The sequence below is a fragment of the Embiotoca jacksoni genome, unplaced genomic scaffold (genome assembly GCF_022577435.1).
Source record: "Embiotoca jacksoni isolate LCO1_2020_lvr unplaced genomic scaffold, fEmbJac1.0.p SCAF_24, whole genome shotgun sequence".
Lineage (NCBI taxonomy): Eukaryota > Metazoa > Chordata > Actinopteri > Embiotocidae > Embiotoca > Embiotoca jacksoni.
Genome location: NW_027185375.1, coordinates 1,778,053 through 1,905,000, shown reverse-complemented (window position 1 = coordinate 1,905,000; position 126,948 = coordinate 1,778,053). Strand labels below are relative to the sequence as shown.

At 42.8% G+C, this 126,948-nt stretch overlaps 4 protein-coding genes and 1 pseudogene across 4 annotated transcripts in view; 1 reads left to right on the top strand and 4 right to left on the bottom strand.

The window, feature by feature from the left end:
* Positions 1-7,642: 7,642 nt before the first annotated feature.
* tnfsf10l (TNF superfamily member 10, like) lies at positions 7,643-72,526 on the bottom strand. The gene is made up of 7 exons (XM_069158983.1): positions 71,974-72,526; positions 42,640-42,789; positions 16,912-16,948; positions 16,670-16,777; positions 12,595-12,758; positions 11,748-11,858; positions 7,643-11,628 (listed from the first exon to the last, which is right to left on the bottom strand). Exons 1-7 carry the CDS (start codon positions 72,193-72,195, stop codon positions 11,443-11,445), a joined length of 978 nt encoding a protein of 325 aa, XP_069015084.1. The 5' UTR covers positions 72,196-72,526; the 3' UTR covers positions 7,643-11,442.
* Positions 72,527-79,223: 6,697 nt separating this feature from the next.
* Positions 79,224-83,165, bottom strand: LOC138204148 (uncharacterized). Its single transcript, XM_069159301.1, has 2 exons — positions 83,079-83,165; positions 79,224-80,341 (listed from the first exon to the last, which is right to left on the bottom strand). Exon 2 carries the CDS (start codon positions 80,333-80,335, stop codon positions 79,424-79,426), a length of 912 nt encoding a protein of 303 aa, XP_069015402.1. The 5' UTR covers positions 80,336-80,341; positions 83,079-83,165; the 3' UTR covers positions 79,224-79,423.
* A 2,742-nt stretch (positions 83,166-85,907) lies between these two features.
* On the top strand, positions 85,908-95,765 carry ccnb3 (cyclin B3). Its single transcript, XM_069159300.1, has 12 exons — positions 85,908-86,003; positions 86,179-86,348; positions 86,520-86,603; positions 90,905-91,014; positions 91,109-91,316; positions 91,406-91,504; positions 91,666-91,758; positions 91,961-92,098; positions 93,145-93,300; positions 93,539-93,688; positions 94,921-95,051; positions 95,161-95,765. The coding sequence occupies exons 2-12, from the start codon at positions 86,238-86,240 to the stop codon at positions 95,231-95,233; spliced, it is 1,353 nt and encodes a 450-aa protein (XP_069015401.1). The 5' UTR covers positions 85,908-86,003; positions 86,179-86,237; the 3' UTR covers positions 95,234-95,765.
* A 16,602-nt stretch (positions 95,766-112,367) lies between these two features.
* Positions 112,368-121,363, bottom strand: LOC138203808 (transmembrane protease serine 9-like; annotated as a pseudogene).
* Positions 121,364-126,719: 5,356 nt separating this feature from the next.
* LOC138203807 (transmembrane protease serine 9-like) overlaps positions 126,720-126,948 on the bottom strand; it is a 5,015-nt gene continuing 4,786 nt past the window's right edge. The window contains 2 exon segments of the mRNA XM_069158800.1: positions 126,720-126,875; positions 126,877-126,948. The exon segment at positions 126,877-126,948 is cut by the window's right edge and continues 162 nt beyond it. Coding sequence (XP_069014901.1) covers positions 126,720-126,875; positions 126,877-126,948 — 228 coding nt within the window.

Genomic DNA, 126,948 nt, shown 5'->3' with positions numbered 1-126,948 from the left:
ATCAGCGTATTCTCACGAGACCGAACTGAATGCCGGGCCGGCAGTCTGCTGGAATTTCGATAAATCCACGCAGGCTCACAATTACTGTTGGACTGCAATTATCACAAATTACAGGGACGTCCCCGGGTGGTCAAAGACGCAGAACAAAAGGTGAGCCTCAGTTCTGGATTAACCTTTGACCCCCGACAAATTGATTTAAAGCACATTTGTTGTTATAAAAGCTCGAGGGAGTCGGTGGAGGTAAACGGTGGATTACATACACACACACAGCACGTGCATCGGTGTGCCATTGTGGCCGATCGCGGCCGCTCTCCGGGATTGTTCTGGGATTCTGGGTCCCAAATGAAGAGATCACGTTTCAGAGTTGTTTCAGAGCCACTATTACTTAGTCAATTTGTATAATTCGGGGAAAATATTTCAATTTTCAGCGTAATTTACCAAAAGATCTCCATCTTCCTGCCAAAACAAACCTTCCTGTAGAGAAGAGAAATCCCCATATGAAAAGGCCAAGTTAGTTTAGTTATATTAATGGATTATAATATGATAATTGCACATTTATACCCAACATATGATGTCCAAAGTGCTCCACAGTATTAAAGACAATTAAAGCAAATCAGATAGACTTGAAACAATTAAATCAAATTAAAAAAAGAAAACAAAATTAAAAAGGACTGAATGAAGGTTATATAAAATAAGTAAATGACGTGGCGCTGACTCTCCTGTCTGACAGTAGGCACTTTATTTGAGCACAAAATAACAGGAAGGAGCTTTTATTTTGAAAGGCAATCAGCCAAACTTTACAGATACAGTCTTCGGGTGCTACCAGATGTGATTTTAAGAAAATGCGTTGAACAATATCTTCATTCACAGACTGCGTTTTAGAGGAGTGGTACGAATTTAAAGACGGCATGGAAATCACAGACGAAAGTTATTAAACTTAACGAAATAAAGGTGGCATTGCCAGTTTAGTTGTGGAGGGAAAATAAATTGAATGGGAAATTTGAGATGGTGACAATAAGCACGAAGTTCCTTTTTTTTTTTTTTTTTTTTTTTTAATCACACAAGTGGAGCTGCTCAGTCTCTGACGATACAAAGCTGGAGGACCACAGGATCAAAGAAAACCAGCCAAAAAATAAGAACTGTGGTTTGAAATTGCATCCTTGGTATGCAGTTCCTTTTTTGTTTGCTAAATATGAGTTGTCGTATTTTTAATTATTTGAGATCTGTACAGTTTCAGTCCTGAAATGTGGGAGCGATTTTCCTTTCCTCACCTCTCCGAGGGGAGTTTTTCCACGCTCTGATTTAAGGTTAGGATCCTCGCATGCACAACAGTCCAAACGCGGTTATGTTTTTTTCTCCAACTGATTCTGAAATAGAAAGTTCCGGAGGTCTGGATTTAATTTACCCTCCTCAGTTGCCACGTTTGGTAAATTTGCCAAACACTACAAACATCGTTTTTATTGTTCGGTGATCAGACAAAGTATCGCAGCAGGAATACGTTACGCTCACTAGAAAACTGTCACTCATCTGATTGCGATGCGTCCGTGTGTTGGGCTGTGTCGGTGCCAGCAACATGACGTCACGGCAAAATCGATACGCTCCAAACTTATTGTGAACCAGCAACTGTTTAAAAAAAAAAAAAAAAAGGCGTTCCTGCCAGAGGGAGTTATTTTACAAGCTGCAGATGTTTGTTGAAGATGGTGTGGGAAAAAGAAAAGTCAGTCACACCTGGAGAGGCCGGGGAACCAATTCTGCAGAAAGACAATGATGAAATTGGTTAAATTAAAAAAAAAATAGCAGAAACCGGGATTAAACTCTAATATCTAACAGTCTTGTTTGTGGTTTTTCTGCAAATCTACTGATGGTGTTAAAATTCCTCCTCTGGCTTTGATTAAAGCACGAAAAACTCTTCTCTTTTCTTTTTTCTTTTGTAAATAAAAAAAAAAAAACTCCCCTAATGTCTTCGAGTGGATTATTGGAACTTAACACCTTTGACTTCCTTCAGTACCATAGATTGGACATAAAAAATGGACATAACCTCGTTGATGCCACCTGCAGGTTTCCTGAAGAGCAGTTTTGAAGCTGGGGTCCCGGGACGGTGCTGTACTCTGGGCTTATCCAAAAAAATGGAAAGATCAGGCACAACTTAAAGCCTTAATACAATTTAAACAGGCGTCTTATATACAAATCCCCCCCCCGTACAGTTAGGACCAAAAGTGTTTGCTGCACCAGGCTGTAAACATGTTTATCTGTGCTGTAAAGTTGGGTATTTTAACATCGATTTGTTTTTGTAGCCTCGAGTGGCCATTTCAGGAACTGCAGCTTTCGGCACTTCTGCATTGGCTTCATTGTTCAGCCCTGGAAGTGGCCACTGTGTTCAGTACGTGCAGATCTAATAATATGCAAATAGTCCCCACCTCCATCTCCACCCACTGCTCTGCAGCTCCATGAGGTAGATAGCCCCGCCCACAAGTTGACAGGATTGGTTCTTTAGGTTTGTGATGTATGAAAGCTTGACTGGTGGAATCTGTGTTTTTGATATTGCACTAAAGTTCCAAAGTGGAAACGCTCAGCAATGAGGTTGACGGTGTATTAGGTGGGCTTGTTTAATTTTTTAGCATGTTGAAAAAAAAAAAAGACAAAAAACACCACAAGGACATGTTGGGTAAAGGAAAAGATTTGATTTTCTTTGGAATCTTAAAAAAATAAAAATAAGGAAGATGGCTGCAATAATGTTCAGCTGTGCAAATGTTTTATAAGGAAAAATATATTTTCAGCATGTTTATTGGTTCTCAAAGCTACACTGTGTTTTGGGAAGAAATGGTAAAGGCATCTGAGCAGCTTTCCACCTCATGTAAAAAAACAAAGCAAAGACAAACTGCTGCTTTTGGAAAACCTCAAACTGCACTTGTGATGTACTTCCCTCTGAAATATATAATCATGTTCAGCGAATCGAATCAGCATTAGTCTTGGACGGGAGCTCGAAAACCAAACCCAGATGGAAACTGCTCCGGCTGCCGATTCAACACGCGGCGACTGCCCAGGATCTTCGTCCGGGTGCGATGGACAACCGAGTTTGACTCGTGGTCTGGCGTCTTCCACTGTAATGCCGTTGTCCAAAACCTCTTTTTTGTACATTTTTGTTGCAAAGCCGCACGCAACAAAAACACACCAGATATAATTACAGATAGAAAAGAATATTTTACACACGGTGGAAATGCATAAACGGCCATAATTTAATAATACGCGGTGACCTGCCAAGTTAAACGGCGGTATCGTTCAAACTTTAACTGATTTGAACTGGCCGAACGTTGGCTTCACAGCAGACCACGAACCTGGAAGTGTTAGTTTTAAATGTCAGTATACACACACACTCACACTCACTCACACTCACTCACACTCACTCTCACTCACACTCACACGCTCCAGAACTCCCAGATATTAGATGATGCTCCTGCAGGCTGTAACTTTGGCGGTGCTTTGAAACATTTCTTTGAGCAGAACTGTGGCTCAGTGGTTAGAAGTGAAGTCTTAGATTTGAACCCGACCTGACTGGCCGGCAACTTTTCCATCTTCTTCCGGTGTCTGCATTGTGGTTTTTGTTGTTGTTGTTGTTGTTGTTGTTTTCGAGGTGAATTTTGAGATGAGAGTGCCGTCTGAAGGTGGATGGTTACAGGTGCACCGTCGTGGCGCTCGTAGGATTTGTTCAGACTGACTGCAGGCAAATCGGATTCATTTTTTTCTTCACGTCACCAACATATCTGCATGGGTTGCTGTGGCGATGCGGCTTTCCAACCCGGAAGCGGCGGCGGCAGACGGTTTATTTAGTCTTCTGTCCACGAACTGTCGTCGTCCTCTACGCAGTGAAAAATCGACGTTCTCCGATGGCGCTCTGCCAGCTCGCATCGATTCGTCTGACTCTGCCGCTCTGAAAATGACGTCGTCAAGAAATGAAAGCGTCCAGACTGAGACGCGTCTGTCGAAATCCGACTGGAGTCATATGTCGAACCACCTCCAGATGTGGTTTGGGTCGGGATTGCAAAAATCACATTTCATGTGTTTTTTGGGTTTTTTTGCACTTCAGACTTTCAAAAATCAATCTGGATATGAAAAAAAAAAATCCGTATTGGACCGGCAGTCTGAACGTCGTCAGGACACCCGTTCGTCAGCGTGAACGCGCTTTGTGTCACTCGACGGGAACCGTTTGCAATTGTTGCATCCTACTGGCTGTAGCTCTTAACCCTTTAAGCCCTACAGGCCCCCAATTGGGGGCCAGGAAGAAGACTTAGCGAAACTATTATTAAAATATGGACATACAGTGGGTACGGAAAGTATTCAGACCCCTTTAAATTTTTCACTCTTTGTTTCATTGCAGCCATTTGCTAAAATCAAAAAAGTTCATTTTATTTCTCATTAATGTACACTCAGCACCCCATCTTGACAGAAAAAAACAGAAATGTAGAAATTTGTGCAAATTTATTAAAAAAGAAAAACTGAAATATCACATGGTCATAAGTATTCAGACCCTTTGCTCAGTATTGAGTAGAAGCACCCTTTTGAGCTAGTACAGCCATGAGTCTTCTTGGGAATGATGCAACAAGCTTTTCACACCTGGATTTGGGGATCCTCTGTCATTCTTCCTTGCAGATCCTCTCCAGTTCCGTCAGGTTGGATGGTGAACGTTGGTGAACAGCCATTTTCAGGTCTCTCCAGAGATGCTCAATTGGGTTTAGGTCAGGGCTCTGGCTGGGCCAGTCAAGAATGGTCACAGAGTTGTTCCGAAGCCACTCCTTTGTTATTTTAGCTGTGTGCTTAGGGTCATTGTCTTGTTGGAAGGTGAACCTTCGGCCCAGTCTGAGGTCCAGAGCACTCTGGAAGAGGTTTTCTTCCAGGATATCTCTGTACTTGGCCGCATTCATCTTTCCTTCAATTGCAACCAGTCGTCCTGTCCCTGCAGCTGAAAAACACCCCCATAGCATGATGCTGCCACCACCATGTTTCACTGTTGGGATTGTATTGGGCAGGTGATGAGCAGTGCCTGGTTTTCTCCACACATACCGCTTAGAATTAACACCAAAAAGTTCAATCTTGGTCTCATCAGACCAGAGAATCTTATTTCTCATAGTCTGGGAGTCCTTCATGTGTTTTTTGGCAAATTCTATGCGGGCTTTCACATGTCTTGCACTGAGGAGAGGCTTCCGTCGGGCCACTCTGCCATAAAGCCCCGACTGGTGGAGGGCTGCAGTGATAGTTGACTTTGTGGAACTTTCTCCCATCTCCCTACTGCGTCTCTGGAGCTCAGCCACGGTGATCTTTGGGTTCTTCTTTACCTCTCTCACCAAGGATCTTCTCCCACGATTGCTCAGTTTGGCTGGACGGCCAGGTCTAGGAAGAGTTCTGGTCGTCCCAAACTTCTTCCATTTAAGGATTATGGAGGCCACTGTGCTCTTAGGAACCTTGAGTGCTGCAGAAATTATTTTGTAACCTTGGCCAGATCTGTGCCTTGCCACAATTCTGTCTCTGAGCTCCTTGGACAGTTCCTTCGACCTCATGATTCTCATTTGCTCTGACATGCACTGTGAGCTGTAAGGTCTTATATAGACAGGTGTGTGCCTTTCCTAATCAAGTCCAATCAGTTTAATTAAACACAGCTGGACTCCAATGAAGGAGTAGAACCATCTCAAGGAGGATCATAAGAAATGGACAGCATGAGTTAAATATGAGTGTCACAGCAAAGGGTCTGAATACTTATGACCATGTGATATTTCAGTTTTTCTTTTTTAATAAATTTGCACAAATTTCTACATTTCTGTTTTTTTCTGTCAAGATGGGGTGCTGAGTGTACATTAATGAGAAATAAAATGAACTTTTTTGATTTTAGCAAATGGCTGCAATGAAACAAAGAGTGAAAAATTGAAAGGGGTCTGAATACTTTCCGTACCCACTGTATAGCTGATATTTACACATTTGAACAAATCTCACAAGTGCTCCCTTTATTATTAAAAATATTATTTTCTTTAGTAATTTTTTGTTGGGGTTGCAGAGATATACTGTTTTTATTATGGCTATGCGATTTTTGAGCAGAGGCCTAAAAAAATAGGTGTGTTTTTAGCTACCAGAGCAGCTTTAACCAACCTGTTACCGTCTGAAACTACTTTTAGAAAGTCAGCGGGCGAAACACCTGGTCATTCCAACGGACACAAACACCTTGCTCGTCTGTCTTTGATTTCAAATGTAAGCTGCAAAACAGAAACAGACCTCACTGCTTTAATGCTCCCGGACTAAGCTGCAAATTGCCTGTAAATGCGTTTTTTATTTTTTTTTATTTTTATGTTATCCTTATTATGTTGCCTCTAATAGGATTAGTACTAAAGTGCAATAGTTGCGGGAACGCTTTTTTTGTAAAAGTTATAAACGCTCTCGAGTCTTCAGGAATGCAGTCTGAGGTTGAGCTTGGACTGACCTACATCTTGAACCGCCATCTGCTACTCGTGACAATCAAATACTTGGTGTTTGTGTCAGAGCATCTGATGGCGACGTCTCGAATTATTGGGCTGATTGGAACAAAGCGTGACAGCATGTGGACCTGTGGCTTATTTATTTGTCATCTAACAGAAAGTAAAAGTTTCGTGACAGTTCACACCGCAGGGTTCTGCAAATGCAAAACATTCCAACTGCAGGAACTTAATTAACCAACCAGCGGGATTCACGAGTTGGGCCCGAAAAACTGTAATCGATAAATAAAATCCCAACAGAACAACTGCCAACTTTTTAAAAGCAGGCTTTATGGATCTCTGGAGGTATTCTCCTCTCCTCTGCACCCCGCTGGTCAAAGGTCAGGGGTCTACCGCAGACAGCGGTGAGATCTCCTCGACCTCAGCGGAGTGAAACATCTCGGGGGGGAAGAAGGATTTGTAGGTTAGGAAGTCAAAAGCTGTTTAGATGTCAGGGTTAGAACAACACTAGATTTGACGGAAAAGGGTTTTGTAAAACATCCTTTATGATTTAAAGTGCTTTGGATTGCAAACAAGCAGCGACGTTGGTTTCTGAACCGCCGCTCTGAAGCCTGCAGTCTGGTGTTTTGGTTGTTGCTATCTTGCTTTTTTGGAACCGGGAGTGACCATATTTGGACGAGCTGGGGGAGGAGCCAGCGGTGGATCGGACTTGATGTGGTTGGAAAACCCGAGGACACGAGGCCCCGCCCACCCAAAGCGCGAAAACCTGACTGCACATAGGCCTGTCAATCAAACAGACCCCCTCCCCCCCTTCGGTTTGAGACCTAATATCTAATGGGATGGGTTATTTTCAGATGGATCACCAGAAAACTTAATAAGAGGGAGTGACTTTGGTGAATGACACCATTATGACTGAATGTATTGATTGACTGGAGGCTTTTTGGAGCCTGCCCCCTAGCGGACCTCGGTGGTATTGCACGCTAAGGTGTTGGCCATAGATAGATAGACAGACAGACAGACAGACAGACAGACAGACAGACAGACAGACAGATAGATAGATAGATAGATAGATAGATAGATAGATAGATACTTTATTAATCCCACAAGGGGCCATTTTTCAGACCCGGCAGCTACGTCCACTCTTTGGACAGTCTTCGACTCAGCCGGCAGCGGACACGGAGACAAAAGAAAGCAAACAGTGAAACTTTATGATTGCCAAATTATCCCGTATGGGAAACACAGAGTGATTGAATCTTCGGATGGAACAGCCAGATCCGATTCAACTCACAAAACCCGGAGTCTGGTTCATGTTTTGCAAAAATCAAACACAGAAGACCATTGAACATTTTACAAAATATAAGAAAAAAGAAAACAGGCGTCAGAGCAAACTCACACATACTGAATAAATGTGTGCAGCAGAACTTTATTTTTTATTTTTTTTGTATTACTTACATTCTCATTTCCTACATTGTGATCTCCTGGAAGGGCTCTGGTTGGGAACCGCCGATCTGGAGTACATACCGCTGGTGTTCCTGAAGCATTTATATTACTTAATGACAGTGTGAACGTCCTAAGTGCTGAAATATGTTAATTCAATGTCTAAAAACAAGCTTTTCAACCTATTTTTATACCAGTTTTACTTTCAATGATTACCACAGATGTCCTTTGGCGTTCAAATTGCCGACGCCGTGATTCCCGGCATGCCTCCAGTTAAATGTGCAGCGGCAGAAGTGTCTCTTTGGCCGAAGTAAAATCCACTTTTTGCCACACCGTGCTGCAAATCTTCACGTACACAGGCAAAGTTCAGATATTCGTTTATTTTCTTGGCAACACTGTGCTACACATGTTCACAGCTACAAAACTGTCCGGTACAAAACACAGCTCATTACACATTCAATGCAAAGGCTTCCCCCGGCAAGCGCGGAGGGGTTCAGGCTGTTACAATACGCGCGTGTGTGTGTGTGTGTGTGTGTGTGTGTGCGTGTCGGTTACCATCACGACTGTTGAAGTTAACCCTGGATAATAAGCAGTCGGAGTGCGAGCTCGGTATGCGCGACAGGAACGTGACCAGGTGCGGAAAAGAAAAGAAAGAAAGCGGCCAAAACAACAATCGGACACAAAATGAAATTTGCCTCCAATTTTGTGCGCCGAGCGGAAAAATAAACGGGATGTGTTTTGTGACCTTGCAATGGAGTCGAGTATATACACGGGCGTGAGGCATGTGAACGGGAGGAGGTGCTGAAAAAAAATAATAAATCCTCATCTTTCAAGGAAAAACAAATCGAGGGAAACAAAGGAAGGTGTTTGTCCTTTTGTTTGACCTCGTTTTGTTTGTTCTGCATTGTCCTTGTGAACCGAGCCCTTTGAAAAAAGTAGTGTAAGTACATGCGCTGCATGGCCTGATCGGTGCTGACCAGGTGACACGGGGAGGTTTGTGTCTGTGTGTGTGTGTGTGTGTGTGTGTGTGTGCGTGTGTGTGTGTGTGCGCGTGCGCGTCCGTCCTCTCCGCTGGATGGGACACTGGATGATGTGCGTGTCTGCGGAGCACAGGCCGTTCTGGAATAGTGCGAGATGATGTGTGAATCTCCTTTATTTGCGTAAATAAGCACATGTACGTGCCGGAGGATAAAAGAAAACAAAAAACAGAAGATATACGAGTTGAGTCTGCGCGCGGTCCATGTCTCCAAATGTCCTTTTCTTTTTTTTCTTTTTGTTACTTACGTCTCTGTGTTGTTGCTAAATGTGTTCTGTGTTTTCCTGAATTTCCTCTTTTCTGTGTATGCTTGACAAACTGTTTTTCGAGGGTCTCTGTTCCCACACCTGCGGCGTACGAACGCGGTTTTGGGCCACGCACACGTGGCGCTAGAGCGGCCGAAAATGCCGCCGCGTGTGTTTTGAGTATGTTTTTTTTTTTTAAGTGATTGGCGGCCGTGTTCAGTCAAGCTGTTTGTTTCAGTTTGAAAGAGACGACAGTTTGGGCACCGAGACGTCAAACCGTTTTCTGTTTATTTTCCTTGCTATCAGGTGTGGACGTTGTCACTATTTACTCGACTCGCCATTGAATACGAAGCGACAGCTGCGAGACAGTGAGATTTGCTTTGCGCTATAAAGGTGGAAATAAGGGGAGGAGGAAGGGGGCAGCGAACCTGGCTCTGTCTAAACCGAAACCTTCCTACCGGCGAGCGAGGCCTTTCCCCTTGTCACGTGTTTGTGCCACGCTTAAAAGAAATGTTTTTTTTTAAAAGGCACCGAACGTAAAAGTGTGTTCCCCAAAATGTCAAATCCTTTACTTTGAGTGTCTGCGCTAAAATGCACGCGCAGGCTTACAGAAAGAGTCGACTCCGCTCCGATTCGTGCACCTTCAAATTCCCCAGTGGACTTTTTTTTTTCTTTTTTCTTTTTTGTGCGATGGCACCAGTTCTGGATTTGTTTACTCAACCCGTGTCTGGATATCAAGATTAAAAGCGTCTCGGTCGAGAAAAAAAAAGTTGAATGTTTGTGATTGTGCAACGAGCCCTCGGTCGCACGTGTTTCTGCCGCCTCGGTCTCGTGTTTGTTGTTTTCAGGGCCGGTTGCTTAACTGATCCTTAAAACTCAACAACAAGGCGGCTTCGCGGGCTCGACGGGAAAGACGAGGAAAGGTAGAACTGTTCACATGAAAAGAGGGGGGAGAAAAAAACAAAAAACAAACGGAGGGAAAGTGAAAAGAGAGGAGACGAGAGCTTAACAACGTCAGAAAAACGACTGGTCCGACTGCATAACACACCCACGTCTCTCGCTCTCTCTCTCTCTCTCTCTCTCTCTCTCTTTCCTTTCATCTTCCTCTTCCTCTGCCAGGCTCCTTCTTCTTGCCATTTACAAGGTTTCGGCCTCTTTCCTCCTCCTTGTTTTCATTCCTCTTTTTCTTGCAGACTCTTGACCCCCTTCCTTCCCCCCCCCCACCACAAAAAAAAAAAAAAAGCCCTTGCCTCTTTTACACAGTTTGTTTTCGGTGTCCAGCGAAAAGAGGCAAATCCTCGTCCTCCTCTACAAGCCGTTGCATCAACTCCACAGTTTTTTTTTAGCGTAGCGAGTAGATAGTCCACAGATAGCCCGAGTGGTTTTAAGTCCAGTCATAGTAAAATACATATGAATTTCTTAAAAAATAAAAAAAATCACCACAGTTCATTGTTTAAATCTCATTCTCAGCCATACATATGTACAGTACTCTCATGGCACGCTTAAAAAAAAAAAAAGTTATACTCCACAAATTGTTGCTTTGGTTTGATCGTTTGATTTTATTTTCTTTTCTTCTGCTACGGTTCGACAGTCCTCCCTCACATCTTTCGATGCGGCGGATTGAGTTTTTTTTGTTTTGTTTTTTTTACTCCGTGTACATTCTTCGGTCCGGGAATCCAAATCTAAGGTCCGATTGCTTCCCGCGAGAAAGGTCGTTGACAGAGGAGATGCATCGAGATTCGTGTGGTAAGTTGGGAAACGAGGCAGCAGGGTGGTCTAATTTTCTGGGCGACTCTCATCTCGCGGCAAAGCCCTTGAGTGTTTTGTTGTTGTTGTTTTTTGTTTTTCCACGGCTTGCTTCTCTATTTGACATTAAACGGCAAATTCCCTCCTCAAGAATCAACTGTAAATCAATATCCTCACATTTTAGTTTTTCCGTGATTGTACATTTATCGCTGTATAAGCTGGCTCTTGGATTGGTTAGGTTTCTCTTAATGGAGTTTCCCTTTCACGCCGTCCTCTTGCAGTGGTCATCGCTCGAGGGAATATTTCAAACCCCAACTCTTCCATCCTTCAACGTATCCGGCCAACGGGTCTGAAATCCAGGCCAACCTCCCACACTTCTGTCTGTCTGAATGACCCTTTTTGTTGTTGTTGTTGTTGTTGTTGTTGTTGTTGTTTTTCTCCAATCGATGGACATTTAAAAGGCCCCCTCGCTCATTATCCATCCATTGTCCCCATCTGATCTTCCTTCTCCCGTCCCGTCCTCTCAGAGGTCCAGACGGAAGGCGCCGAAGTAGCTGGAGGAATCGTCGGCGTTCACCATGGTGGGGGAGGAGACGGAGACGAAGAGCTCGTCGCCGGCCCTCAGCTCGAACAGTCCTCCCTGGTAGACGGAGTGCAGGGCGTACTCGGCGTCCGGAGCCCAGCACTTGGTTCCCACCCCCTTCAGGAGCTGGAAGAAACATGAAGGTGAGGAACGTTACACGATGGGTTCTGTGTCGGTCGGCGTGATCTCCGATCGGTTTCGGGTGTAAAAAAAAAAAAAAAAAAAAAAAAGTGCTGTTGCTGTACCTGTATGGGGCTGGGGTAGGAGGTTTTCTTGTAGACGCACTGCACCAGCTGGTGGCTGACGCTGCGCTGGTCCCCGTCGCTCGCCGCTGGGGAGGGATAACGAAAATACACCTGGAGAGAGGTGAAGGAAAGGAGGGAGGTGATTAAGGTGTCTGCACGGTGCCATTGAGTTTGCTTTCTGATTTTATTGTTTTAGCAGGACTGAGTCGGAGAAATCAAAAATCATTAAGATAGACGGAGCGCAGCGTCACATTTCGCGAGGGGCTCTGTTGACGCGTTTGTTGTTGTTGTTGCCCAATAGCCGCGTTTTTTTTTCTTTCTTTCTGGTGAACAAACACGTTTGCAGAAGCTGCCTGGAACAATTTGAAGGCGTACCAGAACTCCAGAGATCTCTGCGTGTACGCAGGTTTGTCCTTTTGCCTATCTTGCCAAGCGTTCGTCCCACCTGCTTCATAACTTGGTGGGTGTGTTGCCGGGGACCCGAGGATTGCGCGCTGCCAAATTTGATGCTATTTGGACACGTTTGATACGAATAATAAACTTTGATAAAAAGGCGACCGGTGTGTCAAAAAGTGCAACTGCGCCACAAATTGATCGCTAACTGATTGTAAATTCGTATCGCTCTCTGTCTGTATTTCCGCGGCTGCTTTTCTTTAGATTGAACAGTTATAACATGCAACTTTATGTTCCCGATAATAGCAAAGGTATGTCTTTACCTTATAAAAAAGCAACAAAAAAAACAATACAATACAATACAACAACAAATAGCGTGAAACATAGTGATCTTTGAGCAGAATATCTTCTTGGCCTTGTTTGTCATTTTGACTAAATTGCGTAGATTGGTCACCTGTGAGTACAGGTAGTACCGCCCGTCCTGAGGCACTCGCAGCTTCCCATTGGACAGGGTCATGTTGTGCAGGTGAGCGCCGAAGCTCTGATTGGCCCATGAGTGGACCACGTGGCGGCAGGACTGGTGGAGATCCAGCGTGGGGTTCGGGTAGGGAGGGAACCCTGACGACAGACGATCAAAACAAAAATTATTCAGAAGACAAATAGGAAAGATAAAACTCCACAGCTGGAAAAAATATAAAAAGCAGAGACGGAAATGAAAACGCAACAGGGAAAAACAACGAAGCCGAGATCCAAATATTTCAAGTTTTCCTGTCTGGAAATCGTAGCCTGGTTCCTTTTTTTTAAAAAGGAAACGTAAACCAGGCTTCCAGTTGGTCGAGCAAAATGAAAGGTGTATTTTATGATGAGGACGATCGTTTTCCAAAAGCTCGAGAGGAGCAGCAACTGATAAAAGTTATCATACATAAATCAGTGATGACATACAGCGCTCCTCCTCCTCTGCCAGTTTTCAAGCTGCCAGAGTTGAGCAACATGATGCACAATTCCCTGTAGATTCAGTTATGCTGCGAAAAAACATCCGAGACACTGAGTGACCAATAAACTTTGAAATTCCCACGACAGTTTTATGACAGTAGAAAACGGTAGTACGTTATAATACACCCACGACAGGGGACTTAAAAGTTCGGGGTTTTCAGAAGTTAACGGGCCGAAATTTGGGGCCGTTGCTTAACCAGCGCGAACAATCTCATTACGTCACGCCGAAGGCAACTTTGTCATCGCACGTCGAGTGTAACACGTCGAATTTGGGGCGGTAGCACGACGCGTTCCTGCACAGTTGATCGTTGCCGACGGTGGAAGACGGGGCCCGGGGGCGAGGCGGCGCACACCAGAGATCACGAGTGGAAGTATTTCTTTCCATGTCTGTTTTCCGATGCCATTATTCTGTCGTTTTACAAGAATTGGGTCATGAAGTCTCTCTCTCTGTCTCTCTCCGGTTACCTTTTCATGCTCCGACGTGCTTAACGTTTCTGAATTGGAAGCCTCTTCGGCGCAGCTGCGGTCATGTAAAACTCGTAATTTCAGTTTGTTTGTTTTTTCTGCTGTCGTCTTCTTCCTTTACGCGCCTCTCTCTGGTACTTTAATGCAAACAGCGGACATCTTAACGCAGCGTGCATGTAGCCTTTTTTTCTCCCCCCCCCCCCCTCTCTTAGAGCTACTTTGACAAATTGACACTAACATTTATTCGCACGGCTGAACTCCACCCAAACCACTGGAACACGCTTCTTTGGCGTCAACAGTAAGGAATTGATACTCAAAATAGTAGCTTGTTGTTGGAGGCAAGTCGGCGCAAGTCTGACATCTTTGCTACCGTCCGTCTTTTGATAATTGATTAATAACTGTAAACACCTTCTTTTGCAACGTTTGACATTTATTGTTGGATTCAAAAGATGAGCAAGCGACCGTCGCACCCTTAAAACAGACGGCAGTCCGTTCTCCGTTTGGCAACTTTGTTTTCCCTGCGGCTTTTATTAATTTTTTTAATTTGAATTTTTTTTTTGGGGGGGGCTGTTCTCTTTCCGAAGCAGCCGATGTTATTTTAGCAACAGCGTCGACCGTCTCACAACGCTTGCGTCGGAGCTGCGCGGCCGAGTGATACGAGAACGGCTTTATAATGTCCAAATATCTTTTCGGTCGCAACCCAACGCTGCGCTTGAAGGTGTCTCTTCCTTCCGAGTCCCCTCATTTTCCACGACGGTACACTTTTGAAGTCCATTAACAGACTCGCACTGGCAATGCCGCGTGGCATCCTGTTAAAAGGTCTCCTCCAGTTTGACATAACTCGTTCAAGGGTCTGCGTGCTGATGACCGTGCGGAAAAGGTATTTGCCTATCCGGTGCTGGACCTGCGTGTTTTCCCGCGCACGCGTTCTCCATTTCCTGCGTCCTCCTACCGTACGTACCCCGTGCGCACGTTGGCATATCGTGCAGGAATGCGAGACTCTGTCGTCAGCAGCAGAAGCTGCAGTGCAAATAAAGTGCCCGCCGTTTCTGAAGGATTTGCACGTAATTGCCTTCGCTTCGGGAACTGTTTGAATTGGGTTGTTTTTTTTTGCGCCGTCATCGCTCGCTTGTTTCCTGCTCGTTGCGTGAAGTAGCGCTGCAGTTTTTTTTTTTTTTTTTTCTTCTTCTTTTTTTCTCAAGTTTTTGAAATAATCGCTTATCGGAAAAACAAAAAGCATCAGAGGTCACGCCTCGGAGTCTCTCCCTCGCTGCTGCTGTACTTCCTTATGAGAAGTCCAGGCCGAGGGTGTGTGTGTGTGTGAAGAAGGGAGAGAGGGTGAGGCTCACACACACACACACACACACACACACAAACACAGTTCCTCGGCCTTTGTCAACTTAGTGGAAATAACATGCGGCATCCTTTTGCCAGATTGTCGACACCCTTCAGCTTGCACGCGAGTCTCAGGTGTTACGAAAGTCTGGATAACATGCGACCCATGTTTCACAACAGACACTCGTATTATTGAAATAACTCTGTCCTCATAAATGGCTGTTTTACCGTCGGATGTGTCGGCATTCCTCAACGATTCAGCCTATAAGTTAATGAAAGCGTTTTCTCGGAAGACGGAGTTGTTGACACACAAGTCTCTCATAAAAAGACAAGGTGGGCAGATAAAAGGAAGCAGAATACTTGGCAATACCCGGCACCGTCCATAGGGAACTGTTTGCAGTCGTTCCATACTTCTGGGCGTGGACCTCGGGTTCATTTGAACCAATCAGCGCGCGCCAAACCCGTCCGACACTCTGCCACCGCTGCAACTACTTCTCTTTTTTTTTTTTCCCCTCAGTACAGCATATTTTCTTTAATAGTTTTAATGAATGCCAGCAGCTTGACGAGGTGCTGATCCTTTTTTTTTTTTTTTTTTTTTTTTCAGTTTTTTTTTCCCCGGGTTCTTTTCACCGACAGTTTAAAAATGTGAACTCGTCCCCGTCACCGGCCGTCTGATCACAGTGATGAAGGGGCGGGACAAAGGCGGTTTAACCACCGACACCGGTCGCTCGTCGGTCCTTCTCCGGAGTGGCCGAGCGAGTTCCCAGACTGCGTTTGGTGTCCTTACATTAATGATGAAGGGATTTGTACGGCCACGTTTTTCTTTCTTTTTCAACACCCCCTCCAGACTGAAAACTAAGTTTGTCTTCCGTCGAAACAAAGCGTCTTTGACTTGTAGCTCGGTGTTTACAAGGTAAACCGAACTTTTCCAGCACGGCGAGGGTCGGAGACTTCGTGCTGCAGCGCCCGTTACGTTTTAGTTTCCAGCTTTCTCTGCGGCTCCTCGTTTTAATTGCCTGTTCATCGGCAGAGCTGTTTTCAATCGCTTCGATTTGCACTGGTTTTTATCAGAGGACATCATGACCGTGATATCATCGGCCAGCGGAGCTTTCTGTGTTGCCTCCAGATGTTCCCAGATGTTGGCCGCGATGCAGTTTTGCTGCTTGCCAACTGAAAAAAAACGGCGAAGAAGAAAGTTTTCACACCGAAACAGATTTTTAAATTTTAGATGGCTGAATACAGATGTCGTCTGAGGTGTATTTAAGTAGCCTGAGACTGCCTTTAAGGCTTTGTGCAGAGGCAAAAAGATGATTGAGGCAAGATTAACGGATATGTTTTTGTCTGCTGGAGAGTTAGAATAAGCAACAACTAAATGTTTGACTCTGAAAAAAATTTAATCACCGATGCTTTCTGACAAAATTTCCCCTGACCCGCTGTGATTTGTCAGGGCTCCACTTCTGTTAAAATAAATCAGCACGCTGTCGGTGCCTTAATGTTGCTCGGTCCAGATGTCTTCACCATTTAAATAGGCGCATGTAGGAGAGGAATTATTACTTGTTGTGTTTTATGCATTTAATTTTTTGGGGGGAAATATTTTACTGCTTCAGAAATGCAGAACATATGTTGAATTCAAGTGATCCGGCGGTGAACCTTCCTCTAATAATGTGACTTTCATTTCATCGCCCTCAGATCCCTCACCTTTTAAAGTAAAAAAAAAAAAATCTGTTATTCCTCACCTTGAGAGCTGGTGTCTCTGAGGGTCAGGTGGGCAGATGGCCGTTGGGCCACAGAGGTCATGAACTTTGACCCCGAGTTGTTGAAAGTGCGCGGCATGGTTCTCGCCTCTGAGGGGAGAGAGGAATTCAGAGAATGTCAGAGACGGATGGATTAGAGAGTGTGTGTGTGTGTGTGTGTGTGTGTGTGTGTGTGTGTGTGTGTGTGTGTGTGTGTGTGTGTGTGTGTTTTTTTTTATGCTTACCAATGAAGGTTTGTTTGGAGATGATGTTCTCTGTCACCTGAAAGAAAATTGGAAACATGTCGGTCACCAAAACTGAGACAAAAAGAAATGAACAAAGAACTTAACGGTATCTTTGTCACCGTTATCATCCTCTGATCACAAGCGGAAAATGTACACAACGGTAAAGCAATATAAGTGCTGTGTGTACCATGCAGTTTTTGCTTCACAATTAATATTAAAAATGCATAAAACTTGAAGGCCAAACTGAAAGCAAAATAAAATTAAGAGAGACATTGAACTCATGGAAAAATCTGATAAAAATGCAAAAAAAATTAGGTTTCAAATGTAAATTTAAATGTAAATATTGAGTTAATTAAGTTCAGAGAATAAATAATGTTTATGCATGTTTAATACGTACTAGAGTAGCTTCTAAAGCCAAATATAATGATGTTTAAGTTGATAACTTTGGAGATGGAGGTAAAAATCACATCATAATAAACTTATTATTGCAAAATGTACTTATTATTTAAGTTTAATAAATTAATAAAGTAAGTAAAGTAATTCTGCATCCTGGATCAGTATTTTCTTTCATTGTTCTCGTATAACAAGTGTCTTTTTAGACCTGCGGTGCGACATAAGTGTGACTGGCCCTCTTTGGCGTCCCCCCCCCCCGCCCCCTTTCCCTCCCCTGAACAAAACGGAGGAAAAGGTCGAACAGTTGAGGAAAAAAATTGTCACAATGTCAACACAAGCTATCGCAAACGAGAGGGAGCAAGGTCATTGGACAAACATGTTGTCATTTTCCAGCGTGCCGTCTTACGTTGTAACTTTTTGAAACGGGCCTAAATGACGGGAAGACTTGTAGTTTTGGAACATTTCAATAAAATAATTAAAATAACGATACATGAAATAAGTCTAGAACTAAAAAAAAAACCCTAAGTGTTATACACCAGGTGGAAAGGAGGTGGTCATTATAATCACATAAAATTATGGCAAATTTGTATTGTTACATTCAACAGTGTGTGTGAAGGGGCCCGTGTCCAACTTCTGTTGGGGGGGGCCCTAAACAGTTTCTGGGCACGTCGATGCATCTTTGATAGTTATGTTATCATCTCAGACTACGTAGCATCTTTACTTCCTGGGAACTTATAATACTATCATATGTTTTTTTTCTTGCAGCTCTTCATAGCTCCTCCCTCTCTTTTATCGTGTTGCATCATGGGACAACAGCCTCTGCTCACACTACCCTTGAGTTTTAAAGCGTAAATGCCGCGTCGTATTTTAATCAAAGCTGGGATTCAGTTCGGTTCGAAGTCGGACGACGGGACGCCTCGTCCGCCCGTCCTCCCGTCCGCCCTCCGGTATCTCTTCCTCTTCCGTCTGTCTTCGCCGTAATAAACGAGGCGCTTTCTCTTTTTTCCTGCCCGACGTGTCCTCTGCGTCCTGTCTCTGGTTTATTTCCTCCTGCTCCTCCGTGTTGTCCCTCGCTCCCGCCGGACGGTTTCATCTCCCCCAGATGTATGGCCGCCAGGTCATAGAAATACATATGTGTACACACACACACACACACACACACACACACACACACACACACACACAGATGTATTTTCTCACTCTCACACACTCGTGCTTTCTGCATCGACTCTTAGTCTCCCACTTAATAAATCAAACCTCAGGCGGCTTTTTTTCATATATATATATATATATATATATATATATACATATATATACATATACATATATATGTATATATATGTATATGTATATATATATATATAACTCAGCTCCACACCAGCTATTTTTCCCTCACTTTTTATTCATAGTTCCTTTCGCATTTTCACCCATTTCTCTTGTTCCCTCATTATATTTCCATCCGACATCATACTTTTTTCCTCCCGCCGTACGTCCGCTCGCCTCGTAACGAAACGTTTTAATCGCCTCCTCGCTGCATCCGAGGTGCCCCGAAGCAAGGCACCGAGCCCCCATCAGACGAAATCTCCAGAATTAATTTGCTAAAATGCCACAAAAACCTGCATATGATTAAATTCCCCTCGGCTTTTTTTTTTTTTTTTTTTTTTAACGGTCACCCAGCTGCACATGCCTGTTATTCTTGGCAGCCGCTCTGTTTCTCCTGCGCCGAACACTCAACACGACCTGCAAATTGGACATGATCGCTCTGGGGTTTTGGCGTGCGTGCGTGCGTGTGTGCGTGCGCGTGTGTGTGTGTGTGTGTGTGTGTGTGTGTGTGTGTGTGTGTGTGTGTGTGTGTGTAGATGGAGGCAGGGTGCCCCCTCCCCCCCCCCATTATTTATGTATATCTTATATACACTAAGGAGAACCAAATATAGTAAAGTACAGAGCGGCGACTCAGCGGGGCTGGCTCGTTTCGCGAGGCTTAGCATGCCTGTCTCTGCCTCACGTTCCTTAAAGTTCTGAAAGCAGAAAATTACACACACACACACACACACACACACACACACACACACACACACACACACACACACACACACGCCGACGCACGAAAAGACGAGTCAGAAAATTGCCAACAGATTTTCTGCCCGGCATGTGGCTGCGCTTGAACATCAATGATATAACGTTGTTGTTCAGGAGCGCGGACCCACTGGAGGCTCTCGGGCTTCTTTCAGGGCGACTCCAGAGCGGCGCGCTTTCAAATTACAACACCTTCTGCTGTCTTTTAATGCTTAAAGAGGTCACGGGGGAAACTGTCGGACGGCTGAAGAGTGAAATCAGCGGCCGCGTGTGGTTATTACGTTCGACGCAGCAGCGGAAGCCTTCGGTGGCATCAGGACAGACTTCGCGGTTAAAGGTGAACACCGGTGTCGAGTAGAGTTACTGTGGTTATTTCTCACTGTTTGCTTGGGGTTAGTGTTTAAATCACATTGCATGAAGTAAAACGTGTCAAACATTTCATTGAACGGAAACTCCGAAACGAAGTCTGAATTTTCTCACTCAACAACTGTAAAATGGCTTCTGAAGGGAGAAAAATGACTTCGGATGTCTTCAACATGTAACTACGGCATCAAAACACAGTAATTTACTTTACAGTTATTCTTTGCGGATGATCAAACACACTATTTCCCTCCGCCGCGATCTGATCGCAGCAATTTTAACTGCTTGTCTTGACTAACATCACAGAATCATTCTAGGTAATAAGGGCTTGTTGTAGCAGTCTGCAAACAACGGCAGCAGCATTTAATGAACTCCCCGAGAAATTGGCCTTTCCATTATCTAATTCTATAAATCAGAAATGCTTTGTTTGTACTATGACGCTCCATAAACTGCAAGGCAGAAAGGCTTTATTAGGATAATTGTGGGTTTAAGCAGATGGAAAAAAGAGTGCACAGCGGTTGTTTCTGGCCGCAGACATCCGTAGGTGTTTTATTGTTTTCGCTTTGAATGAAGGCCTTAAAGTATTAGTCAATAAAAGTAGCTCTTACGTGCTTGTTTGGATCTGGTTTCATCCCAAGTGAACAAGATGGATTCAATTTTTCTTTTGGCACCACTGGGCAAAGATTCCAGCCACATATTTCAGTGTTTTGTTTGAAGTGATCGGAGGGAACACCAGATTTCTGCAGATCCTCTCTGCTCTCAGGCTTCAGAAAAACCGAGTCCGTGACAAAGACTTTCGGCCAATCGCGGGTCATTTCAGAGTCGGGGCAACTCTAATGGGCTTTTCTTCAAATGCCCATGCCCGTCTCTTCAGGTATTAAGGCTACTATAACGATCTGAAACAGTCGTTGCTTTTCCAGCAGTGTCAACACCTCATTACACGGCAAAGCAGCCCCGAAGAAGGAAGACTGATTTATCCGCTTATCAAGCTTTGGACGGAGATGTCTGGCTTTTCTAGAAAAAAAAAAAAAAAAACGAGAACGAGATACATGTACAGGCACACTTCACTTCTGTACTTGTTTACATCAGCATGCTGACATGCTGATTTGAGTTGGTTTACAATGTCCGGCATCTTAATGTAGCATATTAATGGATTAAAACGTGCCATGTAGAGCTGAGACAGATGGACATAGATAGATGCTTTGATCGGAGGAACTTTTACAGTAGTAAAATACGGAAGTATCTGCACTACAGGAACTCAGGACTATTGTAGTTCTTGGGACCCTGTTTAATGGACGGTGGTTAGTTCCTCTCAGGGAGTACCCACAACTATTTGATCGGAAAGTACCTCACGTCAGTAGTTTTGCCCTTTTTTTTGTTTTTTTTTTGGTCAAAACCCAAATTAAAAGGAGGATAATTAAAGCTATTACAATTAATTCTGGGGAAACACATGAATTTCTCTACCAAATTTAATGGCTGGCCAACCAGTATTTGTCTAGAAATTTCACAAAAAAGAAGACCCCACAAATATCGACCCTGCGGTGGCACCGGGGGGGGGCAAAGTCGGTGCCATGCCAAGAAATCAACATGAAATACAAGCTGACAATGTCACTCAAACATAGCACAATAACTTCAAATCATCACATAAATTGATTGATATCTATTTAAATGACTGTTGAATCAGAGGGCGAGTCGACGGTTGATACAGTAGTCACGGGATGGCAGAGCCGATTGTGTACCCCCATGTAACATATAAAACACACATGGCAGATACATGGTAACTTCCATTGCAGCTACAGTCTACGTGGAGTCTGAAACCTGGAAAGAGTTACTGCGTGTCGGAGGTCGAGACAGTTATCCGAGTCGTGCAGCACTTAAATAGTACATCACATGTCAAAGCCATATTTAGTGTTTCCAGGTGAAGTCCGTTTTTCCTCCTCTCTACCTTTTGAAGTTGCTTTTTTCGTAGACCTGTTTATGTTGGCGTGCAGCAGCTTTTTTTATGATGCACCCTGGTAACTCTGTAAGTTTACGTTTGGATGTCGTGTAAATCATGTCGTCTCGTGTTAAGACGTTTGCATCTTTTCTCAACTCCGATAAATTTGGGGAACTTTTTTTCCGGTCGCTGAAATTGATGATTTTGTAAGATTGATATCGTGAGAAAGGAAGCCGTTGCATTCATCCATCTATATTAGCCGATTTAACAGTGGCACGCAGGAAATAGAGGAAATATGACAGGAAATAGAGGAAGAAGCGCAAAAAGGTGGGGAAAGAAATAACATAACTCATACGAGCAGTTTGCAGCATTTAGCTGCAGCAAAGGAGAAGACGGTTCTGTATCCAGTGGACTTTGTGAAAGTCCAGGAGGCCGAAGTGGTGTGTCCAGACCAATCGAGAAGCAAGTTCTTGGCATTAAAAAGTCAACGCAAAGACACGAATTTGAAAATTTTAACACAACATGGTTCAGAAAACAGTTTGGCAGAGAGAAAATAATAAAAAACCTGGACGCTTTTTTTCATCGTTAACTATCTGGAAGCATCACGGATCGGTTGTGTCTTCCTGTCTCTCGTTCGATGGACTTCTCGTCTTTGTTGTTGACTTGCACCGCCACGTGGACGGACAATTCAAGGACAATTTGTGGCGCGAACGTTGTTTGGACACGAAGCTTGAACCTGCAGGAATCATGCGTCTGTTGGCCGTGAAGGAAAATGAATGACACCCCGACGAAAACACTAAATAAACAGCGGGAACCTTTTGTGACGCTTCGATTCCCTTTGGGAGAGCAACAAATCCCCGACGCGTGACCTTGTCCGAGGTTTAATGACAACGTCTTGCCTTCATTAGCGATGGTTTTTTTTTTGGGACGCGTTACCTCCCACCAGGAAGTCGGTCACGTTTATGTGTTTCGGGGGCTTTGTATTGTTTGTCATGCGGTGTTTTAACTGTGAAAGGCAAAAAGCTCCTGCCGTCGGCACTTTTTGTTTTCAGTAAATCATCACGTAGCCTCTGACGTGACGAGCGTTAAAGGTGTTTCAGGCTCTCGTGTTACTTATTTGTTTTTGTTTGTTTTAAAGCTTCCAGTAAATACGCTTCAATATTTAATCTGGTTTTACTGCGGTGACGATAAAGATAATCTATTACAAATTCACGTTCAAACATTTACTTGCACTGCAGTGTGTTTTTGGGCTTCAGGTCAGCCTGAAGTCTAAAAAAGCTTCTCCAGCTGCAATAGCAACAACAGATAAGCCGTGAACTCTCATCGTTCACCCTGTTTGGAACAACGGACGGAGATAAAAATAGACTGATTTCTTCACGTTAGACTTTGTCTGGCCGAAAGCTAAAAAAAGAAGACATCAGAGAGACTGAGGGGGAAAAAAAATGTAAGGTTACTATACAAGGAGAGAGTCAGCTGAGACCGTGCTTAACCCTTAACAATGTGGTTTTGGCAGGTTTTGTCCTCGACGTGCCACGCTGATGTCCAAACAGGTGGAGCAATTGGAAAAAGACATTTATCAAAAGAATTATCACAACTGTAGCAGATACTGAGATTATCACGATATTTAACTGGAAACTGCACATGGCAGACGGAGTGTGAATCCGTAGAGTATTTTCTTTTTGTTAGATTCACTTCAAGACAGTTGAAATCTAAAGATCTTAATTTCCACCTGCTCAAACTCTGAAGTCCTTTAACATTTTTTGCCACAATTGAAACTTTAAAACGTCTTATTGAACTGTTTTGGTGGCACAAAGTGCACCAGTCAATGTTCAACTTTGCCTTCTTTCGACATAATAGGTACTAAAATGATTTTATGTGGTCATTTGTAGAGTGCAAAATCTAGTCCAAACAATGCAGAAGAAATGGGAATAAAATCAAATGTGGGTTGGACAAAACTGCAGCGGGCGAAAATCAGAAGTTGGTGGGAAAAAATGGAGAGAAAACCAGAGAGCGATAGATGATGGATAATTATGGGGAAACGAGAGAAGAAGAGGAATGAGGTTAAAAAAAAAAAAAAAATAAAAGGGTAGGGAAAACAGAGCGAGTCAGAGTGGACAAGTTTGTGAAAAAAAAAAGAAAAAAAAAAGTACAGAGGTAGGACTGAAAGAGGAAGAGAAGAAGGAGAGTGAAAGAGTGACAAGTATGCACATGAAGGAGCGTTTCTTCTGCAGATTAGCAGTCGCTGGAACCCAATACTTTAATATGCTGCTCGACCCCGACAGGCCTGGACTGATGTGTGTGTGTGTGTGTGTGTGTGTGTGTGTGTGTGTGTGTGTGTGTGTGTGTGTGTGTGTGTGTGTGTGGGGGGGGTTCCCCGCGCTACAAACTCTTATCAACCCTGATCTCTGGTCTGAGAGGCGACTCATTCCCCACCGTCTGAGTGCGTGCCGTCCGGCTTTTTGGCGAAACGCGGCAGCAACGGGTTGTTTAACGGTCGGCGCCGCTGCTCAAAGATCAACGTGCGGCTCGGAGGTTGTTTTGAAGCCAGATCGAGACGTCGCTTTGACCCAGTTCCGTTGGAGACGACCGTCGGGCTGGAAAAGTGTCACCGGCTCCGACGTGACGAGAACACAAATCAGAAATTTCACGGCCTCGCAATGCTGGCCTCGATTCAAAGCAAACACCTTCGCTGAGTCAACAGTCTTCTACAATACCTTGTTTTTCTTCTTCACGGTCTCTTTCCGGCCTTAATACTTCCTCCCCCGAGTCGGGCCGGGTGATTTATGCCCGACAGGGAAAAATTTGACCACGCACACATCTCTACGCTGATGATGAAGTTTGTCGTGTTTTAGTTAAGGATGCATTCGACACAACAACAACAACAACAACAACAAAAAACAGTATTCCAGTATCGATCCAGTTCCCAACAAGGCTGCAAAGCTGTTCGAGGTTTGGCTGATGGTGATTACGTTCAGTATTGTTTAATCTCTCGATTATTTTTCAATGAATCAGTTGATTGACGCGTCGATGCTGTGTCAGTTTCCCAGAGTCTATTGTTTTGCCGTAAAACTGCTTAGTTTGTCGACTATATTCAGTACAAAATCCTAAAACTCTTTGCACGAGTCTGAAACCAGCAGATGTTTGTTATTTTCTATGAAACTGCACATCTTGAGCTTTCCAGAAATGTCAGTGCTTCGTTTGTGTGAAGACTTTGAATTCGCGTCGCCGTCCCGCAAACATACACAATTATAAAAAGACTTTTCCACTGACAATATTTTCTGGTGAGACACAAACATGACAATTTCACAAGACACATTTGATTTCCTTTATATAAAGGCCAGTATAAAAAAAAAAAATCTTTAATCTTTGTCAAATTAAATGATGAAAGATGTGATTAGCCTTGATTGCCCTGAAAAAAAAAAAAAAACAAGATAGAGCATGAATGGTTCTGCCCCTTTAATGACTAAGTTGTAAGCTTAAAAGTGAAAGTAGTGACCTCACCCTGAAAATAGCTTCAGGTTCAAACTTGCTGACCGTTTAACGACTAATCTTTTAAAGAATTGACACTTTTCAGCGCCGGTTCGAGGCCACCACTGTTGTTGGACTGAAATCTTAAAAATCACAACTTCAAAGCAACTTTGAAGAGGCAGTAAAGATGCTACAGCGGTGAAAAGATGATCGTTTTATCTACTCGGCGCTCCATTAAAGTCCACATGTGACATGAAACTTTATAAAGTGAATCAGAGATGTGCTTTGGCTAAAAGTGCTTCCTTATGAAACGTATATATTTGGTTTGGAGCCGCGTCGGCGTGCGATCCTCCGGCTTCTCCGTGGGGGAAACAGACGCCGATATGATCGCGGTCCAAAAAAAAAAAAAAAAAAAGGTGGAAATATTTGTATTCATTGCATCCCCGCCCAGTGCTGCAGCTTCATGGTATCCAAGTTTGTGTTCACCGCAATACTTCACCGGTTCCTTCGCATGATCGGATGCGAGTAGAGGAGGAAGGATGAAGAGCGGTGACGCAGACGGTCACGTCAGACACTGTTCGGATCGGATTACGTGAAACATAAGCAGTAGTTCTGGGTTTACACCGTTTGTAATATTCAATAAACAGTCTCTCGTTTGCTAAAAAGGAGTTCGCCGGGTATTGTGACGTCGCCGTGCAGTAACATCTGTACTGTTTTAATTAAATTTGAATTGTTTTAGAGTGTGTAAACACCGTGCAGCAAACCATAGGTGCTGTAATCTGAACCGTAACGACTTCCAACTGTAACTTTTGTGCAGTTGAAGAGTTCATAACATTCGTTTTATGGCACGGTACAGCAGAGGGTTGTTAACCTTCCCTATTATATAACACTGGCCTACGCCAAGAGTTCTCCAGCTATTTTTTTTTTCCCTCTGAAAGCTCCTTAATCTATTGGCTGGATGCCGATTGGTTGAAGACTCCTCTCCTACTTCTTATCCGTGAAGAATGATTGGATTCTCTCTCCTGCTGATGTTTATGCGCTGTTAAAATTTCAAAACCTTGGCAAGACAAGAAAGAGCAGGATTTTACTGATTCAGAAATTGTAATATTAATTGTTAAATGTTTACATTTTAATGAAATGTAATTTCAAATGTTGACCCGCTGCCTTCCATCCAGATTCCTTTGTCGGGTCTTTATAGGATAGAATTTGGGCTCTTTTGGTTTTAGTGTCACCGCTAACTGTATACTTTCAGGATAAAGAAAAGCTTTTAATCTAATCTTAAAAGGAGAGAAGCCGTCTTATCTCCTGAAACCACAACATATAAAACTCTGCGGGAGCAAAGACGCGATAACGCAAATTCATAATTCATTCTCCGGCGTTTTGAAATGTTTGACAAAAATGTCTTCAAAGAACCTCTGACATGCAGTCAGCTAAAAGGCCAAAAATGTAGTGATACGTGCTGTAGTTCATGACTCCATATGGGTTTGAGGTAAGTCTGAGCGATAGAGGCTGCGTGCGCTCGGTCATCTGAATGTGATTTTCTGCCTTTGAGTCCAAACAGGAGTCGATCGTTAGCGGTTTATCGCCGAGAAGCAGCGCGGAAAGGTTTCGCGACAGGTAACGCACCAGTGGCCGAGTCGATGCCGGCCTCTGATAACTGACCTGTTTTCTGTGGTAGTTTCCTGCCAGACAAATGCTGTGTACAGTCGAGGAAGCGGTTGACTTTTACACACACATGGAGGGGAAGAAAAAAAAAAAAGAAGGGAGATTGGCATCAGCCCTTTTTTTTTTTTAATGCTCATCGAGTTTCGGTTTGCGACTCTGTGTTATTGACTCGGTCTTCTTCCTCTCGCTCATTTATCAACTTCACAGTTTGGTTTCGCAACCGAGAACAACAAACAGGATAAAAGAGAACAAACGGTGGATTAGTGAAGTTATCGGGCCTCGCCCTGTGTGTGCGTTTACTTTCTGATACGCGTTTCTCCGCGGGTTTTCTACTTAAGACGACGTAGTTTCTCTTCCTCTCTTGTCTGCCGAACTTAATCTCCCTTAACACTCATTCCTAAAGACACAAGCGGCGTGAAAGTAGGCCGGAGGTGCGGTCGGTTTACAGCCTCGCTCTTCTGTTTCTGTGACTCCGCGTGTTTTAAGTTTCACTTCACTTTCACGGCGAGCGAATGCTAATCTCTCGGCGCAAATACCTCGCACGAAGACGTCACAGCGAGGTCGCGGGTGCCCGGGGACGTGTCGCCTCTTACGTCGTCTGCGTCACAGCACAAGCGCAAAAGTCGAAAAGTCAAAGTCGCTGACTCCCACTGAGCAAACGGCTAAAAATTCAGTGACCTAGATAATGAACAGAAAACGGGCTCCCATTGTGCTGAGCAGGCGAGACGCGTCAACATACCCGTTAAATATAGGCTGGTGTTGAACGAAATGAAATCCATGTCTAAACGCTGGCTGCGGACGCCAAGAATTTATCGAACAAATAACGGTAATCGGCTCGTGCACCAATAAGCTACATTTAAAGTGTTCGTCAGTGCTACCGAATATACACAGACAGTAACCGGCTAACTAATGTTACAGCAACATACATGGAAAATATACAAATCTGTATAAATGGCAACTAACATTTTTTAAATCAAAACAAAATTCCACGACTTGGCCCAAAACAAATTCCCCTGACTTTCCCCATCTGGAAAAGAGTTGTTTTTTTTGTTTTTTTTTAAATTCCCTGACCGGTGAAAACCCTGGGAATAAACGCTGTTAAATATCAAGTCATAAAGTAATAATTTAAAAACTCCCTTTTGAAAATGCCCTGGTCTCGTCGGAGCTGCGGCATGTAAAACGGCTTGCAGTCTTCGGTTTCCTGTCTGTCAAAAAAAAAAAAAAAAAAAAAAAAACCCAACCCATTTCTGATTGCGGTGTGATAAAGCGTGAAAACAAAGGCCACCCCCCTCAGGCCTGCCCCGGCACTACTCGGCGCACGTAAGCACCACAATTGGCCTCCGCGGCCTCCTCCTATCTCCCGTCGCGATCGCTTTTATTGTTTCGACCGGGACTTTGACCTTGTCAGTCAATGCTTAACACGCCGAGGCAAGACAGATAGACAGACATTAAACCAGTGACGTGCGAGACACAGCGAAACCTTTCGATGGGCCTGCAGTGCCGAAAAAAAAAACGCTGAGCGCGAGTTTCAGCGGAAACTCCCGACCTGATGTAGGAGCCAATTAAACACGTTCAGTTAAATAGGTGCGTCGGCTGAAAGGAAAAATTGCCCGGTCGGGACACGTCGGTGACTTCATGCTGACGACCCTCCAGAGGTACTGAAAATAGTAAACCAGTAAGTAAACCAGAGATGCAGTCCACTGTACCAGATCAGGAGTTGCTTTATTAGATACACAAAAAACAAAAACAAAAAAAAATCAGCTGTAACTTGCCGACAGTGCTTCAAGTCCTGCTGTCAAGCAGCGTCCAGACTCTGATTGAACATGGACAGATTTTTGGACCTCCACTGGCAGAAAATGGGATTTACCTCAAGGTTAAAAAGTTTGGTGAAATCCAGCAGACGGCGAAGATTTGGACTGAGTTGATTTAAAAAAAATAAATTGGATTAGATTTTTTTTTTTTTTACATCTATTTTGTTTCAGGTGTATTTTCAGAATATTCATGTTAAGACTTTAGATCAATTTTTATTGCAGTTGAGTGTTAGATAAGGACCGCAGCTTTCTTTTGAAAATACTGTGAGGCCCCTTCAGAAATATATTTCATATAAAAACACATCTGTTGGGTCTCTCCGAGGGTGAGAGGTGGCGAACCTTCAGCTCGGGCTTTTCAGCTCGTCTAAATCGGGCTCCATTTATCAAACATACAGCGCGGTTTCAGACTTTCTGCTGACAGTGAGATGACTTCATTGGCGTAACATGCGAGTTCTTTTATCTCACAGCTGTGTTTATACCAATTTATCCATTTTATTTTTCATGCCGACAGCAGAAAAAGGCAGACTGCGGTCCGAGACGTCGGTGCACGGCTATAAATAAAAAATTTAAAAAAAAATAAAAATAAAAAGCAGAGCCAAGGAGATGTTCTGGTCAAGTGATAATACTAATACAATTTAAGGACTCACAGAAGCTCTTCCTCGAGCTGGGGGAAGACTGTAGGGGCTTTTATTTTTTTCCCCAGAAGGAAACTCAGCAAAACCTAATCAACAAAAACATCCTTGATTGTGGTTATACAACCATGGCTGCATCAGACGCAACCAAAATGTCACATTTTTCAAGGTCGGAACAAAGCCTGCTGTATGTTTTCAAGGAGATGCTGTTGGGACCCGTTGGTGGAGTTATTAACCGATGCTCGAAGCCAGAGAGAATGAGTCCAGCAGTTGTGATGGTATAACAATGTTTGGTCTGTAAATGTTCCACGGACAAATATGTGGATGCTGAACGATGCTTCCCGGAGGTTTTTACATCCTTATACGGGTTTATCAGAGCCGCCTGTTTTAACTCTGAAGATGCAGTAAATCAAGGATGCTGTGACAAAAAAAAAAAAAAAAAATACACGACAATGTGAGGATGATTAAAGCACCGATGAGATATGATAAAACGGTGGAGGAAAAATGGATGAAAAGAAAACGGGAGCTTTTAATAGCATCTGAATGAATGAGGATTTGTTTTTTGTTTTTTGGAAACATTTAAAATCAGTAGTTTCTGGTGTCAAAGTTTGTCAACGTTGAACTTATTGCGATTTATTTAGCAAATCCCCCAATCGCGATAGTCCCTGTTGAAGGTCTCCCACTCACCCCGTGCTGTACGGTACAATACCAAGTCTTGTTTGGTGTCACATTCTCTTCGCCAGGTGTGAGCTGAGTGTGTCGCAATCTCGCGCCATGTTTCATCAAAAGCAATAAAAAAAAATCTCCTCTTTTTTTTTTCTTCTTCATTTTTGAATTTGTTCCCACGTCAAAACGCCCTCCAAAAACAGCATCCGGTCCTCCTTCAGGTGTCTTTTAAGTATGCTCGGAGACAGAATGGACGATAGGTGACGTGGATATAAAAAAAAAAAAAAAAAAAAAAAAAGGACAGATGTTTCCTCGCATCATATATCATGTACCGTGTGTGCGTAGATGTTTGGACCTGATCATCTCTCGGTTCTGTACTTTGACACTTTTATGGCACGGTCCGAGTTGTTTCGGTGCCGTCTATTGTCCGGAAACGCCTTTTCCATTTCGTACGTACATTTTGAAACCTCTGCAGTAACTCGGAGGCTCCTCTGGGTGCGGCTGGCTAGCGAGCATATACTGATAGCGAGTGAGAGGCATTTAGGGACCATCGGTAAATCGTTGCATCACAGCGTCTCTGTGAAAGCGTTCGCGGAACATCTGTTAATTGTAAATAAAGAAAACAATCTTTTGGCCGACCCGATAGCAGATCGGCGCGGGTCCACGCCATATGTGTTCTGAGCAGTGAGGCTCTGGTGCAAAATCCCGGCCGGGAAGACCAAGTCTTCTATTAATTCACTAAATTAACTTCAATATTTAGATGGCAATGAAAGTGGCGTGGAAATCTGTTTTTTTTTGTTGTTTTTTTGTGTTGATGTGGAGAAGTAAGGCCGCTTTTGGCTTTAAGCAGGACTTCACGTAGTACAACTTAAAGCTGTACAGGTGCTGCGGGGAAGTCTGACGCTGAGCTTTATTATGAGTTTTGAAATACCCAGGAATGCTCTGTAGATATATGACATCATACAGATGAATGTGCTGTTCCCTTTGAGGGACTAGTTCTGCTTTGGGGAAAATTCTCCAAAGATAAAAATGAGACTTGGAATTTAGCTGTATGTCCTGACAACGCCAAAGCTTCTCGTGGTTTCTTTTTTTTTTGGTAATGCTGAAGAAACTCAGCCGAGTTGAGAAGGAGTTGGGATGTAAAGATGGAGGGAAGGGGAGGATTTTTCAGGGGCGGCCGGACAGGAACTCGGCCTGAGGGATGAATGGAGAGAGGGAAGGAGGTCGACGCCAGACACAGAGGTCTTTTGTGTTTGTCTATCAGCTGGAAATCACTAACAACACTGCAGCCCACCACCCCACCCTCTCTCTCTCTCTCTCTCTCTCTCTCTCTCTCTCTCTCTGTGTGTGTGTGTGTGTGTGTGTGTGTGTGTGTGTGTGTGTGTGTGTGTGTTCAAACATACCAGTGACTGACATTTGCTTTTCAATGGCTAACTGTGCAGCAGAGAAAGATAAGGAAGTGCTGCCCAGAAGCCGACGTGTTCCTTTGGCTTGAAACAAACCTCAGACAAAACCAAGTGTCGGTCACTCTAAATAAACACGTTGGCACGGTTACGTCATGTCCTCCAGCGCTTTATCATTCTCCAATGGGGGAACAACCTCCTTTTGATGAGTGTTGTTTTGTGATGAGGTAGTTACAAGCTATATTTTCTGCCGACCCGGCCTTAACAAACACACATCACACACAGTGTTCTGTATGTTTCCTTTGAACAATGACAGTGAATTGGTCTCATTGACAAGATTCGGTTTTCTTCGCCGTGATTGGACGGCTGGGTTAAAAAGCGACAGTGACGAGCGCAACCAGCCATTTCACTCAACGCTGACCATCTCTGTGCAGAATTAAACGCTCGGCACCTCGTCGCACTGCTGATGTTTGAAAAGAAATGTGGCTCCACCACTAAAAACAATTTGTGCCTACATCCAGTGGGACGGAACGACTGCCAACGATTCCCCACGGAGCGCACCCAGACCCAGATGTTTCCGCAGGGAATTCCAATTTTGGTTTTCTTGGGTTGTTAAATAAAGAAATCAAAAAAACAATATTAATGTCAGCCTTCTCCTTAAAGCGCACCACATGTGGTAGAATAGAAGGACGTTTGATCAAACTTCAAGCAAAGTTATCGAAAGAGTTATTTCAGTATAAAAGTCTCGCCTACAGGACTCACGGTGATAAAGTGTCCGTGCTTGATGAATTGTGAATCATGCGCCTCGGACTCTATGGCTTCAATTAGAGCTTTGTGAATTCACAATATACTGGTTTTTTTTTTACACTGTTCTTTGCCATTTAGTTTTTGGGGTAATTTCAGGCCACTCACTTTCCTGTTATATAGATTAGTCTTTGATTCCTCCTTCAATAAAAGAACCATTTCATCACCGATTTCCAACCGTGCACTTGTTAGACACAAACGGTCTTTCATCTGACAAAACATGACGAGCGGAGGCCGGCATGAAAGGAACAGAGAGGCCACTCAGATTGTCATTGAGCGATGAGTCAGATAAGGGAGGCACAGAAGACACTTCTTTTTTTTTTTTAAAACTCATAAATAACATTAAACAAATTATAGTGCGGCACAAAAAAGCCCTTAAACAGAACCTTGAACATCCAAATAACTTCCTTCGTCAGAGAACTTAAAAGTGCGTAATACAGCTTTAAGGGGCTGTTCAGCCGGGCAGCGCAGTTTCCTGAAGGTTAAAACCTTGAAGCCGGCAGCGGGTCTGTCCACGCCCTGACCTGCGATGTGCAAACAGCTGTTTTGCATCAGCTCTCAAAAGCCAAATATTTGCGAGCAGATTTAGAGATACGGCACCGACAACGCGTTCGCGAAGGGAGACCGGCGGAGTTCTGTTTCCTCTCACAGTCAGACCCTTCAATTAGATATAAACCAACACGTCCTCGCACCGAGACATCGAAACCGCGTATGTTCAAATTTTCAGCGCCGTCTACGGAACCGACACCTCAAAAGCTCATCTGACGACGACAGCAGGCGTACCAGACCTTTGTCGTCATGGTAACAGCAATGAAAACGTTGTTCAATTTGTGAAATGGTTGACGTTTGGTTGGGTTTCGGATAAGATCCCGTTTTCAGTTAAATTCACTATGTACGTTAAGTAGCCTCGGTTATACGTTTTATGGAAGTTAACTTACGAACTCAGTGCGCCAACGCTGACTTTTCTGCTTTTACGCGGGACTCGGATAGCGCTCTCATTGGTTGAAGTCCCGTTGGGTTCATCTGAACACCCCCCCAACCTCCTCCCTATACCAACTTTCTACTACATCACCTTACTTCCTACGTTGCTCCCGTCATAACTGCTACGACAACTAGAGGGCGTAATGTGAGTCGCAAAATAATCGCAGTGTAAATATGGGTTGTATGAAGCTGCTCGCACAGACAATGTGAACGGTTGTTTTAGAGGAGAACAATCTCAAACACTGGAGCATAACGGGTCAGTGGGCTCAAATAAAATCGTTTTTTAAAATGTTTATGCCCAATTATTGTCATTATTAATATCCTAAAACTATTATAATATGAATGAAAAATACCTTTTTTTTTTTAATCATTTGTTCTTTATAGGTGGCGTTTACTCATAAAGGTGGAGGTGCCGGCAAACTTTGTCAGATGAAGTTTGAATTACAGCCTCTGACTTTACATTTTTCTCGTCACAAAAATGTTCCCTCAGCGGCTTGTTTGAGTCCACAGGCGAGCCAAGACGTAGAGCTGATGGCAGATGGCGAGCAATATTCTGCTTTTCTGATGACAAAAGAATCTCCTCTGAACAGAAGCTGCTCTGGGACTTTTATTGTTATTATTATACTTACTTTTATTTTATTTTTAATCATCAAGCAGCAGCAGATGCCCAGCTTGTATGGAACCCTGTTGGCCCATGAAGAAAATGATAATGAGCAAGATCATGTGGTGCGGTCACAGAGCCGCTAAATAGGCATAAACATCCACGACAACTACGTAGCTTCTATCTGCTGATTGGGCGATGTGATGTGGTCTAAAGCTTGAGAGCAGATACTCAATAGAAGTGGGTTTTTTTTTTCTGTTTCCGTTGCCAAAGATGAACTCTGAAACTCGGCTGCTGTCTTGTTTGTCTTCTATTACAATCAGCTGGTGTTCTTGTCCAACATTATTGCAGAGAGACGGAGATCTCAGCTCCCTGCAGGCAAAATGATGATCGGGTTTCGTTCCGGGGGAGTTTTCCTTGGTAAATCCGTAGGTTCTGTTGTAGCCCTGGTCTAACCTCGGCCTCTCTCAGGCAAAAGGTAGATCCCTTTCCTTCCTCTGCTGAAGGTGAACAAGTGCAGAGGAGCCGGTTTCGACCCTTTTGACCTGAAGGAGCCACATTCTTCCTCAAACAAAATAACTCCTGTTCAGCCACCGTGGCATCCGACCGTTTTCACACAGTCGGTTAACAGCAGCGGTGAAATATGTCAAGAAATGTTTGTGTGATGCCAAGCGGCGACCGACCGTGATGTCAGTTTGGATTTTGGTGTCGCCATTTTGGCTATTTTAGAGCCAGAAGTGACCATATTTAAACTTGCTGAGGGGGAGCTCGCGATAAGTCTGATTGGGAACCTGCAGACTCGACGCCCCCGCCCACCGAAAGCAGAAACCTGACTGCACCACAGGCCTGTCAATCAAACAGACATGCTTTTTGAAAATACAGCTTATTTTCAAATTAATGACTGCTTATTTTCAGATGGAAAACTAATAAGAAGGAGGGAATTTAACTAATGACACCATATAAAGATTTGTGGGGAAAAAAAAATTATTCACTTTCTATTTCAACAGAGAAGTTCAATGGGAGGATTTCGTGGCCAACCCCTGGTGGCAATCGGTGGAAGTGCAGTCTAAGGCACATGCATTGCCTCATTTACGACCCGGAAGCTACGTCCAGTTTCATATCGCGGATTGACCACCAACTCTCCGCTCAGTGAGACTGGGATGAATAAATTAAAGGAGTAGTGTGAAGGATTTAGTGGCATCTAGTGGTGAAGTTTGCTAATTGCAACCAACTGAACAGCCCTCACCTTCGACCTGTGAAGGAGAAGCGACGGCGGCGTTGGCAGCTCCGCGGGGAAAGAGCCGAAGGGGCTCGTAAAGCACGCCGACTTTTCGATTTATGCCCGAATGGAAACATATGCATGAATACTACGTTCCTAAATCTTACAGACGGCTTCTTATAGGAGTGAAGGTAACGGTCCACCACAGCCGGAGTCCAGGAGATGACATTTGAAACTTTTACAGAAACTCCCGCCGTGTCCGAGTTAATCCCCCCCACCCCCAGTCACACGCGTGCCATCCTAAATCCCCCCCCCCCCTCACTTTTCCAGCTTTAAATCTTTCACCCGCTCATGCAAGAAAGTACAATAAATGTGTGAGGGGTTGAACGGACGCCACTTGTTTTCACGCATTCTTACATTTTATGTCGCAAGTGTGCGAGCAAGGGATGAAAGGCCGGAGCTTTTATGGTCGTTCCTTTAATGCGTTCCTTTCGCCAATTAGAGCACAGACTTACACCAGCTGTTTTGTTTATGCTATTAACTTCGCACTTCACATTAATGGAGGTTATTTAAAAAAAAAAAAAAAAAAAGGGTTTCTCCTTACATTGTATTTTAGAGTCTTTAAGCAGCGGGTTTTTTTTTTGTGACTGTTGCGATCAAAAATGATTTAGTTTTAGTTTTGTTGCGGTGAATTTGCAGGAATTAGGTCAAGAAAAAAAAAAAAGGTTTATTTTAAACTACCCGATAAAAATGAATGTGTAATCACGTCCTATATTAATGAGCACGCTGCACATCATAGAAATATTTGACTGATTACATTTTTTTTTTTTCTACGTCAGAGTCGCACTTCTTTTCATCGCGTTAGCTTATATCATAACCATATATCACCATGTGCATGTTTTCCATCATTCCAGCGGGGAAACGGACTAATTGTTTGACTGACGGTTTAAACGTACGTCAGGCGAGGTCGTGCGAAATTGAAGTGTAAATATTAGTTGTGTCAGGAGGAACAAAACTAACAAAAGAAAAGCGTATCTGACGTGTAGTGGTGCCGATGAGTTAGTAAATAGCTAAAACATGAAAAAGAAAGGGGGAAAAAAAACAAAAAAACACCAGTGTGGTTTCTAATTAATGACATCATTCATTTAATTGTAAATGTTTGGCCATTAAACTAACATCACTTCAACCTAATGAGGTTCAACTAAGCCTGTTTACTTTCCCTTCTTTTTTCCTTCTCCACACTGTTGACATGATGATGACTTTTTCCTTTTTTTTCACGGTTGGCCGTGAACGCAGCAGCTTTTTCCCTTCTCTCGTCTTTCACCTCTCGCCTGCTTCTTCTTTTATGTGTTTCTGTCCAGCTGGGTTTGTTAATCCTCTCCTCATCCCTGCCTTCACTCCTTTTCTATTATTTCCTCCTTCCTGTTTCACCGGCGCCGGCTTTTCTCCCCTCCCGTCTTTCAGTGCGCGCTGCACACTCAGCATCGTGTTCTTCATCGTCATCGTCGTCCGTCATCCTGTCACGCGCACGTATTTGTCACATCATCATCATCATCATCATCATCGTCATCACTCACTCACACTGAATGCAGTTTGCGTGCATGTGTTTGGTGTTCGCGCTCCACGGAGGAATCTCCGGCCGACGCCGAGCCAACACGTTTCATAAGATGAACATGCGAGCCAACGCCGTTTTAACGTTTTCCATTCTTTTCTCTCCGCCTCATTCTTAATTCTCATCGCTCGAAACGTCTCACTGTCTTGTTTCTTTTTTTTTTGTATAACCGTCACGTGCAGGTGAGGTTGGGCGGGCACCCGAGGATCATCAGCGGACCGAATCCAAGCATCCGTTCTGGAGTCGTTGGACTGTCGGTTCTGCGCCAGAACAGGCGAGGAGACCGTGTCGGAGCGAGTGAACACAGAAACGTGTTCCTGGAGGTTTAGATAGGTTTGTCTTCGTGTGTGCTTAACTTTAGTTTTGACCTTGGATTTGTCAGATACGTCGTCCCCTAATCCAAAATCAGTTGCGTACCGGCGTTGCGCTTCATTCGCCGTTGCGTAATCTCCGCAGCACCACGGGATTCGCTTTTTTCCCCCCCCCCCACTCGAGTCCAGTCATAAAAGTCCAAAATATTTCATCGAGTTGCAGAAAAGCGCCGCGCCCGATGGTTTTAAGGAGCTGCGATAAGCCCCGCCCTCTTGGCACCCTGTTAGCTGTTAACAGCTGCGACGCCTCGCGGACACCGACGAGCTGCAGAAACGGGCCCTTTACGAGCGGTCAGCCGCGAGCTGTGCGTGTCATCTGGAGCGACGCCGGTTGTTTAACAGCGACCTTTCGGCTTTGGCAGATTCACACCGAGCTCCCGCCGCGCACGTCAGGAAAAGGACGGATCTGGTCGCCGAGCACCACCGCGGAGGTTTTGAAATGAGCGGGCGGAAATGGCTCGTCTGGCACTTTCTGCGCAATTTAAACAAGGAAAACATCTCGGTAGAGATTTTTGGTTTTACCTCCGTATATTCCTAAGCCAGCTGTGATTGCTCGTGTTAGCGTTCGCTCAGCGGATGTCCCGCCCCTACTTCACCGTGATAGGGCGGTCGGGTAGAAAGTGACGGTGACGAGCGCAGCGGTTCACTCAAAGGTGAACATTTTTCAACTCTCGGTGACGTTCAGGCGACTCGTCACACTGCTGCCGTGAGAAAGAAACGTTGTGCTCCCATTACATTTTTAAAAAAAAAGTTTTTTTTTTTATAGCGGTTGGTTTCGCCGCATGCTGAAAGTGTTAGTCACCAAACTGGTTGAATAATTAGGCTAAAATTCCCACTTCCTCTTTTCAAGTAACAGAAAAAACACACAAAGTGCAGACGACGGATTTAATTGGATTTGGGTTAGCTGCGTCTCTGTGTTGGTATGTTAATTTGTTTGGATGTCTCACATCAGCGAGTGCCTGAATTTTCTGTCTTTTTAAAAAAAAAAAAAAAACTAGACATTCCTGTTCCCGTCCACTGAGGTGCACAGCGGCATGGAGCAGCACTCTCTTGATTGTATCATGCAAGTAGAGCGGAGAGGGCAACTCGGAGCGGGGTGAAGAGGTGAGAGCTGGGAAAAAAAAAAGAAAAAGAGAAGAAGACTGGTCGAGAAAGTAAACCAGCAAGAGAGCTAAAGGGAAAAAAAAAAATGAAAAGAGGGTTAAACAAAGACAGAGGTGTGTGTGTGTGTGTGTGTGGGAGGGAGGAAGGGGGGGGGGGGGCAGGAACTGAGGGGGCTGAAGATATACTGCTGTAAGTGTCCAGACATTCAGACTAAGTGGGAAAAGTCCTCTTGGCTATGTCTGCGAGAAGATGACTTATACGAATGGAGCGGCTCGGTGGGTTTATGAATTACTGTGTGTGTGTGTGTGTGTGTGTGTGTGTGTGTGTGTGTGTGTGTGTGTGAGAGTAGCTCCCTGGAGTCGCTAGTAGTTTTATGCTGATTCAACATATGCATCGAGACGAGTACTAATGTGTGTCAGTTGCAGTCTGTTTACTACCGTCTGGCTCATAGCAATGTGACTCGTGTTTGTTTGTGTATATTTTTTTTTTTATCTACGTGGGATTATTTCATCTGGCAATGAACGACCAAGTTTCCACCTCCGGCCCAAGAGGAAACCATACATAAAAGAACTATTGATAATCCTGCTGTGTTAACAGCGGTTGCGTGCCCCTTTTTATTTTATTTAAAAAAAAAAAAAAAAATTTAATAGATATTTTTGGCAATTTTCGCCTTTCAGTAATTCACTATATCGCGGTTCAGATTGCAGCGTAGAGGGAGAGTTAGAGTGAGAGTTACACGTTTTGGTGCAGTGGACACGCGTGTCTATTACACGCTTCGGCCTGTAGCGACTTCACGGAAAATGAAACCTGCTGCCTGGTTCCAATCATGTGATTTACAGGGAAGCAAAACCACATGGTTGTGGTTAGAACAAGTGACAACCTCGGTTAGCGTTCGTGGAAAAACCACGTGGTTAGGTGGAAAAAAATCTGCTTTGTACTTGGTCTCACAACCTACGTTGCGGTACGATGGTCACGTGATCCTTCGCCACCTGATTTTAAGCGCATGTTAAGCAAAAAATGTTTACTATACACGCCGGTCCACTACAGCAAAACGTGTAACTCCTACGCCTAGACAGCCCCGAGCGTAGCTATCTCACGTTCGGCTGAAGTGGCCGGGTGCGTCAATTTCACGCTTTGCCGTAGTACGAGGTTGGATCCCAGCTGTTGTGTTTCTTTTGTTTTTTTTTAAGATAATTTTTGCCTTTCGGTAATTCACTATTTCACGAGTCAGATTGCAGTGTAGAGTCTGGAAATGTGGGTAAGGAGAGCAAGGGAATGACGTGCAGTAAAAGATCCAACCAACTTTGAATTACCGTGAACCGCTTACCCGCTACTGTTTGTTTTCTTGTGTATAAAAACACATCTTTGCGTGCAAAATACGATGTAGATTTCCATCTCTATTAAAAAAATAAAAAAAATGGAGATTGTAAAATCACCACTTGTCTTAACAGATGTCTTGAAACAAAGCCGGGTCTTTATGAACCTAAACTTGGCTGAAACGGATGAAGAGGCTCCCTGAGGTGTTTGAGATTTCGTTCAGTGGATGTTTTTGTCCGGAGAAATTTCAATTTTTTTTATTTTCTTCCACGTGCACAATTTAGTAGCAGTTTGGGGTTCAGGGTTTTGCTCAATGACACTCGGCCCGGAAAAGAAATTCCATGATCGGTGGCTTCTCTGCCATCTGAGGTACAGTCACAGCAAAGAAACCAAACCATCATTTTACATTCATTTAATGTAGAAAAAAAAGAACAATTTGCTCCTTTTTCTTCTGTAATTACCCTTTTAAAGAACACAACTCAGTAAGCTTCCACCTATCTGGAGCCCGAAGCAAAGGAAAGACTTTGCTCAGGCCACACAACGACAATGTCCTCGTCTCATTTTCTGAATATAGTTTACCATCTTGATGTGAGAAAAACAAGCATGTGGGATGGGAAACACTTCGGAAAGCACTTCTCTCCCTTCTCTGCCAACACTCATGTTAGTATTTAAAAAAAATGAAGAAAACAAATTCCATCTATCAAACCCCTGAATCCTCAATGGTGAACAAATGATCTCCTCATTTTCTTCAATGCGCACAAAAAAACAACCTTTTTGTTGGTCCTAATGTGTTACATGTTTTCCTGGCTCTCAATTGTCAGCAATAAAACAAGCAAACGTAATTCCCAATGATAGACTTTGGCGCAGGCCCCCTTGATTGCGGCGACATCTTTGAGGGTATTAACATTTGTAGTGTGTTTTGTTTTACTGATTACTGAAGAATATATGAAGGCTTGTAATTTAAAAGAACGTGTATCTCCTTGGTACGTGTGGTTTTCAGCAGTAGGTGCATTAATCCTCCAACAGAAGCCAGAAACTCAAGTCTGACACAAAAGCACATTCAGTAAATGCTTGAAACGGAAAAGCTACATTTGCAGCAACATAGATGTAGACACAACATACAGCATGAGGTCAAATACACTGTCATAAGTACTTACATTTTTCCAAGAGCAAAGATTCACCGAATAAAATGAGTCAAGGATCCGTCACATAGATTTGTTCAACAGCTAACATGGTTTGTTCAGAGTTCACGTTGTCGGTCATGTAGGTGCAACGTTTCGTATGTTAACATTTAAATCTAAACCATTTTTATTTTGGTTGATGCTCAATCTCGCGCTACATTTCTTCCTTATTGTGTCACTACACAAAAAAAAAAAGCAGCAGACGAAAACTCAGCAACTTTCACGCACGTTGACTGATTTGCCGAAATACCGAGTAACAACATCCACTGAGGGTTCGTTTGTAAGCGGGAGGATTTGCACAAGACTTGTTTACAGCCGTGCTGCCTGCAGGTGAGCACCGACTTTTATTTGAGTTGGCACAAGCAGATTAATGACAGCACAGATTGAGACGATAATAAGAGGCCGAGCAGGTTCAATCCAAACACTTGGCATGCAAACACATGAACGTGGATTTGCAAATCTGCCTTTGTGCTGACATGTGCCTCAAACCAGCCAGAGGCACAAAACACTCTTAGGAACACACGTGAAATACACCAGTTTAAAAAAAAAAAGAAAAAAAAAAAAAGTGGTACCACACCTGGTCCTATCAATCATTGATTGGTTTTGTGATACATTATTGTTTATACTGTGTACACACACTCTCGGAGGCTGTTAGGTCAAAGGTCAGGCTCATTCCCGTAAGACTAAAACCGCCGACGGTCTCTCCACAGAATTAAAGGAAATGAGTTTGTCAGTCTTGTACAAACTGAGACAAACGAGGTGTCTCGCTCTCATTTCCAGCTCTAATAATACTCCTCTTCACTCCAAGTATACACATATGATTAGTATTTACTGTCTTATATTGTTTTCTTATTGTTTTAAGAGCACACTTGAGTTTTCTGACTGTAAATAAGATGATTGAGCAGATGAAATAAGCCATAAAGTCATATTAAAATGGTGAAAAAACATTCTTCCTTTTTTTTTTTATTATTATTATTATTATTATTATCATCATTATTATTATTATTATTAAATGCAGTGCATCTGATGTTTTTAATTAAAAAAAAAAAAACAATTCCAAAGAAACCGTGGGAAAAAGTTTGGTCCAAAAACTTCCATCAGCCACCCATATGAGGGCTTCATGAGAAATAATCTATTCTGGAAACAGTTATTAAAGACCAGAAACTCAGTAATTGTAGACATTTATTAGATGTAAAGTATATTTGAGTTCATTTTCTTTAGGTATTTTGCATGAGATGCTGTCAATTTAAGACAAAATCTTTGGATTGCATCCTCTCAAAATGTCAGTCTGAAGGCAGCACGTGTCTCATATATATATATTTATATTTTTGTCAATGCGATGAGTCTCAGCAGAAGGACTCTCCATCACGGTGACAAGCACGCCCAATAAACTCCCACCCAGACGCTCAGTCGTGCAGATGTTTCTCAGCTCACTGTAACCGAGCAGATTCCTTCACGCTGAAACCAGCTTCCATCTGTTCGGTTCCCCGGGACAGTGGAGCCCGACCAACTGATGTCATTCAGGGTTCATATCACAAATATCAAGTTTTGGGTGGGTGGGTGGGTGGGGAGGAGGGGGGTTTACAAAATTACACTTTCACTATGATTTTACCAGTAACTCTGTTGACATATAACATTGGTCATGGAGAATGTGGGAGGATTATTAGCCCGGAAACGATGCGTTTAATGTACAATTTGCCCCGTGAAACACGCAATCGCAGAAATATCACTGTCGGCACTAATTTTCTGCAGACCAACGGGTTTCCTTTTTAACTGTTGTTTCCGTTCCCAAAACACCAACAACAAAAGCAAAAGTTATTAAATGGTGAAATAATGCTCTTAAAAATCCAACTTTAATGGGTTGTTTTTAGTTTTTGTAGTTTTATGTGAGCGTGTGTGAGACTTTAATCTCCACCACTACCTATTAGACTGACTCTGCTGGAGGCTGGACTCGTACCCATATTAACGTTACAATAAGATTATCAAACAAAGCAAGAATGTTTTCAGGGTTTCAGTTACTGACCATTAATCATCATGTTCAAAACAAATGTATAGAAACTTTAAGTGAAACCCCGCATGTGTTGTTCTAAATGCCAGTGATGTAGTTTAAAAAAAAAAAAATTCTAACCTTGGAGATGTAAGCTTTGATGCCTTCGGCCAGCTTGATGCAGGGTTCTCCGAAGAGCTGGGCCAGCTGGTCTGGGATGTCCTGGTCCTTATCCAGAGCGTTCAGTAAACTCAGGCACTTTAACTCCTCCGTCACTCCCTGACTACGCACCTAAAGGGCAAACAGAAAAAACAGCAGATGTAATTTAGACCACTGACAATTTCAAATATTCATTATAACACACACACACACAAAAAAAAAAAAGTTTACGCAACTATCGTCTTGTCTTAATTCCTTTGTTTCAACCAGAATCTGGTATTAATGTGTTCCTAATGCCAAAAACATGTTACTATGACTACCGAGCTCTGGTAAAATATGGCGAAGCAAGCTAGAAGTTCATCAGTCTACCACAGCACAAAATATGACTGAAAATTAAACTCTTGCATGCTTGCATGCTGCCTCGCTTGATCCTGTCATATTTATGTATACCTTATTTATTCCCCTTACAGGAATTTCATCAGATTTATCAGAATCAGCTTTATTGGCTTATTGGCTTTATTTATTGTTTAACGCATACAAGGAATTTGACTCCGGTTGTAACTTGTTCTCTCGGTGTGCAAAAAAAAAACCAGACAGACATAAATAGACATATAAAACATAAATAGACGTACGTACAGCTAAGAAAGAAAGAAAGGTCCAGTCATATTGAACACATTAAGTGTTTAACAGTGACAGCCTGCGGATAAAAACTGTTCTTGTTTCTGGTATTTATGGACAAACATCAGAGTTTCTTACTGTTTTATGCAAATTGGCCCTCATGAGAAGCACAAAGCATCAAGATAATCTTATAATTAACACTCAAAATAACTGCATTCTAAACGCGACAATTTTTTATCACCGTAATCATCAATGTTCATTTTTCTGTGTATTAATTTCCAACAGCTCCTGTGAGCTCATACAGACATCACCGCTGTCATTTATTTCCCTCCGTCTTCGCGCACGACATCGAGTCGAACTACTCGTCCTCTGGTGTCTCATCACTCTCTCTGTACTTTCATGAGTTTCGGTTTCATCTTGCACCTGTTTCTCATTTTATCTTCTCAGTTCCTCAAATATATCTCTGGTGCAGAATCCGCATCATTCATTTTTTGAAGAAGAAGAAGACAGATCGCAAACAGAAGGCCGACGTGCACATGTCCTTTCACTGTCGGCGGGAGAAACGATACATTCGTCCTGTAGAAAGACACCAAAATCTCCCCCACCTCTGGCAAAAAAAAACAAAGACAGGAAAACGCTCGGTGAAGCGTTGCGAATCCAAAACCGAAGCAGCCGGAGATTAAAATGCGGCTGAAACGTTTTGGCCGCACGTGGAGGATCACTGGATCGGGCAGCTGCAACACAGCTCCTTGTGTAACAGCAGGGAGTGCATGTGTTTTAGTGCAGGCTTTCTCCCGGTGAGAAAAGCCACACACGTGCAAAGTACGGCCGTATCAAAGACGTCTAATAAGAGACAATTAAATGAGCGATTCCTCTGTGGGCGAAGGGGAAGTTGTTTCTTTTGCTACACCTCCCAGGTTTGACACGGAAAGGTAGAGTTCTCTCTCGCTGTGTGTGTGTGTGCGTGTGTGTGTGTGTGTGTGTGTGTGTGTGTGTGTGTGTGTGTGTGTGTGTATCTTGTGCCTGTGTGTATCCTTCAGGGAGGTTGTCAGCGTCACGGTCTGAACGACCTGCTAATGACTCAGTAACAAGCGCTGATGAGGAGGGAGAGATTACAGAGCTGCCCTCCTTCACCCCTTCTCTTTATTGTTATTAATTTCTTTCCCGTTCGACCTCCCTTTCTAATGAAACCCATTTCTTTTGTTTTCTTTTCCTGTGGTTTCTATCTGCCCGTTCCCTTCCTTTCCCACCCTCCCCTTTTTTTTTATTTTGCATTTATTTTTTTTACATTTCCCCACAGCGATACCGTTCGTGTTGATGCACAAGTGGATCTCCTTGTTCCCATTGAAGATAGCGTGTTGTTTAAATGGTTGCAAACCAGGCGGGGAGGCACCGGGGCGTTTACTGGAAAGTCTGGGGGGGTCCTACGGGAAAATAATGGGGCCACATCTCACCACGTTGCCCGACTCTGAAAAGATGAGTCACGTCTTTAATGGCTTCGCTTGTCTATTCTGGGACAAATCATGTCTTTAATTAGGTACACATGTCAGCGCTCCACTCGGTCGCACATTCCAGTTACAACTGTACGTCTAGTTTGAGGTCAGCTTTGGGAGGGCCGAAATATTGGGACAAATTTACACAGCGTATAAAAGCAAAGAAGGAGGTTTTGAAGAGCTGTTTAAACTCTGCACGCCCCAGAAACCTAAAAAAAAAAATAAAAAAATTATGTAACGTGTTGACAGTAAACTCCACGCGGCGTGCTCAGGCGTGAAACCGAAACAGTCTGCTTTCGAACTGACGCACGAGAAAAGACACAATGTTGGGAGGTTAAGTCTTCTCTAAACCTTACAGCTGTTTAAACGGGCTGCTGATTTGTAGGAATTGTTTTTTTCCTGTGGTGAACAAAGTGCAGATAATTTAATTGTGACAAACTTTTTGAAGGATTGAAAAAAAAAACCCGTCTCTGTTAAAGATCCACCCATTGTTCAGCTGTATTGAATTATCCAAACAAAGTAAAAGTTCTGCAGTGTTGGAATATTAAAACTTTTATTTATAATGTGTAAATAGTACTATAATCTCGTCCCTGTTTGAGGAGAGGAGACGCCTTAAATACTTTTGGGTAGTTTGATTTATAATGATAAATTCTATTTTATAGGTTTGCTCCAACCATTCTGGCGTTTTAGTGATAGGAACAAGCGTTCTTAGGTTTCGGCACCAAAACCACATGGTTTGGGTTCAGAATTTTTATTTTTATTTTTGGTAGAAATACGTAATTTTACTGAAGTTAAATATGTTACGATACATAGGTAAGCTTCTTAAAAGAATTCCACGTTGATGTTTGCATCCTTAAGACTCAAACACCCGTCTTCTGGGTGAAAGTCCTGTTTCTCCATCCAACCACCCCTAACCTACTCCCCCTCCCCTCCCTCCCCCCATGGACTTGTTCCACTCCGTCATAGGAACTTTGTCTTCAACCCCCCCCCCCCCCCCCCCCCCCCGCTCATTTTATATTTCAAATGACATCATAATCTGAAAAGTAAAGAGTATGATGGGAAAGTTAAACTTGGATATAAGTACAGACTGTTATTGCTCCTTGTCACTTTCCACCACTGTTTAAGACTTAGCTTTAAAACTTCAATCACTGGATTCTCCGCATACTTTTTGTTGTGTTTCAGTCTCGCCTTGAAAGAGAAGGAAGCGCAGTAAGTCATCCTGCATCATCTGCATACAAACGGGACACGTCCCAAAAACAAAACAAAACAAAAAAAAAACCCGCTGACAGTGCAGTCTGGGCAAAGACAGTTTATCTATTGTGAGGAGGCGTGTGATGACGGCTACCACAGGCAGGAGGGACGGGGAGGTTCACACATGCATGAGCGGACCTGAGCTCACTCGGCACAAGAAGTGGACTGAAAGTAGGTTTCGATCCTTCGCGGCGCCTCTGCCAAAACACACTCCCCGCTTTGGTGGATCTGGTTGACGGATTAATTGTTATTGGGGAGTGTCTTTGTGTGTGAGAATAAAAGGTTGGATTATGCAGACCGTGCGTGTGTGTCTATTAAGTTTTGACAGGGCCTGTAGGGAGTGTTTGATCCATTATGGGAAACAGTGCTGTCCATGTTGGTGAGGAGATAAAGCCCATGCACATCACTGCACTGAGCTAAAAAACACGATTAGAAGTCAACTTTGTGCTCCATTAGTGTGCGGGAAAGAGGCCAGAGGCCTAAGGGAGAAAAACATTATCACCAAGTTACTGTACTTTGTTTTCTCTGGATTCAATCCGCATGAGGAAACGTCTCCCTAAGAATGGAGATAATTCAATTTCTGAACGCATGAAAGTTGTATTAACCATAAATCATGCAACATATATTGTCCGTAAACCATATTTCCAGTTTTTACTAATTGTGCTGTTGTTAAGTGCAGCTTTTGTTGGCTGAAGCACTCGCTGTTGTTGTTTTTTTTCACATCTCGCTCCAAAAATCTATTTCTGACTTGCAGGTTTTCTTGCCAATATTGGAAGTAATCATCCAAACAAGGCAAACTTACACAATCTCACATTACGTTTATCATCTTGTGTTGCGTGGTAACATTTGCTAATTAGCACTAAACACAAAGTACAGCTGAAGTCAGCGGGAATGCTATTAGATTTGCAAGTATTTGATCATAAACAAAAATTTATGACTGGGCAAGGTCTAAGTTGGAGTTGGATCTGATGAAAGCACAAGCTAATATATGACTTCACTGTGGATGAACAGCTGGAAGGCTTTTAATTGTAAACGGATACAGAAATTCGAGCATTTGTTTGAACGTTTTTGAATTTCAAACTTACTGTCTCGATGCAAAACAGCTTGATTGAAGTAGTCCTCCAGCAGAGGGCGCTCTAACAACCAGCTTCACTTATTGATTGTATTTGACCCGATGATTAATGATCATTAGTTGTTGATCAGATGAAGGTAAAAAAAAAAAAAAAAAAAATGGAGGACACTGGGAGAATGTTAACATAAAAATAAAATGACAAATTAATTTGTCATTTCATATTTGTTGGAATTTAATTTTTTGAAAAATGTAACAGTCATAAGGCCAACCAGTGATGCAACATTATATTCTGCATTATAGGGCTAGAAAAAAACAGGCGAGCTGCTGGTTGTGCTTAAAGAAAACCCAGGGTTTCACTAAAGTCAGGAGGCTCCATCTTCTACGGACCCTGAACATCTCTGAAATTTTATGGCAATCCATCTGATTTTTTTGTTGCCAAACTTCAGTCTAGAACAAAGTAGACCAACCTACTGACAGAGCTACATAATCGTTTCTCAACCCACACCGATTAGAAATAAAGTCTTTGTGTCGAACAGGTCAATACCTTCCAGGCCTGTTTGAGAGAGGATTCCGAGAAACTTGTTTTATGTCTGAATTTATTTAAACATGTGGAAGGTTTCTTTATGCTTTCAATAGAAACGCTGGGGCTCTCCTGCACACGCCTGGCTCGAACTGGACGTCAGAACCGCCTCGGAGCCAAGATGGCTCTTCTTTCTTCCAAGTTTCCTTTAGGTTTCATTTACTTCTCTGATCTTATCAAACCCTGTAATTCTGCAGGTCTGTTAGCTTGCCGTGGTCTTTTATTCCCTCTCGCATGACTATTCTGTTACATTGTCCCGTCATCTATTTGCATCATAACTCTACCCTTTTGCCTTTTTTGAGGCCAAGAAACTGAAATGAGATCCTCGCTCTAGTGATTGTATCAGTTATTTCTCGTAGTCCGTGCGCTTTTTGGTTCAGTTGGAAAACAGAAGGGAAAATGTGAGATATTCTGTAGGCCAGTGGAGACATGCAATGCCTCCGGAGACGGGCGACTCGGCCTCTACATCATTTCCTTGCCCCGGGAGCATGCATCTGGAACCGCTCCACAGGTTTTAAATATGAACAGTTAGAGGAGAAGACCCTTCCCCCTTTCCCGAGTGCTCCTTTGACAGCAGTTTATCTGCCAAACCCCCAACTCCTCTTTGCCAAATCCCAAAAATTCTGAGCCGGCTCCATTAGCTATCATTTCAGGAATTAGCTACACCCAAATGATCCAACATTAACAAATCAATAAACTGACAGGAGGTCCGCCTCAGTTCAAAGAAAAACCCAATTTATTCTCTGTGTTTTACAGAAAAGACTTGTGATGAAGAATTGATTAATCACTTTTAATTCCCAGACAAAAGTCTAAAAAGGATTTATAATCTTACTAGTAGCCCATAATCTGTTTTGCAGTTGTACCCTTGCTCTTCTATGAAAGCATACTTAACTAATCTCAGAGGGGAAATTTCCTATTTGGGGAAGGTGGGGGGGGGGGGGATCTTATATTCTGTTCCCAGTGCAGTTTGTCCCCAGAGCGATGTATTTTCTCAGTGTGTTGACATTGACGACTCGTCCCCTCCCTTGGCTCCAGAGCAAGGACTCCGTCGGGTTAACAAATGCTAAAAACATTTGCGGCATATAACATCTAATGTAACTCTCCAATGTGTTGTTAAACTAGATTGAATACGTCTGTATAACCCCGGTCCAGATATCAAGAATGAGAGGACTGGGTGAGAATAACTGTAAATATTTTCAGTGGACATGACCAACTTTGGTCACGACACTTCGTTTCAGCAAAAGCACTTTAAACATAAGATTGGCTGAAGTTCAATATACGCGGTCCCCGATCATTTCTTTTTACGCACAGATGGAATAAAAGCGTGTTCCGGGGTCTCGGAGGTGAAACATCTGGCTACAAGCACGAGTTAGGACTTTGGCAGATGTGACAAGTTGTCATACCTAAAATAGAATGTAGCAAAAGAGGCAAATTATCAACGTCTTCCACAACTTTCAAAAACTCATATGCTTTGGGTCTAGTGTTTTCTATTGTGATGACATTCAGGTAGCTCCAGCTGGAGAGACATGACTGCCTTTTCACTTATATGTTGTTTGAAAAATCAAATTATGTTCATGTGTCTTCAGTAAACAGTCTGTATATTTCAAAATTTCAACTTATTAGCTGACTTTCAACAAAGTTATTTTGTTATAACCAAACAATGAGCTACGGCAGCTCGGTAATGTTAGCTAATGCTAACTGAAGTGAAATTGAATTGAATTTAGAATCAGTTAAACGTAGAGTTATCTACCTAAGGATAAGAATGAGTAAGAACGCATGAAAAGCTGTATTTTGGTATTAAAAAGTGAGACAATGATTTTCTAAGTTATTAAACACAGTACAGATTTACCTCCGAATTACAGAATTTCACCACCGTGGGATTAATAAAGTCAAATCTAATCTAATCTCCCAGTCGGTGATTTGAGGGGGGGGGGGGGGGGGGAGTGAAAAGGGATGCCTTAAAAGAGTGCAGAGGCAGCGGCGTTGTTTCGCTGAATGTTTTATAGTCCGGTCTACCTGACTTATCTTCGATTGCTATGTGCAGAATCTCTGGCACCGATAAGATATCGGTGTACTGATGAATTCCATTGAAATGATAAGTGCTCCTGTTGCGTCATCTCCGCTGTTAAAAAAAATAACAAAGCACCTGCTATTTACTTTCAGTAGGACTGAGTAACGAACCTCAAAAATGTGTAGTGGAGTTTTCCCCAAACAAAACTCGGCATCAAAGGCATTTTCAGATTCTTTAGAGCTCTTTCTTCTGGTTTTAACCATAACTTCACCAACTTTAGACTTTATTCCAGTCAGGCAACACACACAATCGTATGTGTTGACACATTTTGAGTCCGGATTCACTCAATATTTGATCATTTTATTTGATGATGAAATGAATCCTCTCATCGAAAAGGGATGTTTCAGTATCGGTACTGAAACTCGTATATTGTACCGACGCCTGTATTGAAAATCAGCTCTACTTTGGGTCACAGTTCCCTTTTTAACATATGCTGAAATACATTGTGAAACTCTTGAGTATTGTCTGCACCTTTAAGTCCAACCCCATCAATTTCCTTCTTGCTGGTTTTGCGGTGCACCATCAGAGCTGTTAAAAGCCATAAATGTGTCTAATTTGAAAACATTTTCCCAACTGTCAGGAAGTTATTTTACAGCTCTGAACCTGAACCTAAATAATTTATGGCTCTACTGTTCTCCAGACAACGGAGTCAAACAGAGATCGTCTCAATTGGGTCTGCTTTTGGAAAATCATCGGCGAGAGGAAACACACGCATGCACGCACACGTTTGAGTGATCCATGCACTTTTTTTTTTTTTCTTTTTTTTTTTTTTATATCCCGTCTTGGCCAGAGGACATGTGGTGTCTGATGGCCGTCCATACTGAATTAGATGACTGGGCTCCGGAGAGAGGCTGACAGAGCTCCTGTGATCCTGATGCCGGCTCTCTCAGGAAGCAGCAAACAATGCTTCACTGTTCCCTTCCCAGTGTGAGCGTTTGTGTGTGTGTGCATGTACATATGTATTATGTGTGTGCGTGTCTGTGTGTGTGTGGCCTGCCCTCGGTGTGTATGTGCAATGGAGTTGACTGTGTGTGTGCGTGCGTGCGTGCGTGTGTGTGTGTGTGTGTGTGTGTGTGTGTGTGTGTGTGTGTGTGTGTGTGTGTGTTTGTGTTTGGCCCTCGCTGGACACCAAACCCTGAAAAGAATATCTCAGAGGGCCACTTGGAAACCCGGTTACAATTTTGTGTTTCTGTGTGTGTGTGTGTGTGTGTGTGTGTGTGTGTGTGTGTGTGTGTGTGTGTGTGTTGGGAGGGGTGGGGGGGGGGGGGTGTTCTGGGAGTTCCTTGGCAGCCCAGAACTCTCATTTCAGGGGATTAGGAAGAGGAGAAGGCGGCCACGTAACTCAAATCCAGCAGGCTTGGACCAAGAGTGTGTGTGTGTGCGTGCGTGCGTGCGTGTGTGTGTGTGTGTGTGTGTGCGGGGGTGAACAGCAAAGAGAAAGAGAGAGTTGGCTGTATTTCACTGTACTTTCTCTGCTATGTGATGAAGCGGACAAGACAGCAGGGTGAAATAACAGCTGAGACCTCGCTTGCAGTGGCACCGCACATAAATCACTTCATCCAAACACGGGAGGCAGCGAGATACACAAGTGTGCGAGTTAAATAAAACACGGCGAGCGTACAAAACCACCTTCATCATGTGGAGTCACAACTAGTCCACGCTAAAGTGCCTGAAGAAGTAAAACATTTTTAGTGGGTTTTCGGTTGGTTTAACCGAGAAATATGAGGCTCTAAAAGTTATCGTCAATCTCAGATGTGATGAGTCTTCGGGCAGAGAGAGTCAGAAAAGTACAGACGAAGAAGCACAAGGGAACAAAAAGGGGTTTTCTTCAGCTGCAATGTCTCGACCAAAAAAAAAGATTCATGTGGAATTTGGAGCCATTTTTGAATAAACAAAGAGAAGTTTGCTGTTTTTGTTCGGCTTTCCGTTCTGTACTTGCGGACAAAAGGAGGCAGCTGTTAAATTAATATTTTAGGTGTTCATATATACAGTAAGTTCATACAAAAAAAAAATGCAGTATATTTTAAAAAGATAAACATTTATCTCCAAATATTGGGGCATGTATGGTTAGCCTGTTAGCATTTAGCTTCTGGAGCTAACAAGAAGACAACCAAATTAAAAACAAGTCAAATTTGATGTTGCAGAATTTAGAATTTCTACATTTTCTAAATTCTTTTGGTGCTCCTATATATTTATTACAAAAGTAGTTGTTATTTTTTTTGACAAAAATAGGGCAGAAATGTTTGCTCGTGTCTTTAACGATATTTGATAGATTTAATATTTTCTTGATTCCTTAAATGTGTATCCTGGTGCCAGATCTCTGAAAAGCAACACAGTCGTATCATTGGTTTCCCTATTAAAAAGTGTGCAAAATTAAACCACCAGCACCAAACCCACATTCATAATGTTTTTACTTTACAAGTAAGGCTGTTGGGGTTTTGAACAGCGTTCCATGTGGATTTTAGCACATATGCTGTGGAAGTAATGGAAATGAAATGCTGATCGAATTCAGAGAAAGTCTGTACAGTCATAAACACCAGCCCACTGGATTTACTATGCGCCTGTCGGGCGCGTGATTGGTGACCTTTGAACTCGAGCAGCGGGTATTTGACTGTTAAGATGAAAGATTGGCTTTTTTTTTTTTTTTTTTTTGCTGCACTCAGACATTTGCACACACTTTCGTTGGTAAAAAAAAAAAAAAACTGGCCAAAAGCGATCATTAAAACCTCCAGCAGGGAGAATCATGTTTGCATGAACATAAAAGTTTTTGCGTGTACATTTTGATTTGCGTTAATGAAGTGTTTGCATGCGGGTTTGTGTCCATGATTTCATATTTGATTTAAATGCGTGTGCCTGCGGGTTCGTGCGCAGCCTCGTGTGTTTTTGCCCACTTTATCATCCCTCCAGGGCTTCGATGTGTCTGGCAAACGGCCAGGGTGGTGCCGACATTGATTTATTTGGTAAAGCTGACCGATTCATCCCGGCATATGTTTAATGACCAACAGCTTTCTCCGCCATCCATCTTGTTAAGGAGCGATCTGACCGAGCACTTTGTGTTAAGGAGCATTTGATTGCCAATCATGCACAAAGGTATTTACAAGAGGAAAAAATATAAAGTCCATTTTGATTAAGAACCGTGGACAAACTGTGAGTTTCTACCTCACCCCCACAGTGCGGGCCAAGTTTTTGGCCGCAGTGAAAAGACCCCCCCCCCCCAATCCCCCACAGGAGACCTGCCAGAGCCTAGCACACATACATAACAGCTTCCAGGGGAGTATTTTGGAAAATCGGAGCCAAGGACGCAATCATTAGAGGATTGGGGAAAAGAAACCGCCATTCTTAACATGGGTTCATGCAACCACGAGTCCAGGCCCGGCTTCACATGCCACCATCAGTTTACTTCAGTCGAGTAGCCAAACTGGACAGTCAGGAAGGGAGACAGACAGTTTAAAAGATGACATTAAATGAGAAATGGGCATTAACCTGCTTCATGGTCCTCGCCTTCGAAAGACTTAATAGATCTGCAATTTGGATGTTTCAAAATGTCACAGTGAATGAAACTGGCTTTTGGAAAGTTATCCTCAAGTTACAACTCTGGCTTAAGGGTGATTAAAAAACCACCAGGACTGATCCTCAACTTCTGAATCCAACCCCCCCCCTCTCAGTGGCTCAATTGTTTTTCCTTGAGATGCCACTCATCCAAGAATGCACGCTTGGTCTTGGTAAATTTCCCCCGAGAGCAGCTTGTTCTTTTTTAGAATGTAGAAATCGGTTGTCCTCGTCAACGTCAGGCGCAATAAACTGAATAGAAAAGTGTTTGTAGCTTCCGGGTCTGAACAATGAGGCAGATGCTGAAGTGCCTTGCACTGCAGTACCACCGAGTGCCACTAGAGGGTGGCTCTAAAAAGGCTCTCATTCAACTTCTCATGAAATACAGTCAATACATTTTCTTAAGTTAATTTTGATTTTTTTTTTTTTTTTTACTAAAGTCACTCCTTCTTATTAGTTTTCTGAAAATAATCCCGTCATTAATTGGGAACTAAGCATCAAAAAGACAGGTTTTTGGAGGCATGTCTGTTTGATTGACAGGTCTGTGGCGCATTCAAGTTTCCGCTATCGGTGGGCGAGAAGTAAATATCGCAGGGTTTCCGATCACAAAGAGTCAGATCCACCGCTCACTTCCCCCCAGGTCATGCCCATGTACTTTTCAAAATGGCATAATAAGAAGCAGTACAGATAATTTCCTGACTCAGGCCCTGTGACAGGAAAATGACATTTCACACCACATTTGAACTAACATTTCTGACCCTGCAACAGTGAAAGAACCTTCATTGTGAGCAACAAATACTGAGTTTTAGACGATGTGTGGTTGATTATTCTCTGTTGTAGGCATCACATTTCTTTCATATGGCCTGGAATCAATTTCACCTCCGCTATAGGGCAGGTACATGAATCTAGATGGGCCCATTATTGCTTTTAAATTTCAATCACATTGTTGCCATAAACTCACCGACTCAGCCTTCCTCTCGCTGTGACCTCATCCTAAATATGTTGCCTTTGAAGTTTCAGTTCTGCTTTTTTCACTTTGATTTAGCCGATAGCTGCGAACCCAAAAAAAAGAAAACGCTGCTCTGATGTGGAGCTTTAAGGCTAATTTTACAATGATGAAGGAGGTCTTTCTTAACAAATCTCCATTTTAATCACGGTGCACAACCAGAGAACAAGAATCAGCCTGTGACTTTAATTCTGAGCCTCAAAAGACAAATTAAAAACACATACAGAAGCATATCACATGACTGTAACGGAGCCTCATGTGTGGAGCAGACAGTGCTGCTCATAAAAGACTCCACATATTTCACTGGAGTCAAACAATACGTGTTTTATTGCTGCACATTTAAGTAGCTGTTGCAGCTCGAGCGGGAGCCCTCGTTGCTTTGATGAGCTGCTTTTACTTGCGACTGAACCCGCTCAGGAATCAGTTCTCCAGAATCAAAACAAAGAGCTTAAAGGTCACCTGGGAATCTGCATGAATGAACCTTCCTGGTCTGATTTGACAAATATTAGATTCAATTCAGCTGTCAGATACATGACATTGCGGCCGTAGCGATGACTTACGGCAAGGAAAACCAATCAACTTAAAAAAAAGAAACCTGTCTTGAGTCGAGGTTCCCTTTTGGATCTTTAAATCATAGGAAACAACCTGGATTTTGTGTATAATTTAAAGTATTCGAGGATAATCTTCAGTTAAGGAAGTAAAAACTCTTCACATGCTCCCCACCCTCCCCACCAAATAATTTCAAAATCAATCCAGAAGATAGCCTGCCTCTGCTTAAAGGTATTAATAGCATTGGTGGGAGGCGGTTACTTCGTGTCCTTGTGTGATCTTTTGTGTCTTCGCCGTATGTATGTACTTGGTTCTTCTTTATCACGAGGAATGCTGGAACCTACCTAACCAGTATTTGCTTTTTTCGAGCTGCCTGTGTTTTTCCTGGTGATTGTTTTACCTGCCAAACGCAATGCAGATTAATGCAATGCAGCTTTGTGTGTTTGCACATGTTTGCATGATATCCCTGATAGTGTGCACAACCCCACAGCAAGACGGCCGAATACCACTCCCAGCTCTTGCGTGTGGAACTCTGACCTTTCTTTGTCAGTTTTGCTGTTTTGGATTCGTTCCAGTTTCAATAAAGTTTAAAGACATACAAAAGCAGGGTGGACCTGCCTGCTGATATTTCTCTCTTTCTTTTTTTTAACTTCCTCGTTCCTTAAAACAATCGAGAATGTTACTGTTTAGTTTTAAAAGGGGCTGTTAAGTACATGATAACGATACAGACAGAGCGGGTATCTCAAGAGTTTATTGTAACTGTAGGTTTATGGGGACATGAGCTGTGTACTGGAATTGATCAGGTGACGGTGGCCATAAATGTTTGGGTCGGTTCCAAGGGTTAAGTTTCTGGTTCTCGTCATGTTTTCTGGAGAATGTGGAAAGAGAAAAAAAGATGACGGGCATAGAGGAAGGAGCATGAAGAGGTCAGGACTTTCCAGTTTGTTTCGGTCACCTGTTCATAGGTAAGGACGGAAATGCTCGAGGGCGGCTTTTGAGTTGATGTGGTTGACACAGAAAAAGGGAGAGATTGATGCTGTGCTTAAAGGCTGGAATGTTGAGGTATGTTGACTATGAAACTTCCAAAATAAGACGGCGAAATCTCTCCGAAAGTAAATCTAATGGTTACCTTTACGAGAGCCAATCATTCCAAAGTTTATCACCAGGAAGATGCCAACGAATAGTCCCCAGAATCTCAACACGAGCTGGTAAAGTGGTACAACAAGCAAATACTGCACCAGGTTAATAATTCATACATTTACGCAACTTGTATTTAGTTCTAAACCTTTTAAATAACAACATGCCCAAGCTGTTAATGACAATACACAGCAGTGCGTCTTTCTGGTTTCTGATATCTACATTATTAATTTATAGCAGGGGTCTCAAACCTTTATTCCTCTTGAGAGCTATTTTGACCAAACAAGTAACATTTATTCACATAGCTGAGCTCCACCCAAACTGCTGAATAAGCTTCTTTTATGTGAACAATAACGAATTGATACTTAACACACACATACTCAACCAGTACGACAACTGCACGGTAGCTTAAGATACCAAAGGCCACAAGGGTTACATTAGTTGCATTCTCCAATCAGACCCAAGAAATCCGAATATCTGTTGACACCTTCATAATCGATCTAGACATTCAGCCTTCGACGCCATCCCCAAAATAGGAACAACTAGCATTTGGAAATGGGTGTAAGCTGGAAATCATTTGTAGTTTTGGTATAAACTTTTATCCCAAAGTAACCTTAAACTATTCAGCTGTCTTTGGAACAAGTGGGTCTTTGGAAGAAGCAAAAACCAGTTGTTCAGCCGTGACTGGCTGAACAACTGGTTTTCGCTTCTTCCAAAGACCCACTTGACAATTCTGCTGTAAGTTAAGACTAAATTCAAGACTGCAGTTCCCACCACTGGATGAATCAAAACTGGAGCGAATAAGTCCAGCTAGAGGCAGAGGCTTTACCAAAGGACGCACACTAAGTCCGGTAAAACGACACTTTATAAACCCGTTTAGGTCAGCGTGCTGCTGTGGGGGCCTTTGGTTGCCTGTGGGTGGGCAAGTCCAGCATGGGTGGGCAATTGTGTTGTGTAAATGTGTCTTTGTGTGGAGGTGGTATGACTCAGTAGGTTGTTATAATAATAATGTTGTTATAATCACAGAAATTGTAGACGATCTCCGTTTTCTCTGGTGGGGTCCACACGTCCCCACAAGAATGGGGAAAAAAAAACAAAACAAGGAGACTGGGCACTTTGAATGACTGAGAAGGTTATATTTAAGATGAAGGTTAGAATTATTTTTAGGGACATTGTTTCAAGTCTGAAAAGGGGACAAGAAGGGGAATAGAAAAGCTGACAAGGGCGTTTTTGCCATCGTCTAAGGAGAGACAAAACCTATTATTCAAAATAGTTTTCACGAGTGTTTTAATAAAGGTTTTCTAAAATGGGAATTGCAAGCTGACATCCCTGAGGTAAAATGCAGTGACATCATTGCTGTGTGTGTTTGTGCAAGTGTTTTCATGCATAGATGAGTGCATGCCTGTGTAGCCACTGTTCTGGCACGAGTGTCACCAGCCACCACAATAAACACACTGTTGCCTTCTGGGAATTCTCCGTCCATACTGTCTCATACAAAACACAACTCCTTGGACGCTGCACCTCCTCTGTATTGTTTCTGTGTCTAATTGTATTACTCATGTTGTGGGGACATAAATCTGTCACATTGTTGAGACTTTCCTCCCTTTTGAAGACAGAAAGCAAATCGTCGAAACGTAAATCATTAAAGTTTGGGGTGAAGATTATTGTAAGGTTTAGTCAAGTTGATTCAGTCAGCGTAATGTTATTTGAGGTATAAAACATAACAGGACAGAGCTCTGCTTTTTGTATATGTTAAAATATTTTGATTTTGATTTAGTTTCGCTCAACTTCTTGTTTTTCTTCCAGTTTCATCGGCCTCATGTCCTCATATGGTCATTGGCCTTTACTTATGCTAATTAGGAACAACTGGCACCCGCTTTCGACTTACGAGGAAAATTGGATTCAACAATAGATGAACACGTGCAAACATATCTGCGGTTTAAGAACAAGTCATGAATGTCATGTAGACTTTTCTGAAGACTTTTTTAAGGAATAAATTTAAGAAAACCCATCAGAAGATATTGGTGAAAGGGGCCGCATGTGGTTATAATCAGCGGGGCCTGAAATGTATTATACTTCCATTAAGTCTTAACAAAAGGCAGAATATTATATAATTTGAATATAATGTACAAAAATACTGAAATGCAGTTTTTGCCAAAGCGAACCAAATGTTTGCTAAAATAACCCAACTTAAACAACATGTCTCCTCAAATGACGCATTTTTTTTGTCCACAAACTTTTGACCTCTTTGCATATTAAAACAGTACTTTAAGAGAATATTTTGCACTTTTCCTGTGATTCCTCTTCAAATCTTCCTTCCCTGCTACATGTTCTATTTCCGTCCTACTTCTTAGGCTGAGTAAATAATCGGATGGTAGGATTTCTTTCGGCAGCGGTTGTTCATTAACGACTTGGGGACTTACGTGATTTTCTTCGACAAACCGGCTTTAAGTGTAATTGTAAACTTCATTAAACCTTGAGACCCCCAAAGTAAACTCTCCCCTGCAGCGGACAGTTTAAACATTTACAAGATAAACCAAAGCAAACACACGAGAACTTAATGCAAAACTTTTCTGCTGTACTTCCCAGGTCAAAGGTTATCACCAGCTGTCACTGCTACTGTGACTGATCACGAAGCTGCAAATCCTTAAAAGAGAAGGCTTAGATAACTAGGTGAGAAATGAGGTTTAACATCATGATAGCAGCACGGAAATAGGTATACTAAATCTAATAAAGCATACGTTTTCATTTGCATTATGGAGAAGCTAATAACACATAACTCCAAGTTTAAAGTCAGTAATTTTACAGTTGAGTGTGCAGCATGTTTGCAGCTGGTTTAGCCTTCTTCATTACCATGTCCCGATGACAGGCAGCTCCTAAGTGGATGGCTCCCACACATTGTCCCCTCAATGTCAAATTTTATTTGCAATGTGTTGCTCATTTCAGTTGTGACTTGGATCAATTGGGCTTCATTTGGTAACAATCAGACCTATTGCACGACTTGCAGTACAAAGCCACAGCAGTGTGATGCTTATTAAAGCCTTTCCTGCGCCAGTGATGTGTTGCCGTGCTTTATTTTCACCGTTCAGTTGAAGCCATCATCGTGCACTTGTGCTACGTATTGAGAAACATGTTGAACATCTAGTGAGATGTGTTGAATGTTGCTGAAGCTGCCAAGTTGCACATCGGCCAACTTTTTAAAAGGCCAAAGAACCTGTTTGCGATCCAAACTGAGGAAATTCTTTGCAGCCATCTTGTTGTTCCTTCACCTTTCTGAGAAGCAAGACGATGGAGTTATTCCAATTCTTACAGACTACTAAACGCCTTCCTCCAGATGATAAGTTAAGGTTATGGAGGAGGTAATAAGGTCCTAGATTCTTGTATTCATCCAATTGCAAGGCTCTTTACATAATGTCAGGGTCTTTGCTGCGTTCAAATGGAGTCGCATTTACCGTGTACGCGAGAAGAGTCCATATGAACGGCGATACTTTTGTGGTATTCACGACGTTGGGGCTAAAAATTTCCAATAAGCCTCGAGGTCTCGAGTTGTGATGTGTTTGCTGACATTTACAGAAATGGCATAAGCCATGAAAGTTATTTTTTTGTTGGATGTTAAGCTAATATATTATTATTCTAGTCATGTAGAGTTTGCCTTCATAACTTGGATAACAGCCTACATCTGAGGAGAATGTTGATCTTCCCAACGGCATCATCTTTTCCCTCTTTGCCTTTGTATTTCCTGCTTCACGCCCTGTTAACTTGCTAAATTGTTAGCCTCTGTAGCTTCTAGACGGCATCCATGTTGACAGGCAAAGCTGTTTTTACGACTTAACTTAAGCTCACAAGTTCCATTTGAAAGCAGCATTTGTCCTCATTCTCTGAGAAACACTGATATTTAAAATGTTTTAACCACTCTGGCACTATAGCTTCATGATATTTCTCAAAATCAACAATTTGGTATGCTTATTCATTTCACCCTCAGGCTGAATTATAAAAACTTTGAGGATCCCATGACTTTTTGATTTAGTGGCATTATCAGGTCAACATTTGAGCCTAATCTTTGGTTTAAAAATATAAAAGTCTTATTTTATTGGTTCATACTGACATCAGTCTAAAAATAGCCCTTTCAACCATTAAAATCTCTATCTGTTACAATCTAGAGGTTTCTTGGCGGTCGCTGCCCGTAGATAATATTTTGGAAAGCCCAATCCTAGGTCGGACATGTTTTCATAGTATTCATGAGATTTTTAGGCTTTTAAGCCAAGTTATCCATGTAGCTATTTCTGGAAACAAGACATCTGTGTCTGTCCAAACAAGTATAGCATGTGAATGGTTCTTTTCTGCCTCTGGAAAGTCTGGAAAGGATAACTTTATTTGATTTAGTCACTCAAAATAAAGCCAACTGAGCCCTAAATTAAGACTTTGAATACCAATCATATAAAATGCAAGCCAGAGTAAAAGCTAAGGTTGTTTCTAATTCCTCTGTAGTGCGAACATAATCAGTTTGGTGAGTAATTTCCCCGAGAGCTAAAATGTCAGCGTTAAAGAGCTGTTACCTAGCGACTGAGACAGTATCTGCTTTCCTGACCTTGCTTGCCTCCAACTTTTAACAGACAAAACCATCTACTAAAAATGACACCATTAGTTAAAAGTCAAGGCCTAAAGGGAAGCTTTGACCGGCTGCCTGACAGTTTCATGACTTCATCTCTTTTCCCAGAATTTTTCTTGTTAAGGTTTTCCATTTAGCAGCTGCCGACAAAGCCAAATGGGTGCTCAGAGGTTGATTCATTGATTCTTGGATGACCTGCGCTCTCGCATGTCCAACAACCTCACGAGCTTCTAACGAGGCAGTGCTATTCTATGAAAAATGAAGCCAGAGTTCTGCTTAAGTCTTGAGCTCAGTGAAGGGCTGAGGATGTTTGGAACATCGGTGGTAATGTGTTTGTGGTTTTTTTTTTCGGTCTGCGAAAGCAATGATCAAAGGTTATGATTGGCTTTCATTGAAAGCCTAAACCGCAGGATTCTTTGTAGTTGATGTCACATTACAGAAAGACAAAGGGGAAAACCAACACCGGAGTGTCAGGGGGCAACTGTTGTGGAAGAGGCAGATGAGTGGGTGGTAAGATGTGGGAAAGATTAGAGTTGTTTAATTAGAACAGAAACGAGAGCTGACAGAAGGACAGGTCAAAATGTTGATATCATAGGCACAATAAGTGTGTGTGTGTGTGTGTGTGTGTGTGTGTGTGTGTGTGTGTGTGTGTGTCAGTTGACACTAACAAGCTCTCCTTATTCTGCCAGGACAGAGCTGCACGCCCATTCCCAGGTTCAAATCATGTTGAACCAGCTCGAGACTTTCCATCCAATCAACCGTTGGCTAATCAGGGAACACAGACACGTTCATGCACACACACTTCAACAGGAGTTATACGATAACATACAACTCAAATCTCACTTTAAGTCACTTCAGTTTAGTCCACCACATTTTCTCCCCCGTATAACAGACGTTTACTTTCTATGGTGGCAAGTTCACATACAATAAGTAGGTAATGTATATTTCCATCCCTATAATTTAATCAAATCAACAATATAATCCTGCTGTTTTCAACAGTCGTTCTGGCTTAACCATCCAAATTATTGTCCAATTTCAGTCACAACACATTCCTGAAAACGTTTCACGATAAAAGCCTCGTTAAGAGATGGATTTCTGTCTTCCAAAAGAATACAAAAAAAAAAAGAGAGACTTTTAATTTCAAACGGATGCAGAAAGTGTTGAATTTGTACTGACAGTGTAATGCAGAAACTTTAAACAGGGCAAACAATAGCAAATCAAAAGAACTGCAAACATTTTATTCCCTCACTTGGAGAGAAGAAAAAAAAAACAGTGCTTAATGATTTAGATGGCAAAACCACTCGCATTTATCACAAGTACAACGACATAGCGATGTGCCAAAACATGATGACTAGCTGTGCATAATAACAACCGCATGTGCCATTGTTACAAGATAATCAATGCTCATCACCATCATGTTTTGATTCATCAGTACACTCATTACAAAACAGTTGAGGCTATAAGATTTCAATTCAGCGCCAGTTAATTAGCCCTAAATTTAGCCACAGCTGCAATCAATGTATATTTTCACAATTAATTGGTTGATCTTTTAGACTTTACAGTGTAAATATTTTGTTCTGCCAACAGTCAAACACCGATATATTGAATTTACTGTCACAAAAGTAGCTCCTTTGATATGATGTACGTATAGAAAGTATGGGAAGGATTTGGTTACAATGTGATGGGAGCCATATGGACCCTTACAGTGGAGATTGGAAATGAGGGAAGCTGGATAGATGCGAGGAATGACATTTTGTTGGAGGTCAATGCAGAGGTGCCCCATTCTTCTCCTACTTGTATGCTTTGCATTAATATCCATCCGTTTCCTCGTAACACTGTGAATTATAAGATAGCCTCTGGAGCCTCTTTTTTGACCAAACGCCCAAGCATGGGTTTGATTACCTTGCAAAGTTTGTATCATTTAATAAACACTTATTAAAAGAGCCTGATCTAATGCCAACAAGTACAGTTTCAAGAGTTTCAAAGGCCATCTGGAAGAAATCATAAATAACAGAATCATATCTGCTGCAGTTTTTGGATTGATGTGCAAATTTGAACACTGATCAAATATACAATTTTGTTTTGAGAGCTAGTTGCGGCTTCATGCTGACACTCAATGTTTTGACATTTTCATGCCACTTTTTTTATTGCTTGTGTGGATGAAAGAGATATTTTTCAAAATATGCCACCAAACTCCTTTCCAGTTTATAATTGATAGTTCGTTTGTTAATAAAGTTTGAGTAGGTCCCTTTTCCTATTAAACCTATTGTTCTTCCAACCAATTTGTGGTTTTGTTTATTCCAAAAACATTAGACAAATTTATAACTGAGCTTAAAACAATTCTATTCACGAGTGTTTTAAGTTTAGCTACAAGTAATATCTTCCTTTTGTTGTCCTTTTTGAAACAGTTGTACGGTGGAATATGTTGAGATTTTTGCCTGAATTTTCTTTTTGGAGAACGAAGAAAAAACAGTTCATCCTGTAAATGTTTTTCACTCTTTTAACATAGTGAATGAAATACTTTTAGATTTAGGAATTTTGGTCGGACGAAACGACAAATTCCCTAAAGACCTGCCTCCGATTGATTCCGATGATCAAATCGCTGCTGTGTGTCGTCGGGCAGCAACGGTTATTGCAAAAACTGAATTGTGAATGTAGATTAGTCCCTTGAGTCAACAGAAATTCAGTTGACTCTGCAGTGCTGTAAAGATAGTACAGATAGCGTTGCCAGCAGGTGTAATGGAAGGTGAGCGCCCACTGATAGCAGTTAACAGATGTAGCTTAAGTCTATTAGGAGATTCATGGGGCCTCAAATCAGCATCTATCTGCGCTTTATAGCCATGTTGACTGAGCAAACAAAGCGATAACGCGCAGCTGTTGGCACACACACACACACACACACACACACACACACACACACACACACACACACACACACACACACACAGCTGTAGCCACATCCTAATGAGCATTCCAACGTGGGAACGCAAATATCCTGTTTTCGCGTGTCAAGATGTTCAGCCCAGGTCTCTGTGTGGCGCGCCTGTACGTCTGCAGCCGGGCGATGTAGTATAACGTATAGCAGCCTCCTCTCCTCTCCTCTCCTCTTCTGTTTGAACTTACAGCCTGTCATCTTTTTTTTTTATCTGCAGCAGCTCTCCCCCTCTCCGTCGTTCGTCTCTTTCAGATTCTCCCCTTCCTCATTTTCACTCCACCGTTTCATGATTTAACGTGACTTTAAAGACACTGAGCAAAGACTTTTACCCGGTACCTTGTTGTTGTTCTAACTTCTATGCAAGTCTTGGTATCTGGGGGATATTAAATGTCAATTGCAGTGAAGTATTTAAAGATAAGAGTAATTGCAAAGACTAACGGCAAAATTGATGATGGAGACATTGTAAAATGAAATGTGTGCTTGACCTCGGAACGCAGATCTGGCTTTGGTCTGACGCTATGGCATACAAAATCTCTATCCGCTGGCCAAGAGGCTCAAGTCATACTCCAGATTGCCAATAGTTAAACTAATTCTGACATGTGTAGTATCTTTGCTAACTTTCAGAACCCTCAGCGGACTCAAACCCCTGTACTTGTTTTTGTGTTTTGAAATTCCTCCACACTCGGCTAAAACTTCAAATATTAAAGTCCATCTATCCTCCTCCTCCTCCTCCTGCTTCTCCTCCTCCTCCTCTGTCACTTCTCCGGCTCTGTCAACTCTCAGGTCCACTTTCTCATCTTACCTCGCTCTCTCCTCTCTCTTTTTTTTCCCCCCACCCCTGTGATCCAGGCTTTCCTTTTCATCCTCGTCCAAATGACCTGGCCATGAAAACAGTGAGCGCGCATGCAGGTTCCGTGCGCGGACGCCACGCTGCGTCTCATGGACGGGTCGCCACGAGTTGCCCTCGGCATGTGCTTCTCTTTTTGGGATTAAAATGACTTCATGCATCATATATGATCGTAGTGTCTTATGAAGGCCAAAAAAAACCAACAAAAAAAAATAAATTGTTGAGTTAAAAAGTTCAGGGTTGTTTGTGTGCTCGAGCCAACGTGTCTGTGCTAGATATCATTCCACTGATGTCACTTTGGCTTTGTCATTTTAATTTAAATCATGAAGACATGAGGCAGAAACCAGGGCGGAATATGTGCTCTTCCACTGATCCTATGCATGTACATATAAGCCTCTTGTTTTCTCATTCTCCTAGTTCCCCTAGTGTTTTATACCCCTATAAACATCTTATGTAACTTTGGACATGTGCCCAAGGCCTGTTTAGATGCACAGAGCACATTGCCAGAGAGTCACTTAAACTTCTAAACTCCCACCTCAGAAAATAAAAAAAAATAAAAAAAAAAACTGCTTGTGTCACTCCTGAAATATTCATCCCACCCTTGAGCCCTAAAACTGACTGTAACTCGATTCTCTGAAGTGGACCTGAGGCAAAACACACTGGGACTACGGGGAGGAGAGGAGAGGGGGGGGGGGGGGTGGGTAAGAGGTGAAACGACAGACCGAGAGGGAGAATTGTGTATTTTGGCAATGGAGTCCGGCATGAGGTGGGTTCGTTATTAGTAGCTTTGAATTAAATCAAAAATATTTGCGGTGACGATTTTGATTTTACTCAAAATGATTTGCTAATCATGAACATGTGAATGTGTGTGTGTGTGTGTGTGTGTGTGTGTGTGTGTGTGTGCGCGCGCGCGCGGTCTCACTCGTGTGTGAAGGTTAAAGTCCGACACACACTATCATGCCCACCCATTGACACAGACCCTCCTGTAATCCACACGTGTTTGCACGTCCACCCCCCCTCCCCCCTCCCGAACACACACACACACACACACACACACACACACCTGTGTATTTCTGACTCCGTTAACGGTCACGTTGACCTCACCTCTCACCAATAAAACCCGATCCAGTGTGTGTGATAAATGTGAAGCAGATTTTATGTGCCGATGGAATGATTGGCCTCCGTTGTTTCATCCTGCGCTACGAGGTTGCGTCAGAAATGTCTTGGCGCGGGCGGCTGAGGCCACACGGGGAGGTCGGACTGGGGAAACGTGTATGCACCGACATGAGCGTGCTCGTAGATCTATTTCCTACCAGTCGTCTTTAGAATCAGATCTGCTTACAGCAGGACGTTTGATTGCTTGTTCAGTAGGCGGCTTTTAGTAGGCGGTAACATGTTGCAGGACAGATCTCGTGGCTTACTTCTGTACTGTCACGTGAAGCGAGTTTAATTGTGGTTCGGGGACTTTTGTTTAAAGTCAGACGGCTCTCTCTTATTTGCTGTCTGGCTCTTCTAATGGCACTATTTAGTGAAGAAAAGCATCGCGATGAAAGTGTTTTGCTTCCACTTTTGCGGGCGGTGTGTGTTTTAGATGACTAAAACGCAATGATGGCAAATATCCAAATATTCAGTTTAACGTTTTGTTGTCCAGCAACACCTATCTACACCTCGCTGTGCCAGAGCTGCAGAATGATCTGGCTGCACCGTAGACTGTAATCCATGTTCCGGGTCTGAAAAAAAATAAGGCTTATGTGCCTTAAACTGCAATACCACCGGGTGCCACTAGAGGTTGGCTCCAAAAAAAAGCCTCTGGCTCCATAGACTCCCATTTAACATTCTCAAGAAATTTGAAGTCACTAAATTGGTATTGTCAGGTTTCCAATCAGATCAATCAGATCCACCGCTGCCCCCCCCCCCCCCCCCCTGCTCCAAACCGCTCTGAACTAGCAAGATGGCGCCGGCCAAAATCCGAACTCGAGGCTCCATGACGGCCGTTCACAAACCAACGGGTGACGTCACTGTTATATATCTGGAAAAAGACGTATTTCTTCAACCCAATCCCCATCATCCTGGTGGTCGCTGACGAACATCGGGCAGCATTGAATTTGCAAATTAGTTTTAGGGAGGAGCTTTTCGGTTTCGGTGTAACATTTACAGATGCATTAAAATGCTAAATCCCTTCAAAAGACTGAAAAGAACCGAGCAGGGCGGCCTTTTTATATGATGATGAGCTGCTGCTCGGGGGTTATTGTTGCTACTTCCTGTTGCGACATGGATTTTGTAAAAGGTAAAACACGGAGAGCGAGAAAGAAGGAGAGTAAATCTTCAACATTTAAGAAGCTGCTTTAATTGCCGAAAACAATTAATAAACAAAATTGTTCCGGGTTAATTTTCTGCAGATCAACTGATCAATGAATGAACGGCCAGCTTGCAGCTCTGTCTGAAACTGCAGCGCGTCATCCATCCATTCTTGGCTATGAGAGTCGTTCTCTGTGCTGAAACCACCTTTGGCGAACAGGATGACGCAATAGAAACACAAAACTGAGCCCGTCGCTTGTAAATTGATCGGTTCCCGCTGAAAACCGGAACAGAAACAAGTCCGGTTGTTTCAATCTTCGTAACAAGGAGCTTTTGAAAGGTAATTATACGGACATCTGAGAACAGAGATCCGCTAGTAGGACTGGTAGATGACTGCTACATCATCTGATTTTCTGATCTACTTTTGGGTCTCGTAATGTTAACCGTTGACCTCGCGTAACCTGAGGCCAGCCCCTAATCCGTCCCCAGCATCTGGTGTGATTTTTAAACCACAACCCCGAGCTCCTGTAGACACTTTGTAAACCGGACATTATTCAGTATTTTTCAATATTTTCTCGATTTTTTTTTGCAGCTTGAAAGTCATCCGGTCATGAGGACATGCGCGCACAAACACACACTTAAGTCATATACACAGATAAAAACAAAGGGGCAAAAATGTAAGATATTTTGGGCTGAAGAGACCACACACATCTACACAGACCCTAACAAACACCCAAGTTAAGTGACAACGTTGTCTGGGTAAATTAGACCACACACACACACACACACATGCACACGCACACACACGCACACGCACAAAAGCACACACACTGGGTATATTGTTGAATGTCGAGGGTGAGTCAGAGCCTATCGGTGAAGCCAAACAATAATAAAAGTGGACCAGTGAAGTGTAAGGAATGCAATGGCAATCACACACACACACACACACACACACACACACACACACACACACACACACACACACACACACAGGGATGATGCAGAAAAGCCTGAAATGACACCCAAATCAACAGAAACGACACAAGAACCTTGAAATGCTGACAATCGCGCATGAATACGACCACTTATCCTTGAAATTCCCCGATCGAATGGATCCGCTTGTCTGGATGTGTGTCTTCTTGTCCGAGTGCAGCGAACGCCCATTCGAGTTTTATATAAAATCAAATGCTGTAACTGTTACAGATCTGGAGGCTCATGTGATCCCAGATACAAGCTGCGACATTGAGAAAGTTTCCCGACGACCGGTTAACTGGAACTGCAACTGAAACACGGCCGGTCGGGTTTTATCTTCAGGGTTTATTCATCCACAGCGGAGAAAAAGTTCTTAAGAAATACATGAAGGGATGTCCTACATACACGATCACTTATTTAATACTAAAGAACGTATGTACATCTTCTGTGACGGCTTAAAGGAGCTGTGAACTATAAATATACAATATAAAAGGCTTGCTCGTACTTTATCCTTTCAATTTAAATCCACGAGAGAAAAGATCATCATTAAATGATGTCAAATGTCTTGATTTCTAACTGTAATTTATAGTATTGATGAAGCTCATGGACGCCATGAAGTCTTATTAATATCGGTGCAAGATTATAAACTCTTACTCTGTCAATCTACTAATCAAGCCACGGACGTAGTTTTTGCAGCTCCTCATGAACTGGACAGAAGTGCCTGATGTAGGATGTAAGATATTCTAGTAAATTAATATATATACATATAGTAATTGTATTATTAATAGAAATATTGCAAATTTCAGATAAATTCCGTTAATAAAATGCAACTACTAAATTTAATAAAACACTGAAAATGTTCCAAGAGCTACAGACTCCAGATGATTTCTCACCACGGATGAACCTGACCAGAAAAGATGACATCGTATTTAAACAGCAGGCAAAAATCATTTCAATATCTGTAGTGTCCCTCGCTGCGCTGCGAGCTGCATTTAACGCACAACTCGGCAGGATACCTGTATGATTCCCGCATATCGCCTCTGGACAACAGAAAGGGGTCGCGTCATTTTAAACTTCAGAAATCACTGAACATAAAACCAGTCGGCTTCAGTCTCTTGTTTCTTATTCAACCCGTGAACCAGTACTTTTCTGACCGTCGTCTTTTTCTTGGTTTATCGCTCACGATCCTTTTTTTGTTTTTTTTGTTGCTCATCACGTGGTGTAATGCCGCGTTGCCATTGGTTGAAGGGGCGCGAATCGAGATTGGGAATTTTCGGCGATTCATTGCGCAACCCTAAGTCTGCGTAACGCTTGAATATTTCAAACTCCAGCATTTCGCCGATGTTCCCTTCGTTCAACGTGCATTCGGGTTTAAAGTGAGTACCTGAAAACCAGCGGACGACCGCGCGCCGGTGAGGCCCGCGCCGGTTTGTTTGCGTGCGAGTGCCGCGGCGACGAGGTGACACCGGAGAATTCCTCTTTGTGCGATGCTCATTGTTCCAAATACCTTTTGTCTTGTCAAGCTGGCATTGAGGGGCGTAACTCCGCAGCGATAGAAAGCAGGGCCTGTTTCCAGATTAAAAATAGCTGGCCTTCGCATGAGAAGCGGGGGATTCCCTGCATGCGGCCGACACACACACACACACACACACACACACACACACACACACACACATACACACAGCTCCGTGTTTTTCATCTGGTCTCTGTCCTGTGTCATCTCTAAACTGTTCCTGATGCGAATTCCGGCTACGTCTAAAAAAAAAGATGAACCATAAATGAACATTTTAACCCGGTAACATATTCACATTGAAGGGCCATTTATTGTCATTGAATAAAGGCAAACATTGTCATTACATTCAAATACTTCAACAGCCGAAAGTGCTGGCGTGGGATTGTTGCTTTTGCGGCAATTGGAAGCAGACAGGGTCAAAGTTTGATACGCATCGCTCGATAAGAGTCCACAAAAAGATCAAATAGTTGAATTCTAATTTGAATTGCAGGGACTACTGACACAAACATAGATTATATCACAATCTTCTTCTATCCCACACTCCATTTTAAACCTTGTCGGTAAACTGTCTGTAAGAAAAGTCACTGAAATCAGTGTCTCTGACTGGAATAATGCTAAAATACTGATATTTGAATGTCTGATTCTGACCCTCCATCTGCACATCGTCACTTGCAGGCTATTAATTACTTCGATTTTTCCGATCACCGGCTGTTCTGGGCTTGGGAAAGCAGTGCCACGTTCGGTTTCGTGAGACAAACCACCAACCATTTCGTTAGTCGGTGCTATTTCAAGTGGGTATCTTTGCATTATGAGTGTATTCCACCCGGATCTCCCCTACCTGGGGTAAACATGGTGTTCTTAAGCCGAAGACTCTTCACCGAAACATCAGCAGCTCCACCTTTGAGCTCAACAGTCCCTCCACTGTACGTCTGAGCTTTTCCCCAAAGACACACCAAATCCGCAGCGTGTGACACGATGGAGATGCCGAAAAGCCCAAAATGGATGTTTCCACTTGTTGCTCGTTTCGTTTCAACTACGTTCTCTGACCAAAAACTCCCAGATTCGATCCTTTCACCGTACACGTGTTCACCCTCGACACTGACCTTTGCATGGCTGGCTTCCTGTCACTCATCGCTGATATAAAAAAAAAAAAGAAAAAAGAAAGAAAGAACGCCAGATAAAAAAAACAAAACAACCCCAGCCTGAAATCTCTACAGTGAATCTCACCTGTTTTTGAATGAGGACCGGCTGCAGACGCCGGTGTAAAACGCTCTATTTCATCTTTCTTCCTTCATGCGTGACAGCTTCGGCAGGCGCTCGCGTAGAGGTGCGCGGCGCACCACCGAAGCCAATTTCCTTTTGGCAGTGTAGCTTTAGTTTAAAAACGCGCCCCTCCCTGGAATTCATACATCGTCGCGATCGTCCATCAGTTCCACCTTTTTCCACCCCTGCGGATCTTCCTGAAAGGTCCGACGTGGACGCTTCCTCCATGAAGGGTATCGGGAACCATGTGTAACACCTCTCTCTCTGGACCTCACCTCGACATATATACACCACGCCGCTGCCCTGAAAACCAAGTGTATCGGTCGGATTTGCTTTTCCTCGGTGGGAGGAAGAGGAGGGGAACCCCTGCCGTTGCACTTGTAACAATAGGGGCCTCTTTGATAAACCTATCTCCCGAATTTCATGGCTCCCTGCACTGAGCGGTAGCAACGGACGAGAGGGCTTAAACATGATTTGAGTTCACTTGTCAGTGTGGTTTCCCCTGCTGGGACTCGATTAACATCAAGATGGCACAATGAGGAGCAGATTGAACTTGGAGCTTCTTTTTTTTTTTTTTAACTCTTAGAGCTAAAAGACGGTGCACTCCAACCTAACCTGCGGATGAATCTGTGCAAAACTTTCCCTCCCGCGAAGATTGGCGGAATAATACAGTTGTTTCTTTGACGAAATATCTCTTTAAGCGCAGTGCTGTCGCTGTATTTTCACAGCTGAGGACTACAGACAAGTCCTTACAGTTGTATATTATCACGGCGGGAGATATATACGGCTTAAATCGAACCCCCCAGGGGGAGAGCAGCATCACTGACCTGCATAGTTCACCTCTGCACACACCATCTGCAACCTACTTAAAAGCAGCCCTGTCTCCTCTCTCTCTCTCTCTCTCTCTCTCTCTCTCTCTCTCTCTCTCTCTCTCTCTGCCCAGCCCAAATGGCTCCAATATGTTCCCTTCTTTTTTTTTTTTTTTTACGCACGCAATCAAACCCGTTTCTCCTGGATAAGCTGCTGCCGGACAGACAGCTCTTTCTCCCCGCGGCTTGATTGCTTGTAAATTCCGCATCGCATTGTTTTAACGAGTCCGTTCAAGGCAGAGCCCGTTTTCCCGAACGGCTGACACCCGTCGAGCTGCGGAGGCGGACCTCCCTGCAGAAATAAAATGAAACAACGCTTTCACTTAATGTCTCCCTAAAAGCTGCAACACGGATCCTTTATCATTTCTGTCGCTGATTTACGCAGAGTTGCTTTTTTTTTTTTTTTTAATTTAGAAAAAAAAAAAAAGCTACTCCAGCAAATATTGTGCGCAATTTGACAGATTTCTTCTCCTTTCTTTGGCGTCACAACTTTACCAAAAGTAAACTTTATATGTGGTACTCGACTGTAAATTTAAACTGAAACTGATTAGCCAGTTCGGTGCGCAAACACGTCTTTCCATTAAGGCTTTAGTCTCTCGTAAAGAACCAAAATTCCCACAGAGGAACACACGTCTTTCCAAAACCCCAAACAAGCACTCGGCGCGGGTGGAAAGCAGCTCTTACCTGTGATATGGACATGTTCAGGTAGACAAAGAGCCCCGTGGTGGAGGCGATCTGCAACACCACCACCACTATGACCACCATCGCTACCCACATCTTGGACGGCGCTTCCCTGCGCCCGGTCCCGCTCGGCCCGCCGGCCGGGACCATCATGTAGGTCGTGGACTCGCTGCTCACCGATCTGAAATAATCCTGGTGCTGCTGCTGTGCGCTCGGAGTGGCCATGGCATTCCCGACGCATGAGTAGACCACGAAACCAATGGGAAGCAGCAGAAACAACAATAGCCTCCACAGACTTTGACCGACTGAGCGAAAGTTGGTGTGAAATTAGATTTCCATGCGTCCGCAGTTGCCAATGGAGCTTTTCATTCGGAGCTCAGCGGGAGAGGCGAGGAGAGGAGGAGGAGAGGAGGAAGAGGAGGAGAGGAGGAGGAAGAAGAAGACCTGGAAGTTAAAGCTTGGATGGGTCCATGTCTGGTCAGCGCTCAGCTGCCGTGTAAAGTGGGACTGGAGCTGCAGGAGGAGGCAGCCGGAGTGGTGGGCTGCAACCGAGAGAGAGCGCAGCGGAGAGGGGCTGGCTTAACCTCTTCATCACCCTGGAGCTGGGGAGGAATGCTCTCTCTTTCTCTCTCTCTCTCTCTCTCTCTCATGCACGCGCACACCGTTTCTTTCACTTTTAATGGTGGCACGTACACTCATGCCAGTCTTTGCCAAAGCACAAGATAACTAGGAAACTAATAACAGATAACGAAGTAGATTATTAAAAAGCAGCGTGGCTCCTCATTCCCCCAACAGATAGTGAACACATGCCATGTTTTGAAGCTCATATTACAATGAAAACTAAAGATTTACACATTTAGAATGTACTTTATATTATTGCAGAATATATCACACTTCACGTGATGTTTGTCAGTGGCAGAGAGAGTATATGGTTACCGTGTCCTTACCCGTCCCGACCAATATTCTACGTATTTTAGAGTGTCTGTCAAATGTTACAATTTTGTCAATTCTTACCTAAATATCTTGCAATATTTTTGTTGTTTTGAAACAGGTTTCTTTGGTCCAGATTGATTGATGTTGTTTTTTTTCTCAGCTTCAGAATGACCTGGCATAGCGCGCTCTCCTTTGTCTGTGTCTTGACCTCTTAGTACAGAGTAGCAATAAAGAGTGGACAAAAAAAGAAATCTGAAAAAGACACTCCAGATTCAGGTTGGAGATTAATCGGTTGAGTTGCAGAAAATTAATGACTTTAAAAAAAATAAATAAATCCCCAAATTCACTCGTTCCAGCTTCTGAAATGTGAATAATTGCTTGATTCTTCATGCCCGAAAACAATAAAGAGAATATCTTTATTTTATTTATTAAATTTATTATTTTTTCTAATTAATGACAGGATTATTTTCAGATGGACCACTCGAAAACTATTAAGAAGGACTGGCTTTAGCCAGCAACAATGAAATAACTTGTGGGAAAAAAACTTTTGACTTTGTATTTCATGAAAGAACTTGAATGGGAGTCTATGAAGCCGGAGGGTTTTTGGAGTCAGCCTCTAGTGGCACCCGGTGGTATTACAGTTTAAGACAAGTCTGCATTGACCTCATTTTTCCAACCCGGAAGCTATGTCCACTTTTATATACAATCTTTTAACAAAACCCAGCTGATTTGACTATTTTTGGACATTTAATACTCAACATTCAGTCATCAACAACAGATTAACTGATAACAAAAATGAAATTGGTGCACCACTAGACCAAAGCTTATTTTTAACGTTAAAGTAACTACAAACACACTTCCTGCTTCTCTGTCCCCTCTTTTAATCTCGTGTGTTCTCGGCTGGCTCTGGTGTTTGTGTGTCCAGTGCATCTATGGTCTATTTTAGAGCTTTACACTGTTTGAGAGCAAATATTTACCCAACGCCCTCCAGTTTATCAGCGCTGCCGCAATTCAGTATTTGAACTGCGGTTTCCAAAAACATCACGAAGCCGCTCTCGGGTCACCGAAGAGATGGGACCTCATGGAGGGATAAATACAACATCTAGATTTTATTGCAACCAAGAAGAAAAGACTTCCAGTAAATCACCTTTAAACCGAGCCTATTCAAATCTAATTAATATCTTTATCTTGGCTTGTTTGGACACGGAATCGCTCTGCAGCTCATATTTTCCCCTTAAACACTCAATAAAGGCTGTAAAAGAATGAGACAGGCAGAGACGGTGTTGATAGCTCAGCTACAGCCTTCCCTTTGTTTCATTTCTATTCGTGCAAACAGCTGGAAAGTGGCATGTGTGTGCCCGCCGTCAGAGCTGTTTATCAGTGACGGGAGGCAGACGAGGCGGGTTTGGGTCGCTGCCATTTGGAGGAACTTGTCTCCTTAAAGTTTGTGGAAACGGTCAGATACTTTTCGGGCCATGAAAACGAACAATAAAGCAGAACAAAATTGTATCCGTTCAAACAACAGGAGGCTTTTTATTACCCGTCGTTTTTTCCTCTTTTTCATTCGGTTGTGTTGAAGAGCAGACGACACTTTGATGTGTGAAACTCTGCAACAACATTATCCGAGAGCGTTCTTCTGTCCACAAGAACATTTTAAATGCTTTCTGATTCGTGAAAGCTGTGGCGAGTATGAGCCACAAAAAAAAAAAAAAAGTTCTTCTTAAGTGCAATATGTCGAAGTTTCACAGGTTTTTAGCACCAGATGTGAAAGCTATGCTTCCCAGTGGGACTCCTCGCTGGGACTTGACTTCCTCGTACCCTTCTCCTCGCCCCAAACGGCGCACACACACGACATATCATAAATGGCAGGCAGTGAGGTCAATGTACGTAGAAATGAGCATTTCCCAGCATGCCTTCCCCTTTAGTAACTTTTGAGAATGAGGCAACCAAATTAGAGAGGCCTTAGTGATGGGTCAAAAATAATATTTATTTTTAATAAAACATGCAGTTTTGAAACATGTCAAAGACTAATAATCTACTAAAACCATATGTGCACGAGGTGGGAAGGGGGTATACATACACCTATCACAGTTAGAGTCATCGGAAATTTAATTAAGAATTGAAACAACTTTTGTGCACAATATCCTGCCATCAGAATCGATGAAAAAGGTTTTCTTGCGCATTTCAAAAAAATTCAGAGTCAACTTTGTTGGGCCTATTTTCCCGTTTTACACACATTCTATAGGAACATAATAAGATTTAGTCACTATATCGGGAGCCAATATCGAAAAATAAAGCAGAACCTTGTGTGGCACATGGCTGAAACAGCGGTAGAGATGTGGTTGAGCCTGCATTCTCCACTCTGCGGGGGCGTCGATGCCTCACTTTGATTTACGAACTTAAAACCAATAGTCAATGGTATCTTCATAAAAACAGACTGATCGGTGCTCTCGGCTGCCTCCAAATGTTGCAGAGTTTTTCTTTTTTTCAGTTTCCCCTGCGTTTTATCATGTTTTAAAATTCAGTCGAGCACAGAAGCTTTTTTTCTGCCAACGGCTTCTTTACTGTTGAAACCTGGAAGCTGCTTAAAACATCTGTTGGTTTGACACTTTCCTAAAGGACACTTCTTTGTAAGTTGAATGAAGGACACCAGTTTCCCAGACATCACTGGAATCAGCAGTCTTGCAGTTGCAGCTCTACTTATTTATTTGTACTGCTGCCAGGAGATTGGATTTACAAAGTGCTCTATGAAGAAGTTGAAACTTCCATGTTTGAAAAGTCATTTAATCCGACCTGACAGCGTCTGAACTGTCCGATGGAGTCAGTCAAACTCATCTGGAACAAAAACGAAACATGTGCTTCAGATTATGTCCAAAGTTTGAACCCAGAAAATGACGAAGGAGACTTTGTATGCGTACAACAACAAAAAAAGAGTCCACGTTCACATGCCTTAGCTGTGTGTTGCTGGTGACTATGACGCGGTCAAACAAGATCAAGTGTGATAGTTGGTGAAAAATGGTTGTGAATCAGGAGTGACGCAAAGCAAGTGGTCCAGCATGTGGCCAAAACAATTTAATTTTGCTTTAACAATTAGATGAAAACCATATGCTTTAGAATATACTGTGCGTGTTAAGGAGTCTGTTTTGTTTTGCGGCCTGACCGTGATAATCTTTAATAGTTTAAGGACCAATGTAGCCATACAATGTTAAACTTTTATCAAACAAAGTAATGAAGTGAGTTCCTCAATAAGTCCTGCCCTGCTCCATGGAAAATACTTCTTATTTGGAGTTACTTTAAATTTTGTTTCATGGTGAATACATGTCATTTCTATGGGCTTTACCCTTCACTAAGAGAGACAAGATAAAATATGATCTGCCATTTCTTTCCTACTATTGTATGTAAAAACCCTCCTGCTATACATCCTCTTGCGTGTCATCACGCTTCTCCCCTTTTCCGTCTCCTCCTTCGGTCCCCCTCGCTTTCTGGCAGCCGACCTCTTTGCAACACAACAAGCTTTTCTCCAGATGTGTGTGTGTGTGTGTGTGTGTGTGTGTGTGTGTGTGTGTGTGTGTGTGTGTGTGTGTGTGTGTGTGTTGTGTGTGTGTGTGTGTGTGTCTCTCCTCTGACACCACAGCTGTCCACCAAGCCCCGCAGCTTATCTATGTACCGGTACGTCAGCGCGCATATTTGCGAGCGTGTCAGTCAATTAGCATCCAGTGGTAGGAAAACATAATGGTGATCAGCGTTAGAAGTTAAAAGTTCAGACTAAGCATTCCATGCCATATTATGTATCAGAGCTGAGGGACTATCGCATACTGCAGCCAAGTCCACGTGTGTGTGTGTGTTTGTGTGTGTGTGTGTGTGTGTCTGTGTGTCTGTGTGTCTATGTCTGTGTCTGTGTCTGTGTGTTGTGCTCTGTTTGCCTGCGTACGTGCCTCAAATTATCTGCTAAGCTTTGCGATTTTCAACTCCGAAAAGCTTTAAGAACAGCGGTCAGATTGTTTTCAAAGTTTAAAGGGAAAATGGCAAATTTTTTTCTTTGGCTGGCTCTACCAAACAAGCGTAAATCTAAACACAAAAATGTCACTGAAAGTAGCCAATATAGTCCATCAATAGTGCTTATTGGATCTCTCCTGTGACCGATTAGATTCTGTAACTCCTTGAAACCGACAGCCCCAACATATTGGCCAGCTGTGTGGAGCTGAGAAAGGAGCCGGTTTTGACATGGTTGGACAGTATTGTACAAACCACTTCTTGTCTTGCAACACCCAGCCAACAAGACTGAGAGTCTATCGCAATGTTCGTGGCTCTGTGAAGGTCAGCTCGTGGCTGTGGCATCCCCGCGCTCACCCAGTTCCAGACTACAATTTGGGTCCGTGTCAGTGTGCTTCATCGACGCAAAGGTCACCAAACACGGTCCAAAACAAATGTAGCGCTGGATTTCGCAGAACTTTATGGAGAACGCCATCAACCAACAGCATGTACAAATCAAAATACCGCCAAAGTCCAGCAGCGACTACTTCAGTTAGAATCGGCAAATGCCAAAATCTAATAGTAGCTTGCTGAATGTTCACAATGGCAACACAGGCGGGCTGATGTTTTGTTGACAACGATCATCATTATTAATCCACGTTCAGACAGACTTTAGCTCTGTGTGGAGAAAAAAAAAAAACGCCTTCGAATTGCTGTGAATGGGACCAGTCTGGCGGTACAGTTGCCGTGGCAACACAGAAGGCCCCACCAAAATAGCGTAGATTTATGTGGCAAAAGAGTTGAACGTACTGTACTGTCGTTCAACACGGTACTGTGTTCGCCATGAATACCTGACGGGCTCGTCCCTGGTGGATTAACGTTTGTTCATCAGTGTCGGGGAAGGCCTATTTGAAAGGGGCTGTGCGGCATTTTGGCATCTGAGAAGCCTTTAAATTCACACATCAGTCAGACTGCATTGAATTTCATTGTCTCAGCAGTAGCATGGCCCCACTATTGCAGCTTCCAAATTTCATAGCCATCTATCCAACAGTTGTTGAGACATTTGGCTTAAAACCACGATTGTGAACTCTTCGGCGTTGCTAGAGGAAGACAAGGGATTACCAAAGTCCTCTGGGGACCGTGATTGTTCATGTACATGTTCATAGCGATCCATCCATTAAATCTTTCAACTTTAAATCCTAAGTATAAATGGAATAAAGTCATTATTCGGGATACTGTGTGTTTCTAGGTTGTGCTCAAACTCCTTGTTGATTCTCTCCCACACAGAAAAGGCTGTAAGTGATAACACACACTAATATTTGTGCACACATACATTGTTTTCTCTCCCACTCGCTCCATCTGTGTTGTAGGAGTGAAAAGTGCTTTGTATTATTTTTTTTTGGAGTGTTTAGACAAACACGTGGAAACATGAGAGAGCAAACAAAAGTCCAAGTGTTTGTGCCCTGATTACACATTTTCTTGAACTGAAGGCCTGTGTGTACTCGAGCAGCCCCTTTTTCAACAAGTGGCTGAAACCGTGATGACTAAGAAGGAAAATAAAACTCTTTATTCGAAACAGCTCTTTAAAAGTTCAGCAAAGCTTTTCATTTTCAGTGAATCTGGCATTCTCCCGATTGTGTTCTGGTTTTACTTCTTTTCAGCATCGTTTCTCTGCTTGGTTAAGAACCGTGGTTCCCTCTTACTCCTGGATCTGACCTCAGTGAGTAAGTAAGTATGAAAATGGGTTGTTTCCAAGCCAGAGCACAGTTTCATCCAACGTGCTGGCTCAGTCCAGGGGATGAATGAATCACACTGCATCTACCAAGAGTTTGAGGCTGATTACAAGAAGAGCTAACCAACCAACTTCCCACTGTTAAACTTCATTATAGAGTGGTGTGATACAAATTAACTTACAACCCAGTTTAAGATTCTGTTATAGTTGTGTCAAGCCACAGTGGATTTAGTCTTTATTCTTGTTAATTCTTTTTTTTTTTTTTTAAAGAAAACCTGACAAACCAACAAACAAATGAAAAATAAAGCTACAATAACTGCCACAAATTAGTTTATGGATGGAAAACCCAAGTTCTTGTCATGTGGAGGATAACCTTACTGACCTAATGCTGAAAGTAAACAGGAACAACTCTCCTGTGCTGCCATCTAATGGACACATATGGTTATTGCTGTTGGATCCCAATCACAAAGGGTATTTATCTATCTTGGAATGAAACCATGACCTGCTCATCGTCCAGCATGTGTGCTGCCTAACAAGTACCAGACCATCTTTTTGTTGGATCAGTGGTCAGTTTTTCCAACGAATATCTAATATTCCACAATCAAACAATCTCCACAAGCTTTAATTCAACTTTATTGGGAAATATATTCTTGAAGAAGAAAAAAGATAATAAACAACTTGAGATTACAGAACAATATTATTGAAGTAAACCGTACTTCAATGGAAATATCAGACGGTGGTGGTCAGCCTGGAGGTACCGCGCGTGTGTGCGCGTATATATGCGCTGGTCATCACAAATAGGATCCCATTAAAATCCTAGACGAGCATTTTAGATTCATCAAGAGAGGAGGTGATGATGCTTTCGGCCAGTTGTTGGGCGAGGCGGTGAAGATCGCTATCGGCTGCTATCTGCTCTCTGTTTTTGGCCCTCAAGACCCAGTCCATGATATCACACGCCAGAGCCTCCGCAAAAGCCTCCATGTTGGCTCCCCACTGAGGTCGTCCTTCTAAACCGCCTCCTGCCAAATCATCCGTGGACAGCGAATGCATCAGATACTCCATTAATTCCACCCGAGGGTCATTGATGGGGCCGCCTGAGTTGTCCTCTCTGTCCTTTGGAGTTGGCGGCGGAGGTGAGGGCAGGAAAACCTTTGCCAAACCTCCTTTCAGCTTTCGGGTAAAGCTTTGTCGGCTCTTCTCGAGTTCAGGGAGGAGAGGGGTGGTCGGAGGGGCGTCGGGGTAGTCGAGGGATCCCACGACGGGAAGGCCTGACTGGGATAGAGGCGGGTAGTAGGGCCGGGTGTCTCTGGAAGTCTGGAGCTCTCCACCTGGATCCATCTCTGTGTCCGTGTCCAACAAGTCTTTTTCTTTTCCTGATTTATCAACAAAAGACGGGTTTTCAACCATTTCATGATCCATTTTTACCCCGGCGGATCTTGAAGTCTGATCCTCAACGTTTCGACCTCGACGCACTTCCCTCAGGGCAATCTCAATCACTGCTGACGCCAACTTTTCCGCTAACATCTCCCGGTCTTGATTTAAAGCGGGCATCCCGGGTTCTACCATTTCCATTTGGCTCATAAACAACTGAATTATGTTCTCTGCCATGTTTTGAGAAAACTCCTCAACAGCCTCAATGTTTAGGGAGCTTCTCTTGAGGCTGTTAGCAGTGCCAAAGTCTTCTGGAGTGGGCTCTGGCACCCCTGAATCTGCGCTTACTGTCTGCATTGGATCCTGTTAGAACAAAACCAATAATCTTGGTATGAGTGACAGAAATATTGTACTTTGGCAGCATGATTTGCAGAGAGAATACATTGAAAGCAAACGTAGAGGAGCGCCCAAACGGTTTGAACCCCTGCCTCGTTCGTGTAAAAAGTTCCTTTTTTTGTTTTTATTTGATTATTGCATGCCAGAATGTTCAGTTGAAGCAAGCAGGACATAAATATTCTTCTTAAATGGTGCATAAATTCCCCTTCAGTTTCAACGCTACAAATATTTCTACATCCCTTGCTTGTTTGAGATTAGAGAAGAAATAGATAAACTACAATTTGAATGAGTGCTGTAAGGATTAAAAACAATAAACGCAAGGTTGTACTCAGGAGAAAAGAATAGAGAGGCAGAACAGAACAGAAAGCCCCCGGTCTCACATGGAAAGTAAAGATTGAGGCCTCACCACACACACCAACCACAACCTGTCACAATATGAGCTGTCAGCCAACCAGGATATGATGAGCAGGAAGCTCAGTCTGGTATTTGATTAGCACAAAAAACCTCTGCTGGCCTCAAAAGCAGCAACCAATTGCTTCTAAAAAAAACTCAGAGATTGTAGTTAATTCAGAAGGACTTTAGTTTGATAAATTTAATTTTAAGTTGGCAAAACAGAAATGGAGCAAAGCAAATGTTACGTAAAAGGTTCATCGTGGAGACATCAGAATCCATTTCAGTACAAAAGGAAAATAGCTTTGGACAGACACATGGGTGTTTAAACAGGAGTATCGGTTTTCACGGTGTTCGGTGAAACTCGGAGCCCCCAAGTGTGTTAACCCAAACAGTTTATTAATATGAAATAACATGGAAATTCATGCCGCTATCGTCATTCACCAGGGTCTGTCATAACTGTGACAGACCCTGGTGAGTGACGATAGCGGCATGAATTTCCATGACTTAGTAGTCAGGATCAACAGTGTTTTGTTCGAAGATCGTTGAAAACCGTGTCAAACCAAGAATGTTCTTTTCCCCTAAGATTAAAGGCATAGTTCAACATTTTGGGAAACTTGCACTGTTTTCTCGTGGAGAGTTAGACATGAATGTCAATATCTCTCTCTTATCTGTCCATATGATCGCAGCCCATTAATACAGCTTTGCAAAAAGACTGGAAATGCATATCCTGGCTCTGTGAAAAAGTATAACATCTGTACACAGCAGCACCTCTAAAGCTTACAAATTACCTTTATGTCTTCATACTGAAATAACTGAAGAGTTAAAATCACATTGTTTTAATGATGTGATTGATGATGTGCTGGACTGGTTTAGCTTTAAAAACATGTGGCATTTATTTACTCATCTAGCTTTTGGCACATATAAATATTTCCCAAAATAATAAACGACCCTCTGGGTTTTTAAAAAAAATAACTGAAAGATCGTGCATAAGAAAAGGTTTCCGTTGAAAGGTTCGAGGGGAAAAGGTAAACACACAAGAGCCGAGCAGAAGTTGTCTAATTTAGCTATAGTTGTCTAATTTTGGCCATAGTTTAGCCAGCACTCAAACGACATATATGCAAATATCTACTTGTAACCATACATTGCTAATTGCTAATTAGGTTTTATTTTAAGCTGTTTTTTTTTTTACTTAGAACAACAATTTTAAATCAAACTTGGCACCATTCACAACTTCCTTATCATCTTTGGTCCGACAAACAGCTACTGTGCTGTCGTCTAAGTGTTTCTGAATCTGGCTGTGAATTTCACTATTAGCCGATTATGGCTATGTAGGTTTGGACTATTTCATTTTTAGCTTGAAAAGAGCAATTTGATGGCTGGGCGACATAAATCATTTTCTCAGATGTTGCTAACTCTGTGTGGTTAACGTGCTGTCTTGGACGCACAGAGTTCGCGAACGACGCCGCGAGCATCGTCGCGAACCTCTCCCAAAATAATATTAGTCCCTTGAGGTGCATGTCACAAACTGATCTTGCCGTTAGTCATTCGGTCGACCGCATCCTGAGCTCAAGATGGACAGAGACGAGGACGACGAACGGGGAATGAGGTGCAGATGTGGAACAAATTACAGCTAAAACCAAGAATGTTTTCTCCAGGCAAAAAGACTTGGACATGCTGATGGGCAGAGGAAGCTTTTTGAGCCGAGGATGCTTCCTCGCCACTTTCCCGGATCTTCCCGCGCAGTCAAAACTGAAGCGCGTTGATCACGAAGGCAGTTGCGCCTTTAGTCACACTTACTCTAACACACGCAGTCTCTGTATTAGTATTGGCGTGGGAAAGTCAGCGCGTTGCAAAATGTTGAAGGAAATGCCTCATTTAATGAAACTATTTCTTTCATGCTCATTTTCAGTGTGAACAACAACAGCAAAAAATCTCTGCAAGGGACTATTGAAGGTATCAGAATCTGCTTTTGCTGACAGATACCAAAAATATGTACTTTACTTCGGTTCTCTATGTCGTTAGAAATTGGTCACGGCTCACGGAAATTGGACAGATGAGAGATTTACAAGAGCAGTTAAAAAATATGATCAAGATTCCCTGACCAAAAAGAAGCAAATAAACCTGCTGTGGACGATTTACGACGTACGGCAGATTAAAAGGGGCGACTGATTTATACACAGAGGCAGAAGGAGTCTCAAGGGCCGGTTGGATAACGCGACAGCCAGAAGTTACGTAAACGTACTGCAAAATATGAAGACAAGATAGAGGAAACATGAGGCAGCTTGAACGGCCAGCGTGTTGACCGACTTACCGGTTTAGTAGCAGGGTGACAGTTCGCGTCTTAGTGCCTCCAGTGCAAATGAGTTTACACAGAAATGGTGTTACAAGTTGTACTCACTTCCTGTGTGTGTGTGTGTGTGTGTGTCATGCAAAACTCTACCTTCCTGACAGCATGAGGAAATGACACATCGTGCGTACCTATGCATCAGGCTTACATGAAATGTTCCTCAGCCAAAGAGTACTTGTAAAACACAGTTGAAGAAGTAGAGGTCATTAGGAGTGGAAAACAATTTATTGAAATAATTACAGTTTGACTTGTATATTTTGGCGGTTAGGCTCTGACGATGAGAAGTCGCTTCGCGGAGCGATGTCACAGATGGATGTACTAGATGGAACAGGACCCCCTGGAGCCTGTAGACGCTGGAGCTGGTGGAGTATGCCGATTTAAACAAAAATAATTGGTGTTTATGTAGCGCCAAATCACAACATAAAACATCTCAGCGCACTCTGGGAAATAACAAATCCACATGAGCAACACTCACCGTTCATTCCACCTCTGGAGAATTCACCAGGTCCCACAATCTGATCGGTTTTGAGTCACATTTCTGCGAGATATTACCTCCCTGACCCTGAATGCACCACCCTAACCCCACCCAATCGGGTTCTCTCCGCAGCTTCAACCAAATCCTGAGAGTTATGAAACCATTCCTCCCAGCTCTATTGGAGACGCAGGCAATCTCGAAGAAACTGCTCTCATGCAAAGGCTTTTTTGTCTTGGATGAGAACAACAGGAAGGGGATGGTGAAATAAAAGTTGTGAGATGATATCTCTCCGAGGACTTCACTAGATGTCAGATTGCTTTCCGTCGAACTGCCAGCCTCCAAGCTGCTTTCGAGTGTTGTTGTTGTTTTTTTGTTTTTTTTTGCTGAACGTGGTTGTTTGCGTGACACGCAATCGGAACGAAACAAAACGAGGGATGGTTTGTTGGTTTTGGAGGTCAGTGATACTGTGTCCAGATGAAGCAGTTTTAGAGGGTGTAGTCAGAGGTGACATCGCTCCGGTTCACAGGACTGAAGAGGATTCAAATGAATTTGTCTATTTTGTTCTCTTAACATGAAGAGACTTGGGGCCTCAGTTCCCATCATTCAGACAAGAAACTCCTGGCCCCTGTGGTGGACGTTCGCTGCCAGCTTGTTTCATCCTGAGCCTGCATGTACGTGATGCACAATTTAATGACCCTCTATTATCCAAACGGTTACTGCAGCAACTCTCTGTTTTGAGCCCCAATAGTCCCAGTGTGCTCTTTCCCCCTTCAATTCAGGAAATACTTATCTCTGTGCCAGTGAGCTCATAGCTTAACACTATCATCTCATTTTAAGGGCCACTTCAGTCATGCGTGACTGCCTAAAGAAAAATCTGACGCGTGCCAGGACTGCAAATCAGCGACAGTATTCCCCATCATCTTTTATTTACCATCTAACAGTGAGCAGCCAAAAACTGTTATTGTTGCACAGCCAGTAATAATCAAACGTAGAATATACTGGGTTGGTTTTTTTTTTTTCCTGGAACTCATATTTGTTTCTGAATACATGAAGGTTCATTAAGGGGTTCTTGTGACTGTCTTGCAACAAATTTGGACAAAAATAGTTATAATAAAATAAAACGTCTGTGTTTTTGCAATGCAATCAACGTCAACTAACAAAATACAAAATATGAAAGAAATTCAAGATTTGAATCGAAATATTGAGCCATGTCATATCTAAAAAAAAAACCTAAATCCAGATAAAATAAAAGCATGAATTGACCTATAAACCAAATCTACCTAAAAGTGCAAACCATTTCTGCTCTTGTAAAACTGATTCAATGCTGTAATACTAAGCATGATCTATTTTAGGTCTATTTAGATCCTAAAAAAACATTTTGTGACTTATATTTATTCAATATGACTATAGCAATTTTGTGGCTTAATTGTAACTTTTTTTTTCATGTGTATCTTCAAACATAAAAGATGTAACTATGCTCTGTAAATAAATGCATACATATGTCCTGTTTAAAAAGAAGCTATGTACAGCAAAATGTTTGTCCTACGATCTTTTACATAATAAATAAATATTATGTAGGTTTGCTACACTATAGATGCGGGAAATATGCATATATAATATCTTTTTTTTTTTTAAAAAGGTAAACAAATAGGCTATATTAGTATGCATGGAAAAAATGTGAATGAAACAAGAGCGTCAGTTGAAAAAGCATGTCTGTGTGATTGATCATGTGCATAACTATAAAATCTCTGTCACGTGTATATTTTCCTTAAGTCTGCACTGAAATAATTCCCACCAGTTCAGAGTCGGAAGGAAAACAACATTAAAATCCCCAACGTTTAAACGTCCACTGGCAACACAGCAAGGAAGTTTGAAAATCTCAAATGCTCCGTCCAGGGTTCGTTGGATTTTGGTCAACAGAATGAGGTGGGCCGGGGTTAGTTTTACACTTAAAACGTTATAATGGGGTTTTCTTCACTGGAAAAAAAAAAAAAAAAAAAAAAAAAAAAAAAGCACTCAAACTATTGAATAATCTTCCAAAATTACAAGTTAACCTATACATATTTTTTTTTATTTTTTTTTTATAATATACAGTATATGTATATATATATATTTTTCCACGCTTTAATCAACATTCGTTTAAACGTTGACGCAGCCGGGCAGACCCGGAACAATAAAACCAACGCTCCCTATCAACGGCATCCTCAGCGACTTTCCTATTGGTCCGCTTGGGCTCAAATTGTAGCCAATGAAAGCGAAGCGCAGGAAATTCGTATCCGCAGCTGAACCACTTTTGTTGAGCTCTCGTCTATGAAACAACGCAGCGACCCTGGAGTATTTACAACAGCTACGAGCGGGCTCTTTCCTCCTAAAACTAAGCGACTGGGACGAAACACGAAAGAATATACTGTCAGGTAAAAGAAAACATCAAATTTAAGCTTGAATGCTCGGTTTTTACTGTGTCAAAAAAAACAACAACTGCCAAACATCAAAGTGCGGTGTTGTGGTTTTAAACCAACGCGCTCTTTCTCTTTATTTATTTATTTATTTTTATTTTTTTTTGTGTGTGCATTTCTTTGATAATAACAGAATACGGCGCAGCAAGTGCAGCGCTGGTTTTTCGGAAAGATAACGTTAAGGAGTCAGCGATGCCTTTACTGCGGGGAAAGAAGCCCACAGCAGCCGCTGGGAGCAAGATACCCAAGCCGGGTGGCCAGCGTGCGACCACGGCTGGAAAAGCAGCAGCTGAGCGGTGCACGGTAAGGATCGACTTCACGATGCAACGTACAAAAAAAATAATATATATATATATATATATATATATATATATATATATATATATATATAAATCCCAGCCCCGTACGTGCGCAACACATGCACGTTGATTTGTGTCTAATGTGGCGTGTTTTCGCTGTTTGTTTGCGATGCAGGAGGAAGGCCCGCAGGTGAAGAGGTCCTCGTCGCCTACCCAAGGAGCTCCCAAGAAGAGGACCGCTTTCATAGACATCACCAATGTAAGTCCTCTTTCACGGGTTGGTTATTCGGGAGGTCAGGGTCGAAGCTGAATTTGGACCCCTCTTAATGTAAACGTCACTTTTGTCTACGTTAGAAAAAAAAAAAAGAGACAAATAAAAAGTCTCCTCCTGTTTTTAAAGCGCACACAAAAGCTCCGTGTTTATTGCGGAATATTCAACTGACTTCCGTCGACTTAAGACTGATGTTTTTGAGTTTGACTGACACGCCAGCAGCTGAAGTTGCAGGTGGAGGTGAAGCGGTTCCAGTCATCTTTGTCTGTTTCTTTATTATCTAATAATTGGTTAGTAATACCCCTTATGAAGGAGGAGGAGGAGGAGGAGGAGGAGGAGAAGAGCGGTATTTAGCTCTGCCTCTAAATCCTAATATTCAAATATTAGAAAAGAAGCATCTCGATCATCCATTTGTTTGATGATTTATATACGGATGACTTGGGATGGATGGAGTCGGAAGAGTCTGCGAAATGGCTGCTGTCAGCTCAAATAATTGCAACAAGCCCAAACCTACGTGGATTTTAAAGCCAAGACATGCGCGATAATATTGACGCTTCAGTTTGGTGTTGCTTGATAAAGGCTTTGACATAGAATATCTACATCATCCGGAAAGAAACCTCGTCACATCTCTTGCGTTGTGTGTGTGTGTGTGTGTGTGTGTGAAACGGGGTGCAGCAATATGTCTGCAGTGGTGAAGCACCGTTCAGGCTTGTTTAAGTAGGATAAATATTACTGTTTTGTTTGGAAGGAAAATCTAAATGCGGCATGTTTTATTTAACCTAAGAAAAATAAAAAAAGATGTTGTATGTTATAAAACCGTTCTCGGACAGATTCGTCGGCTTGTTGCATCTTTTTTTTGTCTTTTGTTATTGTTGATCCGAAAAATTGGCTACCATTTCCCCTTTTTTTTTTTTTTTTTTTTTTCCTAACATCGCATTAATATTCATGTCCCGATGTGGAGTCTTGCGTATCGTGAGAAAGTTGTAACCTCTGCTGTATTTTATTCGCACTAAAAGCAGAGCGACGCACCGGAAACGGACCCGGACTTCTTTTTTCTACTGACGGTGTGAAAAGGATGTTCTGGTCAACATTTTGTTTATAATGTTAATAACCTGGTGCGCCTCTTGTATGTTATAACACCGCAAATATACCGTCGCAATGAACTGAAGTGGCGGTCCAAAGGAAAATGTCAAATTGTGGAAGAACCCCGTCCCCCCCCCCCCGTCCCCCCCCCCCAAGTAGTTTCTGTGTTTGTTTGTTTTTTAATTGTTTGTTTTCTCTCTCCTGTCACACTTTTAATCACTGTGGGGGAAAAATGGACACTACACACGCTATACATATTTAACTCTTTACATTTTACAACCTCTCTCCTGCGCCTCCAACCTGCAGTCCGGTCAGAAATCACGCGACGGCCGGTCTCAGCCGAGACTTTCACGGTTTCTCAGTTTTGCCGAGGGGCGCAAGAATTTTTCTATTTTATTTTTTTTATTATTTTAAACGGAATCTGGATTGTGCAACTGATCATATTTTGGGGAGCTGTCAAATGACACATTTAGAATAAATCTCCCCGTTCCTTACAGAATCGTGTGGTGCTCGAATACTGCTGGAAATGTAAAGATCGGATGATAATTGCCTTTCTAGCTGTGACAGGTGGTGTAATTTTTAGGAATTTTTTTTTTTTTTCTAAAGAAAACGTGCCTTTTAAAAACCCTTCATTTAATTTAAGCTTGCGTAACAACACCGCACCATGCCGTCTTCACTAAATGTTTTCAGCTGCTTTGTCTTGTCCGGGCGTCTTGAGATTCTTTTCATTTAATTTGTCGACCTTTTTCTTTTTAACAGATTCATCATGTGACGAAGAAATGATCGTAAAAGTATGAAGAAGGAAAAAAAAAAAAAAAATCATTATCGGTCCCGCAAAATTGGAAAATGATTACGTCAACAGTCCAATCTTTCAGCAACGCTCTCCCTAAAAGGTCCTGGACACCTGACGTGTTTAGACGTGTGTGACATGTGGTGCTGTGAATGTGGAACTGGGCTCATGGCGGAGCTCCACCGTGGTGTGAACGTGGAACTGGGGCTCATGGCGGAGCTCCACTGTGGTGTGAACGTGGAACTGGGGCTCATGGCGGAGCTCCACCGTGGTGTGAACGTGGAACTGGGGCTCATGGCGGAGCTCCACCGTGGTGTGAACGTGGAACTGGGCTCATGGCGGAGCTCCACCGTGGTGTGAACGTGGAACTGGGCTCATGGCGGAGCTCCACCGTGGTGTGAATGTGGAACTGGGGCTCATGGCGGAGCTCCACCGTGGTGTGAATGTGGAACTGGGCTCATGGCGGAGCTCCACCGTGGTGTGAATGTGGAACTGGGCTCATGGCGGAGCTCCACCGTGGTGTGAATGTGGAACTGGGCTCATGGCTGAGCTCCACCGTGGTGTGAATGTGGAACTGGGCTCATGGCGGAGCTCCACCGTGGTGTGAATGGAGAACCGGGCTCATGGCGGAGCTCCGCCGTGGTGTGAACGTGGAACCGGGCTCATGGCGGAGCTCCACCGTGGTGTGAACGTGGAACCGGGCTCATGGCGGAGCGCCACCGTGGTGTGAACGTGGAACCGGGCTCATGGCGGAGCTCCACCGTGGTGTGAACGTGGAACCGGGCTCATGGCGGAGCTCCACCGTGGTGTGAACGTGGAGCCGGGCTCATGGCGGAGCTCCACCGTGGTGTGAACGTGGAACCGGGCTCATGGCGGAGCTCCACCGTGGTGTGAATGTGGAACCGGGCTCATGGCGGAGCTCCACCGTGGTGTGAATGTGGAACCGGGCTCATGGCGGAGCTCCACCGTGGTGTGAATGTGGAACCGGGCTCATGGCGGAGCTCCACCGTGCTGTGAATGTGGAACCGGGCTCATGGCGGAGCTCCACCGTGGTGTGAATGTGGAACCGGGCTCATGGCGGAGCTCCACCGTGCTGTGAATGTGGAACCGGGCTCATGGCGGAGCTCCACCGTGGTGTGAATGTGGAACCGGGCTCATGGCGGAGCTCCACCGTGCTGTGAATGTGGAACCGGGCTCATGGCGGAGCTCCACCGTGGTGTGAATGTGGAACCGGGCTCATGGCGGAGCTCCACCGTGCTGTGAATGTGGAACCGGGCTCATGGCGGAGCTCCACCGTGCTGTGAATGTGGAACCGGGCTCATGGCGGAGCTCCACCGTGGTGTGAATGTGGAACCGGGCTCATGGCGGAGCTCCACCGTGCTGTGAATGTGGAACCGGGCTCATGGCGGAGCTCCACCGTGCTGTGAATGTGGAACCGGGCTCATGGCGGAGCTCCACCGTGCTGTGAATGTGGAACCGGGCTCATGGCGGAGCTCCACCGTGCTGTGAATGTGGAACCGGGCTCATGGCGGAGCTCCACCGTGCTGTGAATGTGGAACTGGGCTCATGGCGGAGCTCCACCGTGCTGTGAATGTGGAACCGGGCTCATGGCGGAGCTCCACCGTGGTGTGAATGTGGAACCGGGCTCATGGCGGAGCTCCACCGTGCTGTGAATGTGGAACCGGGCTCATGGCGGAGCTCCACCGTGGTGTGAATGTGGAACCGGGCTCATGGCGGAGCTCCACCGTGCTGTGAATGTGGAACCGGGCTCATGGCGGAGCTCCACCGTGCTGTGAATGTGGAACCGGGCTCATGGCGGAGCTCCACCGTGCTGTGAATGTGGAACCGGGCTCATGGCGGAGCTCCACCGTGCTGTGAATGTGGAACCGGGCTCATGGCGGAGCTCCACCGTGCTGTGAATGTGGAACCGGGCTCATGGCGGAGCTCCACCGTGCTGTGAATGTGGAACCGGGCTCATGGCGGAGCTCCACCGTGCTGTGAATGTGGAACCGGGCTCATGGCGGAGCTCCACCGTGCTGTGAATGTGTGCACTCTGCTTCCTCACCGGGGTGTGAAACGCTCATTACGTTTGTTTGTTCACCTCGTAACAGCCGAAGCTCTTGTTGTGAAGCCAACTGTGATATTTCACCGGTTGGACTTTTGTCCCTTTTGACTGTTTTTGTAAAGGAAAGTGGATTCTCTCTCTCTCTCTCTCTCTCTCTCTCTCTCTCTCTCTCTCTCTCTCTCTCTCTCTCTCTCTCTTTCTCTCTCTCCTCCCCCCCCCCCACCCCCAAATATTATCACACAGGATGAAATAGAAATGTTTAAAGTCTTAATTTACAATTGAGTAATGAGTGAGTCTGTGTTTACGACACCGATTACAAAATCCTGATCTCCACTTCACTTTTGTTCCCAGGCTCATAAAGTCCAGATCAGCCTTCCGGGAAGGAAGAAGGGACCGGGGAAGAAGAGCGTGAAGACGAGCTCCACCTCGGTGTCGGCAAAGAATCAGGCCAACCTGCAAAAGTAAATGATCAGCTATTTATCTCCGGATTTAATTTCTTTTTGGCGTGGTTCTCTTGCCAGTATGAGACCTCTTTTAACTTCCTTCCGCCTGCAGGTCGTCTTCCTCTGTGAGCTCTGAGGGAACAACAGCCGACAGAGAAAAGGAGGAGGAGGAGGAGGAGCAGAAGGAGGAGGAGGAGGAGGAGGAGCAGAAGGAGGAGGAGAAGGACAGGCGGACATATGCGGCAGCTCCAGTTGAAGAGCTGGTTGAAGCTGCGCCCCCTGCTGCTCGTGAAGTGCCGGCACACCTGCGGAAACAACAGGTAAGGGGGAAATGATACACTTCCAAAGAAGATGTACGTTTCGGGGGAACATTTTGCCTCAATTCCTCCCATTTCCTTCATCCTCCTAGATCCCAGAGGAGTTTGACATCGACTCCGAGAACTCGGAGGACAGTTCCATGTGTCCGGAGTACGCAAAGATCAACTTCGACTACCTTAAAGAGAGAGAGGTGAGCCGAACGCAAATACTGTCATCACAGCGAAGCGTGTTTCTCTGGGTTTGAGGGCCTTTTATGCCGTTTTTGAAAAGGCTACTTTAGGGACCAATTCTGGATTTAAAAGTTCATCTTTGCGTTTCCGTCTCATCGCTCTTGTGTTTTATTGTGTGCAGGAGAAGTTTGTCCTCTGTAACTACATGCCCAAGCAGCCCAGCCTCAACCCAGAGATGAGGGCGATCCTGATCGACTGGCTGGTCGAAGTGCAGGTGAGAGATATTTCTTCTTTTTTTTTTTGGAGGGTGGGGGGGGGGGGTTAAATAAAAGATGTCAAAAAGGTCATTCTTTTGTAAATTTGAGGGACCCCAGAAACTAAATTACAACAAAACAAAGCTGTGCGTTGCCGCCGTCCGCCTCGAGACGAGCTCCCTCTTTGCGCTTCCGTTCACACCACCGTCTCCGCTTGTGCAGGAGAACTTTGAGCTGTACCACGAGACCCTCTACCTGGCCGTGAAGATGACGGACCACTTCCTGTCGAAGACCCCCGTCCACAGGGAGCTGCTGCAGCTGGTCGGCTCCACCGCCATGCTCATCGCCTCCAAGTTCGAGGTGAGGAGACGCCGAAAACGCTTGTAAAAAAAAAAAAAAAAAAATAGCTGTAGAGTCTTCTTTTAATTCACCCACGACCATGGTGTGAGGTAGTTTGGCACATCCGGGTCGAGCTTCGGCTCCAGCTTCGTTCACCGGGCATGGCCGGTGGCTTTTATTTTGAAGGGGGAGCAGATTAATCCATTAAAGGGCTCACAAGCCCATCGAGAAACGGAAATAAAAATGAGACCGTGAGCATTTTTGTTCAAAAAGATTCTCAGTCGTCCAGGTTTCTGGTAAATCGAAGTGTTATCCGAAGGCAGCTGGACTTGTTTGAGGTCCTTAAAGACGTTTCGCTTGTCATCTGAAAGTGTTTTTCAACTCCAAATGGTTGGCAGTCCCGAACCTTTCACCTCCTGCGAGGCCGTAAACGGAGACCACCTCCTTTGTAGCGGAGCGACGGTCCAGTTTGTTCTTTTACTCCGTGACTTGGCACCACGTCTTTCCGCTGCGATCGTACTGAACATTTTCTCACGAATATGCTGAGTCATTCACCCTCCACAACAGGAGGGGGCGCTGCGAGTCAGTTAAAAAAACAAAACAACTTGTCAAAATAAAGCGCAATAAAAGCCCAAAGTTAAGTTATCAATGGACAAACCCGAAGCACATTTTCAAATCCCGTGTCAAACATCCTGCTGGTGCTTCAATAAAGGATTTCTTAGTTTTTACAATAAATACAGTTTATCGGTGTCCTTGATCACGATCTTGTTTGTTAGCGAATCACTGATCATTGTTAAAGCAGGTTTTGTTTCTTCACTTTTAGCTCCATAGACTCGTCTTTCCGTGCTGATGCCTGCATTGTTTTAGTTTGAGATGAACAAGAGATTGTTTTTCTTGCAAAAAAAAACAACAAAAAAAAAACCTCCTCCCTGAAAAGATCAGAAAGCGGACGTCGTCCTTGTAAACACGCCGCGGGACTCTAAAATGCCTTCGAGGCGGGAGGTCAGGGAAAAAAAAACCGCTCTTCGCCCGTCACACTTGCGCGCGTCTCTTGCCGATTCCTGCAGGAGCGCTGCCCGCCGTGCCTCGACGACTTCCTGTACATCTGTGACGACGCGTACCAGAAGGAGGAGCTCATCTCCATGGAGGCCAACATCCTGCAGACGCTGTCGTTCGACATCAACATCCCCATCCCGTATCGCTTCCTCAGACGCTATGCCAAGGTGTGTGTGCGTGTGCGTGCGTGTGTGTGTGTGTGTGTGTGTGTGTGTGTGTGTGTGCGTGTCTCTCTCTCTCCTCAGGCCAAAATATCTTCTCACCCCCCCCCCACCCCCCGCCCCTTTTCTTTGTATCTGTTTATATGACTCCATCCCGGCATCAAGTTCCACGAGGTCAAAGGTTAACATTACAACACTTCCTGTGTCCTCGCGCTGAGCGTTTCTCTCCGTCGGCTCTCTGCAGTGTGCGAGCGCCGGCATGGACACGCTGACTCTGGCTCGCTTCTTCTGCGAGATGAGCCTGATGGAGATGGACCTGGTGACGGACCGGGGCTCGCTGCTGGCCTCCGCCTGCCTGCTGACGGCGCTGGTCACCAAAGACCTGGGAGGATGGGTGAGTCACCGCAACGCGACAAAAAAAACAAAACAAAACACACCCGAGTTTCTCTTACGTCAGTTTATGGGGTTTAATACTTATTTAAAACTGTAGCTCTCTGAAAGTGTTTTTTTTTTTCCACATTTGTTTCTCAGGGGAAAATATTTGATTATTAATTTTGATGAGATGCAAATTCAGCAAAATAAGCGCTGCTACATGCCGACATATAAAACCGTAACAGTTTGTCTTCCAATATTCAGAAAAACTAAACAACAACAACAACAAAAAAGAGATCTGAGAGTTCCGTAGTTCGACTGTCTGGAAGATCTTTGATGCGTTTCCTCCTTTGGAGACACTCGGAGTCCTCGAGGACAAACTCGCTTTCATTTTTAAGATGTCAAAAGTCTGTTTCAAAGCCCTTTTTCGAGGGTGCAGAGGGGGATACTATCAGTTTCCTTTTCGCCGCCGTGTGTGTGTGTGTGTGTGTGTGTGTGTGTGGCACCCTCGGCTCAGTCTAACAGGCAGCGGAGGAGGAAAAAGTCCCAACACGCAGGCGAGCATCTCCGTTGGTTGCATTTTTTTTTTCTTTTCTTTTTTTTTTTTTCCTCCAAGGTCTTTTGCACGGTATAATAACCATCAATTTTAATACGACAGTACACCGCTGCAACCCCAGTGAACGGGAAACTTTATTTATAAGGCGCTTTTCAAAACACAAGTTATTCACGGAGTGAACATCACATTAAAAGATCAAATACACGAGGGACTTAATTTAAAATGATGAACAGGAGATTAAAAACGGGCAGCTCAAATTTGATATTAAATACAATTTGGTATTTTAATTGTCATTTTCATGATTTAAAGGTTGTGGTCAAAAGATGTGCAAAAACTTCAGTGTGACAAAAAGAAAAAAAAAAGACATTTATGTACGTTTGGCTCTGAGCACATATTAGTTTCAAAGTTTTATAAAGTGTCGTGACAATCATGAAACAATATGTTTACTGCCAGCATTTAATGGTGAGATGCATGTAAAAAAAAAATAAAAGACAAAATCTAATATATAAAAGACTAATAATAATAATAAGTCCTATTACAGCTGGATAGCTACGCCTGGTTTGAAAAACCAAGGTAGACTCGGCTTAATAATGACCGAGATTATAAACTCGACATCCTCCTGAAAACGGCTGAATTTTCCATGCGCACCAGTAAAAGATGTCCCCCCCCCCCCGCCTCCCCTTCTCTCGTCCCCGCAGTCTCCCATCCTGCAGTTCCACTCCGGCTACCAGACGTCCGATTTGGCGCCCGTCGTCAGAAAGCTCCACGCGATGCTTTCGTCTCCTCCCGACGACAGACTGAGAGCCATCAGGAACAAATACTCGCACAAGCAAGTCTCTCACCAAAAGCTCATTTCGAAATCTGGAGATTAAATTTATAATTCTGGCTAATTAATCCAATCTTTAATATGTTTTTTTTTTTTTTTTTTTTTTTTTAAGGGTGTTTTTTGAAGTTGCATCTCTGCCGTTGGTCGACGTTGACGTTTTGGAGAAAACCTTGGCGTCCCAGTGAGGTCTGAAAACAGTCAACGTAAAGTCTGAACTAAAATTCCCCTCAGAAAAAAATATATAAAAACAACCTGTACATAATTTGTCAATATGTTTAATATTTATACGCGTAGTCTGTCTCTTTACATACTGTTGAAAATAAAACGATTTTAACGTGGGCATTGTTTTTTTTTTAGGGTTATACTCCTTTTTGACTTTTATTTTATAGCATTTTATAATTTGTTAGTAATTTGTAAGCCCCGCCCCCTTTTTGTGAGCAATTAGTGCAGTATTTAAAAAATAAAAAAAAAAAAAAGTACATTTTTAAACTGAAAGGACGTAGATGTTAAGTCAGCGGATTCTTCACTGGGCCGTCGGAGGTCCTCTGCATCGTTGGAGTTCGCAGGTTTGCATGCGTGTATTTCCGTACGTTGTACAGTGTTTATCATGTCAATATCTCTATGCTAATTATTTGTATAAAAGACATAGCACATGACCGTGTATTTTTTAAAATTGATTTCATGTGTACTCTTAAAATAAAGGCGAGTTTCTTTTATGTTAAACCGGTGTTTGTAAAAGTTCTTCATTTTCATTTTGAAACGTGCTTTTGTTGAATGCATCGTTCATAAACCTGATTTGTGCAGGATGCAGTTGTGACTTGCCGCCAGTAGAGGGCAGTAGTGCACCGCGTGTCCTGCAGGTGTCAAACGTCCCCGAGATATTCGTGGAATGAAAGGGAAGCGGTTCCGTTTTTCTCCATGAAATTCATCACTGATGTCCCGTTGGCTCGAAACCTTTTTATTTTATTTTTATTTTCTTTTAGAGTTTAGAAATGCAGAGCAGAAGTTTCAAGCTCTCCTGTTTGTCCTACACAGGCTGCGTTCAGGTGCACTAATGAGTGTGGGTCACCAAGTGCTTTGGCTCATAACAGTTTCTCAGACTGTGAATCAGATGTTTTTGATATCATCCTCACGGTCTGTGCCCGTTACTGTCCATTTGTAATTGATTTTTAGTGGTCATGTTTCACCCCCCTAGAATGTAGCTTCATTAAAAAAAAAAAAAAAAAATCTGTTTTCCTGCCCGTGGCTCGTAGCCAGACTTTGACTGCAGGAAGTACCGCCTGCAGTCTCGAGACTTTTCCCTCCTCGAAAGTGTATCGGTCGCCACCGGCCTCCGGAGATTTGTTCGGATCGATAAGGTGAGCGCTCTGATTCTAAAAATAAATTTAAAAAACATCCCCCAGCCTTTGCTGCCTCGTTCTCTGGAGACCCGCTGGGGGTGTGACTAAGCGACAGCTGGCAGCAGGAGTGTGTGTGTGTGTGTGTGTGTGTGTGGTGGTGGTGGTGAGGGGGGTTAAAGGTGTGGAAATTGATTTTGGAGTTGTCGGATGGAGCCGGGACCGACTGGGTCTGAGCTCGGGAGTGTCGCTTCAGACCGAGGGGGACCCGACATTTGAAAAGTTTCTCCTTTACCTCAAGAGTGGGCACGCTGAATACCATTTTAGTTTAATTTTATTTAAAGAAAACCCAAAAAAACCACATGTTGGAGCTTAAACTGCAGCCTCCAGGTTATCAAATCAATAACACGCCTTCTGTTACTTCAGTTATTTCCTACGTATATCTCTGAATGAGTCGCGGTGATGATCTTAGACCTTTAGATTTTTAAAAAAAAAAATTTTTATTTATGCGTGAACGGTCACACAATTTAATTAAAGGACTGAAAGGTCCATTTCACAAGGTTGACCCCAAAATGTGCAAGCTTGCTGTATTTCCAACCCCGTTCTCATTCCCAGGGCACCAAATGCGGCCTTTTTAATCGAGGCCGTTTTGCGTTTGGAGGGGGTGGGGGGGGTGTGGTCGTTGTTTAGGTTGAATGTGACTCAGCCGGTTTGGTTCAGACATTAAACTAACCGGTTTGGGGGGTGGGGGGGGTGGTCGTTGTTTAGGTTGAATGTGACTCAGCCGGTTTGGTTCAGACACTAAACTAACCGGTTTTCTTTTTGGAAAGGTGAAGGGTGACGGAGGTACAGTCGCTCACGTCGCCTGATGCCCGCCCCCGTCCTGAGCTTACGACGCTTACGTCGTTTTCTTCAATCACCGTTTTCATTCGTTGCCCAAAGTATCTGCCGCTTGTGTGCAGAGTGTGACTCACCCCACCTCTCCCCTCCCTCCCCTTTTTCTATTTCCCTTTCTTGGCCCGAACTGCCGGTTTGCAAAACAAAAGCGAGACACTGCCGATTGTCTCTGTGTGTGCTTGTTTGGGTGTGTGTGTGTCACAGTGTGCTTCCTGTTGCTCACTGATACACTGTGCCTGCTTTTTGCCATGCTGGTGTGTGTGTGTGTGTGTGTGTGTGTGTGTGGGGGGGGGTAATTGTCTCGGCCTCACCGCATTGCCATCACCATTCCCCAGCTGGACGGAGACGAAAGGGCAAACTCACCCAGTCCGAGAAGAGAGGGACAGAAAGCGGGAAGACGGAAATAGACGATCCAAAACAATAGAGCTTCTTGTATTTTGGCTGTTGTCTTGGCTCCCAGTGTGTGTGTGTGTGTGTGTGTGTGTGTGTGTGTGTGTTTGAGAACCGAAAACGAGCCGCATGAATATGGATGCGGCGGCCGGATGGCTGCGGAGCCAATGAAGACGTCATCAGAGACACCGCTTGCGTGAGTGAGACGAACGAAATAACAACAGTGAAAATGTCTCATTGTAACTCGGATCTGTTACAAACATCTATTTCTTCTTTAAAATTTTTTTTAACAGAGGTTAACGCTTAAATCGGTTTACCTCGTTGTTTTCTGTATTTCCAGGTGTTATCATACGCAGGAATCCATGAATTTTGCGACAGACCTGTTGGACCGGCGGATTTTTAAAGGACGAGCCAACTTCTACCGCTCGGTTTCCTTTCAGTGCCTCCACCCGAGTTGGACCCTTTACGTCCTTTCAGTGCCTCCGCCCGAGTTGGACCCTTTACGTCCTTTCAGTGCCTCCGCCCGAGTTGGACCCTTTACGTCCTTTCAGTGCCTCGCTGCGCACTTGAACTGACGCTTCATCTCCTTTATCGTGGTTTTTAACACTTCAGCTGCAGTTGAACTCCTTTTTCAACTTTTTCAGTTCCCCGCATTTCCACGGCAACTCATTTCACTGCTGACACTTCAACGCCCTTAATTACAATTAATAACTCTTATTAATAAATGCACTTGAGCTTCCACTGTAACAAAACCCTTCAATCGAAAACCGTCGACTCCGTAGAGTGTTTATGCACAAACCGACGCTTCAACTCCATTCGGTGCTCACACCGAGTCACTTTCTGACTCCCTTCAATAAGTACTTCTTCTTCCTCCACTGGAGCTCTTTCGATAGCTGACAGTCGACGTGACTCGTCAACACGTGGATGCATGACGCTTCAACTCCGTTCGATGCTTCCACAACAACTCATTTTACAATTCCTTTTTGTTTTTTTGTTTTTCTTCCAGTATAATTCCTCAATTCCTTTGATCGTCTGCAACGGAAGTAACCCTTCACCTCCTGAGCGTTTGTGCTCAAACGGACACTTCAGCTGCGTTCAGTGCTCCAACCAAAGCGCCCACACGATTCCGTTTCGCAAATACACTTCAGCTTCCTGCCGTTAACTCGTTCGACTGCGTTTCCGTCCCCGTTCCCTGATCGTTAAACGCGTGACCCGACACTTCAAATCCGCGACCGCTTCTGTAACTCGGTTAACAACTCCGGTTAGCGAATAAACCATTTCTTCCGCGTCAACTCCTTTCGTCGCGATCACTTGAAGTGACTCGTCACCCCGCCCCTTTTATTAACTTCGTTACGTTTGTCGTCGACACGCGTCGGGTCTTCTCCGGAGGGAGGTTCCGCCGAACTTGGCGCGGGTTCTCTTCATTCTCTTCTGAACTAAAATTGAACGTTTAACGCCGTCGTCCGTTACCGTCCTCTCCTCCGCGCCGAACCCGAGTACTTCCCCTCCTTTCGACTCTCGACCGCTTCTGGCGGGTCATTTCAGCCGCGCGGCTCGGACACTCGTCTGCGAGCCTTCTGTGAAGATTTCCACATCCGTCTCCCTGCCTGAAAAACAACCCTTTTTCTAATATTAGTCCCGGAGAAGAAAACGTGCGCTTGTCTTTGTTTCTAATCCATTAACCCCCCCCCCCCCCTCCTGGAAAGTTACAGCTCGTATATAAAAAATACAAATTAAAAAAAAAAATAAAAGATGATTATGATCTCCATGCGCTTCCCGTTCGGTTTGTCCCAGCCTTCGGTCACCGCTATTATAATCTACGTCTGTGCTTGCTGCTGACCGGGTGAAATTGCATTTTTTTTTTTTTTTTAAGATTCGACAAAAGTATTTCAGAGAGGTCTTCTCTTCCATTAGACCGAGACGCCGCAGCCTTTATCATCTGTCGGGACCAACGATGCATCAGGTCGCCGAAAAGAGCTCGGACCGAGCGGGGGAAGAGGGGTCGGGGGGAGGCGGGGAGGGGGGAAGGTGTGCGTTGTGCCTCTTCTTTCATTTCACTCCGGATCAATGAATGCAGTGCAGAGAATGGAACCGAGTTTGCTGTTCTGCAGGAACGGGGGACAAGGCGTCGACATTTTGGGACGGCCAGGGATGGAGAGGCGCGTGATTGTCACCCGACTGAACCGGAACCAGAACCAGATACCAGATACCAGATACCAGAACCAGAGTCAGATACCAGAACCAGAACCAGAGTCAGATACCAGCTGCAGACGGGAGGACACGACAGGAAAGGCTTTCACTGTGAGAAATTCCCAACACAAACTCGCCTCGGAGAGACTCTTCCTAAATGAAGAAAATCGATCCACTGAGCCGGGATTTCTTCTCGTCCGTCCTCTCTTCATCGCGCGATTGGGAATGAGTCGAGAAATTGATCTTTTACGTAATGTAGTGCCGGCGGGTCGTTTTTTTTAGTGCAGCACTGCGGGGCGGCTTCTGAAAGACGACGCTGGCGTCGAAAACAAACACACCCCTCTCAAATGCAGGGTGAAAATTATAACACAATAACATACAGATGCAGGGAGATCAAACACAGCTCATGTTTAATAAGGACCACAGTAATGACTGTTATAATTTACAATAAGTAAGAATAAGATAAGTGGACTTTAAAAATCAAGTATTGACTGTTTCGCCTCTTTATGGGCTTGTTAAGATATTTAAATTATTATATACTTTTTTTTTTCTTCTAAATTTACAGAATTTTTCCAGTAAAATTATCCCTGTAATTGTTAAATCCTTCAAAGATTCATCCGTTTTCTGCCGGAGTGAAAAGGATCTGGACGGTTGGATGCAGATTTTTTTTTAGTCGGCCAAAGTCTTAAATTTACCCATAATTCTGAGCAAATTAGAACAACTTAAGCTTAACGACTTTGTACAAGAAATACAATTTTGACATTTAATCAAAGTCTGACTATTAATTAGATCTAAGCCGTAGTTGAAGCCTACGCAAACGCTTGCGAATGTGCCAAAAAAAAAATTCAATTCAACTTTATTTATAAAGCGCCAAATCACAACATAGGTTATTTCATGGCACATGGTTTTTTTTTAAAGGCGCAGATTGTTTTTAAATGATTTTTATTTTGACGTAAAGTTCGCGTTTTTTCGTTGTTGTTTTTTTTTGGTTCTCGTTCGTCATTAATTCAGGGAACGCGTGTTCGTCGGAAACGAGGAGAAATTGCAAATAAGCTTCTGTTCAGCGCACCGAACTGGATCGCAATGTACACGTCTGTAAAAATGGACTTTCCACAAGGTGTTTGTATTGTTCTTTAAGATAAAAAGAGTTCAATAAAAAAAAAAACAAATGCTATGATTTCCCAGGATGCTTTTTTTTTTTGTTATCCCACGTCGTAACGATGTAAACTAACGGTCAGGGTCGCAGATGGGTTTGTATCCGAGTAATGGATACTGGAGCTCGGCGCCTCTCGGTTCATGATCATTTGGCCGTTTGCGTGATTGCAGCTGTGTCCCTCTCTCGTGGCGGAATTGAATTCTGGTGAGATACAGAAACGGATATCTTTTTTTTTTCAAGCTGGGCGACCTAAAAAAAAAAAAATCAAATCCACATAATGTAAAACATAAACTTTAGAGCGAATACTTAGTTTGAGACGAGAGTACGACCTTTGGAAATGAATGCAAGTCAATGCAATGTGTGCTCTGAGCTGATGAAACGTGTGTGTGTGTGTGTTTGTGTGTGTGTGTGTGTGTGTGTGTGTGTGTATTCAGGAATATAGATTAAAGAAACAGAGCATCCGATAATTAGAAGTCGTTATTTCCGCGCATTTTCAGGCAGCAGTGCCGCAGTCGCTTCCTTATCCCTAAATGTCTTTGAAGAGGGAGCCGAGCCTCCGTTCAGATCGCTCTGCTTCATTCTGACCTGAAGGAAACGAGATTGCGCCTACGAGAATGAAGATGAAAATGAGGTTTCTCCGGGTGGCTGGCGTCGGTGAAGAGCTCCGACCTCCGACCTCTGCCGCTCCTTCACATCAAGAGGGGACACTAGAGCCGGTCCAGGCTGTCTCCTAAAGGTGCCTGGAAGTCGGATGGAGACGCTCGAAGCGATAAGAATACCTTTTTTTTTTGTTTGTTTGTTTTTTTGAAGCACGGCAGCTCCCACCGTGGCTGGGAGGGCGATTCCCAAGAGAAGCGAGGCTGGAAACAGTCCCGAAACAGTGATTCGTACCCATGATTTCAATCTCAATACACAGAGGCCTTGTTTTTAAGTTAGAAAGTTTTTGTTTAAGTTGAAATGCGTTATGTTTTATTTATTGTTTAAGTACGAGCTGGGGAGGAGCGAGCGCTGGATCTGACTTGATCTGATCGGACACACACGCACACGAGGACACTAGGCTCCGCCCACCGCTGGTTGAATCCTGATTGCACCACAGGCCTGTCAATCAAACAGACACGTCCCCGAAAACACAGCTTTTTGAGGCCTAATTTCTTATCAAAGACGAGATTATTTTCAAACGGGCCGCCAGAAAAACTACTAGGAAGGAGCGACTTTAGCTAATTATACCATAATAACTTGTGGAAAATATGTATTGGCTTCGGATTTCGAGAATGAGTTTAGATGGGATGTCTGTGGAGCCAGATGCTTTCTCTAGTGGCCCTCGGTGGTATTGCAGCTTAAGGCACTTAAGCGTCGGCCTCATTTTACAGACCCGGAAGCTTCGTCTTACTTTTATATACAGTCTATACTTCCAACCCAAATTTAGAAAGTTCTGGCTTCATGCCTCCAGAGGTCAACTTGAAAAGTCACACGTGCTAATAAATACATTCAAATAGTGCCGAAAGTGTGCGGACACCTACTTTTGAGGGCTGCTTCCCTTTGTTGTCTCATAACCTTGCCCCTCTTCCTCCGCCGTTCGATCCAGCTCCCGCTGCGTTTTCCATCACGACCAGCCGGCAGATCTGCCTAACATTTGGACATAAATGGCAAAAACATCAAACAGTTGGATACGAAGCTTCCGGGCTGATGAGGCTGCAGGTTACCAAACCTTCAGGGCTCGCCGAGAATCGACCGAGGTTTTGTTTTGGCTGCTAAAATCGGTGGATTTACCTCCAGAAGTACCCCGACAAAACTATCGATTACAATTTTCTATCCAGACTTCAATGCCAGTGATCCATCCAAATTGTTTTATGTGTGCATTAAACCAAACACACACACTTTCTCCATTATGTCATTTTATGTGCCCTCCCACCAAAGATCCCCACTTCTCTTTTTCCTGCTAGCCCCACCCATTTCCTATCAGCCCCACCTGCAGTGACTCGCCAATCACCTCAGTCAGTGTCTCTAAACTCCCCTTCGGTTTTGTTAAAGTCAAAACTTCCTCATCTATTCCTCAAGTAATGATGTTTGTTGAAGTCCAAATGATTGGAATTAGTTTTCTGGAGTTCTACTTACCAAAATCTATTTGTCAGAATAGTTTCTATTTGGACTTCCATGGAATAATGAACATCTGTAAGTTGTTGGACTCGGGCTCCTGCTAGTACAAAGCCAATATGTGTCAGCCCCCAGTCCTGCGTGTTCTTTAATGAGGCAATAGGAGAATATGTCAGGCTTCAAGATATTTATTTAACAGCAGCAGAATAATCAGTTTACAGAGCTCTGGGTCCAGACTATGTTTCCCTGACCGCAACAGAGTATGTGTCAGTTCACGAAGTCTGACCTCCTGACTCTCCCTGACCCAGTCTTCTTATAGTACAGAAAACCAAAAAAATCATGTATGGTGATGTGTCCTTTGTTGATTGGTCGAGGTGGGGGTCTTGCCTTGTGGGGACGTGTTTGTTCAGATCAGTAACTTATTCCTGTTTTATGACTTGGAAGAGATAAGAAAAACAAAAGATCAAACTCGTGGTCATGCCATCAACCGTTACCGCCCGGTAACGGCCTGTGGCCTTGTTATTATGCGCGTCAGCATGCTGACCCCATGCTGACCCCAACAGGATCGCTGACCTCAGCAGAAACAGCCTGTTGCATAGCCTGAGGATTAATAGTTGATTAATACGAGATTGCATATGGAATACATATATTGTGTTGTTGTAAACATAGCCTAGCACAGAAACGCACAAAGTCAAAGTTTGTTTTCATCTCTCTTTAAAACCATGACAAACATAATAAACGGATAACACCGGGGTTTTTTTCCCGTCCACTTTATGTAGAATTGCAGGGTCAAATATTGCAGGCATTCAGCAACACACAGAGAAGTTATATCTTTATTTATTAGTGTATCAGAACTTCACTGAAAATATTTCTGCCGCAGCTCTTCATGCGCGACCATCTGGACCAAGAAGTGATTCTCTTTATTTTAGGCTGCAAGAAGCGGAATTGATGATAATGTTTGAGTGAATATTTGAGGAAATAACTGAAGGATTATCAAGTATCTAGTTCTTTTTAGATTTGAGAATTGAAAACGCAGGAAGCAAGCGATGAGAGAAGGACACGAATAAAGAGACGGGGAGTTTCGATGAATAGCTAAATTTCGGTGGGAAGAACAACCTTCGCACGGAGAGGAACAGGATGATTTGAGCAGTCTGGTCTTTTAAAAAAAAAAAAAAAAAAAAAAAAGAGCGGAAGAAGATTACAGGATGAAGACGAGGGCTGAATGAGAGGGAAGAAAAGGACTGAAATCCTTAATCCAGAATTGAATTTTCCACTTAAACTGATATTTAAACAGATACGTTCGCGCGTATCGGCCGTTTACCGCGAAATGAGGCGGAAATGTTGAGCCTTCGTAATGCGGGATGATGTGAGCGCCCTGTAAAGAGAGGAAGAGAGAAAAAAAAAAAAAATCTGCTCTTAGAGAAGGAATTTAATGGCGTTAGAGGTGAAAAGTCCTGCTGGAGCTAATGTTCACAGGTTCGGAAGAGGAGAATGACATACGGAAAGGTTTGACTTTAAAGTGTCGAAGGATTTTTCCTTTCTGAAGTTCCCCATCAGATTTGATGCGATCAATTTGAAAACGGTGTAAAATCCATATTTTGGATTTGACGACAGCTCAGTCGACTGGGTGCATTGTGAGAGGGGGAAGGAAGGAAATATAATCGTGTGGGAGGTTCAAAATATAGAGGGAAAGTGAAACGGAGCGGGCGGGGGGTGGCGGGGGTAGGGGGGTGGGGGGCACCTAAATTGAAGCTAAAAATATCAAAAGCTTTTGACCCATTTCAAGAGAAAGCGACTAAGCCGGCACAGAGACGAGGAGATCATCAGAGGATTTAATCTCGTTATACTTTAACTCTCCTCCAACTTTCTTCAAGGGCACAAAATTCTCCTCTTTTTCCAACTCCAGTCTCCTCTTCCTCATTTTCCTGATGAAGGAAATTCTCCATATCTCACCTACAATAAAGTAACTACCTACCTACCCTACCTATCCTACAAGAGGGGGAAAGCCTTAAACTATCACGTCATAGCTCAAAGTGCGTGGCTTGTCAGGATCGTTGTTTTTTGTTTTTTACTTCCTGCGGCTTCTCCTTGTTTTCTTTGAGCTAATTTGACACTTTCCCAGCATCGTTTTTTTTTTTTTTTTTTTGGTATTTGTAATTAGTTAAAACAAGCTTAAGACCTGCTGGCATCACCAGCATGTTCTTTCGAGCTAAATGCTAACGTAGACATTGGGTGCGTTCGAATAGTCAATTTTGCTCGGGGAGGTTCCTAACTGAGCGCCGTGACCCGGAAGTAAATACGTGGCAGCGCATATTAAGAGCTGTTGGAATTCTGCGAAGGCGCTTCGGTGCTTCCTTTCCTTATCTCCTTCAGCGTAGGATACACCGGATCCGTCCTTTGCAAAGGGTAGGAGTTAAAGCCGTCCCACAATCCCTTGCAGCCGCGAACATGAAATGCCACACATCCACGTGTCCGTTCAGGGATGATGGTACAACACGCTTAACATGGGATGCGCGTATAATTAGAATTGATGTCGATAAATAAATAAATAAATATGAGAACAGGAGAACGTGAGCAAACTGCCTCCTGGGAGAAAAAAAAACAACACAGCGTCACGTAACCGAGGATCATTTTCTGGTCACGGGACGAAGACCGAACATCAGGACTGTCACGCATGTCAGAACCAATGTGACAATTATTATTATTTTTTTTTTAACGGTTGAGTCACTGACATTTCCAGACTCGCTGAAATATGCAGTTGACATAAATTCTGTGTGCTGTCACTCGGCCCGGTTCTAAATATTACACAATCGCAATTATTCGACAATGATCTTTTATCATAACCGTCATTTATCCTTTCGATTCACGTCTGTAAAACCAGCTGGATGAAACTAACAGACATGACATATTTCCATCATTCATAAAGATCACCGAGAGAGAGGAACAAAAAAACAAAACAAAAAATCAGTTTTGCTGCCTTTAGTTGTCGAAGGTATAAAACGAGTGCTTCTAATGTACGAAGACAAGACGAGGCTCACTTCGAATACAAGAGTTTTAGATGCTTTAATTATAAATGAGCGTTTTTGAGGGTAAACATAAAATGAATTGTTCGGCCAACCGGACAAACACAACAGTGAGGTTTCCTTGTGTAGCTCCTTGTTTCCAATATGGCAGCGATGATGATGATGATGATGAATACATTTTACAGGAGTTTATGGAAAACTAACTTTGCTACGGCTCACATTAATCAACTAATCACCAAGACATGAATGCAGACAGTAATCAGCGCTGTCTGCTCAGACAGAAGTTCAGGGCGACCAGGATGGAAGCTTAATACTTCCACTTACTTAATTAATGGTCCTGTCAATCACGTGTGGATGAGAGACGGCAGCTTCCATATTTTGTTGTAGAAATAGAAATTCAAAATTGAATCGACTGCATATGAAACGCATATATCCCCAAATCCAACCCTGGGGTAGATTTAGAAGCTTCAAAACACACAATTATTGCTGCCTGTTTCTTGCGATCCAGAAGTTTTTGGCCAAATTTGTGTCATTTGAAGAGGTACCATTAAGGATTCGTCATTAGGTGTTCATTTTATGCCGCTCATTTTGTACAGGCTGAATTAAACGTTAATAATAAACATGCGCTCATTTAAGGAGAGCCAGTTGTTGGCTGTGGTTTTTGGCTTGCAGCTAAATTCATCATGTTAATGTCCACAGCTGATAAATCATAGATGAGCGCCAACCCTCCACTCGTGTGCCAGAAGAGGCAGGAGCAACGAGATGACATCATTAAAATAGACAAAATGATGGACATATGACATGTCTGTTAGTTTCATCCAGCTGTTTTTATAGACATGAATGGAAATGATTTTGACAGTTATGCCAGAAGATTATTGTCAAATAATTGCAATGAGGCGATTGTGTAATAATTATAACCGGTGGAGTGACAGCACGCACCTGTGGACTGCAGGTAAAATGTCATGGATGCTAATTAAAAAAAAAAAAAAAGCTTTTTGTTTAAAATAGTGCTGTTTCTACATACTAATTTACTTAAGAATAATAATTGTATTATATTTATGAAGAGACTGTCTGTCTGTCTGTCCGTCTGTCTGTGCACAACTATCTCTGAGAGGACCAGTTTTCAACTTTACCCTCTTTCGGTATCAGGCACACTTCTGGATTTCGTTTTTTTCCACTGCAGACGGTACCACCTCACGGCGGCAGCAGCGTTACTATAGCGACGCCGTGTGAAACCATGACGACAATTTGACTCAACAAAATCGCTGTTTGCTTCTACAGTGGAGCATCCCACAGACCAAAAAAAAAAAAAAAAAAAAAATGGCTAAAAGAGTTCAGTGTGGGTTTTTTGTGTCTCTAATAAGGACTTCAGCCGTGGGAGCACAACTCCTCTGAACATGCATCCACTTCCTTGTTTTCGGGTTTTGCGCGAGCACGTGTCGGTGGGCGAACGGAGTCCGACACAACGAGGGCTTTTATTTAACACTCACCGGGCGCGGAACTTCCGAAAGCTCGAAGAAACATCGATCTATCTGTGCAACGAACTGCTCCAGTACAGGATGGACAGGAATCCAGTCGCGCTGTTGAGGCTTGTGGTGTTTTCATGTGGGCTGGCTCCAAGCCCAGACGGCGGCGATACTTAAAAAAAAAAAAAAATACCAACTACCATTTACTATTTAACAGGCAATGGAAAAGGAGTTCAGCCGAGCCGATACTGGGTTGTGGTTGTTAAGGTTAGGGTGAAGGGTAAAGCAAGGAATTGTCAATGAATGTCTTCACAAAGATAGCTATAAAAACGTGTGTGAGTTTTTTTGCGTGAAGATTTTTGCTCGCCCCGTGCACACAACATTCATCAATGTGAATTTATAACTGTTGGCAGCCTCAGTGAGTGAAATACGTTTGAAACGTGCATTTGAAACAGAAACGGTTCAGGACTTTGATTAAATGAATGTACCTGTCTCTAAAAAAAAAACGTTTGATCTCTGACACACACACACACACACACACACACACACACACACACACACACACACACATGCTTGAGAATAAACAGATGCTAATGTCATTGATTTTTTAATTTTTAATTTTGTTGTCAACCTAGAACAAGTGAACCAAGGTGACCGGGAGGATGAGGATGAGGATGAGGAAGAGGAGGAGCAGCTGGGCAGCGAAAGGAAAGACGGGAAACGAAGATGGCAGGAGGAATAAAAGGTAAAATTGGAGAGGGAAAAAAGATCCAAGCTGAATCTCTCTCTCTCACACACACACACACACACACACACACACACACACACACACACACACACTGACTCTGAGTGAGATATGCCTCCGAGCTCACTTTTTTCTTTTCTTCGTCTTCCCAGAAGGAAAAGATATCCCCAGTTCCCCAGACGTTTCTGGAGGGAACAGGAAGTGAACCGTGAGTACATGATTGAAGTGCCAGTGAAGCTGTCAGAACTGCGGCTGTTTATGACTGATGGTCCCGTTCAGTGCAACGTTCCTCGACATGATGGATAAGTTGCCAACTGGCCTCGCACCAACAGCATCGGGGGTCGCACAGCTCGGGATATTTCCCGACCTCCGAAATGAGTCTTTTCTCATCCACCGCGAGGCCGCGACAGAAAGCGGTGAAGAAGTCGAGCTTAAACAATAGGAAGAATAGAAGAAGAGATTTTCTCTCTGGGGTAGGGGGTGGTGGGGGGGTAAGGTCATTCGGGCACGGAAACAGGACGGTGGCATGAAGTGTTGCTGGCTGCTACAGGCGTGGCAGTTTACATAGGAAATAATTGGAGCGGCTGTTTTGACCTTTTTTTTTAATTTTTTTTATTTCTGTGCGACAGCCCATCAAACATTTAAAACACAGCGAAGACGTCCTTCAGTCACAAGGAAAGACACCAATTGCAACAATTCAAAAGTAAACAAAAAAAACCAACTAAATGTTTAATGCGTGAATAAGAAGCTCAGTCTTCAAAGGTGCATTTTCTATTTTTGTCCCGCGGAGCGACAGCTATCGCACAAAAGGAGAAAGGAAACAAAATGCGACGGCATTAACAAGAAATACCTTCGGAGCGAGACGACGGGGTTGTGCAACGGCGAGAGGTTCAAGAGGGGCTCGGTAACAAAGAGCGTCTTAACTCTGTTGTTAGTCACTACAAACAGTGAGTCAGCGCCGAGAGCTGCAGCAAACCTCCGCTGCCCTTCTATAATGGTATGTTTTGAAAGTGAGGTGTCATTGGCGTTTGTTTTGTGCCGTTCGCACCGACTAATTGGCAGCAAGGATGTTTTATCCCTTATTCACTGAGGCTTCAGCCCTGCTTCGGTCTGACGTTGAATACGAGGCTTCTCCGTGACCTTTGACCTGGGAGTCCCTCGCGTTTTGGTCTTGTGTTTTCGCAGGAGTCTGGCTGACTATTCAGAACAGGAATGCTTTAACCCTGTTTTTAGACCTGTGTTTGGTCACATTTAAGGCCGATAGTAATCGCCTCTGCCAAGGCGGTTCTGCTTTTGGGGCAGTTTATCTATTTGTCAGGAAGGTTGCGGGGGAAAAAAAACGACTGCTCCGATTTTTAATGGAAATTGGCGGAACGCTTGTAGCACGGGCCAAGGAAGAACCCATAAAATTTTGGAGCAGACCCACGATTTCAATTTTCATTTCAGTCAACAATATGAGCTCGGACATTTGCCATATCTCTTAAAACCCAGTAGACGGTAAAGTAATCGCAGTAAAGTTCAAAAAGGTGACTCGGCATCACGATCCACGTACACGGATGGAAGTAATCCTCTGTGAGAAACATGTGCTTTCCCAAATTGAATACACAAAGCAGTTGTTAGGGACTGGTGGTCCAGAACTATTGTAAATATGTCCAGACATGCTGTATGTAATGGCTCCGATCGCAGATGTGCATATCATAGAGGAGTAGACTGTTGGACTATCGCCCTTTTGAGGTGCTGTTGTAGCCTTGGTTCGGTCCAACATTTAAGTGGCGTTTTTGTCATATTTTTTTTATTATTATCATTTTATATATTTCTCTCTCGTGTTTTCGCCTTGTTCGAATCGAAATCTGGCAGAATATCTCTGATTTAGTCCGATGCTCACTGGCATCTTGGCCCCGGCTTCCTACAGTATTTGCTGGTGTTTTGGCCTTCCTTCTCTGTCCACTATAGACTGGTACTTTCGCCGCATTTGGTCCAGTCTTTACTGACTTCGTGGCTTTTGTTTTGAGTCATCGCTCAGTCGTGTTTTTAATTATTGTTTGGTTCTATATTCACTAATGTTTTAGTCCTGATTTTACTTCATGCTCCGCTATTTCAGACCTTGTTTAGTTCATAGTTTGCTGGTATTTTAGCCTGTATTTACAACAAACCGCCTCACCTTTTTCTTGTCGGACCACCTTTTTATTGTAAATTGAAAGCAGTGATTTCCCTGTCACTCCACATACTAGAAAAGCAATATGTGGAATCCCATCTGGAGGCCTGAGATGCCTCCAGATGGGATTACTTGTCTCTTGTCTCGTCTTTCATTAAAGGTTCATTTTTCACATCACATTCTTTCAGACATTCTGCCTTGATGGAAGAAAACAAATCAATTTTCATGCTGCACAGGTTAATTGTGTGGTTGTTTTCTATTCTGGTGAACGTAGGATGGACAGTGTCATCATCTGCAGACATTTATGCTCGTTATTCCTTTAATTTTTCATAAAAATTGGATGTTCACCGTCAACATCTGAGAAAAACGATTATACGGAGATGTAGGGTCTGTTTCTTTTCCGTTATCATTCCCTCTCCGGCTTGATCAATTGATGTTGATGCAGAAGCACAATGTGAGTGGCTCTGTTATAATTGCATCATTTAAATGTTTTTTTTTTTTTTTTTTTACACAAAACTTCAGCCTTCACTCTCAAATTGCTTTTCTGCTTCTTCTGCTCCCGTCAATAGATGCCTTTTATTTTTTGCTCAGCTCTTTACATTAAGGTGATAAAAAGAAAACTTTCAATAAGCTTCATTTGGGACATTGAAAGAGATATTGCAAGTCCATAATCTTTTTTTCTTGGAATGGCCACATAACCATGTCTCATTTGTGGCTGTTGTAAGTAAGAAAGCACGAAAAAGGCCACTCAAAAATAATAAGTGGACAACAATAGCAAACACTTAATCTGAATGTTATCTTATCTCTAGTGAGCCTCTGGGGTCTTTTGAAAAGGATTCTTGGGTTAAAAAAAAAAAAAAAAAAAAGGAACAATGTTACTTTCTTAAAAAAAAAAAGAGAAAAAACCACGAGTGAAACACGAGTGAAACACGGAAACAAAGTTTCTCTAAATCAGGGAAAGAGATTATTTTCAGGAGGGTGTTTCTAACCCCGAAGTCAATTTTTTGGGGACTGAGCTGTAATGGGAGAAAAGTCCATAAACAAACAATTTAAACCACTGAGAATAGAAGTAATAACACGTCACCACAGAATACCAATGGGCCCGCCGCTGTTGCTTCAGGCTGCTTGTTAGTTAGTTTTCTGATCAGCCACCCAGAACATATTGGAGTGCGTGTTCGTCACAAATGATCTGCAGCCGGGCCGTTGGGGACGGTAGCAGCATTCATGTGTGACTTTTTGAAAATTTGAATTAAAAAGTCAATGTAAAAGGAACAATAATGTTCATCTGGCCCAGTTGGGGTTCCTTTCAGAAGTAGTTGGTCAACTTTTGAAGGGCATCGAAGGACAATACGACACACTTAACCGCACGCATTCGTGCACGCTCATGTAAACACACACACACACACACACGCACACACACGCACACGCACACACACACACACACACACACACACACACACACACATGCAGTGCAGAAAATCAAAACTCTGCTTCCAGTGTTTCTGATTTAGTCATTTGGCCAATGAGAGAATTTTCACCATGTATAGCTGCCAGTTTATTTTATAACCTTTTAAATGGATCAAATTAATACATGAAGTTTTAAAGCAGTTGCTTGTCATTATAAACCCACGGAAAATGATCAGCGACTCTGCAGCTTCCCCTCAACTTCATGGAGCTTTTTAGTCTCTTTCAGCTGTTTTTTGGGGTTTTACGACTCACAATTTTTCTGTTTTCCTTCGTTGTCATCAATCTAATCATCCCATTTCCAGATACAGCTAAACTTGATCAAAAAGAAAGATTTCAATGAATCCAATTTTTACAAAGCAAAAGTAGCAGACAAAAGACAAAGTGCGAGAAACTCAACTACAAATGAATGCTCCATTTTTTTGTATTTAACATTTTTATTTATGAATGACAATCACAATCTTTCAATTTGACATCGCTTTGTAGTGACACCTTGGGGATGTTTGCTTTGTCAGACAAGCCTTCAAATTGATTACAAATGATTGAAAATGATTGTTGTATTTCCAAGAAAACCCAGACAATCACCATATTTCAGAACTGATCAATGGTCGTCAATTAATTGTCAACCAACTAATCCGCACACTATTTTAGCTTTACTCATGTTTGCTGTTGTAGTCCAATCTTAAACAAAACATCATGTTTCACAAACCTTTCATATGTTTTGTTCATAACAATCTTCCTAAACTGAGAAACTAAAGCTGATGATTTTTATGCAGAATTTTGTGCAGTAAGAAGTACAACATTTCCCCCCTAAGTAAAGTGCTCGAGTAAAGTACAAGTACCTCAGATTTGTACTTAAGTGCAGTTACATTCCACCACTGTCAACCAACACATGGAGCAACAGAACAAGAACTGAGAGTGAGATGAAGTGAGTGAAGTGGATCAGGTTTTCACCACTGCCAAAAATGCTGTCATCAGGGGTTGTGGGTGGCCGGTGTGTTGACCGGCGTGTTGGCCGGGTTGTTGGCTGGTGTGTTGACCAGTGTGTTGGCCGGGTTGTTGGCTGGTGTGTTGGCCGGGTTGTTGGCCGGATTGTTGGCTCGTGTGTTTGCCGGGTTGTTGGACAGGTGAAGTCCGTATCGCTGTCATTACCTCGGGAGTTGAAATCAACGAAGCCTGGTGCCGTGCCGTTGATGTTCTCGAGGATCCAGTCCTGGTACTGGGACACGCGAGCGTAGACTCCAGGTCTTCTGGGAAGCGCGCAGCCTACACCAAAACTCACAATTCCACTCTGGACCCACCGACCGCCGTCTTTGGACATCATTGGACCCCCTGAGTCTCCCTGTCAAAAGAAATCGACAGTAGTTGATGAGACAGAAGGGTGTCTTTGAGAGTTGTCTCGGAAGTATCCACCCTGCTGAAGCATGAATGTATTTAGAATATCTTGTTTTAGTGTGACCGCATTGGAAATGTGAACATCAAACTATCAAGGTATTTGCAGATCTAACTGGGAGTTATGTAGGGCTGCCCCCGAAAAGTAGTCCTCACCTGACAAGAGTCCTTCCCACCATTTTCGAGCCCAGCACAGATCATGTTCTCTGTGATACCGACGATGTCTTCGTAGTAGCAGTTACACTTATTGTTTCCCACTATTGGTACATTTACCTCCTGCAGAATATCTGGCAGGTTTCAATCACCTGATTGGAGAGATTTCAAAGTGCAGAGATTTTTTTTGTTCAGGAATCCAGCAGAAGTATTGTAAAAGAATGTAAATATATACACTGCTCCAAAAAATAAAGGGAACACTTAAACAACACAATGTAACTCCAAGTCAATCACACTTCTGGGAAATCAACGTGTCCAGTTTGGAAGCAACACTGATTGTGAATCAATTTTACTTGCTGTTGTGCAAATGGAACAGACAACAGGTGGAAATGAGGCAATTAGCAAGACAACCCCTGTAAAGGAACGGTTCTGCAGGTGGTGACCACAGACCAGTTCTCTGTCCTCATCCTTTCTGGCTGATTTTTGGTCACTTTTGCATTTTGCCAGTGCCCTCACCACTAGAGGTAGCATGAGGCGGTGTCTACAACCCACAGAAGTTGCTCAGGTAGTGCAGCTCATCCAGGATGGCACATCAATGCACGCTGTGGCAAGAAGGTTTGCTGTGTCTGTCAGCACAGTGTCGAGAGCACGGAGGAGATACCAGGAGACAGGCCGGTACACCAGGAGACGTGGAGGGGGCCGTAGGAGGACAACAACCCAGCAGCACAACTGGAGGAGTTGACTGATGCTTTGATCCAGGTCTGGGAGGAGATCCCTCAGGAGAACATCTGTCGTTTCATCAGGAGCATGCCCAGGTGTTGTAGGGAGTGCATACAGGCACGTGGAGGCCACACACACTACTGAGCCTCATTTTGACTTGTCTTGAGGAATTTCCACAGAAGTTGGATCAGCCTGTGATCTGATTTTTCCACTTTTATTTTGAGTATGATTCTGAATCCAGACCTCCATGGGATAATGATTTTGATTTCCATTGATCATTCTTATGTTATTTTGTTCTCAACACATTCCACTATGTAATGAATAAAGATTTTCAACTGGAATATTTCATTCATTGAGATCTAGGATGTGTCGTTTAAGTGTTCCCTTTATTTTTTTGAGCAGTGTATTATGGCTTACCAGTTACACCAAACCCAGTGACCCAGCTGCTAGTGCCATTGTGGAAAGTGCTGTTTTCAGAAGCCAAGCAGATTGGCTTCATGTAATTTGTAAAGACCACAGGAGCTGACAGCTTCAGAAGACATATGTCATTGTCGAAGGTGAAGGAGTTGTATTCAGGATGGCAAATGATGTCTTCAAGAGTCCGAGACACTTCATTGGGGTTGGCGACGGTCCGGTTGTAGCGGCCCAGAAAGATCTCAGAAGTTTGGAGGGCATCACTTGAAGACAACAAAATAAAATATATCTCACTGACCAGCAAAAATAAATAAATAAATAATATATGTATATATATATAATGTATATATATAGCCATTATGGTTATATATAACCATTAAAACCAGTGACAGGTGACATTTTGGACTGGTGCATATTTCTAAGAGAAACCTGCAATTTAACAAGAAGCAACAGTGGAGTTGTAATTTTGCTAATTATCGTGGTCATTATCATTCAGGCAAAACCTCCAGCAGAATGCCAAATACACTTGTGGGAAATGAAAATATTACCACCGCTGCAAAGAAGACATGCTGCCATCGTAAGACCGAGCAGATCAACGGGCTAAAATTCAGTGTATTTAGTTCAAACTTGAGGAGCACACTTGGTAGCTGGGTCAGCTGAAGGTCGAATCACGTTCTCGACAAACACAAACTTCGGTCAATCCATTTTCACGTACTTATACTTATGTTCAGTTAAAAAAAAAACAACAACTTGCAGCCGTGACTCCTCACCGTGTTATGCAGTGAGCAGATGTCAACACCCATTGGTTGGTGATAAGGGAGCCTCCACACCTAAACTTGCCATTCCTGAACAAAGTGGCCTGCCAGGGCCAAGTTCCTGGAGCTGCATCTTGACCGCCAACGATTCTGCTGTTGATTACAACCCTGCCGCAATCTGACAAAAGACAAGAGTGTCCATGCAAAAGATTGTCAGATATCGGTTCCAGTACCAAGTAGGTCTATCAGTTAGTTTTTGTTTTGTTTTACCTACCTACTTTAACTACTATATGCATTAAATTTGGCCTTAGATACATATACAAGACAATTCAATACATATGGTCGTATCTCATCCTGTGCCTGCTTTATCTAAAGTCTGAGTGTTTTCATATGTGGGTGTTTGTAAGTGGGGTTTTTCAGCGGTGTTTCCTTGTTTTAGTCACTGCGACTGTGGTGGCAGATGTCCAAGACTACCTGAAACCTGAAGAACTGGTAAAATTGATCTTGAGTGCTTACCAGGCTCCTGTGAATGACAAGCTGAAATGTGAAAACAGAGAGATGCCATATGTTAATAATAAGAAACAAACAAGTTCAGAAAATGGTGAAAACCAGAGAGCTACACCTCTGGAGGCCGAAATTTCTTCCAAATTTGCTCGCTTACTTATCCCGAACATCCAAAACTTTGAAAATGTACTGAAACTGTCCTACCAGTTCAATTTAAAGCCAAGTTCCTTAATCTTTCATGTGAGAAATCAAACCATTGAAATACTGTGTTGTACTTTTGCTTGAAATAACCATTCCTATTAATCAGTGCTAAAAATGCCTGCAAAAATGTCAGTGCAGCCACCGAACACGTAGTACAGTTAACATGCAAAAGTAAAATAAAAGGGCAAAAAGCCAAAATGAGAAAAGATCTAAATGAAAGGAGCTTACAAACCATCTACACCTATGTCCCTGTTCTTCTGCCCACATAAAACAAACAAACAAAAGAAAGGACCACTATTGATCAGTTCATCCTTGAGATAAATTAGGACAAAGTTTAGGAATATGGCGGTATATTGTTAGACTACCAGATTGCTTTGAGAACATCAGAGTATAAGTTTGTGGTTGGATTCAATTAGGTGCAATATGTTGTCCCCTTTATTGTTTAAGATTACAGGAGTCTAACATTTTACTACATATGACGTATGCTATTTCTACAAAAGGCCAATGGCCTGCTGTACAATGGAAGGCCAATGGCCTGCTGTACAATGGAAGGCCAATGGCCTGCTGTACAATGGAAGGCCAAAGGCTGTAGGAAAAAAAAAAAAATTGACTCTATAGATTTTACACTTGTCAACATAAAGAAAATTTAAAGCAAAAAAAACCCCCTAATAAGGTCTATAAAAAAATTAAAAAAGGTCTCTAATACAGAAAATATGCTGTTGTTCAGCTTTAAACAGCTACTTTTGTACTTCTAATTAATCTTGCCCTCCCTAGATTCCTGATATGAGCGAGGTAATAAAAAAAAATTAAACTTTGTCTCACCTTTGCGTAAGAGAAGGATCATCACAGTGAAACGACACGCAAACTGTTTCAGAGCCATTTTAATGACACATCTTCAACCTCATCTTCACTGTTAAATATCAAGTTCTGCATAGTCAGCTCCTCCCACAGGGTATTATCAACATCTTCTCTTCACCAGCCCCGAGCCAAACACAAGCCACGCATGATGTGAAAATGCAGTTAAACATGTTGGATTTGTTGCCATAGTTTGTGTGTAATGAGGACATACAAAAGCTTCACATGCAAGGAAGTAAATTCAGGCTACTATGGTTTGAGACGCGGAACCACATTTGTTCATCCTTAATAGAAAATAATCATGACAGAATTAGTGAGGTTTATTTACTTTATATTTTACTGCAGGTTCAAGTGTCTTTAAAGTCATTGTCTGGTTCATAGCAGCGGGGCAATGGCTACTTTAAGGCATAGACTGTATACAAAAGTGGATGAAGCTTTCATGTCTGGAAAAATTAAGGCCAACGTGGAAGGCCCAAAAAAATGCCTGTACTCCCAAGAGCAACGAGGGGTTGATGCCAAAAAACATCCCGCTCCATAGACTCCAATTCAAATTCTCTCATGAAATACAAAGTTAATAAATTTGTTTTTGTGACCATTAATAGTCCCTTCTGAAGAGCTCAATGGAAAATGACAGGGCAGGAAATCAAAACTTTAACTTCTAATGTTTCTCATTTGCTCAGCTGGGCAGTGAGGGAATTGCCAAGTTTTTAGTATAGACCTGAATAGATTGTTGGTAACGCACACTTTTTATATAATAAATGGATCACATTAATAAATGCAATTTTAAAGCTCGTAGTTATAAAGCCACAGAAAATGATCTGTGACTTTGCAGTTCCTCTCAGCTCTATGCAGCTCTTTTAGTGTCTTTCAGCCCTTTTTTTGGTTTGCTTTTCTGTTTTCCTTCGATCTCATCACTCTACTCATTCTATTTCCAGATACGGCAAACTTCCAGACAAAGTTGGCAAATAGCTGATAAGCAACAGCAACAGCAGCAGCAGAATGAATATAAAGGTCGCCTGAAACTCAACTTTAAATCAGTGTTAATGTTTTTTCGTGTCTGCTGGATGTGTAAATGACAACTCCAGAATTAGTTTTCTTTTATAAAAGTTTTATTTGTCATTGACGATTGCAATCTTTCAGTTTTACATCACTTTTAGTAACACCTACAGGACACTCGCTTTGTCAGAGCAAGACTTCAAAATGATTAATATAGTTGAAAGGAAAAGCAAGAACAAATCCCCATTTTTGACAACTGATAATGATCAATAGTTGTCGATTAATATTCAATCCATCAACTAATCTGCACATTATTTCAGCTTTTTTCATGTCAACTGTTGTCGTCCAATCTTAAACAAAACATCCCGTTTCAAAAACCTTTCCTACGTCTTGTTTTTCGTAAACAGAGAAACTAAAGCTGTCAGATGCATTTTGTGAAGAAAGAAGTACAATATTTCCCCCTAAATTTTCGTAAAGACCCATAAAAGTAAAATACAAGTACTTCAGATTTGTACTTAAGTGCAGTTACATTCCACCACTGCCAGCCAACACATGGAGCAACAGAGCAACAACCGAGAGTGAGATAAAGTGAGTGAAGTGGATCAAGTTTTCACCACTGCCAAAAATGCTGTCATCAGAGGTCGGGTATGTTGGCCGGTATGTTGGCCGGTGTGTTTGTCGGGATGTTGGCCGGGACGTTGGCCGGTACGTTGGCCGGTGCTTTGGCCGGTACGTTGGCCGGTACGTTGGCTGGGACGTTGGCCGGGATGTTGGCTGGGATGTTGGCCGGCCCTGGGATGTTGGCCGGCCCTGGGATGTTGGCCGGGATGTTGGCCGGGATGTTGGCTGGGATGTTGGCCAGCCCTGGGATGTTGGCCGGGATGTTGGCCGGGATGTTGGCCGGGATGTTTGACAGGTGAAGTCTGCATCCTTGTCAACACCCGGGGAGGTGAAAGTCACGAAGCCTGGTTCCTTGCCGTCGATGGTCTTGAGGATCCAGTCCTGGTACTGGGACACGCGGGTGTAGACTCCAGGGTAGTTTGGCCGGGAGCAGCCGAGACCAAAACTCACGACTCCACTCTGGACCCAGCGATGGCCGATTTTAGCCATCAGTGGACCTCCTGAGTCTCCCTGTGGAACGAAATTGACAGTAGTTGTTAAAACAGATGTGTGTAGAACCTGTCTACAGGTGCTGAAGAGTCAAATGTGGTTTTACAAATAAAAACTATGACAAAATATAATAATTGACAATCATCAAAATGAAACAAAAACAAAATTAAAAGTTTCCTATTAAGAGTCAAAAATATAAAATATATCACAGTATTTATTCAGGGTAAGCTAATGATAACCATTATTTTGCATGCAGTGAATTTACTTGATGCAAAAGCTGACTTGGAACTGAAACTGGAAGTATATATTTCACGATACTGCAGGTCACACTTCTCTCTGTGTAAATAAACCTCCCCCCTGGCTGTCAACAAATCATTAGGTATTAACACACAAAAAGTAGTCCTTACGTAACATGAATCCTTCCCTCCAGCTTCGAACCCAGCACAGAGCATGTTCTCTGTGATTTCATAATTGTCTTTGTAGTAGCAGCTGCACCGATTGTTTCCCACTATTGGTACATTTACCTCCTGCAGAATGTCGGCCAGCACATCGGCATCTAATTGGAGAGATGTCAAAGCTTCGTAAGGAATCCAGCTGCAGTATTGCAAAGGAATGTAAATATATATTATGGCTTACCAGTTATACCAAACCCAGTGACCCAGCTGCTAGTGCCACTGTAAAAAGTGCTCTTTTCAGAAGCCAAGAAGATTGGCTTAATGTACTTTGTAAAGGCCACAGGAGCAGACAACTTCATAAGACATATGTCATTGTTGAAGATGGGGGTGTTGTATTTCGGATGGCAAATGATGTCTTCAAGAGTCCGAGACACTTCATTGGGGTTGGCACCGGTCCGGTTGTAGCGGCCCAGAAAGATCTTAGCGTGTTGGAGTTCATCACTTGAAGACAAAAAAATTTAATATATCTCACTGACTAGCAAAAATAAATAAATACATATATCTATATATATAGATATATGTATATATCATATCATATCATATCATATCATATCATATCATATCATATCATCAATATATATATATTTATATATATATCTATATATATTGATATGCTATATGTATCATGTATCATATCATATATCATCAAAACATATATAAAGTGTATATATATATATATATATATGTAACTATATCAGCCTAACCATTAAAAGCAGTGACAGGTGAAGCATATAGAATAATAGAACATCTAGTCAATAAATCCTCCCTTCATCAGTATCATAATGTTCAGTTTTTGTCAATCTGATTAAGTGGTTTGTTATCTTAGTAATTTTGGAGACTGTAATTTCTGGTAATGTTGAACTACACTAACTTGAAGTAAAAAAAAGAAAAAAAGAAGCTCATCAGTAAAACCAGTGACAGGTGAAGCATAAAGTATCATGGCACAGCAATATTTCCTCCCTTCATCAGGATTCTAATATACAGTTATTCAATCTGATTGAGAGAGATGTTTTCATTTTAATGGTGATTTTGTGATGCTGTTGAACTGTAATTGGTTATAGTGAGAGCTTTTTGTTATTATCTTGTTATCTTGTTCACACAATTTGTTTAAATGAAAGGGAAAAAAATAGTAGCAACACTAAACTGGGAGCGTTTTTCCCTGAGTCTCATTTCTCCGTCTTTTGATCAGATGTGTCCAAGACAAGAGCAAGGATGTAAATACAGGAAGGAGGTCATTGGATTCTGGACTAGTGCTTATTTCTATGAGAGGAAACTCATGGCATTTGCTCGTAACTGTGGTCATTATCTATTAGGGAAAACCACACCAGCAGAAAGCCAAATACACTTAGAGGAAACATCTTGAAAATACTATACCACTGCTGCAATTGCAGGACTGAGCAGATCAAGGGTCTAATATTCTGTTTATTTAGCTCAAACTTGTGGAGTCAGATCAAGGTAGAATCGCGGTTCCAACAAACACAAACTTTTGTTCATCCATTTTCACATTCTTGTAAGAAAATAGTGTAACTTGGAACGTGCAGTAAAAACCAAAAATAAAAACTTGCTGCCGTGACTCCTCACCGTGTTATGCAGTGAGCAGCTGTCAGCACCCATTGGTCGTTGATGAGGGAGCCTCCACAGCTGAAAGACCCATACATGTACAAAGCGGCCTGCCAGGGCCAACTTCCCTCACTCGCATCTTCACCTCCGAAGATTTTACTGTCTCTTCTGCCGCAATCTGACAAAAGACCAGAGTTTAACTTGCACATGCAAGTAGTTGTCAGTTATGGTACTCAATAGTTGTCAGATTGTTTTTGTTTTACCACCCACATGGTTGCAGCATGTTTCGGTTCCTGCTACTAAAAATATTCAAGCAGAATTTCTATACATTGTTTAAGCAAATATTTTCATGCTCACGTGACACTTAATGGTAGCATGTGGAAATCTTGTGAGCTTATATGCCAATGGGTAGTTGAAAATTATTGCAGAGTTGATTATGTTGGAGTTAAAAAATACTGTATGTATACCACGATGTGTATTCAATTTGGCCTTAAATGACTAATTTAGTGGGATATATTGAAGATTTTATAAAATTCTGTGTCTCCCAGTTTTAGGGTTTAGTAGCTTTGATATATATATTTATATATATATATATATATATATACATATATACATAGTTCTTAATCTTAAGTGTTCTCTTGGTTTTCTGAAGTGGGGTTTTTTCAGTGGTGTTTTCTTGGTTTAGTAAGATTCAGATGATTAGATTTGGATTTAATAATCCCACAGTGGGGAAATTTGGTCGTCACAGCAGCATAGAAAAACAAAAGGTGCACAGAATATGAAAAAATTTTACAAATACATATAAGCAATAAGATAGATAAAAAAACAATTAACCGCGACTGGTGACAAATGAACTCGGTAGAAGTCTGGTTTAGACAACAGAATGTTCTCCCACTTCTAAAGCTGACAGGTAGTTTAAAGTAAAAACAAGACTCAGCTGTTGAAAACCTGAAACTTGAAGAACTGGTAAAATTGCTCAAATGCTTACCAAGCTGCTGTGAATGACAACCTGGAATGTGCAATACAAAGAGAAAGTATATTATGAATAACAACAAACAAACCTGATGAGCAAATTGTGAAAATGTGAGAAAAATTAACAACAGAAATTTCTTCCAACTATTAAAATTGCTTGCATACTTAGCATTACATTTTGCCTGAAATGACTAATTTAGTGGGATGTATTGAAGATTTTATAAAATTCTGTGTCTCCCAGTTTTAGGGTTTGAAAATAATTGCACAGAATTTCATAAAATCTTCAATACATCCCACTAAATTAGTCATTTAAGGCCAAATTGAATGCATATAATGGTATATCTTCAGTATTTTGTAACCCCAACATAATCAACTCTGCAATCATTTTCAAACCCTAAAACTGGGAGACAGAGTTAATTATGTTGGTGTTAAAAAATACTGTATATATACCACCATATGCATTCAATTTGGCCTTAAATGACTAATTTAGTGGGATATGTTGAAGATTTAAAAAAATTCTGTGTCTCCCAGTTTTAGGGTTTGGTAGCTTTGATAGCAATACGTATATATATATAGTTCTTAATCTTAAGTGTTCTCTTGGTTTTCTGTAGTGGGTTTTTTCAGTGATGTTTCCTTGTTTTAGTAAGATTCAGATGATTAGATTTTGACTTTATTAATCCCACAGTGGGGAAATTTGGTCATCACAGCAGTGTTGGAAGAACAAAAAGTGCACAGAATATGTAAAAAATTCACAAATACGTATAGGATAAAAGCAATTAGATATATAAAAAAAATAATTAACCGCGACTGTGGTGACAAATGACCTCGGTAGAAGTCTGGTTTAGACAACAGAATGTTCTCCCACTTCTAATGCTGACAGGTAGTTTAAAGTAAAAACAAGAGTCAGCTGTTGAAAACCTGAAACTTAAAGAACTGGTAAAATTGCTCGAATGCTTACCAAGCTGCTGTGAATGACAACCTGGAATGTGCAATACAAAGAGAAAGCATATTAATAACAACAAACAAACCTGATGAGCAAATTGTGAAAATGTGAGAAAAATTAACAACAGAAATTTCTTCCAACTTCTAAAATTGCTTGCGTACTTACATTTTGGGTAAACCCAACGATCAAGACTCTCGTATTTGACTTTTGTCAAAACTTTTCCGACCAGTTAATTTTTAGGTTTAAGTTTCTTATCTTTGAAATGTCACATCACAGCATTGCCTTAATCTGCAACCTATAAAGGCCAAATCGCAACTCAAAGTCACCTCTGAAACTGAGGATGTTATGTTTTACTTTGGACATAAAATGTTTTCCAAATTAATCTGTTTAAAATCTCTTTCTGCAAATGCACAAAAGAATTCAGAACAGCCACAATTCAAACACAAAGACAACTAAAAGTCAAAAGGAGAAAAAAAAAGTAAAAACAAAATGACCTTGCAAGATATTTGCTGTAATATGAACGAGTTTTACCTTTTAATAGACGCTGCTATCTGATGTTAGTCTGCACACGTTAAAAGACCCCTTTTGATAAATTTTAAGTTTTGCAATGATGTTGTTAAACTCCCAGATTGCTTTGAGATGATCTGATTCTATGGTTTCAGTTGAATACAAATGGATGCAGTGCATTGAACCTTATATTATTTAAGATCACAATACTCTAACTTAATTATGCATATAGGATTTTTTAATATTAATGCTGCTTGTCATATCACTAGTAATCCATCTACTAATGTGGCCAAAGGCTGCAGGAAAAAGCTGCATTCTACAGATTTTACACTTGTCAATATAGAAAAAAATTGCAACCTGTGAAACAGCTATTTGATACAGAAGACATGAGCGTCCCTTTAAAGAATTCGCTGTGCTGCAGAGTGATTAGTTGGTGCAATGTGTTCTCACTTCAATTATTATTTGAAACGGCATTTAAAGGGCTACTTTCCGTCCCCTTATATGAACGAGGTAATCGGAAAAATTTGCAACACCGTAAAGAAAAATCAAAGTTAGTCTCTCACCTCTGCATGAGAGAAGGATCATCACAGTGAAACCACACGCAAACTGTTGGATAGCCATTTCAGCGACAACTCTTGCATCTCGTCTGCGACCTTAAATATCAAAGTCTGCGTGCTGAGCCCCTCCTCCAGTGTCATACAGTTCATAAACATCTTCCATTCACTGACCAGACATCATGCTTCCTGAGAAAACGCAGTCAAACATGTTGGACCTGAAGCCTGTGTGCATTGAGAACATACAAAAGCTTCTTACGCAAGGAATGCATTCACTGTAATGTGTAAGAGGTCAAACCTAATTTACCAAACGGGTCTTGAATGGAAAATAACAATCCCGAGACAGAATCAGGGAGGTTTGTTTATTTTACGTTCACCTGAGGGTCTGTTGTGTGTTTAAGTGGCTTCAAAGAAATTGTCTTGTTTAAGGCCAAAGGGTGGATGTTGGTGTGAATACCAGAAGCTTCACTTCTCGGTTTCGTCACATTATGTCAGTGACAAAAGCCTCTAATACTTTGATCCTTACCTTATTCTGTCACTGTTTTCTTTGGGAAAATAGTATAATCAAGGCTCAACGTGATTATATAACCGTAGAATGACCATTGTCGCCACAAGTGGAAAGAGAGTGGAAAAAGTCTGTCAATTGAACAGACACCCTGAAACACTGTTTTTTGAAGTTTTTTTTTTTTTTTTCGTATTAATGACGGGATTATGTTCAGATGGACTGCCAGAAAACTATTAGGGAGGAGTAACTTTAGCTGGCAAAATCTTGATAACTGCAAAAATGTATAGACTTTGAATTTTATAAGAAAAGTTGAATAGGAATCTATGAAGCTGGAGGCTTTTGCAAGCCAAATTCTAGCAACACTCGTTGGTATCACAGCTTAAGGCCCTTCTGTATCGGCCTCATGTTTCAGATTCCGTAAGCTATGTCCACTTTTATATACAGTCTCTGGGTTTTGCTAGTTTCAGACTAACGTAGTTGTTGTTATCATCCCACATTTTTAGCAAATGTTCTTGTTCCTTTCTAAGTGCCAATGGACGTTTTGGTCTTGTAAAGAGGTGAAGTCAGATACATTGATGGCAAATAATGTTGAGGGAGCTTTAAAAATAACATTTAATTCCCACTTATTAAAAGTTGAGGTTGTGCCTGATAGTCAGCCCAAAATCAAATTTGATTGTGTGAAAAGCTGCAGTAGTTTGCTGCATATTTTGAACGTGGGACAGAAAAACTCTTTATGGTTTTTACGCTATTGACATTTTTTATGGTTTTATATTATGTCTACTGTCTGATTAAATATGTGGAAGGCCCAAGAGGACATAATATCTCCTTTACATGTAATAATCAAATACAAAGGGCAATGAAAAAGTTCCAAGGCAAAGCAATTTTTGGGGGAACGGAAAGGGAGTCAAATTCGCCCAGTAGGCAAGGTAGGGAGCGATAGTTTGGTTGTGTGGGTACGTAACGTACTGTGAGCAGGAATGCTGTCATGTTGGGGAACCAAACTGCCATTGCGCCACATTTTAGGCTGTTTCAACCAAATTTTTTCCCTAACGCCAGAGTAGGACTCAGTGAGACAGTCTGACCCAGGGGGACGAATTCACGATGCACAACCCCACTGAGATGAGTTGCACTTCCCAGCCAGGTTACCTGGCACAAGTGTGTAACCATTAATAATCCTTTCTGAGGAGCTCCAAGGGAATGACGGGGGAGGAAATCAAACCTCAGCTTCCGATGTTTCTGATTTCCTCAGCAAGCCTACGAGGGGAATTTTCACCACGTACATCAGACACTGTAGGTTTTTACACAAAGGTCTTGCCAAGTTTTCATCGTGGGACTGCAAAGATTTTGCTCATACATATGTTTTATATTCAAATGGATCAAATTATTACATGCAATTTGAAAGCAGTTGCTTGAAGTTATTAACCCACAGAAGATAATCCCTAAATCCCCCTCAGCTCCACACAGCTTTTTTGTGTCTTTTCGCTCTCTTTTTGGTTTTTATGCACCACAACTTTTCTGTTTTACTTCAGTCTCATCACTCTAATCCTAGTTCCAGATACAACTAACTTAAGCCAAAAGAAAGCCTTTGTTGTCTGGTACATTTGCTTTGTAAAAAGTGGATTCGTCAAACAGACAAAGAATATCAGACTTACATTCATAAGGTGGCCAGAAACTCGAGTTTAAAGGAGTGCTTATATGTAAATGAAAACTCCATAATTTTTAAAAAAAAGTTTTATTTGTTAATGACAATCAAAAACTTATAGTTTGACATCACTTCATAGTCAGAGCAAGACTTCGAAATGATTAAAAAGTGATTGAAAATGAATAATGTATTTCAGAGAAAACCCAGCAGAACCCCATATTGGAGAAATTATCAAATGGTTATCATTTTATTCTCAATCAATCGACTGATTCGCACATTACTTTGGCTTTACTTGTTTACTGTTGTAGTCTCCAATCTTTAACAAAACATCATGTTTCCTAAACTTTTTTGTCACATGTAATGTGTTTTGTTCGTAAAAATCTTTGTAAACTAAAGCTGTCAAATACATTTTGTGCAGTAAGAAGTACAACATTTCCCCCTAAATTTCCATAAAGTGCCATGAAAGCGAATCACTCGAATAAAGTAGAAGTACCTCAGATTTGTACTTAAGTGCAGTTACATTACACAACTGCCAAACAACACATGGAGCAACAGAGCAAGAACCAAGAGTGAGATGAAGTGAGTGAAGTGGATCAGGTTTTCACCACTGCCAAAAATGCTGTCATCAGGGGTTGTGGGTGGCCGGTGTGTTGGCCAGTGTTGGCCGGGTTGTTGGACGGGTTGTTGGACTGGTGAAGTTCGTATCGCTGTCATTACCTCGGGAGTTGAAATCAACGAAGCCTGG

Coding starts and splice junctions, on each gene's coding strand:
- LOC138204148 (XM_069159301.1), bottom strand. CDS start 80,335: ATGCAGACAGTAAGCGCAGATTCAGGGGTGCCAGAGCCCACTCCAGAA.
- ccnb3 (XM_069159300.1), top strand. CDS start 86,238: ATGCCTTTACTGCGGGGAAAGAAGCCCACAGCAGCCGCTGGGAGCAAG. Junction 91,759..91,960: donor ACTGGCTGGTCGAAGTGCAG/GTGAGAGATATT, acceptor CCGCTTGTGCAG/GAGAACTTTGAGCTGTACCA. Junction 93,689..94,920: donor CCAAAGACCTGGGAGGATGG/GTGAGTCACCGC, acceptor TCGTCCCCGCAG/TCTCCCATCCTGCAGTTCCA.
- tnfsf10l (XM_069158983.1), bottom strand. CDS start 72,195: ATGGCCACTCCGAGCGCACAGCAGCAGCACCAGGATTATTTCAGATCG. Junction 16,949..42,639: donor TCAAAGCTTACATCTCCAAG/GTTAGAATTTTT, acceptor ATTTTCTTTCAG/GTGACAGAGAACATCATCTC. Junction 11,629..11,747: donor CCTACCCCAGCCCCATACAG/GTACAGCAACAG, acceptor TGTTTCTTCCAG/CTCCTGAAGGGGGTGGGAAC.